The following is a 144179-nucleotide window of genomic DNA, read 5'->3' as shown; positions in this document are numbered from 1 at the left end:
CTACTTTATTTACATTAACATCATTACCCAAATTAACTAAGCCTAATTTATTTACATTAATAGGATTTAAGATACACCTAACAAGAATTAATTATTAGTGTTAGTTATTGGTCATGGTTATAATTTTGTTAACGTTAGGATTAGTTTAATTAGATTTTAATTTGGATTTTTCAATTGAAGGTTAATGGGCTCAATTGGAAGAATTAAGCAAGGTTGAATTGGTTGCAACCTCAACTTTGGGTTGATTGAAGATGATTTTTGGGTCTATATTCAATCGTTAATTTTATTAAGTTATTAAATTGGTTCCTTGTATGTTTAGGATTGGGTTCATTGATTTTTGACTGTCAACCAGGATTCTAGCTAATTTTGAGGTACTACTATTAGATCTTCAAATTAAATTTTAAGAGTCGCCTGTAGTTGTGATTACGCATTGATGGTAGTTGAAAATGCATAATGAGATGTTGTAGTTGATGATTGATATTATGTTGATGATGATGACTGATATTATGTTGATGATGACGACTGATATGTTTATAATGTTATGATGCATGATATATCAATTACATGATTAAAGGTGTTGTGATTGATATTCATGTCATGTTTATGATGTTTATTATGTTACATGCCTTACTCTGGTGTGTCTGTTAACTTTTTTTGTTGAGTTTTTACCCCACATGTATTATGATTCTGTCTATGGGGTCACTTGTACGATTAGGGATGTTCCATCGGGATAACTTGCACGATTTATGGGTGTACCTATGGATCACATGCACAATTAGGGGGCAATTTTATTGTATACAAGGTCACTCACATGACTAGGGGTGTTTCAACGGGACCACTCACACGATTAAGGGTGTACCTATGTAACATATATAGATATGTTTAGGAGTGTGTATGCACGATCACTCACACGACTAGGGGTGTTTCTATGGGTCACTCACACGATTAGGAGTGTTCGTATGATCTCACTCGCTTAGGTGTGCTTTATTGGACACATGACACTATTATTATGTTTCTAAAGAAAGTTAACCGATCATATCATCTAGCAGGACTAGTAGTGGGTCTCTTATGGGTATATTTTATATACTTTCTTTTCTATGTTTAATATAAAATTTTTAGTTTCCCCATTTTCAAGAAAATTTAAAGTATTAATTGTCTTTTGAGTAATAACTTTAGTTTAGTTTGAAAGTTTAGGTCGTTACAATTAATCTGGAACGCCCCAGGCCTAGGATTTGGAATTTGGATCCCTGACATTCCCTTCCATTCAATGTGACCTGCAACATCATCCTTACTGTCTTAAAAACTTATTAGAGTGAAAGTTCTCTCCACAAACCAACATGAGTGTCCTTTCAGCATGTTTTGTCCTCACTCACATGCATCATAGAAAAATTATCAGGTCACCCAACATAGAATTGTTCTAAGCTAAGTGAGCACGCTTAAGTTTGGAGATCCTATGATCATGGAGGTCAACTAACATAGAATTGCTCCAAGCTAAACATGCCTAAATTTAGAGTTTCTATGATGAAGCCACCAAAAAGGAAGGTGCACATTGTTGGTATAGGTAGTAACTTTTAATTCTTTTAAATATTTCTTAAGATTACTTTCATGTGCTAATTTCATGTTCTTAGGATCCCTCTCATTCAAATGTGATACATGTTCATTCGTATCCCCTCTCCTAAACTCGAAGCGTTACAGTTTTAACCGATTCAATAAAGAGTTTGCTGGAAATATAAATCAAAATAAGGGGCATAACTCAATTTTGACTAGAAATTCAAACCCTCATACTTACGTTACAACCCAAAAGTCTAATCCATTGGCCACACCAGAGACAGTAGTTAATACAAATTGGCATGTTGACAATGGGGCAACGAATCATGTAACATCTGACTACTCAAACCTGTCAAATATCTCTGAATATTCAGGTATTGAAAATGTTGTTGTTGGTAATGGAAGTAAACCGCAAATTACTTGTGTGGGTAATGCAAATTTAACTCATGGGAAAAGTAGTTGAAACTAGAAAATATTTTATGTGTGTCTGACATTACAAAAAATCTAGTTAGTATGTCAAAGTTATATCAAGATAATGATGTATCTCTTGAATTTCATGGTACTTGCTATTTTGTAATGGCCAAGGATACATGTCAAATTATGTTAAAAGGAACACTTAAAGATGGCCTCTATCACCTTGAAGGTGTTGCAGTGAAGTCAGTTGGTGAGTTGGAGAACAATGAAGGTAGAAAACGACAGTTTCAACATATAAATAACAATGCATCAATATTAATGTTGTCTAAAACAACCAATAGTAGTGTTGTTGCTTCTAAAACTGTCGGACATAGGTGTGTCTAGGTCACCCATCTGTGAAAGTTTTATACTTTATAATCAAATGTTGTAATCTTCCTATTAATGACAATGAAGAACTTATTTTCTATATTCCTGTCAACTTGGAAAAGCCCATAATCTACCATTTAATGTCTCTCAAAATTGAGCAGCTAATCACTTTAATTTGGTACGCTGTGATTTATGGGGATTAGCTTCACTTCATTTGATGGTTATCGATATTAAATCCTATTTGTTGATGACTTTAACAGTTACAATCGAATCTATCCTCTTAAAAAAAGAGTGGAGCCTTTGAAGCCTTCACACATTTTCTTACATATGTGAAAACCCAGTTTTAAAAAATACTCAAACTCATATTTTGGCCGAAACAAATCCAAGTAATCACCCAAATACACCTATTTCCTTACTCATCTTATGATAACAAGGGCCAAAGCTGACATCTTCAAACTAAAAGTTCTAACTTCTACCTTCACTGTTGATTGGTCCTTCACTGAGCCAACACGAGTAAAATATGCCTTGGCTACACCATCGTGGAAGAAGGCTATGGATGATGAGTATATAGCCTTGGTAAAAAAATAAAACCTGACATCTTGTTCCACCCTCTCTCACCTTGAATGTTATTGATAACAAGTGGGTTTTTAGAATAAAAAGAATGTTGATGGTATTGTTCAAACATCTTGTTCCACCCTCTCTCACCTTGAATGTTATTGATAACAAGTGGGTTTTTAGAATAAAAAGAATGTTGATGGTATTGTTCAAAGATACAAGGCTCGTCTCATATCCAAGGGGTTTTATTAGACTCGAGGTATTGACTTCTTTGAAAATTTTGGTCCCATGGTTAAGGCTTCAACCATTTGGGTGGTTCTCAGCTTAGCCGTCTCTAAAGGTTGGCAGTTGCGACATTTAGATTTTAATAATGCCTTCCTCAATGGTCACTTAACAGAGGATGTTTATATGGCACAACCCTCTGGGTATGTTAATCCTACCTTTCATCACTATGTGTGTAAATTGGATAAAGCAATACACGGCCTCAAGCAAGCACCTCAAGGATGGAATACAACACTCACTATTGAGTTATTACAACTTGAGTTAAAAAGTTCAAGGTAAGATTCCTCCCTTTTATATTTCGAAACAACACTTCCATCATATTGTTTCTGGTTTATGTTGATGATGTGATAGTCCCTAAGAACAATTTTGTCAGGATTGGTAAACTGATAAAATCCTTTGATGCAAAATTTTTCCTAAAAGACTTGGGCCATCTACACTTATTTCCTTGGAATTCAAGTTCACCATCTTGAATTAGCGGATCTACTTTACAAGCTTCAACTTACTGGTTTAAAATCAACACCATATCTCTCCGTGTTTTTGGCAAACACTTGTCTATAAATGATGGCACACCTTTAAATGACCTGTTCATATATCGAAGTACTCTGGGAGCACACTAATATCTTACCAGCATTAGACTAAACATATAATATATTAAATCATCTAAGTCAGTTTCTGCAAAAACCAACTGGTCTTCATTGACGTGCAGTTAAACGTGTTCTGATCTATGTTAATGGCACAAATAATCACGTTAATTTATTTCAACGAAACACAAATTTGTCTATTACTGTATTCTCTGATGCATATTGGGCTTCTAATATTGATGATCTTAAGTATGTAGTTGCATACTGTGTTTTTATAGGCAACAACCTAGTTTCTTGGTCCTCTAAGAAACAAAATATTGTGGCACGATCAAGCACTGAATCTGAATATCGAGCTTTTATCTCATGTTGCATCTGAAATCAGTTTGCTCAAAGAGTTGCTCTCTAAACTTGCTAAATTTAATTGTTCTAAGCCTATTTTGTAGTATGATAACTTAATTGCAGGGGCTCTTGCCACGAATCCGATGTTTCATGCTAGAACTAAGCATATTGAAATTCATGTTCACTTTGTGTGTGACCAAGTTCTACGTGATGTTCTTGAAGTTCAATATATACCTTCAACTGACCAATTAGTTGATAACCTCAACAAGCCTTTCACACACTCTCACTTTCAATGCTTGAGATCCAAACTCGGTATAATTCAGTTACTCTCTCATTTAAGGGGGAATATTAGAGAAAAGTGCCACATAAGCAATACACATAGCTCATCTCCAAGTCCCAAATCAATATAAAATTACCACTCTCAATTGCCATGTCACAACATTTGAGAATATTCAATTTGTTGAGAATTAGTTGATTCAATAACTCCTCAACCAATCATTTACCAACACTTGTATTATTTACATTGGTTTATTTGTAATTATTATTATTTCTTCTTTCCCTACTCGTAGGGTTCTGCTTGTGGACGAGATTTCCTAATCTCTCTCTCAAAATTTAATTCTCTTATTTTCAATCCTCATTTGGTTTTCACACGTCAATAATCTCAAAGAATAGGAAAGGTTCCAAGAGGTAGTGTTTGTGTTTTCCAAAATGAGAAACGACACCAAGAGTAAGATTTCTTTTTTTTGTATTATTTTATTATACTTCATAAGCATGCTTAACAATCTATTCCAATTCAAACTAAGTTTAGGCTTTTATCCTCGAGTCAAATCAAATTAAAGATAAAACCTCAAACATCTTAAATCAAAATTTGGAGGTGTTCTAAAATTTATTCTAAATTTAAACCATCAAACCTCAAACTTTTCTCATCCAATCAAATCAAATCATGGATAATACTCAAAGTCTATCTAAAATTAAAATTCGGTTATTTTTCAAAAAAATTCAAAATTTCAAATATTTAACTTTGATGTGAAAGTTGAGTTAAATTGTGATAAGATCTCCGATATTAAAATCAATACAAATTCAAAGTTTATTCAATAAATTATATTTATCCCAATACTTGGCGGAACAAATAAAATTTGGCTAATAAAGAATCTATGTCTTTATTGAAAAATTAGAGGTGAAAAGAAAAGTGAAAAGGTCTTTTTGTTGATGTCATGACCATGCAGAATTACAATCACTCTTTCTTGTTTTTTTATTCTTCTCCTTAACACATCTTTCTTCCTTTGTGTTTTCTACTTTGTGTCTTCTTTTATGGTGCGACAACTCCACATAAGCAACTCTAACACAACCAACTCTGGTGAAGAGAACGTGGTGAAGAGTGAGAGAGCAAAAGAGAGTGAGAGCGAGTGATAGTAGTAATTTGTGAGAGAAAAAGAAGAGAGAGCGATACGAGAAAAGAGCGAGGATGTGATTTTTTTTCGGTGTGCTCATACATTTTGATAATTTTATTTGAATTTGAAATCATCAAAGTGTCATTCGGTTTTTTTTTTCAAAAATTGAGTCATTCAACCAATTTTGCCTAATTTATGATTCACCTATTTGTCAGGATTCAAATAAAACAAAGTGAAATTACATTAGATAACAAAAAAATTTAGAAAAGAACAGCTCCTAATATTTTTTTATTTATATTACTCTACTTTTAAATTTGTTATTTTGAAAATAGGAGTGATATGAACTCTACTAGAGTTCTTTCTTCTTCTTTTTCTTTCTAGTTTTGCAAACACCCTTCAACAAAATTAAAAGGGTTATAAATAATGAAAGAACGTAAGATGATGTGAAACGCTCGTTTCGGCTTGGCAACTCAAGGAAAGGATAGGAAAATCCTGCATCCAAACAGAGCTACTAAAACCCTAACCCCTGAAATAGCTGACTCTGTGCCGTCGTCTTTCGTATATTAACAACCCATTCATTTGCTCATTGGAGGAGAGAGTGATCGAGACGGTCGCCGGGGAGCCCGTCAACAATGTCGAAGCGAGGTATGATCTCATTTATCTGTCTCCTTTCCTTTTCCTTCTGCCCATGTTATCTTCATACACAACTGTATATGCAATAGTTGATTTGATCTTGTGTTTGCTACTCTTAGATTTGAGATATGAGATTTGTGATTTGTGATTTGTTGTTGTTTTGTATCTATTTAGGTAGGGGAGGTTCCGCTGGGAACAAATTTAGGATGTCGCTGGGTCTACCTGTGGCGGCTACAGTGAACTGTGCCGACAATACAGGAGCTAAGAACCTTTATATCATTTCGGTGAAGGGGATCAAGGGCCGCCTTAACCGATTGCCATCAGCTTGTGTTGGTGATATGGTCATGGCGACAGTTAAGAAGGGAAAACCTGACCTCAGGAAGAAGGTGCTACCTGCTGTTATTGTTAGGCAGCGCAAGCCATGGCGCCGAAAGGATGGTGTCTTCATGTACTTCGAAGGTTCTAAAACCACTCATTTTGTCTCCCTCTTTTCGTTTTCCATTCTTTTTTCCAATTTCTCATTTGTGTTATTTGCTTGCTATTAGATCAGTCTGTTTCTAGTTTAACGTTATAACTCATCCTGATCGGTTGGATGGTATTATCAGCGGATTAATTTTTGTCCGATTGAATCGATTTTAATTTGAAGAGTTATATGGGTTTGCAGATGGTTTTGTTTGTGCTTTAAGCCTTTAGGATGCTATTGATGAAATGTGGGTTAGCGAAGCGTTGATCCCTGGTTATGATGTTTCGTGCATTTTGTTAATTGTATAGAAGTCAAGTGACCATTGTTAAATTTGTTATGGTGTGGAGTGTTTGCACAAATGGTTTTTAGTGGACGTTGTTGAGAGTATTTGTGGTGCTTTTCTGTTGTAATTCTATGGGGAAGGTTATGAAAGTAGTTGTTACTAATGAAAAATGATTCAGTAATATTGTCTGGTGATGAGAAGGGTTGTTTCACGAATGGAGTTTAACTATTTCCTTTGCTTGTGAGACTGGGGTAGCTGTCATGTTCTTGATATAGACCCCATTTAGAATTTCACTTTATAGTTGTTGAATAACAGCTTTCTGGTTTTGCAGACAATGCTGGTGTCATCGTTAACCCCAAAGGAGAGATGAAGGGTATGATCTTGCCCTGCTTTTGAACTTAGTATCAAGTCCATGTGTGGTCTTAAATGATATGTAATATGCTAATAGAATAAGATAAATTATCACACCCCAAGTATTTTTTACCTTTTCATTGACGCTTTATATCCCTGGAATGCTGCATCCAAGTATTATGCTATTTGACTTTACTATTCTAAGATCAAAAAGATTAAAAAGCCAGTTGCATACTAGCTAGAAATGCATGGAGTATCGACACTGTTCAATCCTGATTCTTGTCTATACTGTGGATGCGTTAGGGTATTTAAACTGTTGTTGTTTTGTGTTCGTGGACTTAAATAGTTATTTTTCTTGTGTTTTTCAGGTTCTGCTATTACAGGTCCAATTGGAAAGGAATGTGCTGATCTATGGCCCAGAATTGCAAGTGCTGCGAACGCTATCGCTTGATTGTCAAATCAAATGCATTTATTTCGTCTTTATCCTTCAATAGACTAGGGATTTTAAGATTTAATTCATTGTCTGGGATTAAATTATTTTATCTCGAGGGAAAAAAAGTATTGTTCAGAGTTTTGGTTGAATATTGTATGTTAATTATCTAATATTTGATTTCTAGTAACCCATCCAAATTCTTTCATCTCAGAATGTCTCTCAGAATGTTTGCAGGTCATAAAAGGAAATGATTGGGAGGAAACCTTGTCATTTCTCGACTTTGCAGCGATGGTTGGTTGTGCATATGGGAATTCTCTTGGGAATTAACATGGTACTTGGGTTTTGAAAAGAAAATTTTCCACATATCATTAAATATCGAATATATATATATATATATATATATATATATATATATATAGCTAGCTGGGAAGAGGAGAAACAAATGAGGAATTTCTGTTGCATGGTTTGTTTAAATTCTTCCTGCACAATGCAATGTGGATCCTTGATGCAATTAGGTTTCTTTCTATACAAGCTAGGAACTGTTGAACATTCGAGATAAGTGCGTGGTGATTGCTGCCAAATCTCATCTAATAAACATTTTTTGCTTTGACAGTGGAAGGTCGTGCTTGTTTGGTTTAATTTTGAAAATAAGTCCTTTTGAAAATGCAATGCAGCTTTTAATAATACTTTCACAGTTTCTTTTTAATCTTTTTTTTTTTTTTTATTGACATGGTTTAGTAAAAATGACTTTTTTGAAAAATATTTTTTGGCCTTCAGATTATGGTTAAGGGAAATGAGAGAAAATAGAAGATTTTTTGACATATAGTGTTTAGATGGTGAGATTTTATTTATAGAGTAGTTTTTAAAACGATAAATATGAATGTTTTTAAATGTCTACACAAGTTTACTCCCATTATCAAATCTATATTTCTTCTACTACGTTCCATATCTTTTAATTCATTGTCTTCTCGCCCAACGTGCATCTTTTTACCATCCTTTTTCTACTAACTATTCTCCCAAAGGTAATGAATCCCAATCCTTGCAATCCAATTTGCATAAGCAAACCCATTCGTGATACGCCACCTTATGATTCTTCTCCTTTCAACTTCAATCACAATCTCATTCTTGTTTTCTAGAGAATCTGAAACTACAGTGGCAGTGGCATTTGAATCAACGGCTCCATGAATGGAAGCATTATATTCCCACAAGAAAAATAGAACAGGATTGATGTAAACCAATTTAGCAATGGAATTCATTCTAGTGAGCAATTTTCTTAACCAAATTTAGTAGTGGAATTCATTCTAGGAGGTTAAACTACACAGAGATGGAGAAGACGATGGGTGCATGCTCTACGTGGCTATAAAAGGTTTGAGCATCGATTGTGCATTCTTTAGTCATTTAGCTGTTCATTATTGGAAATATAAGAATCTTTTGTTTCGTGGCTCTACTTTTATTTAAATGGTTTGTTTTTATAAGAAGTTACATTTATTATTTTTTTTTTTCTTTGAGAAAAATTGAGAGAACTATTTGTATTTATATTGTTTAATCTTATTTTCAGTTCTAATTACACAGTAATTTTAAGGGATTTTCTCAAAAATCGACAAACTAAATATATGCTCTAAATATTTTGTGCTATTTTTTTTTTATTTTTTTTTACAAATTTCAATTTTTAATTTTAATTTGACAAAGTACATATGTTTTCTTTTTTTGCAAATCTTAGCGTGTGCACAGGTTTGGTAATTTCAAGTTTAAACGTAATTCCATGCAAAGAAAATTTGATTTAATTTTTTCACTTATTATTGAGTTTATTCTTGATGTTTGTTAAAAACATTTCTTTCAAATTCACTTTGTTTTAAATATTGTGGGGCTTAGACTCATACAGACTAATAATTAATTATTTCAAATACAATATATATTTATAATCTAACGATGTTTTATAATGAGGTGCAATTTGTGTTGTTCATCATGAGTTGATTGTTGGACTTCATTGAATACACAAATTTTAATTTTTCGTTAATATAGTGTATTTGATGAATTAGAAACTAATAGTTACATTGAATGCAAAATATTTGTATTTTGTTTGTATGTTTTTCTTTGAAAAGTAATTTGTTTGAAAATATTGTGTTTTGCAATAGTTAATAGATATTTTTCTATATAATTTTGTAAGAGTAGAGTTTAGTAAAATGTTGGTGTATTGGATTGAGAGTTCCCATGATTCTTTTACAAATGAAGGAGTGTGAATGTAGCTAAACCCAATAACAGTGGCAATCAAGTTGAATCACGAAATCATTCATTTATGTCCAAATTTTAAAAGACCAACATGGAAAATTTTCACAAACTTACACATTCAGAAGAGTAGTCTTATCATGTATGTTTCTTTGATTTGATTCGATTTGATAGAAATCAGATATTGAAATGTTGAAGTGTTCATATTAATGTCAAATTATTGTAAAACGTAACTACTAAATTAATAATTTCAATTTTGGAGTATTTTTTTCTTCTTTTTTAATATATTATCGACTAAATTGGTTGTCAGAGTTGGTCAATCGAGACATCGGTGAATTTGACAGTTGAAGTTGTTTGTTTGTGATGGTATTCATCAAAGATGGTCATTGGATATGGTATTCGCCAAAGTTGGTGTTCGACGTTGGTTGGCTACCAAAGGTGGTATTTACCAAAGTTATCATCAAAGGTAGGAGGCTATAATCGTTGGCGATGGTTGTTGTTGTCCGAGTTAGTCGTCAATAATATAATCGACAAATGGAGCCTTTGGAAACATTAGAGGCAGTAAAAGTTGGATTGAGTTAGTAACTTTTACCAATTCAACGAAAGTTTGTGAGAATTTTGAGTTGATAATTTTTGCTAACTCAACTTCAAATGTAGCAATAAAAAAAGTCCAAAGTATGGATCCGAAAAGAAAAGCCAAACGCTAAGGATCTAGAACGTCCAAATGAGCTTGTGAAATTTCATTGAAAATGTTCGAGTTGAGCTTGCTGACACTCTACAATCTCAAGGCTCACACCTACTCTAACACCATTGATATTTCACATATATCGAAGCAGGAGTGAGAGAATGTGCTTTATAGATAGCCCACACCGACAAACACAAGGACAAAAAGTTCTCTTTGTGTTTATTCAACCTAAATATACTATGTACTTCTCTAAACAGAGAATATTATATAATATCGAATAAACGAGACCTTAAAGGTTAAAGAGTTTGTATAGAACACTTCTCTAAACTCTAATGTCATAAATCATAATAACCTAAAATAATTAAATATGCTAAATACAAATTCTAAATAGATTTAGGGGCGTTGCCCTTAACTCCTACCAGGGTGTTCTATCCCAAGACCACATGGTAGTAGATCTTCCAAAACGTCAAATAACATATTCAAAACATTCTAACAAATCTTTACCCTGGTTTGCAAATTCTCTTAAAGATAACAAATGTACCAAATGTAACATAAAGATTAGTGTCAGATGTGCCCAAACTTTTCCATCATGCCTTGAAGTGTCTTAGAGAAGGGAATGCATTTTCGATGTGTTTACGTTCTCAAACTTTGCCCACTTTCTTTGTAGGGAATGCATTTTTTTATGGTTTTTTAAACCCACCAAACGAGATCGCTACTCGATCTATATTTTGGGTAAATGTGTAAGGGACCATGCTTGGAATATAGTTGGAAGACCTAGAAGTTGGAATCCCTAAGCTAGTGGCTTAGGATTGAGACAAAACAAAGAAACCATCGAAGAACCACTTTTGACCGAAAAAATAAAAACTGAGTCCAAAGCTTCGTCGATCACCTTTTTTTCAGACTAACATAAGACGTTCTCAAACTTTGCACATGTTCGTTGTAGGTAATGCATTTTCGATGGTTTTTGACACCCGCCAAATGTTCGCCACTGTTTGGAAGCAATGACCATCTTTTCGATCGTTTTGGTTGGCAACTTAGTCATCCCAGAACGAGATCGCTTCTCAACTTATATTTTGGGTAAATGTGTAAGGGACCATGCTAGAAATATAGTCGGAAGACCTAGGAGTTGGAATCCTTAAGCCTCTTCTGGCTTAGAATCGAGACAAAACAGAGAAATCATTGAAGAACCACTTTTGACTAAAAAAATAAAATATGAGTCCAAAGCTTCGTCGATCGCCTTTTCTTGGTACCGACACAAGACATTTTCAAACTTTGTCCATTTTCTTTGCGAGGAATGCATTTTTCGATGGTTTTTGACACTCACCAAACATTCGTCACTGTTTGGAATCATTGACCATCTTTTTGATTGTTTTGGTTGGCACCTTAGTCCTTCTAGAACGAGATCGCTTCTCGACCTATATTTTAATTTCGGTAAATGTGTAAGGGACCATGCCTAAAATGTATTGGAAGACCTATAAGTTGGAATCGCTAAGCCAGAAAGGCTTACGGTCGAGACAAAACAGAGAAACTGTCCAAGGACCACTTTTGACTAAAAAATAAAAATTGAATCCAAAGCTTCGTTGATCGCCTTTTTTTGGGATCGAGATAAGAAGTTCTCAAATTTTGCCCATTTTCTTTGTCGGGAATGCATTTTTTACGGTTTTTGACACCCGCCAAATATTCGCCACTGTTTGGAAACATTGACCATCTTTTCAATCGTTTTGGTTGACACCTTAGTCCTCTCGAAACGAGATCGCTTCTCGACCTATATTTTGAGTAAATGTGTAAGAGATCATGCATGGAATGTAGTTAGAGGACTTAGAAGTTGGAATCCTGGCTTGGGACCGAGACAAAATAGAGAAACCGTCGAAGGACCACTTTTGATAAAAAAATAAAAACCGAGTCCAAAGCTTCGTCGATCACCTTTTTTTGGGACCGACACAAGACGTTCTGAAACTTTACCCATTTTCTTTGCAAGAAATGCATTTTCGATGGTTTTTGACACCCGTCAAACATTCGCCATTGTTTGGAAGCATTGACCATCTTTTCGATCGTTTTGGTTGGCACCTTAGTCCTCCCAAAACGAGATCGCTTCTCATGTGTAAAGGACCATGCGAGGAATGTAGTCAAAAGACCAAGGAGTTGGAATCCCTAAGCTTTAGACCCTTTTTTTGGGGTCGAAAGTAGTCCTTTGACAATTTCTCTAGTTTTTATCGACCTAAGCCTTTATGGGTTAAGGATTCCAACTCCTAAGTCTTCCAACTACATTCCTAGCATGGTCCCTTACGCATTTACTCAAAATATAGGTCAAGAAGCGATCTCGTTTCGGGAGGACTAAGGTGCCAAGCTTTGTAATGACCCAACTCTTTATACTAAGCCGAAGTCATTATTAATAAAATAAATAAATAATTTTGCATTTAAAAGAAAAGAAAAAATTAAATTCTCAATCAAAATGCGTTATACTCTTTCGAAATTCATAATTTGGAAAGATAAAAATAATTACTAGAAAATTTAGTCTAGTTCAGGCCTTATCTAATCTTTTTAAAAAATTAACATAAAAGTAATTAGTAAGTTTGATAAATTTAAATAAAAGTATTAATCAAAATATTGTAAACATAAAGGTATAAGCAACATAAATTTTTTCCCTATGGTAGGTCAAGGTCACTTCTTATCGCCCGTGAGCTTTTCGGATCCTTTACCTTTTTTGCCTGAAATATTAAACATAGAGAAAGAGTGAGTATATAAAATATACCCAAAGGGACCCACAACTAGTCCCGTTAGGTGTCTATTAACTTCCTATTAAGATTCTATGAGGAGGCACTCAAACTATCGTGTGTCAGATGGAACACACTTAATCTAGTGATCCCGAAGAAACATTCTCATCTATTGGTGACTCGAAGGAACACCTATGATATCGAACTGTAGTGATTCTGTTTGAACCACTCATAAACATAAACATGACAGATGAGTGGTTCCATCGAACTCACATAGTCATAAATATGTGAAAATGTGGTGATCTCGAAGGACACCCATATGGGTACAATCTTAATAGACAAAGTTAATAGAACACTAATTCATAGCATGTAGCATATCATAAACATCATAAACATGACATGACTATTAATCTTAACATCCTTAATCATGTGATTAATATATCATGTAGCATAAACATCATAAATATATCATTCATCATCATCATAACATAATTTGAGTCATCATCAACATAACATCAGTTATCGTCATCATCATAACGGTCATCATCCTCGTATTATGCATTTTAGCTACCATCAATGCATATCCGTAAATACATGCAAACACTTAAAATTTAATTCAAAGATCTACTAGTAGAATCTCTTATCTTGAAATTAGCTAAACTTCTACAAATATTTAGAATTCAAATGACCCAATTCTCCAAAAATCAATCCTCGACAACAATGAAAAAATAATAACTAAATTTAATAAATTAACCGTTTACTATTGATCCTAAAATCATCTCAAGTCAACTTACTCAAAGTTGAGGTTGAATTCTAATTCAACCCTGGTTGAGAAAATATTGCAGCACAAATCCTTTAATTAAGTTTAGCCGATTGAATCTTCAAGGAAAAAATCCGACTTGTTACAACTTAATTCCAAAAAATTAAATTACTTAGAGTCCAAACATTAATATTTGATGATTAAACTCACCACAAATAACTCAAATAGGCTGTAAGAAGGGCTAAAACTGAAGGTGACTTGGCTTAAAGAGACAAATTGCCTAAGATCTGAGATACGGTTTGGACGGCTTGACAAACCAAGGACTTTGGCATGCATGCAACTCGGTGAAGAACAGACCGACTCAGGTCCAACGAAGTGTGCGTCTTTGGCTCGGAAGCAAACAAAGAGACCAACTCTCAAAATTTTATCTTTCCAAAATACAATATCTTCTCAAAATAATTATCTTTTTCCTTCTCTCAAAATATAGTTACTTAACATTCACAATTAGTTATCTTTATCTTCTTCTTTCCAAAATAAAAATATTTTTTCTTAAATTATATTTCCCTTTTTCCATAATAATTAATTATGTATGCATGTATAAGGATCAAACCTAAAAAAAAATAACCTCTTCAATTTTAATTAAATAAACACCCAATTTTATTTAATTAAATTCAAATTTCCAAAAAATCAAATTAATTTTCAAAATAATGTCCAATAAATTAATCTAATTGAACTAACTAAGATAATTATCTCCAAAAATTATCTTAATTTTCGAGGTGTTACAACCATATTCCCTCTTTAACAACTTCTATAAAGGGCATGCACCTTAGGTTGTAAGTTTCGCTTCCAACTAATAACACAAAACCACCTAGAGTGAACACATAATCAATCATAAATCTTTGTCAAACTTCTCCAACATGATTAGAATTAGAACAACCAATTAACAAACACTTTGTTTCATTCCCATAAATGAGACATACATCAAAAGTACATAAGTTAATAGAAAATCTTCTAAACAGCTTGCCAATGTTCCTTTACATATTGACTCATAAACTTGCTAACATCACTAATAACATAAGCAAGATTAGACCAAGTACAAACTATAGCATGCTTCAAACTTTCCACTGCACTAGCATACGAAACTCAAGACATATTCTCCTTCTCAGTTTTCGAATGTGGTGAAAGCATAAATGAAAGATGAGCATTTGCAACATTTAGAGTATCTATAGCTTAGTTGATGACATACCAAACCGAGACAATATTTTATAAATATAGTCTTTCTGTGGTAGGAAGAAGTTATTTTCATCTGTGTCCCTACAGATTTACTTACCCAAAATTTTTGGAGCAGCATCTAAATCCTTCATATCAAACTTATACCGATAAGTTTCTTCAACTTTTGAATATCAAACTTGGACTTTGTAGATATGAGTACATCATCTACATATATAATCAGATAAATCATCAAACCATCATTAACTTGTTTTGATATACACAACCCTACAAACTTATGTTATAACCAAGTTCAACCATATAGCTACCAAATTGTTTGTAACACTACTTTGGAGACCCTTTTATAGCCCATACAAAAATTTCTTCAATTTGCAATCATAGGTCCGTTTGGATTGATTTAAGAAAATAATGTTTTTCAAGAAACTTATTTTTGTGTGAACTTTTTTTTGTAAAAATGGTTTAAAATACATATAATAATCTATTTTGCACTAGAAGAAACATGACTATTCCCGATGCATAAAAACGTTGGAAAAAACCCCAACTACATTGGCCAAAGTAATACCGATGTCACATCCTACATTGACAAGAACGTCGGGGTAACTTTTGCCAATGCACAAATGGGCGACGTCCGTATATAGGTATCCCTGACGTCATCTCATTGCGTCAGCAGATAGGTATCCCTAACGCATTTAGATAATGTTGGGGAAGGAGCATTTTCGACGTCGCATTGGAAAAAGCTGACGTTTCCAAAAGACGTCGAGGAAAATGTATCTCCCGACGTACACCTTATGTCAGAATATATGATTTATTTTATTTTTTATTTTTATTTATTTAATTTAATTTATTTTTTGTTATTGTTCTTGTGAGGTATTGTTTTTTATTTTGCTTCACAAGGCAAGAAAAAAAATTGCATTAAATTATAAAAATTAAAAGATTTCAATTTATAATAAAAGAAGATACACGAAAGATGTATAACAAAAACTACAAATAATATGTTTAATACAAGTACATTAAAATTAAAAAAACCTACACCTATCTCATAATACTAGTCCCATACACCAAATAAAGAATGTGAAATAAAGTACAGTTAGAATGTGTACAGATGCAAAATTAAACAAAATTAAATATTGAAAAGTATGCACCCAAGTGTTCACAACTTTCTCTGTGCTCAACTCATCTCCTTGATCATCTTCTTCATCTCCTCCTTTTGTCGTGCATGGTCTGCTATTTGTCGGTCTCGCTCCTCCTTCCTTAGTCGTTGTGCTCCAATATTCGGTTAACATTTTCATGGCTGGTCTTTAGTTCGCTAACCTCTATCATGTGTGCCTGGTGGTCATAATTATTGAAGGAAGAAGTGAAAGCATAACTCTTTTGGACTTGGGGTTGGAGTCCCACCAAGACCTTTTGAGTAGCCTGGTTGTCTACCTAAAAGGGTCTACATATCTCGTCCTCAGAGAGTGGTTGAGAACCCTCTAGAACGGGCTGGGACTGAGGTTCCATCATTTGATTATACACAAATAGAAGTTTGTAAGTTGGGAGATGATTAGAATTAAAATAGAATTGAAAGTATAACAAAAGTTTTCATGAACTTACAAAGAGCATCTTCTACTGTGAAATGAACTCATCAGTCCTACTGGCATGCGTTTCTCGAAACAACTTGACACGATTAACTGGATGACTGCGTTCTTCAATAAGCTCGATCTATCTTTGAATGAACGACTTTCTGCAGCTTCTATGGTTGTAAGGTAGATATTTACTTTCTATCACAAATTAAATGCAGCCTTGCAAATATTTGATTGCTCACTCATACATTCAAATAATGGTGATCTTAACGTTATATTCAAACAACAAATTAAATGAAGTGTTGTTAATTGATTTTAAAGTAGACGATATAAATCACCTGAAACTGTCGAGTTATGTAATAGTCACAAAGAAAGTGCCAATTTTGCACGCGATTGGCGAATCTTGGCTGCGGATTTGCACATACTTCTTTATGGTTGTTGTACTTCTTAAAATATCGGTGGTTATCTCCCCTGAATTTCTTCCACACGCTGAGCATTTGATGCTCAACAAACCGATTAAGTGTTGAAACTTCGAGATTGAGCATGAAAAATTGCTACAAAAGAAATAGGTTTGAGATTAGTCTTCTACATATGCAGGTAATTGAACATACATATATGTTAAAAATTTTACAAACTTATCGCTAAGCCTCTCTTGACAACCTTGATGTACTCTCGAGGTACATCAACCTACTTTAGAACTTGTATCAGAAACGTGTCATGCGTTAACACACCGATCGTGCAGCTGAAACGAGGGGCGTATGGTGAGACAAGCTTGTCCCCTCATTGGGGGATTGAAATGGGGATCCTTCCATTCTGTTGGACATACCTCTCCAACTCAATGTTTCGAGAGTGCTGTTGACTTCTCATAGTGGGAGTGGGAGAGGGTTGAGAGGGATCTACTGAAAAACATAAATTATTAGATCGATCCAGTAACCATAACTACAAGTGTTTAAGGTAACGTGACTAACCTGGATTGTTGCCCATCGAAGACGATCCTCCCGCGTTATCTAACGCATCCAAGTTTAGGTAAATGTTTGCCTCATTAATATCACTAAGAAATGAAGTCATAATTCTTGCAGACATAAAAACCAACAAACGTTAAACAAATGTGAGTATCGAAAACTAAATGTATAGAAAAATGACTAACATATATACATGAAGAAGATATTATTTTTTGATGTGATGATGATTGTTTGTCATCATCGTCGTCTATGAAGTTGTCCGCGAAATGACATGTAAAATCGTATGCCACCAATAATGCAGCAACAGCACCTGCAAATAATAGGACGGCGCACAAAGTAAGAAATAAGAAATTTACCTCATTATTATCAATCAAGTTATTGAATATTTGAAATAAATCCCGAAATTCAAAACTCCCCGTTGTCCAATAAAGACCTAATGCATTCACTGTAAGAGCGAACATGAACTGAAGGTCCCATTGCGAGTGAGAAGAAATCTTGAGAAATGTTTGCACTCTCACACATTTCTACTCTAACCTGAAATGCGCGTACTCTTTCATTTAATCTCTGCATACCTCTATGCAAGTTCACAGACTCTCCATGGTACACCTAGTCTATATAGGAGAAGGTTATTCCACTTATTAATATATGTCGCTCTGCACCCTCTAATGAGTTTCAATTTGAATTCATACATTTCTTGCATGGATGCCTTATTTGTATGTAACTATTGACGTGATATTTTGCAATCTCTAAAAATTGGAAAATTCATTCTCTTTACTCAACTGAAAACGTATCCCTAATTAGTTTCATCCAACTCTTGTTCATCTCGTTAAAAGCCCTAACACATAAATATGTTGGATTAGTTTTATATTTCTCCTCTCAAATACTCCAACTTACTCCATGAATAAGTTATGTCCAATCTTCCATCTTGCACTACTAACATATTTGAAAACTAAGTTTAATTTCAAATCTACCTAACATTTCCAACATACCTAATACTTTCTACATAATTAATTAAAAGCTACCTAAAAATCTCCAACATTACTAACACATTATAAACTAATTTTGACATAAAAAACTAGACTACCATAGCTGCAACCATTTTAATTACATTCTATCTAAGATTTTCAAAAATTCAAATTCAAATTCAAATTAAATATTAAACAACAATCTCAAATTCAATAAACACCCCTCCCACAATTTCAAATTCAATAAACAACCACCCTCAATTTAATATAACCCCACAATTCTCAACAATCTCAAATTCAATAATATTCCAAAGTACTCATCATCAATCTTAGATCTTAAATACTAAAACCAATTCAAATTTAATACTAAATCTAAAAATAATTCAAAATTAATACTAAATCTAAAAATAATTCAAAATTTGAGAATAAATTTGAATACATACATTATATATACATACATACAATTTTCTAATACATAGCATAGCATTTGAATCTAAATCCTAAAAACATACATTATATCATATCAATACATCCATTTTCTAATTTAAAAAAAGAAGAAGAAGAAGAAGAACAAACCTTGATTGAGAGCAGTGGCGGTGGACGACAATGGAGGACGGTGGGCGGCGAAAATAATGACAGTAACGACGACGGACGACGACTGTAGACTACCATAGTCTCTCTCCCTCTCTCTCGACCCTCTTTTTATTTTCCTTTGGCTGAGTATTCTGTGTTCATAGAACACATAACAAATAGATTATGGATTTCCTGATGTTTTAAAAAACATTGGGAAAAAGCACCAATCCCGGCGTCATAAATGTAAACAATGGGGATAGTGTACAATTTTATTATACAATTTTCCCCAACGTGGTCAACACAGACATTGAAAAAAGGTGGACCAGCAATGACATCTCTATAGAAACGTTAAGGAAGGTCGAAAAATTAAATGATTAGTTTGCCTTCCCTGACGTTTCTCTCCTATACCTTAAGAAAAGTGGTCCAATTCAATAATTATTTCCACTTTCCTCGACGTATAAATCTGTAATGTCAGTAAAAGCCTGTTAATGAATAGAAAAAAAAATCAAAATGATGGAGCTCTCCCGACGTCTAAATATAGACGTCGGGAATGCTCACTTCAGTTGACGCTTGTAAAGGTGCATCAGGATTGGTAGGTCGTTCCTGACGCCACATTTTCCAACACCGTTGTCCACATTGGAGTACTTTGATTTCTTGCGGTGATGAATGACTTCCAAACACTTTAGTTTTTTCAAAATAACTTATTTTCTAAATTAAACACTTAAAAATGTAATCTAAACATACAAATAATCTTCTTTGCTTGAACACTAAAACCCATCTTATTAAGTCATATAAATCTTTTCTTCTAGCTCTCCATTTAAGAAAGATGTCTTCATAACTACTCAAGTATCAAATTCTAATGTGCTACTATACGTAGTAACACCCTAATAGAAGTATTACTGACTACTAGTGAGAAAATTTGATTGTAGTAAAACTGGTTCTTTTTGTATGAGCCCTCTAGCAACAACATGAGCTTTTACTTTAATATCCTCTATAGGTGAGATTCTTTCTTTTGTTTTGAAAACCCATTTACAAGTGACAATTTTTCTTTCCTTAAGTCGTTTAAGTAATTCTTACCTCCAATTTTTCAAGGATTTCATCTCATCCCTGTTGCAGCAAACCACTAAGCAGACTCACTACAGGAAACAATCTCTTTATAGGTGGATAACTCATGAGGAACAAATGATACGAGTATACATAAGCTACAATTTTTACATATATTTATTTGGGGTTCAGAGTTTATTGTTGAGTACATGTCGAATAGATAAGAAGATGATCATGAGTTTATAAAAGATGACAACTACTTTCAATGATATTATACTATTGTGAAGATATCTATAATTTTGTTTTGGTGCGGAAGAAACGTAAAAACAATACAAATCACCCTCCTTATCTAGAAAGAAAAAGTGGGTGAATTTCTTTCCCCCAAAGGACCATAAGTTTAAAAGCCTTTTACTATTTTCCCCCATTTGGTTGTAATTTCCAGGAAAGTTAGATAAAATTCCTTGAGTGAAACAGAGGAAAAACTGAAACCATTAAACGACGAAGGCCCCAACTTTTTCCCCACTACTGATAGATTCTGACATTACCAACTTGGCTAAATAAAACCCATTTTCTCTCTCTTTTCTTCATAATCTCTTCAAAATTCTGTGAGTGATTTTAAGGGTTTTCGAAAGATGAAATTTTTAGGGTTCAGTTTATGGAAATGGCAATTCATGAAGCTTGGAAATAGGATTGCAAATTCAGGGTCTTCTTCTTCTTCTATTCCTTATGTGGTTAGTGACACACAAAAACCACCTTGTTTTTGCTGTTCTTCTTCTTCTCCTTCTTTTAAACACTTGATTTTGAAGCTCAAATCTCAATGGAAGCACCATAATTTGAGATGGCAAAATTCAACTGTTAGGTATAGTTATGATCTTCAAAGCTATTCTCTTAACTTTGATGATGGTTTGCTTCATTGATGATGATGATGAATGATGATGACGATGGTGAAGATTTTACTCTGTTTCGTAATGCTCATATATTTTCCCTTTCTGAAAACCCATTTCTGTATGTAAACACTTCTAATAATTAACGATCTTAAATGGGTTTCGTTTTAATTTGGGAGTTGCCAGCATTCTTTGTTCGCGTGTGTGTTTGTGTTTCTTTTAATTGTGAATACGCTTCTCAGCTTCTTTGGCTTCCTATGATTATAAGAAAACTTGTCAATTTCTTCAAAATTTGATGTTGTTATATACTACAAATGAGGGAATGAGATTTGAAAACATAGCACAGTTGAGGAACAGAGTGCATGTTTATTATCAGTTTTGTGATGTTGTTAGCTGTTAAATCGTGTATTTTCTCTTTTTCTAGTAAAATGATAGAACTAGAACCAAGAAAAAGGGCAGCTATCAATTTCCTTTGAATTATGAGTCATAATTAAGTAGTTTTTTCTTCGTCTTTTGCAGTTAAATTTGTTTATTTTACAAAACAGAGAATGGGATTTGAAACCTATGGCTTCAAGGAAAGGAGATCTGTTCAGTCATTGATTTTTCTTATGCTTTTGTTAATTTCTCCACAGCCATTTCATACTTTCAAAAATCTTGTGAAAGTTGATCTATTTTCGTTGGTATTAGATCTGTTTTTTTAGTACAACATGAGATTAAAAGATCTGGAACTTTCAACTTCAAGAGACAGAGTAAATAAACTTTCAACCTCAAGAAAATGAATACAAATGAGTATTATATATGAACTACATAAAGGTATATATGTGATTTTGAAAATGGAACAGATTCAAACTTTCAACTTTCAAAGTACACACAGACCACACCTGGGACAAGTTCATGTTAGCCATTCAATAGGTTTTTCCTTCTTTCTTTCTTTCTTTTTGCAATTATTTTTTCAAATATAACAAAATCCATCAAGTCCATTTATTTTTTGATACTCTTTGTTTTTTGCTATTTGTGTAAAAAAGAAACATTCAAAGTTTGAGAGTTTAAAGATGATTAGAAGATTATGATAAACAAAAATGTTTGAAATTTGTAGGTATGGATTAGGGTAAAATTAGTGGGTGAATGTTAGCCCTTTATTTAGTGTCACACCATCTTTTGTCTTTATTCCCCTTTATAGTGGACCATAAAATAGACTAAGAAAGATTCCCATTCAAAGCTTCTATTGAATTTTCTTCTTCTTTTTCTTTTCTTTTCTTTTCTATTTAAAGTCAAAAGGTACAAAGATTACATGTTTTATTGTTTTCAACTTTCAATATTATCTACAAATTAAACTTCCACATTAACCTAATTACAAATTAAATGCACCTAAATTTACACTTCATTCCTCTTTTACTTATCCCTACCTTCTTATACTTTTAAAACTTACCATATTACTTCTCTAACTTATACTAAATGTTTTGGAATTACTATTACAGTAAAATTTCTTTAGGCTTTAAGAAAAGAAAAAATCTTATAACTTTTTTGCCATATCATCAAATGATGCTGTGATGTTGTGCCTAAAGTATTCATTTTAAGTTATTGCTTATCATTTCATATTTTATTTTTTTGTCCAAAGTTACAAATCTGTTGTACTATGGATACTTTTAATATTTCCTTAATCAAAGTTTAGGGGTAATATTGCAACTTTTTTTAAAAAAAGTGTAGTGGTATTAAAAAATGATCAAGTTGAAGGGTGTTTTTGTAATTGAACCTAGCTATAAATGATTTGTATGGTAAAAATACTATAAATTATTTTTAACATTTAATATGCTATCTTTGAAAGTGATTAAGAGAAATCTTAATTAGGTGTGTTTGTTTGGTAAATGACCCAATACAATGTGAAATTGTCGTGAAATGAAATTACTTACAAAATATAGCAATTGTCGTGAAATGAAATTACTTACAAAATATAGCAGAATTTTCAAATGGACTGTAGAGAGTTCGATGGATTTCGATATATTTTGTAAATAGTTTTGATTTTTTTGCTATTCTTAAAAATATCCAAATAATAAATTGTTTATTATTCTATCAAAATTACTTTTTAATTTAAGTGTAAAAGATTATAGATAATACCTTTTAGATTTAGTTTAAGTGGACAACATTCGTATAATACTTTATTATCGGTCAAATATTTGTCGATATGTCAACAACACATTTGTTGATTGTTCTGATGTAGGTAGGACACCACTCCATCTAGTATGTGTGAAAAAAATTAATAATAAGTTATAGATAGTTCAAATTTTATTAAAAAAATAATATATAAATAAAATAATACCTAAAACTCAGTGGTTGAGCAACTGATAAACTTGTAGTGCTACAATAGAAAATTTGTCATATGCGCATAGTAGTAGCATTAATGGACTAGCTATTTCTAAGGATTGTGTATTAATGACTCGACATAATTCCTTATAAAGTCATGAAGACATGTAACGCCCCAAGAGTACGTATCGGCTAGGTGAAAATCGTTTAAAAGCGAAAGAAAGATAAAGTGAACCAGAGTATTTGACGACTTGTTGACAAACAAAAAAACTCCACACTACTACAAATTTGGTCTTTCATGACGCATACAAATCTTGATTTCTTGATGGTCATGACAAATGATCATCAAGAAAACTATTTTTCTTGATTCTTGATACAATGTTTATCTTGACGGTCATGTACGTCAAGAAAAGTTCCATTATTTTGTTTTGTTGAAGAAATACGAAAAAACGTTAAATAATTCTTGATATTTTATTTCTTTGATGGACAAAGTTCTCTTAGTTTTGTTAATGGTCCACAAACGTCAAGAAAACCATCAACAAAACTTTTCTGGATGGATAATAAACATAAAAAATAATATGTTAGTTGACTGGCAATGTATCCATCAAGTTAGATATGTTTTCTTGATGGACGAGGCCCATCAAGAAATGAATTTTCTTGATTTGCAATGGTTATCATCGAAAAAAATATATTTGTTTTGAATTTCTTGATGGGCTTATCATTTTCGAATTCAAATCTCCACTCCTCCATTAAAAATTTGTAGAAGTTGTTTATAAATTTGGATATCAATGTTACAATTGTTAGTACAATTCTCATTTAGGAGGAAATCAAGATCATTAAGATGCCAATTAGCACGAACCTAAGGTGGTTTCAGGTGGTTTCCTTGATGGACAAAAAACATCAAAGTCTCTTTTTTTTATATAATATGTGAGTTGTATAATGTATTCACAAGCGTATCTTTGGACGCTCAAAACGTCAGCATTTGGTGGCAATTTTGTGAATTGTCCTACAAAAGGCTCTACGTTCACCGGTAACTTCAACTGGATCACAACGTCCTGCAACATAATCATGCATTCCCCACAAGGCATTGAAATGTGTGGATTTCTAGTCTCCAATGCTTCACCCAAAGCAGTAATTAAGTGTCAATCCAACTGCATGAATCCTATATGAGAAACTCCAATAAATCCAACAGTGTCTAAGTATGGCATAATAAGTTGATCGAAGGGAATCACACGTGTTGGGATGTTGCCTTTCTCCTTCGACAACTCAAAACCACAGTGGAGGAAGTATCACATACAAATTGTGAGTGATAGGACAATTATTGATATAGCCAGTTAGGATCAAGATGACCCGGTTCCATTGTGCAAATTTTCTAAGACGTATTTCATTAAGATACCTAAAATCAAATAATATAATTTCAAAAAATATAGCTAAAATCAAATAATCTCCCTAATATCAAATAATTTTCCTAAAATCAAATAATTTCCCCTAAATAATTTAAAGAATTACAATTTCAACATTATTCAACTAAATCATGTACGTGGTCCATGACTTAAGTTAATTTTAAAATCATACATTTCCACTATGTTTTGTTTACTACAATAAAACCATACAAGAAAAGAAAATAAACATACCTTATGGGACAACAAAATCGAAAGGCATAACTGGAGACTTTTGGTTGCCGATATTTCATGAAGGATGGAAAAATGGATGGATGGTCGAGCTGATTTTTCATGAAGGATGGAAGAACAAAGACGAAAGGTAGAATGCTTCGCAACTAGGGTTTTAAAGTGAAGTCGTGTACCTAGTCCACGACGCCCTGCATGTAAGACAATGTGGCATTCAACTGCTGACACAAAGGATAGACATATGAATGGAGTCGTGCATCAGTCACACATCATGGATTGGGTTCACGATTTCGGCCCAAAGACGTGTACCCGATCCACGATTTATGCTAGTCATGGACTGGGTACACAATTTTGCAACACTATTTTTTACATTTATTTTCTGTCTACCCTATTTTTTACATTACTTTTTTAAAAAATACATTATTAAAAAAATCATTAACCAATGGAACTAAATTTTACAAATGAGCAAAATTAACAAAAATATAGCAAATTTTCAGATTTTATTAATAATAAACACAAATAAACTTTTACACGTGACACTACAAAAAGTATTATAAATATCTATTATTAATAGAATTTAAAACAATTACTATATTTTGTTAATACTTTGTTTGAGTTTGGTATATTTTGAAAATACCCCTTAATTAATCACAGAAAAATAATTAAAATAAAAAACCAAGATTGATTCATATAACTAATTTACATCACTTTAAATTATTTTAACCGCTGATATTTTTAGCAATTATTTTAAAAGACAGAGGAAGGAAAGAGTGGTGAGGGCCAAATTTCGTTAAAAGAAACTTTGGCCATTTTCCTTTGTTATATAATGCTTTTTATGTATTTTTATACTAACATTTTCATTAATATCTTTACCAAATAATGCTCTTTCTACACTTTTGTGTGCGAGATTAAAATTCATCTAATTGTTGATCCTCATTTGCGATCATAATGCCTATAACATTTATGTTTATGTGAACTCGTCAAAATTTTGAATCATCCGTGCAATTGTATGATATCCGACTAAAAGATTACTAATCATAACGAGCTTAACGGTTTGAGAGACCTAATTGACCCTCTTAGTGAGCACCATAGAAAATGACTTCAAACGTGTTTATTATTTATATTACATTTACGACCCTAAACTCTAATATTGGTTACTATTATTGATTTATGTTCAATGAACTTTGTTAGAAAAATTACAATGTAAAGTGAAAATGTCAATCGTCTACCCTATATGGAGAAGCGTCTAGTAGACATTGATTATTATTATTAAACTATCCATTCATCCAAAAGCTCGGGTTAGTGGTCGAAGGTAAATTTAATTGTATATCATTAATAATTATTACTAATACTATATAAATAGATGCCCAATCATAGTGTCCATTGTAAACTCTAACATTGTATATAACAATAAATGTTAAGATCTTTGAACTCGATATTTTACAAATTAAATTTAAATAAATAATAACATATATTGATCTATGAATAATCTTCTTGCGGAATCGTGCTTCTCTCACTTTGTCTCATTTTTAACTTAATTATATTTTTTTATGGAAATAATGAACTACTTAATGAGTCGGTGAGATGTTCAATGCCTAAGGTTCTATTTATAGGCACCACCCCATCATGGTGTTTAATTATGACATTATCTTTTTACTTAATGAGCCTAATTAAGTAATAAGTCCGAAAGAGATAAAATAGCATATAATGCATATGGGCTACATTAATAATAATATTATTATATTTAAAATAAATCAAATATCAATTTTCAAGTATCAAAATATAATCACTTGTTGTTCATGTGTCTTAATATAACATACCAGTAGTGTCCATGTAATCCAATACTTATTTATCATTTAAAAAAAATTTGCAAATGTAACAAAACTATCGCTCATAGACTTGTATCACTGATATACTCATATGGTGTATCAGTGATAGACCAATATTTACAACATGGTCTATCGGTGATAGACTTATATCATTAATAGAATTTGATAAATTTTGCTATATTTGTAAATTTTTTAAAATGTTGCTATATACTTAATTATTTTGAATCTAATTGCTAAATTTGCAACTCCCTTAAAGTTTAATGTTAAGAGCACAATATGTAATCTAAGAAGAATGAATCTTAGGAATATGAAAACGAAAAATATAGACATTAACTTTTTTCTTTTTAAAACAATTATCGATTTATATCCTTAATTTTATAGTTGTATGAATTAAAACTCTACCGTGATAGTTGTACCTCTTAGACATATTTAAATAATACGTCTAATTAAAGTGTGAGCTATGTATGTAAGTTAATAATTTATCATATTGGGTTATTTATTAAATTAGGCCTATTATGTGATCTATTTAATTAAGGCCAAGATTCCTAATTGAGTATGAATTAAATGGGTAGAAGCTTATTCCTAAATTGATTAGGATTTAATGAGATCCTAATTGAACTAGTATATAAAGAGACTTAGGAATATGGTTCTCAAAATACCAAAACAATAAGCATCCAGTCTTTCTTGTATCCCATTGAGAGAAAGATCCTACTAAAGGTATTCAAAGTTTTTGTTGAGGAAGACAATAGCCATTAGATAAGAGTCATTTTACGGCCATCATCAATTGCTTGAAGATGGAATCAGGTATGCAACATATTCTTGGTAATTTGGCATGAGTAATCTTAGGTTAATCTATATTATATAGATTTAAAGTATTTTCAATTATTTTAAGTGTGAATAAACTTACACCGTAAGATGATACATGTTTGGGCCTACAACTTCAAGCTGGTGGAGTGAGCTATTAACTCACCTCATGTTTGGGACTCCGATGGAAGTAATTAACTTTTATAACTATTATAACCTACATTTAACTATATTATTACCATTTAAAATCTCTCTCTTTGTCACAATATTCAATATTTCTTACTCATATTCGTTAATTAATTACCATATTTACTAATCCAGACCAAAATCATTTGCACTTCAAACACAAACTTATTATGTTCTAACACATGCTATTATAATAACCACTTACTATAGTAACTAATCGAGTATTCCAAAATACCTCGTGAAAAGTATAAACTAATATTAAGAAAAATGATGGAGAACAAAATGATCACAAAATGTATGGATCAACTTGTTTGTTTTGTTCACTTCCTTTTCACAAGCAACCCTTCAATCAAGCATACAAGTGGGACCAAGCCAAAAGTTGTCAAATAATACAACAAATTGGCTTTGTTGTGCATATGGCTATAATTCCTCTCCATCATTCTCACTTCAATTATGCTCATATATAAATTCCCATGACTACCCTTTAACCTCACACACAAACCCTAATTTCCCTTTTCTCTTTGCTCCATAAAAACAAAAATCCTATTTCTTCTTTCCCCACACTTTACCAATGACAAACCTTTGTTCCATTTTGGCTTCTTTTTTAACCATTTTGGCACCATTATTTGTTGGTTCAAATTGGAACATTTTGAGGCAAAAAAAAAAAAAAAAAAAACGAGGCATAATTTGGATATAGTGGGTGATATATGATGGTTTGAAAATGTAATTGTGAGAGTTGAAGTGTGAATGTTTAGGTAAATAATGTTAGAGGTTTTGAAGTTGTGACAATTGAAGAGGTTAAGTTTTATCTCGGGATATTAACAAAAATAGGATAATTTTTAAGGGTTTAAAGAGTTTTAGGATGAATTTTAAAAAAGATGACATTTAGAACAAATTAACCTGAAAAAGTCTATATTATCCTTTAGTTATAAAAAAAAAAAAAACCTAAAAAGCAATTTATGGAATTCCTTCTCCTTCTTCCTCCATTTTTTCACTTTCAAAAAGAATATTTCATTTTTCTCTCATCTCTCCCCATGCGTATTCCATTTTTCCTCGTTTTCACAAAACCTTTGATTTCCTTTTTCTTCCTTTCCCATTTTTCATTCACAAAACTACAAAAACAATGGTAGTTTCGGTGATTTTATTGTGGAACATGACTTGGGACTTGTGATCTTGCTGCGAAAATTGGATTCCGACGAGGAGGTGTATGGAGTTAAATCAACTATGGAGTTGATGTTGTTTTTCATCCTCACAATCTCTACGACTATGGAGTTAAATCAGTTATGGATTGTCCTAGAATGCCCATGTTTTCTACGAGATAGGTGCGAGATGTGTACGAGATAGGTGCAAGATAGGTGCAAGATGTGTGCGAGATGCATGCGAGATAAAACACAATAATCTAATAAACTTACTAAACATGCATAAAATCACTCTAAATAGCTTAGGAACGGTAGCAATTTGATTGTGAAACTCATAGTGAAATTTTGAAATGTGCAAAATGTTATGAGATAGGTTTGAGATGCGTGTGAGATGCGTGCGAAATAGACTCACTTAAAAGAGATATATATGTTTGCAAAATTAGAAAAATAACTAAAACATAAAATAAAAATTCACTTAATTTTTTTTTCCATACTCCATTGTGATATTGTTATACATCGAAAGACTTACATGTATCATGATCCAACGTTATCCTTGAAAAACAACTATACACAACACATGAGTTTTTTTTTTTTTTTTTTCAAACTAAACTTCAAAATTCAAACATCTCATAAATCAAGTTGTTCATTGATTTTGATTAACGAAATCTCACTACAAAGTATGATGAAAAAACTGACATTCAAGGATCTAAATTGTTCGTTTATTTGGCAAGATGCTCACTCAATTATACATTATTTGATTGTAAAATGGCAACAATATTCACCTAATGACTACGGAACTACTACAAAAGGGTAAAATTTAATGAAAATGGTCATCATCTCTCAAGTCTATTTCCCTCCCATTGTCTAACTAGTGCTTGTACTTGAAATGCCAAAAATTTTTCACTTGAATTGCATCTTAAAAACCATCCAAGGGGGAAAAGTACCATCTTATCTTGATAATCAATTCCCCACAAATTAACATTACTATTGAACCTTGTGGTAACCCACTGAGGAAAACCGTTGCCTCTCAACTGACCATAGTTGCTTCCATCTTGGCTACTTCCTCGACCCAAACTATGAGAACCAAACCGTCCCCTAGGAGCATCTAACTGGTAACTACCTCTCCCTTTTTCCCTTCCTATTCATGGCACCACCAACAAATGCATCAAGAACCATCCATGTGAGCCAATCCAAACAAATAATCAAAAGCAAGGGCCTCCGAGACCTAATAAATACACTTCATTAGGTAGAAATCTACCAAATTTTTTAAATTATTGCTCAATTTTAGCTACAGTAACAACCTGCAAGTTTCTAAACGATGTTAGTCGGCAATTGGGTCTTATGGAGCGATACCTTCTTTAAAATCTGACAGAGAAAGTCATGGGCGACGACGTTCCGGTGAGGAAGGTTGAGTCAAAGAGAGACATAGCAAGCTAGGCCAAAACCTCCAATGCCGCTAAACATTGTGTGGTAGATGTCGCGTTGTTTGGCTACGTAGTCCAACTAAGAAAGATATCGAAGATGATACAGAGTGGGAGACGACCATGATAGCGAGCTGTGAGAGCTTAAATGGCTTCTATGAAAGAGGATTTGATTTCGAGAAAGGAAGAAGCTTGAAAAAGGCGAAGAATGAGGTGATAAGGAACGACATAGTTTTCAAAGGCAGGTGGAAGACCATGAGAGGAGCTTGAGAAAGGAATTTCAAGAAAACGAATTAAAGAATGGAAAAGGAAGGAAAAGGAAATTTTGTGAAAATGAGGGAAAATGGAATACCAGAGGGAGGGATGAGAGAAAAATGAAATATTTTTGGAAAGTGGGAAAAGGGAGGGAGAAGGAGAAGGAGAAGATTCATAAATTGATTTTAGAGTATTTTTTAACTTGGGGTAATATAGACTTTTTTTCAATTAATTTATCCTAAAAGTCATCTTTTTTTTAAATCCATCTCAAAATTCTTTACATCCTTCGAAATTATCCTATTGTTTGATAATTCCCCTTTTATCTTAACGTTGGAACTATATTTGACTTATTTTTATAGCTTAACTCTCCCACTATTTCTTGCTTTTAATAAACAGTTCTCTTCCAGTTGGCTTGATCACTCAATAGTTCTTGGATTAAACTTCAATTTTAGAAACACTAAGCACAATCTTTGGAGCTTGATTGCTTCAACATTGTTGATTAAATCTTTAACATGTATATCCTATTGATTTATCCTCAATTTTTAACTTGAATTTTTCACAAATAATATTTCTTTAAATAGAGACATTCCTTGCTTTAGAAAGTCTGGACATGATCCATTGGATTTTTATGCAATTTTAAATGAGCACGTGGAAACCGCTAGGATGAAAGCATGTTCTTTAAAGTCATAATGAATTTTGGTGGATTTCTTCATTCATTGTTGTAGGAGAATTGGTTCTTCAACCAATTGGTTGAGGATTAATTTAATTAGCAATACATTTATTGTTCAAGACCCCATTTTTACCTATTGAAAGAATTAATATTTCCTTGTTGTGATAGTCGTAATTCCAAAAAATCTTAAAAAACATATATGATTGCTTTCTTTAGTTTCTTGTTTGATTACCATAAAAAACCCCTTCCATAAATTTCTTCAATTCTTGAATATTTTCCTCTTTTCTTTTCTTTTTTTTAATCTTGAATTGTGTAAATCTATTCGCAAAGTTTCGGTGGGTTCGACCCCTTTCTTGCACTACTCTACTGTCTTTTCTGTAATAATTTCTTTTATTGTAAGATTGAGTAATTGGTTGAAGGATTTGAGGTAGATGAATTTTCACTACCCAATTGATGGAAATTCTTTAATTTGATATTCTTTTCTTCTACTATTGCATAACTCTTGTATTGATAATTTTTCTTTTGTGTAATTGTATCAATTCTTGTAGCCTTCAAGGTGATGGCGCGGATGTTTGGATCTTTGATGTTGATCATACTCTTTTGTCCAACATCCCTCTCTATAAGAAGCATGCTTTCAGGCAAGTCAACTCGAAATATGACCTTGCACACCATTAAATGTATGTTTTAGTAATTATAATTAATTGATGATACTGAAGTCTTAAAACGTCTTGTTCGATTTCGTTTGTCAGCTTTTCAAAACAGTTTGGAGGTTAAGACCAAACGTTCAAGTTTTAAGAACATTGAAGGAGCATTGAACTCATACTGAGTTTTGGGTAGTCTCATGTATAAAACAAGGGAGAAAAGTTAAATGAAACAGCTAAAGAGGAGCGGATGAAAAGCAGCAAAGCACCAGCTCTTGAGTATACATTCAAACTCTTCAATCTTATTAAACACATAGTGATTCAAATCTTTTTTACTTCTTCAACAAGGGAAGAACTTAAATATAATCTCATTCATTCAAGTTAGGATACCATGGATGGTCTTCACTCACATTTGAGGTCTCTTTTTCTCTCTAAACGGCATATATATTTTGCCACAAGAAATTTAATATACAATTCAAAATAATATCTTTATACATTCTTACAATAATGCATCACATACTTTATTTCTCACTCTATATATATATATATATATAATTTCTTGTAATGGAACTTGTAAAAGATTGGTAATCTAATGTTGATTTGTCACGACTAAACTAGTTCAAGTCAAATATAGCTCAAATGATCAACGTTAAATAACGAAGTTTATGTTACCCAACTTTTAATCATTTAGTTTTTTTTTTCAAATTAAGTCTATTTTCTCGTTTTCTCTTTCTCAAGTAAATAAAAGTTGAATAAGTCTTAGCCAACTTCTAAAAGCAAAAGTAAGTTTTCAAAACATCTTTTTTAGATAACAAAAGAAAAAGAAAATTTGAGAGTGGAAAAGACACTCTTATACGCTTATGTTTTGAAAAAACTTAAAACCAAAAACTAGAAACCCTATTAAAAATATGGGTGCTTATTATAATAATTATATGTTTAATCTAGAGGTGTATATGGTTACCACACGTACCTTAGTTTATGTTTAATTATTTGGTCTTTGAATTTGAAAAAAAGTATTTAACATATCTTAAAAAGTATTTAATAGATCATTGACTTATAGTATTTGTTAAATATGACGAGTTTGTCAACCACGTAATTAAAAGTTTTACGGTTTCATAAACTTGAAATTTTCAATTTTAAATCTATTAGACCCTCAACTAACTTTTAGAAGTTTTGAATATATTCGAGTGATCTTTTAAACATAAAATTGGAAAACTCTATTAAACATTCTTAAATTTAGAGACTCAATTATTAGATACAATTTGAAACTCGATGGGCCAATGAAACACTTTCTATGGTTGTTCGAAGTGCTTGGAAAAAACAATAATTTATGTAAAAAAACTCCCAACTTTAAGAAAAATTACGTACAAAAAAAATAAAAAAACTCACTACGTAAAAAATTGCTACAATCACAAAAAATAATTCTCTCTCCCAACCTCGATTACAAAAACCTCAACACAACATTTTTTCACTCTTCAAATAGAGAATACAAAAGGAATTTAATTAAACATACACTAAAACTTAAAGTGTTTCTAACGGAGATAATAGAAAAACAAACTCATGACTTTCCTAAACCTTTTTTATATTGGAAAATTGTGCTTTTAATATCTTTCCAAAAACGTATCAAATTTCACGTTTGACAAAATGTTTGAAGAATCAATAGCCATAAATTTCACTTTTAATATCCATTGTCTTCACCAACAATCATATTTTTTCATCTCCTAGAATCATAACCTACTCCACCGTAAAAGTAAACCACTTGGAATACCACCTTCCAAGATTTTTCTTTTTCGTCACACGCTGATAAACCTTGTTGATATTTATGATGCACTTCCACCTACTTGGCTCACCTGGAAGTTCTTCAGCCATTAACAAAACTTCCACCACACACCTTGCCCGCAAGTCAATGCCAATGTGCAAACTTTTGGAACTGCTAACATCGCATCCTCTATTATGGCAAAGCAGACATACTATGAGTATGAATATTATCTTGTTTCAATGGAAGTCATCCTCTGCGACGACGAAAACAACGTTAACATATGACTCAAAGCTATTTAACAAATCTATTCTATTAGGACAATCCTTTTTCATTTTTTCAGACTACCCACGTTCCTAACAAATTGTTTTCTACCCGAAGTCTTTCTTCCTTCATCCACTTTTTGCTAGGTACCAATAATGAGTCCTCTTGTGAAATAAACTATTCAGTTTCTTTTCTTATGACATAAGTTTACTAGCAACCTCAACAAAATCTAAAGTTTCTTTTCCGTACATCAAGATTGGCTTCATGTGTCCATAAAAGGGAGGAAGTGACCAAATAAGTCAATGCGGAATTTATCTTCATCTCCTATTTTTCCTCCTACAACCTCTACCTCATAATCGATGCCAATATTGAGAATATCTAGATGATATGAGAGTTATGTACCTTGCACCATTTGCAGTAAAGAAAACTGATTTGATATGCTTTTTGCCTGATACATTGCTTCAAGCTTCTCCTAAAGTTTTTTGCTGTCGAAATTTCATCACGTTTACAATAAAATTTTTAGTTAAATTCAACTAGCTAGAACCTCTACTAGACTCTCTTGGACCACCATCACTGCTTTACTCTTTAGAAGAATTGTACCGCTGCTTGGTCTTTCGTTCAAGGCCTTATGTGATCTAGCTTGTATTAGCACATCCTTGACTTGCACTTTCCACAAGCCAAAAATTGATAATTCAATCAAATGTCTCCACATCAAGCGATACTGACTCATAAAGTTTGACATATCTGCTTTACTTCCTAATAATGCAACAAATAGTGACAACTCACACTATTCACAAATATTGCAACCAATTTTTGGAAATTATTTTATGATGTGGAAGGTCAGATAATGTTGCAACCACAAAGCATCATTAAAAATTCAAGAAACTACGAACTCAATACTCTGATACCACTTGTTGGAAAAAACTTTACACTTCTATCCTAAGAAATAAGGAGAAAAATTAAGAGAAAACAATAAAAATTGGAAAAACAAGAATTTACGTGGAAACTCCCAGCTTTGAAAAAAACCATAAACAAAAAAGAAATACACAATGAGAAAAATTGATAGAATCACAAAGACTAATTTTATTTATCCTAACCCGAATTACAAAAACACTCTCTCAGAACTTTTGGTCACTCACACCTTTTTTCCACTTTCCAAATAGAAATTATAAGAGGAATTTAATAAGAGTTAGCACACCAAAACTTAAAGTGTTACTAATTGAGACAATTGAAAAACGAAAGGACATTGGCTACGTCGCCTATGACTAATTTGGTGGGAAAAACTTGTGATTTTTCTTATAAACCCTTCCAAGTAGAACAAACTCGTAAACCCTTCCAAGTAGAACAAACTCATAGCTTTTAGTCTAAACCTTCTTGGAGTTGAATAACTACCCTTTCAAATATATTATCAAAAAATCGAACGCAAAGATGAAATAAACACAAGTAGTTGTTGGAATAAATAGGGGAGTTGAGATGAAGAACAAGAAGTACAAAAGTACAAAAAGGAGGCAAGCTAAGGCAAAAGCATCATATTTGGGGGATTATTGGTGACCAATGGAGCAGCTTTGAAGGCCTTCCCATTTCTAATAGAAGATTCAAACTCCCCAAATCCATGTATTATGTGGCTTAATTAATATATATTATGTATATCCCTCTCTATAAATCCATTATTGTTTATTTATTTTGCTATGACTTTTATGACTTATGAGTGAGAGATGAAATGTTTGTAAGAATAATAATTATTGGTATCTTAAAGTATATTAAAAATGTATATTTAGGTTTACACGAAATAGAATATTATCTCTAATATATTAAATGCTTTGATGTGTATGTTTATTGTTGACCTAAAACTTTATCTTTTATCTCCCTTTCATTTGCATGCCATATCTCTGTCAACTTGGTGGCAATGGGCCATATTCTTCATTTAAGTTTTTGTCCAGTGAGAGTTATAACATTCAAATTTCATATTTATTGGTTAAAAAAATTATACGTCCTAATCAATTAAACTAAAATTTCATACTTATTAATAAAAAAAATTACATATCTTAATCAATTAAACTAACTATTGATCAGTTTTCTTTTTGAAATTATAAAATCCATAATATTGTGTCATATCCACCCATATATTCTTGAAATTAGGGTTGGATCGAGTAATATTAATGTAATTCTACTGATATTAAGAGTGATAAATCTATACAAAGAAAGGAGTCCAAATATTAGAAGAAAACAAATTTCCTTGATTTAGAAAAAATTGACATTATTGTTGATCCCAACAAATAGATTGTCTAGTTAATTTATTTTACAGAAAATATTTGTTCAAGTGTTGGTAAGATATATAAGCAAATAATCAAACTTTCCACTCTCTAAGTTTATTTATTTTACAAAAAACAATAGTATATATGGTATATATGGTATTACAAAAAACAATGATGCTGATCGGTTACGTAGAATAATAAAGCGTAAATGAGTTACACGAAATTTGAAAATTGTATATTTGTTTGAATTTAGATTAAAGTTTAAAATTAAGTGATAATAATTTTAAAATTCTTAATTTGTTTATATAAAAAAAATTAACCAATATTATTCCTATTCAAATTTCGTGCAACACACACACGTAGCACTATAAACGTGCTATTAAATATCCATAATTCAGATTAGTGGCATCATTAGAATATTAAATGGTTGAAAGGAGTTTGCAAATTGGAAGGTTGGTTTGAGATGAAAAAATGAAGCCTAGCTAATTATTGCATGTAATCAATAGATTATTGCTTGTATGGCTATCTATTATGCCCGACTTTATATGAATCTGTAATCATTTTATTAGCATAAGGGTTGACTCTCATCTCTATTTTCTACTATATGACTTTTTCCATCATTACATAATCTTTGCATTATATTTGATATAGACTATAGTATACGTGTGAAACATATAGTTATTGTTTAGGGTTTAGCCTATCTCACTAAATTTATTTTATCTTAAACTTCCCCTCATCACATGCTTATTCCTCTCAAGTTGATTTGATACTTAACAAATTCTAACTTGGGGGAATTCAATTAAACTTATATCTGTCTTTTTTAAAACAAATTAGATGGACTAAATGCTAATATGATTTTATTTTATTTGACAAGCGCCTCACAAAGATTAACTTTATAATTCGAAGAGATTGTTGGATCTTGGTAAAATATTAGAAGTGTGGTATGTCGCACATGAAGAATGAGAATGTGCTCTAAGCATATAAACCCTAAAAGCGAGTTTATACCTTTAATTTCAAGTTGTTTAAGTTAGAAACATTTTAAGTTTGTGTATCAACTCTGATTAAATTACTTTTGTATCTCTAGTTAAAGAGCGAAAAAAAATAGTGTATGAATGGTCATAACCTTTGAGAAAATGTTCGAGAATTGTTTTGTTGATTGTAACAATTCTTGAGTTGAAAATTTTCCATGAAAATTGGTGTATTTTCAATTTTATGGTTTTCTTTTAATTTCATTTTTTTTTAGTAAAAGGGAAGGGTTTTTCCCAACACCAACTCTCCCTGAATCCAAATCCTTTTGCTGTTTGTTACATATGTTTGGTTAGTTGAGGTATTTATTCTCACAACCAAACCAATTTCCCCTATTTTGTTGTTTTTGTTCGTTGAGCATTTAGATTTGGATCATATTTGGTTCCCTTGAAATCAAACGAGGAGATGTAGTAGGAGGGTAAGAATAACGAGACAACCCGAATAATTTGGATTACCCGACCTGGTTAGTTTAAAATTTAGGTTGGATTGACTTTAAAAAAATTTAGCTTTTTGGGGTTGGGTTGGGTTAGGGTTGAAAAAAAATTTCAACTCAACCCTAATCAATGATATACATACGTGTGTATATGTATATATACATGCATATATATATATATATAGTTAATTTTCATAAATATAACAAAATACCAAAATATTCAGAGACCAAGTAACAAAATTTAAAAAAAAAAAAAACATAAAGCCGACCATTTTTTAAAATATTTCAGGTTTGTCTTTACTTTACATCTTCTTTCTTCTCTTCTTCTGCAATTTTTTTTTTTATATTTTTTTGAAATCTTGATCTTTGGGATATTGGTAAATGTTTATATTTGGATTGTTTACCAAATAATCTTGAAAAAAAATTGTTTATATTTAATCTAAACAATCGTATACAAAAAAAAATCTTAAAAAACTATCATTTAGATTTGGATAGGCAAATTCAAATACCAATAATCTTGAAAACAAATCCTTTAGATTTTGGTAGTCAAATACAAGAATCTTGAAAAAAATTGTTTAAAGTTGGCTCAATTGTGTTGCCAAAATCTAAACTATTGGAATCTTGAAAAAAAAATATTTCATTAACGATGGTGTGTAGCCAAATCTAAATGATTGTATACCCAAGAATCTTGAAAAAAAATCATTGGATATTGGTACAAGAACAACACAAATCTAAACGATTGTGCACTCAAATCTAAATTATCTTGGTACACGATCGTATACTAAATATATTACATGCATGAGTGGCCAATTAATCACATTGTTAACGAAAACATTTTGGTATTTTTCATTGTAACTTGTGTGCATATTGTTCTATACAATGTAAATATTTTGTCGATTTGTTATAATTTTTAAAAACTCTTATATATATATATATATATATATAATTTATATTTATATTATATTTTATCATTAATTTAGTAAAAGGAAATTTAAGTCATACCACTCATTCTCCAAATGAATTTTTTTTTTTGGGTAAAACTGAGATAATTAAATTTCACACATTTGTTTTATATTTCTTTTAAAAGAAAAATAAATAATAAAGGATAGTTTGGAGGAAAGATTATCTACGATTATAATAACAATTTCTTACTATAGTAAATACTATTTAAAAATCTCTAAACTACCGTAAACAATATTTCAAAACTTCCTTGGTGCAGTGATGTTCATCATTTTTCTATTTTTTGTTACAATGTTTACTATTTCTTTATCAAACTAAATTAAAATAATCTTAACGGTATAAGCTATTCTAATCAAACACTCCACAAAGGAGTTGATGAGAATATAAAATTGAAAAATGGAATTTGGCAAAGGGAAAAACTTCTTTTCATAAAGAGAAGCCGAGAAGCCATCCCTTATTTTGTGTGTGTATAAGGAATTGGAATCTGCTCAATGTTCCAATTTCTAGATAATATCCTTCAACCTTAAATAAACAATTAGAAACAAAATAAAAATCAATTGTTTATAGTGGATGCTCATTCTATATGCTTTCTTTTTTAAAAAAAATTAATTTTATTTTAATTAAAAAAAACCATTTTGGTTCTTGTAATTTACAATTTATTCACTTTTAGTTTTTCCTTTTTTACTCTTAATAAATATTCAATTGATAATTTTTATGAAAAAAAATAACGTGTAAATATATTTTTAAAATTTATAGTAAAAATGCTAATAAAAAATGAATTAGTAGTAAGTTAAGAAGGCATGAGTTTAAAATTTACTCCAACTATAGAATTAAAATTAAATAAACTCTTAAAATGATATTTGAACTTTTTTTATTTTAATTAAACTATAATACATACCTCAAAATTGCTTGAGAATGGTGTGGATCAAATTTGGGTTTAGAAGTATTAAATTTATTTAGTTTGATTTGGTTTTTACTATTTGTTGTAAAATTTAGAAATGGTTTTTGATTTTATAATTATTTAGTTTGATATGTGTTCATTGAAAAAAATAATATAGGTGTGAGATATAGAAAAATCAAATGTTTGACCTTGAAATTAACCTATTATTGAAGTTGGGGTGATATTATAATTAGGTTCAATGTTTGTTTCCAAATTCTATTACAAAGTGTGTTGGTGAGAAATAAAACTATGTTGAAATACACCATACAAGTTTTTGGTAGGAAAGAAAAGGTAATAATGAAAGAATCGAACCAAAGTTTGATTTAAATTATAATGTAAAATCACCTTCACACTTTTGAATCCATCAAAGCAAACATAGAAGAATATTGATACTTTTTTAAAATAAAAAGAGAATATAATTGGTAACTATAGTAGGTGGTATTAGAAGCACATTTATTTAAAATATAACTTCTTTCTTTTTCAACCAAAATATCAATACTATGAGACAAATAATGAAAGGATGGAGGCAGTGGGCAGAGGGCAGGAAGGGAAAATTAGGGCAATAAAGTTCAACTCATATTGTCCATAGAAATGTTGCACTATAAAGGCATTACAAAGTTTTCACATAGAAGGTAATAAATAATCAAGAAATGGAAAAATATAAAAGATTGCATAATCTTGACTGCAAAGGAAAAAGGTAAAAGTATTTATATACGGAAAAGAATACCAAAAGAAACCAATGGAAAAATCTAGAAGCAATCTTATGTTATAACATCCCCTCGAACAAGTAGGTGATGAAATCAAGTGTAGATTCAATGTCACAAAATTGTGCCACAGATAAAGGCTTAATATGAACGGTCTGCAAGTCGATCATGAATAGGAGGCACATAGCGCATATCAAGCTCCTTAACAAGAACTTTATTCCGAACAAAATGAATATCTAATTCAATATGTTTAACTGTCAGATTGAAACACTGGGGTTAATAGTAAGAGAAATGACACTTATATTATCGCAAAAAATAATAGGAGCTTTAGATGGACTAAAACCAATTTCAGATAGAAGATATTGTTCCCAACTTAACTCAGTAGCAATACGAGCAAGGGATCTATACTCATATTCAACACTAGAATAAGCAACAACATGTTGCTGTTTAGAAAGCCTAAGAAATAAGAGATTACCTTAGAAAAATGCAATGGGTCGTAATAGACATGGGATAATCAATACTGCAAACCTAATCAACATTAATGTATGTAATAAGCTAGAGATTGATGATCTGATTTTTGTTTGAAACAAACCATAATGTAAAGTACCATTTAACAGTTTGTTTACAATATAGTCAATATGAAGTCAAGTATGTGTCAAATATGGAAGGGCACCCAACACACTATACAGTATATATTGTCAACGATCATCCGTAGAATCTCCATCATAAAGAGGTAATTGCATACTAGTAATAACTGGTGTAGGGCATGGTTTGATAGAGCAAGGTCAATCCATTCAAGGAGATCAAGAATGTATTTGGTTTGGGTGAGATGGATGTCTTGCTCTGTTTGATGAACTTCAACGCCAAGATAATAATGCAAGTCTCCCATGTACTTAAGGATATTGTCCATAAATGAGGACTAAAACAATATCAATAGATGTGGTAAGAAAAAACAATGAGTTATATGTCCAGTTTTGAAAACATGTTGATCGAAGCTTATCAAACAAAGCATGCAAAGCTTGTTTAAGATCCAACAAAGCACGATTTAATTTAGAAACATAACTCGACCGATCTGGATCTACAAAATCTTCTGGTTGCTTTATGCATAAACACAGTTTCTTCGAGATGTCCATTAAAAAAGGCATTATTGAAATCAAGTTGACAAATATCCCATTGTTTTGATAAGACATGAGCTAAAGTTATAAGAATAGTATGAGCTTTAATAAGAGGACAAAAAGTTTTATGGAACTGTAAATCCTAGATTTTTTATCCATTTGATTATCTAAGTTTATAAAAAGTTAAGTTTTAAGTGTAATCCAGCCTTGTTATCGTTAATATACATATAGTTGAGATTAAACTTTTATACCGAAGGTGAGACTCGTTTAAGATAAAACTTCTCTACATATAGGTTGCTAAGGATAAAAATATGTGGGTTGGCAAAGGAGTATTTTGAAATTTCTAAGGTGAACCATGACCATCTATAAGTTATGTTTAATTAAAACAATGGTGAAATGTTTAATTACTTAAAGTTAAGTTATACTTAGACGTGCCAAGTGTTGGAAATTTCATGATAATGTCGATCAGTAGGGAATTGTTGTGTCGTGATGAACGACTGTCCTGAAAGCAATTTCGACAGACCATGGTGCTAATCGAATTGTTGACTACTCTTCAAGGTTAACACACATTCCTAAATCATACGTACACTCCCTGAAAATAAGAATAGAAACAAAACCTTTTATGCTCAGAACAAGGGAAGGAAATGTGGAATGGAGAACCAAAAGTATAGGTAATAAAAATTACCTCCTTTATGTGCAAGCTCAGTTGTCTGAGCCCGCTTGAGACAACAACGGTGGTGGCGCGCAAAGGCTTCCTTAACGTCTGCGTCAGAAAAGGTTTTTTTTATTATTTATTTTGTCTTTTTTTTTAATTGTTTGTACTTTATTATTATCTTTTTATTGTTTTCTATTATTTATTTTAACTAAGCTCCAACGTAGTAAAATTTGCAATAAAATGATTAAAATGAAAATATTTTCATTCATTACAAAATGATACATGAAATATGTTTAATACAAAAAAAAAAATACATAATTCAAAATATTACATTAAAAAAAATAACTCGAAAGTTAATGCTCTAGTGCACTATAGGTACGGACGCCAAACCAATAACATAAAAGTATAGTTAGAATATCACATATGCAAAATTAAACAAATTAAATATTGAAAAGTGCGTACCCCAAGTGATCATGGGTCTCTCTATACCCGACTCATCCCCTCGAGCATCTTCTTCATCTCCTCCATTTGTCGTGCATGGTCCGCCATTTGTCATCTCGCTCCTCCTCCGTCAGACGTTCCTCAGACGTTGTTCTTGGAGCAATCAGTTAGCTTTTTCAAGGCTCTTTCTTAGTTCGCTAACCTTCGCTATGTATGCCTGGTAGTCATACATATTGGAAGAAGAAGATGAAGCGGCAGTCCTAGACTTGGGTTTTGAGCCCCAACCAAGACCTTCTAAGAAGCCCGATTGTTCACCCAAACTATCTCACGTATCTGGTCTTTAGTAAGTGGTTGAGAACCCTCTGAAACGGGCCAAAACTGAAGTTCCACCATTTGATTTTGCACAATAGAAACGTGTAAGTTTGAGAGATGGTCAACTTAAACACAGAATTAAAAGTATAATCAAATATAAACTTTTCTAAAACTTATAAAAGTGTTTTATGCTTCTGGTGAAATGAACTTGCCACTACTACGGCCATGTGTTTCTTTGAATAACTCAACATGATCCACCGACGACGTGTAGTTTAGTGAGCTCTGTTTGTCTTTGAAGAAACGACTCTCTGCCACTCATGTGGTTGTAAGGCTGTCGCGCCCTAACACTCTTGCACATATTTGATTGCTCCTACATTCCAAAAATAAAGATGATCAAAATGTTATACTTACTTCCAAATAAATGAAATAAATAAATGTTAATTGATTTAAACGTAAAAGTATATAAATTACCTGAAACTGTCGAGTGATGTAGTGGTCACAGTCAAAGTGCCAATCTTCCACCCGATTGGCCAATCTCGAGGGTGGGTTTGCCCGTGCTTATTCAGGGTCTCTAAACTTCTTAAAATGTTAATGATTACTTGCCCTGAATTCCTTCCACACGGTGAGCATTTGATGCTCAACAAACTGATTAAGTGTTGGATTGTTTAGATCAAACACGAAAAATTGCTACAAAAGAAATATGTTGTAAGTCAGTATAGCTTTTATAGGGAATAGAAACATATATAAATGTTTATGAATTTACAGACTAACCGTTAGGCCGCCCTTGACAACCTTGACGCACTTTGGTGGTACATTTGCTCCCTTCAGGGCCTGAATAGAAAATATGTCTCATGTCAACACACCGATCGTGCAACTAAAATGAGGGACGTGTGCCGAGACAGGTGTGTCCCCTCCAGGGGGATTGAAATGGGAATCCTCCCATTCTGATGTACTGTGAGGAGAGTGGGAGCCGGATGAGAGGGATCTACTGAAAATGTGGCTCAACTTACAATAGGGCTACATAGTCATCCATGTAGATGGTGCACATTAAAGTTATAACATGTTATGATGTAAGTAAAATGTTATAAATCGTACCATGTGGTGTATACAAAAAAAAAACAAAAAGATTTTGTTAAAAGTAAAAAAGTTATAACACCTAAAATCTAAAATGGGAGATTATAAATTTGGAAAGTTGTGTGCTGATTTGGCAAAAACCTAAAAAGATAAAAGATTGAATTAGTTTAATTTGAAATGGAGTGGTATTGGCCACTATGACAAAGAGCAGAAAAATGACAAAGATTAAAACAAATCCCAATCGCAGTATATGATTATTTTGTCTCACACCCAATCATAATCCTTCACTCTACAACCCATTGGCCATATTATCTGATTATAATCACGCCCTAACATCTGCGCGTGCGATTAATTAGCTCCGTACATTTTACAAGTGCAATGACGACAAAGCCGAACCATCACGGCCGTCACCTCACCCGCTCTGCCGGTCACATATTTATATCACCCCCCCCGTCACCCAAGAGCTACATCTTCCCATTTCTCACCGCCGAATCATTTTGTGGGTTTTCAGATTCTATTCCCCAACTCTTTTTCTTCAAAGGCTTCTTGCTTTTTTCTTCTTCTTTTTTGTTTCTTCTTCTCCTTTCTACACCCTTTCTCTTTGGAATTTGGGTATGAATTTACTTCTTATTCTTTTGATTTCTTAGATATATAATTTCATTTCCATTTTCACCTGGTCCTTTCTTCTTTTGGGATTCAACCATTTGTATGTTCTTATTTCATTTTTATTTTCTTAATTTTTTTTTTTACAATGTGTTGTCCAAGTCAGTTTTTTCAGCTACTTCATCGTTTCCTTCAATAATTAGTCTACAGGTTTTTATATTTTACTTGTTTCCTTTGAAATTCTTGTTAATTTGGCTGGTGTGTGTGTGTGTTATGCTGAAGGTGAAGTTGTAGAATTTTTGTTTTTCAATTTATTATAATTGGAAGAGCTTTGACTTCATGTCATCTGATGGTAAGAAGCTCACAATTTGGGTTTTATTGAATTCATATGGGGAAAAGGTTGTTTCTGCTTCTGTTAGTAATCAAATTGTTAGGTTTTTGGAACTTAGCTCCAAATCTAATCATATGAACTTTGGTGATTGATGGTTTTTGTATATCCTTTTCTGGATGAGATGTATATGCTTTGGTTCATTAATTTTGTTTCTCTGGATGTATTTGTATATATGTCTTCCCTCTATAGATGTCAAGATTGATGTTTTCTCTTTCCCTCTTTCCATTTCTAGATATTGGGCTTAGCGATAAGCTGACGTAAATTAAGGGGTCAGTTATGTGCTACAATATGATGGATTGCCATGTGGAACTTAAATTATTGCCCCAAATAGATGAAATATGTTCCTTACTTTGATTCAAGGATGAAAATTGAGGCAAGTCCTGCCTTAGCAATTCCGGGTTCAAATGCAAGGCAGCATAATAGTGCAGGGGTAAATAAAGAAATATCTAAATCATTAAGAGTGTTGCTGCCTACTTCTTTGGAGGAGGTATATCCTAAGTTGCCAGATTCTCAACAGGTTTCGATGGAACGAGAGCTGGTTTCAAGGCCACTTGTTCATTCTAATCATATCCACTCAAGCAGTGGAGTGGTTGGCCATATATTTTCATCTTCTCCAGGGTTTTCAACAGATCTCCATTACTCGTCTGTTTCGTTGTATGAAAACCAATCTGATGCACCATTCATTCCTGAGTCATCAGCTAATGATGCAATGTTGCATTCTCATTCAGAAATTCTTTCATCAACAAACCATCCTACTTCTGAAAATGCCAATTCGTGGTGTTCAGATGCACTGCCAGGTTTTCTGGAAGTTCCTGAAAATAACCCTGTTGGCAATAGTCGTGTAGAAAACAATAGTTGCAGTTCTCTTTTGGCATCAGATGATTTTAGTAAAGAAAATGATTGGCAAGAATGGACGGATAGATTAATGACTGATGATTCATTGACTTCTAATTGGAGTGACCTTCTAGTGGATGCCAATGTTGCAGACTTGGAACCAAAGGTTAGAGTACTTACACTTAACTACGTATTTTTTATGTCCATTTAACTGGCTTAGTCTTATGAATCCGTTGGTCATACTTATTCCTCAGATGGAGCACCAAGCATCTAAACCATCAACAAAAATGCAGGTGCAGCAAACTCAAGTTAACCAGCTTCCTTCCTCTGGGGAAATTCCTATGATTGCCATCTCAACTCCTTCGAATGGAGCTCCCTCCAAGCCGCGAATGCGATGGACACCAGAACTTCATGATGCATTTGTAGAAGCTGTAAACAAACTTGGTGGTAGTGAAAGTGTGTATTACCTTAACCCTACCTGTTTCACATCCTGACTTTGAAAATGATTACTATATCTAATGGATTTACTATTTTCATCTGTCAGGAGCAACACCGAAGGGTGTTTTGAAGCTTATGCAAGTGGAGGGTTTGACAATCTATCATGTGAAGAGCCACTTGCAGGTATATTTACTTGTACATGGACTTGGAATTGTAAAATTAAGAAATAAAAGGAATTCAGACATTCATTAGTAGCCGACACTAAGGCAGTTGCAGATGCATGAGCCCACCCCTGCACTGTGTGCATATGTTCAAATACTTTTTTGGTAATAAACAAATATGCGTGTACAAGTGTTGTTATATTTGATATTTATGCAATTGACTACATTGTTTCTTGCTTGCAGAAATATAGAACGGCTAGATACCAACCAGAATCATCAAAAGGTATTGAAAATACTTATGATATCTAACTTGTGTAATTCTTGGTGCCCTTCTCCTTTCAGTTATAGATATCGCTTTCTCTATAAAGTTCTCCTGAGGAAGAAAAGTGTCAAAATTCAAATTTGTTATGCATGCAAGTTTTTCCCCTTGTAATAAGTACAATAGTGAGATCATGATGGCTCATATTATTTGATTATGTTTGACATTTTGGTGTTAAAATATCATTAATTTTCATTTTATCTGCAGGATCAATGGATAAAAGCTCTACCTCGCTTGAGGATATTTCATCTCTCGATCTCAAAACGTAAGCCACTCCTTTATCTTTTTCTTTTTCTTTTTCTTTTTCTTTTTCTGGAAAACTGCAGCGTGTGTTGTTTGATTTTTTCATGTATGACTTAAAGGCTGTTTGTATTCTCAGTTTGAGATTTCTAGGCATTCTTAGTTGGACTGGTTTGTTCAACATGGTTGAGATTTCTATAGGCATATTTCGTTGGACTTGTTTAGACGGCTGAGGTTTCTAGGCACATTTAGTTGCACTTGTTTATTCAATTCTTTTTTTTTTTCTCAACTATTCACAAAAGGTTAATCTGAGGGCATATGGGTATTTCTACTTCTAGGGGATTGAACTATTGAGGATGAAGTACAGCTGATACTGTTTTGTTGGATATTGAATGATGATTGAATAAGCTGCTTAATATATTTCTTAAACTAGTGGATTTGCAGTAGTTCATATGGGAATACTCTTAGGGTACATTTGGTTTGAGATTATTTTTCAGAACATTGTTTTGAAAATTAACCCAACCTTTGGCCTTCCGTCTGGTCTTCTTGCGAACAACCAAAATTTCCCAAAATGTGTTTTCTGACATCAAACTCGATTTTCATAACAGGAGTATTGATATCACAGAAGCCCTACGTCTACAGATGGAAGTTCAGAAAAGGTTACATGAACAACTCGAGGTATGTATATATTCCTATTTCCTTTGAAACAATTCTGTCATCAATCAAGTTAAATCCTCTCCGTGAAAATCTGACCCGAGGATTGGATAATAATAATTGTGTCGAACTACGTGGTATTCAGCCACAAAAAGTCATAAGTTTGTTATAACTTTTCATTGATGATGTTGATAAACCATTGGTCTTAGGCCGTTTAATTTAGTGGAATCGTGTGGTAGTCTCTACAGTTAGGAAGTATACTAGAAGGGTCGTGAAACTTTAAGCTATGTAAGAAAGTATCCATCAAATTATGATAGAGATGATTTTATTTAAATAGGTGAAATTGCTCCCTGGATCCTGTTCTTTATGATAAGTTGCTTTAGCCAATCATGGAATACTTATGGGCTTTATAAATTATGAAAGATTGGTATATGTTTTTATGGTCTAGTAATAATGTGGATAACACATAATAGAAGCATTATCGAACCAATCTGTGTCAGACCCCTGAAATATGCCCAATGCCACACTTCCGCCCCGTGACACTGTGCTTGATGAATGCTGAAAGCTAGTGTGTGTGTGTGTGGGCATGAGTCGTTCGATAATCCTGTGTACATGAATGCGATTATCCTTGACAATGAATGTGTCAATTACAACATTTGGACCCTCAAGTATCCTATCCCTCTGTTCGGTAATTAATGATCCGTGAGATAATTCCTTTCTTGTTCATTATTTGACAGATCCAACGAAATCTACAGTTAAGAATAGAAGAACAAGGGAAATACCTTCAAATGATGTTTGAAAAACAATGCAAGTCAAGCAATAAACTGTCAAAACCATCCACGTCCACTTTGGAGGATTCTCCATTCTCAGATTCTGTGCTGGAAACTTCCCAGGTGGAAAACCGCACAGTTCACACCCGTCCATCTGAAGCTGACTCGAATGCCGGAAAGGCTACTGATGAAGTAAATGGGAAGTGCATAGATCCTCATAAAGACGATGCCCCAGAGAATCCGGAGTCCGATGTTTCTGAAGCTAGCTTCCAGCTATCCAAGCGCCAAAGGACAGAATGAGTAGGCTATGGTCTCTGCATTTTCTGTCTCTTGAATTGTTAAAAGAAAATACTGAATTTTCAAATGCCAGTGCAGCTTGCGGGAAAGGGTAGTCCTTGGTTTTGGCTTTGAGAATCACATAGGCATTAGATATGTATGATCTCACATTCTAGTTTATAAGCAACCAAAGACAATATCCAAGTTTTGGTAACACCATTCTCTTGTACATTGAAATTGTACGTACACTCAGTTGCAACTTTAGCTTTCAGTTGCTTTCTATCCGCAACTGTTCAGGGTGTTCAGTAAGAATTTTCTATCACCATTTGTGATTCTATAAAGTCTCTTCTTGGAGAAGATATCTTTTGGAATGATTTTTGCAAGTGTTTCTACGTTTTTAACCTATGTCTGAAATGAAAAAAAAAAAAATGTTTTTTAAAGTGCTTAAAAATATTCCAACTTTGTACCTAGAAAAATACTTTAAGTACTTGATACATTGATGAAACAAAATTGTAATTTTCAATGCCCTTTCTGTGGTCATTTGGTTTTTTATTTAATAGAATTGTAAGTGTTTTCACAATTTCTTTTTTACTATGACTTTGATCTTTTCTGACCAATCACTGGAGTTTTAGGTTAGGTTTCATAAAAAAAAAAAGATTAAAAAGTTTTCCTTTTTTAGTTTCCTAAACTTGAGGGAGATTTTGATGACATTCTTAAAATGCAGACAACTCGAGGTATAGAAACATCTCAAGACCTTAACCACCAGGGGATGACATTCTCAAATCATTCATAATATGTCTTCAATGGATACTCCAAAACAGCCAGTAGGAAAGGAATGTAAGGAAAAAAGATTGTAAATATTATGACAAACAAACGAATAAATTAACTCAAATCAAACAAATGGGTATTACAGATATCAATTCAAATTCACAAAACAATGAAGTAAATGAATGTAATGGACACACACCAATACAACAAACTCTTCACATGTATCTCACAAACATATCTATCATACAATAGTGTTGTGTAAGTTGGTAAAAGATCCTATTCATACGTTTCTTCAAACTCGAACCTCAAATTATCACCATCTATGGCATTATCACCCCTAAACTCAAACCTCATTTATCAACATCTGTGGCACTATCACCTGTAACAAACTGGTTTTGTTCTTCCACCAAATCAATCAGAACTCGGAGGGTATGATAACTCTTATTTCACACGCATTTCTCTAAAGTTGCTACTGGTATTTGGCACTCTTTTAAAAGAAGACGCTAATCCAGAATCCTCAACAGAATCAGAGTGGCTCCAATATGTGCCAACCGTCCCAATGATTGGCATATCGTCGGCACCTCTATTTGGAGATCTTCTTGGAGAAGGCGTAGTTGAAAACTGCTTGAGTTCCTCCATAGTTAAGGCCCCCAAAATTGGCCTATCTTCTTCACTTTTTGGTGAATTTGATCCTTGTGACTCTGGTGTTGGAAGAAGTGAAATGCCTGTGCTAATCTTGCTTGGAGGTGTAAATTCTGATGAACTCAACCAATTTGAAAGGCTGGCATCAACAGCTATGTCTTGATCTGAGCTCTTAGGTTGGCAACTTTTGGACTTATAACCAAAAGATGATTTCTTGAAACTAGGCTCTGTCACAGAACTCCTAGCAGCTCCATTTAAAGCCATATTCTCTTTACAAGAAGGAGGATTCGACCGAAGTTTATCCTTGACTTTAACTGCCTTCCACTGCGAGATATTTTCCACAGGCTTCAACACAGAATGAACACAGGCATTCCTATCTCGAGCAGTCCGTCTCAGCCCGATTTGAGGTTCAGTCTTTCCAGGACACCCACATACTGACAAACAGCTATCAACCTCATCAGCAAACACTTGATCAGAAGAATTTTTATCACTTGATTCTATTAATTCATCTTCATCATCAAAGTCATTGTCATACTCTTCATCCACAACATCATCATCATCATCAACATCAGTGTCAACAAGATCACTATCAGCATAATCCAATTCATCTTCATCATCACTATCTCTACAATTCTGGTACCTATGATTGGGAGGGTAAGACGAAATGCTGGAAACAGTAGACCCCTCTCCAGAGTATGATTTGCACTGGGATTGGGGTATTTCAGCCAAGCACTTCTCCTCCTTGTTACCATCTGTTCCAAAAAAAGTATCACCTCCGGCTTTGGCTTCAGCTTCAGCTTCAGCCTCAACTTCAACATCTTCAAGTTCATAAGTCTTTACATTGGAATCAAATGTTACTCTTTTTCTAGTACTCGGATTTAGTTGCTCCTCACGCCTATCCCTACACACAAAACCCAAAAACTTAAGAACCTACCAAACACTAAAAAGAAAATCCTGTGCTCAAAGAAGACAGGGAGACGGGGGGGGGAGGGAAGGGGTTAATTTCTTGTTTGCTGCTCACCGAGCTTTTAGAATCGGACTGATGGATCTATCAGAAGCAGTGTCTAAAGTAGATGGTGAGACCTGAACAAGCTGGGAGACAGCATTAGCCTACAGTAAAAGTCAAACGTCAGTCTCAACCTCAAATGGAAATTTCACTTGTTAGAGCTGTACTTGACGTAAACTTGGAGAAACCAAAGAAGTTGAAACAATGGGAATCATGGAAATAAAAGGTAGAATAGAAATGAAATGAGTAAATAAAAATGAAAAACACCATGGAAAGGAAAAGTAGAAGATAAATTACAGTTTGTTGTCGTGGCAAAACCTTGCGCCGCCTCTGTTTCCTGCGCTTGTTAAGATCAGTGGAAGAGCGAAAACAAGCAATGAAACAACCCATTGAAAAGGGAAGAAAACGATGCTGTTGTTCGCTAATCTCCAGGTGAGAGAGAGAAGAATGGTGTCCGATAAGTCAGAAAGGGCGATTGTGGTAATGGGTTTTCATAATTAGAGAAACCCTTTGGAGAGGGAGAATCCGATGAAGATGAGAGAGAGGAAGAGAGTGGGGGTTTGGGGGTGAAGGCTTTGAATTTTGGAGTAATGGAAAGAGAAGGAAGGGAATGTGGTGGGTGGGGCAGAGTGAAACGGTCATGAAAAAATGTTGCTTTTTTGTTATTATTTAAATTGAAGGGTTTAATGGGGAAACGATAAATGGAATCATCATGAAGTGACTGTTAGGCTTCAGAACCACATCGTGATTACAACCTGTAAATGCTGAATAATATTTTCCTTTTTTTACAATTATTTTAAATAATATTCACATTTTAAACTTTTTTAAAAAAATATATAATAAAAGCTTACAATATGAATGTCGACATTAAATTGAAAGAAGGAAGTGATGTTATCTTATGTTATATTTATGTAATGAGAGGGAAATGTGGAATGATGATTGAATTAATTAAGGCCCTTTGATTATGTGGACCTGTAGGGATGTCCTTATTCGTTAAAGCTATTATTATAATACTAATCTTCTAATGTAGTTTCAAAATTAGTGCCTTATAATTTACTAAATCAAACACTTTAAATTAAACTTTACACTCAACTTCTTTAATCCCTAACATTGGATTCTTTACAAATTTATTCTTTCATTTTCAAAAATAAATATAATAATAAAATTCAAATTTCTCTTTAATATATTATAAAAGTTACAATATTATGTTTCAAAATTATCCTCACTACAATTTTATTAGAATAGTGAATATGTGAACATCTAAAATAGGTCCACGGGTGACCTAGTATAATGTTTCAACTTACCAAACAATTCTACCTTTCCACTTGTTTAACATTTTAACGTGAATTTTTTATCTCTTTGATTGTAATTTGTAAACATCAAGAAGGTGATTGAGACGTAGAGTCAGTTATAGTTATAATAGTCTATGTTTGAGGTTCATAGTATTATAGTCTGAGTTATTATATTGTGTGTTTGGGGTACATATTATTAGAATCCAAACTATAGCCATATGTAAGATAAATATTGGTTGTTTTCTTTTTTTTTTTATACTATTATTTTTTGTTATACATATATTTAGGTATATGAAATATCATTTTGAAAAACATAGCTCAAATTTTATCTATCACATTCCACCCCACATGCGATTTGAAGCTTGCTATGCAGTACGCAGTATGACTTTGAGCAATCCCGACACCTCAAAGGTGAAACACCAGAATGCTTGACTTAATTCTTTGAGTCTTGAAACTTGGTTTTATCGCCTAGTTCAACTTTAAGTCATTTTTAGCTTTTAAACGGTAAAGAAATACAACATGGCTCAATGTAACAAAGCACTTAATCTTTTTTTATTAATTTATCCGCAAGTTCTACAATATGCTTTACGAATAGTCCTTAAATACAAAACTAAACAACTTAAACTAAACGTCTTGCAAAGTCTACTCACCTAGCAACCTTCTTAACATTTTCTTAACTTGGCCCTAACGTCTCAAACTTAGGGCAAGAAACTTAAAATATTAGTCAAAAAACTTAGTGAGGTTTTAAGAAAAATCTTTTGGAAACACTTTTTGCATTGTAAATATTTTAATTCAAACGGGCTCATCGCTTTATTTCACAAATATACATCATGACGTATAAACTCTCATTAGTATATGTTCTCATTAGACTATTGTTAATAGCATCCGGGAGTATCTTGGCTTCTTCCTTGTTGCTCAGGCTGAAACACAATACGCTTCTTTTATGCATTGTTCTGCCTCATTTCACTATGCAGGTCTTTTCTACATGGTTTCCTTTACTCTTTATGTGCACATAAGAGTTAGCTCAATAATAAGAACAAGACTAGAAGAACACAATTTCATATTCATTTATGCACATAAACTTTTCTTTAAATCAAAACATATTTTTTTCGTTCATAATCACTTTCTACGTAAAATAACATTTACAAATCATTCTGAACTTTGGAAGAAAAAATTTAAATATACAAACACTTTTGCAAATTCACTTACAAAAATTTGGTTCTTCCTCAGCTCAGAACGCCTAGTTTCTCTTCTTCTTCTCGCCTAGGAGCAACTCAACACTTGACTTTTCTTACAACTTCTCATAGCAAAACTCCTTAACATTCTGCTATCTACCTCTATTTATATTACCACCAAACAGATTAGTCATCCTAAAACTCTTAGTAACTTGTCAGCTCTTGTTCTTAGTGGTGTACATAGAAACTTAATGTTTAACGTAACCATGCTTAGCTTAATCTTCTACACGTGGTCCATTAAGTATTCTAAAAAAATTTCCCAAAAAGTTCTTATATTTCATCGCGTAGCTTCAGCTCACAATGACACTTCGTCGCGTTCTTAATCTTTCTTGCTTTCTCTTCATCTCGGACGACCATCTTAACACTAAACTTTTAATCACTTCTTCCTTCCTCGCATCTCCTAGCTTTAAGGCAACTAACAAAATACTTCAAAATACTTATTTCCAATATGTTCCATAAAAAACTAGCTTACTACTATATCGGATGTCCATGTTATACAATTTTATAATATAACCCCTTTTATAGAAATTGATGCGTAATTATATTAAATTTTGTTAAGAAATTTAATTTTACCTCTACATATATATATGTATCATATTTAGATTTACTAGGTTTTGAAATAAAAGTTCATAGACTCTTGTCACTTTAATTAATTTGAAAAAAAATCATGTTTTTTTAATATCAAAATAGGCTAACTTCAAATTGAAATAAACGAGTAATTTAATGTTGAATTCAATTATTAGAAAATTATAAATTTTTATCAAATTAAATTTAAGAAATAAAAAAATCAATAAAGTTTTAAATTTTTATTCTTATTTGGCCGCTAAGCTCTTTTTCAGCATTGTAATTTGTAAGTTTAAGAGATAATTCTAAGTTTTTAAGCTAGTTAAATCGACGAACGAAAACAAATTGAAAAATGTTAATAAACTAAATTACGAATTTTTACATCTATAGTCTAAACAAATATACTTAATTATATCTATATATATAGAGAGAGGTTAAATTTACATACATATAATAAAATTTAAAATTATTTGCATGCTGTTGAACTTTTTTTTGAATTAGAGTGATTTGAAAAACTATAAACAAAAATGGAGTTAGGCCAAAACCATCGACAAAAATATGGTAGTTTTGGGTCCATCCCTTCTTTTTAATTATATATATATATTAGTTATGGGTCCCATAATTCTTTTTTCATTATTTATATATTAGTGGACTCTACAATTTTACTTTTTCATTATATATATTAAATATTTCAAATATTTATATATTTACTTATTAAAATCAATATCTTTCAGATATTAATTTTTTTTTGCTTTCTTTGTGTTTTTTATATATATTAAATATCTCAATATTTAATTTTTTTTATTAAATTCACATTTTCTCATTTATTATTTCCTAATCAAAATTATGTGTATCTATTTTTTTTCAATTTCTAACTTTTTCAAAAAGCACGTATATTAACAAAATATGTTATTATAAAATACATTAAACAAAATTCTACTTCATTTTTGTTTAATTCTACTTCATTTTTGTTTAATAAACAATACTTTTATTCTCTCATCTAACTCTTACCTTTTTTTATATTTATATTTTATCTACTTTTATCTTGTTTAATAACATATTTTGTTAATATATGTGTTTTAAAAAAAATAAAAAGTGAAAAAAAAATATGTATAATTTTGATATAAATATGTATAATTTTGATATAGAAATAATGAAATTAATTTAGAAAATGTGAATTTAATAAGAAGAATTGAAAATTGAACAATGAGATATTCAATTTCTCTCCATTATTATTATTACCATGAACTTCTCTCAATTATTATTATTATCATTTAATTTGTTAATATATTTTTTAATAACATATTTGATTAATGTATGTGTTTTTTTAAAAAAAATTGAAAATTAAGAAAATATATGTATAATTTTAATCCATAAATAATTCAATTAAACTAAGAAATGTAAATTTAATAAGAAAAATTGAATATTAAATATTGAAATATTTAATATATATATATATATATGCAAATAAATAAATTAATATTGAAAAGATATTGATTTTAATAAGTAAATATATTTTTATATTTTTATATTTAATATATAATGAAAATGAAAAAGTGTAGGGTCCACTAATATAAATAATGAAAAAAGAATTATGGGACTCACAAGTAATATATATATATAAATAATAAAAAAGAATGGGTGAGCCCAAAACTACCTTATTTTTGTCAATAGTTTCTCAAATCACTATATTTGAGAAAAAAGTTTCAACAAAAAAAAAACTCATTGAAATCTATAGTTGTATTTTCATAATTTACGAAGCTATCATTCTCCATCCTCATAGACGACACTTTTCCTTCTTTTTTTTGTTATAATAAAAAAGTGTTAGTCACCAAACGAGTTCCCATCGCATAGCCTTTGCGCGAGATGTCCCTTGCGATTCACTAATTTTTTCTTTCTAATCATCATGCGTTAAGACATGAAAATCACATAAAACAGACATAATGCTTATGTAAGATGTATTTCTAAATACTTATGAATTTAAAAAATAATTCATGTGTTTTGATCCTCTTCTTATGTGTTTTGGTCTCATTATTATGATAAAATAGGCTATAATAACGAGTATTTATGCATGCTATCAATGGACTAAAATACAAGCACCAAAGCAATAGTATGAAAAATTTGACAATGTAATGTTGGCAAATGGGTTTTAAATTAATGGCGATGACAAATGCGTATATGTCAAAAGTGTAATGAGAATAATCATGTTGTTATTTGCTTGTATGTTGACGATATGCTAGTTATAGGTTGCAACATCAACATTATTATTACGGCTACTAAAAAAATGTTGGCCAATAAATTTGAGATGAAAGATATGGGTGTCGCAGATGTTATTCTATGTATTAAAATTTCTAGAACCCTACAAGGGTTAGTGGTCTCAATCACATTATACTGAGCAGCACAACTATAATACTCTCGCACTATTGGTAGTTTAATGTACGCCATTAGGTGTACACATCATGATATAACGTATGTTGTAAGCAAGCTAAGTCGATATACAAGTAAACAGGGTCAAGATCATTAAAAAGCTATCTTGAGAATTTTGGGATACTTAAAGCATACCAAAAATTATGGCTTACACTATACTCAATATCCTGTTGTACTTGAAGGTTATAGTGATGCCAACTGGATATCGAGCACTAAAGACTCCAAATCCACAAGTGGTTACGTTTTCACTCTTGGAGATGGGGGTTGTATCTTGAAAATCTTCCAAAAAAAACTTGTATAGCATGATCCACAATAGAATCTAAATTTATAGCTTTAGACAAGGTTGAAGGAGAAGCATAATGACTTTGAAATTTTTTGGAAGATATTTTCAATTGGTCTAAACTGGTGCATGCAATATATATACACAGTGATAGCCAAGCAGCTATTTAGAAAGGCACAAAATATTATGTATAATGATAACCATGCAATACGTATTATACGACGAAGATATAATACAATCATACAACTTTTAAAATTTTAAAGTTGTGGGTTAAACTAGGGAAAAGGTTAACTTGTGTTGTTGTTCCTTTCAAGCATGCATTTATGTTGTAAATGGTAGTTAAGTTAGAGAGGTTAGTTAGTTGATGAATATTGTTAGGATATGACAATGGTTGCAACCTTGGCACCCTCTTTTTGAAGTTAGGTTAGGGGTTTGTAAAAGGAGGTGGGAGAAGGGTGTTACCATGTTAAGTTATTTTAAAATTTTGATCTAACAATAATAAAGAATCAAAAGTTTAAGAATTTATTAACCACTTGTAAAGGGTCAATCAGATGATAAGTGTTGTTTCGAAAAATATTAGCAAAATGGGATGGTTTTATTGTTATATTAGTAACGGAGAGTGATACAGAGTCCAAATAAAGACGATAAAAACTACTCCATTTTCGATAAAAATAAAAAATGAGGAAATTGGGGTGAGAGAGGCTCGAACTCTCGACCTCAGGATAACTCAGAAGCTATGAGACCTACGCGCTAGCCAACTGCGCCACCACCCCCTTCTCATGACTTCCAAAACTTTCTTTTTTTACTAAATATGAAGTTTTACTTTAATATTAATAAACCGACATCGTTTTCATGGGAACCCTAGCCCCCAAATTTCCCTCCTCGTACTCTGGCGCTCATTCCCCCCCCCCCTTCCCTCCATTTCTCTCTCTCTTCTTTCTCGATCTCTCTCACCTTTCCACCACTATTAACTCTATATCTCTTCCCCTCCACCCCCCTACTCCGCCACCGGAGATATGGACTCCGACGAGGGTAAGCTTTTCATTGGTGGAATTGCTTGGGACACCTCCGAGGAGAAGCTTAGGGACTATTTCTCCCAATTCGGTGAAGTTATTCAAGCCGTTATTATGCGCGACAAGACCACCGGCCGTCCTCGTGGTTTTGGCTTTGTTGTCTTCTCTGATCCTTCCCTTCTTGATCAGGTTCTTCAAGATAAGCACACCATCGATGGCCGCCAGGTTCTTTTTTACCTCTGCAATTTTCTTTCTATCTGCATTACTTTGTTCTTTTATTAGGTTTTTCTTTTTCTCCGAATCGTGTTGTTTTAGTAGTAATTACTTTAATTTAGGACCTCGTTATTAGCAATGGTTCTGTAATAATACTCGCTCTCTGTTCCCCATGTATTTCATTAGTTCGTAATTGGGTTACTGTTATTGACTCTGACCTTCGAAATATGTCGGAATAGTTTTGTTTGGTCGTTTGGTTATTTTGTTCTCTGGAAATACCCTCTTCCTCTTTCAAATGCAACGGAAGTTCGAATGGGGAGATGCGGATCATTCTAGTGTTGGTGCCCTCATCAGTTGTGTCTATCACCCTTCATTTGTTATCTTTTTCTTAGATAATGTGTACATTTCTTGTTTTTTAGACCGAAAGGTAATATGTTGGTACTCTTTCGTAAGGGAACTTGTGTGCGCGATAAGTTGATTAGCAGATGCCTTCCTGGTAAAAAGAACATAAGTGGTATGCTACTGTTGTTTTATCGGGTTAAAAGTAATTAAGAATATTGGTAGACTGTTGACATTGCTCTGTGTGCTAGTCAGTTTAGGTTTAGGTACCGGACAGTGAGGAAAGTGATACATATCAACTTGATGGTTGACCCATTATGACATGACTACTTTAAATTGTTGAAAATTTTATATTTTCTAGCTTATTATGATAACTGGTGAGGATGATGACCCGTGCATACGTTGAGTTGATGTACTTCATTTGTGTTCCCACTGAACCTTTTCAGCAATTTCAAGTTGTGCTTTATTGACACAGGTGGAGGCAAAAAGGGCGCTATCAAGAGAAGAACAACAAACTTCCACAAGAAGTGGCATTAATAACTCTGGTAGAAGTTCTGGAGGTAGTGGATATTTTAGGACCAAGAAAATATTTGTGGGAGGCCTACCGTCGGCACTAACAGAAGATGGGTTCCGGCAGTATTTTGAAAGTTATGGTCAAGTAACTGATGTAGTGATAATGTACGACCAAAATACTCAAAGACCTCGTGGATTTGGTTTCATAACATTTGACAATGAAGATGCAGTTGATAGAGTACTTTATAAGAGCTTTCATGAACTGAATGGTAAACTTGTAGAGGTGAAACGGGCACTTCCTAAAGATGCAAATCCAGGAAGTGGTGGTCGTGCAGGCTATCAAAATTATGGTGCTTCCGGCACTAATTCTAACAGCTTTGATGGTAGATCAGATGGCAATAGATATATGCAACCTCAGTCTACTGCTGGTGGTTTCCCCCCCTATTCTGGATATAGTGTATCAGGTTATGGTTATGGAGGACCAAACAGTGGTGTCCCTTATGGAAGTTACGGTAGTTATGGTGTCGGTATGTATGGTGGTGCAAATGCTGGATTTGGTGGTCCAGCTGGACCATTTGGAAATCCAGGTGCTGTCAATGCTGGTTATCTAAGTGGAGCACCTGGGGCCATGAAAAGTTCTTGGACCAATCAAGCTCCAGGATACGGTGGTCCTGGCTATGGTGCCAGTCCAGGCTTTGGGGCTGCAGCTCCTTGGAATGCCTCGGGTACTGGAGCACCTCCTTCTGCCCCAAGGGGCCAATCACCTAGTGGGGCTTCTGGGTATGGGAATCAGGGTTATTATGGTGGAAACGATGGTACTTATGGGGGATATGGAGCCTCTGGTGGACGAGCTGCAAGTGCTCCAAATAGCAATGTTGGTACCGGTCAAAGTGGAGAGCAACATGGCGTGAGTGGTGGGTACATGGGGAGTGGCTATGGTGACACTAATGGAAATTCGGGTTACTCCAGTGGTGGCTGGAGATCTGATGCTTCACAGACTCCAGGTGGTTATGGTGGTGGATATGGTGGCAATCAGTCCAGGCATGGTTAACCCCCATCACCACATGTTTGCACATGTCATCCTTTTCCACGTGCAAGTCATATTACTGGATGGGAACAGATTCTGAGAATGGTTGGATCTCTTCATTCTCAGTGCTATCAGACAGTAGTAATTCTATAGTTGAATATGTCCATTGCTTTCTAGCAGTAGTAATATTTATTTTTAGGCTTGTTTTCTGGAGGTTGCTTATTGTTGTGAGCATTTGGAAAATTGAAAACATTGATACACTTTTGTGTTTTTTTTCATATCTTAATCTTATGTAGAAGCTAGAATAGTATCTATTTACTTTTTCTATGTCGATGATGGGTGGTTATGAGGATATTCTATATACTGTTATTGTATTGCAAGTTAATTGTTTATCATGGTAATTTATGTATCATGTAGCGCTATCTCTTTTATGCATCTGGTGTTTTGCTAAATAATAGGCTTCTGCAGCCGTTGGTAGATGTGGCTTTCTTTTGGCAGTCAAGATAGAGGTAGGAGATGTTATCAGCTTCTTCCTATTATGGGGAACTTTACAACTTGGTTTGTTTCCACATGTTTGAAAGCCACTTGAACATTATTTTAGCTTTTTGGTCTAGTTTTTTTGTATGAGGAAAAGGATAAGTTTTGAGTTTCGAACTGTGATTAGCACAAGTTATTAAATGGGTTTTGGCATGCACAGGAATTTCAGGTGGAGTTTCGGAGCTGCTGAATGCTTTTAACAGACCTTTCATGCTGCTAATGGACTAAGGTTTGGGTGTTCTTCCACCGCCCATCTCCATTGCGGTATGTCACCTTGACATTCTTATGGGCATAATTAGATCTTTTTCTTTGGTTCTCTAATTTAACTTTCATGCAATTTTTCTTCAATTTTTGGTGTAACTGCATATTGTTATATTATGACGGCAGTTAGTTCATTTGTTTGACTCTGTAGAACCAAACTTAGTAGCTTAGATATCATCCTGATCAAGAACCGATTTCTTTCTTCTCTGCCCGTTTATAGCATCAATAGCTAACCACAGTCGTATACCAGAGGTTTAGTATTGTGCAGCATACTTCTTATTATTATAACCTCATCTATGAATTGTCAGCCTAACCTTCTATTTATGCTTCAAAATATATATATATATATATATGAAAACAACTTTCATTGAGAAAAAATTAATGAATACAAGGGCATACAACACCCCTGCTAAAAGAAGGACCAACTGAGTAAAATGTTACCAATGGAATAATTACAAAAGATCTACGAAATGTAAGTCCAAAGGGACATGTGAAATGTAACCAGCTACCAAAACTCACTATGCTCCTCTCCATACCACAAAACAGCTGATTGTTTCACTCCAAATGTCCAAAATAACACACACCCGGGCAAGTCATAAAAAACCCTCCTTTGTCTCTAAAGGGCGGATGGAGGAGGAACTTCTCAATTGTTGCTCTAACGCTCTAAAGGTCAGCATAACTAACACCGAACTCCTGAATGTATAATCCCAGATTTAGCTCCACCTGAAATTCCTGCTTCAATATGTATTATATGATCCGAGATTTAGCTCAAATATCAGTGATATACAAGTGCTTGGCAAGCTAGGGTCATTCGCATAGGCAGCATCACTTTCTTCCATCCCTTAGTTTCCAGCATCTATTTGCTTGGTTGTTTTAGTATCTTGTTTCTTTTCATTTGTAACCTAATATCATTTATTGCAACCCTACTTTAGGTTTAAGCTTTTACTTTTGAGTATACTGAAACGGTGGTGATAGTGAATTGAGCCTCTAACCTCTAGGGAGGAAAGTTAGTTGAATTAAGCTCAGTTTGGCTAAATTATTCTTCCTTTTTTATTTATTCCCGTGTTCCGTTTCTTTTATATAATTAACTGCTGTTTAGCATCAATATTTGATTGAATGACTTCTGTTTAGCAGATATTCATTTTGGCTTTTGGTTGGACTCCCACAGGCCCCCTAACAAATTGTGTCTCGCCTATATACTTTTAACTTCTTCTTATGCATCTCTAATTTCTCCAGTCTCCTGTTGGAGAAGTTGGCAGTTTCCCAATGAATGAAATGAGAGCAATCCTTTATCTTGTATTTGGAACTTTTACTTTTGTTTTTATTATACAACTTCCCTTTTGTTTCTAGATATTCTAAGTTTAAACTTAAATTAATTTTCCTTCACCATTTAGAAGTTTCATCTCAATGCAATTTTTGCATAAAACCAGACCTAGCGAGTAAAGTGGACGAACTTTTTACCATACATGTGCTTGAATGTTTATCCAATTATATATTCATATCTATTGCAAGTGGGGCCTTTAATACCAAGGATTTAATTTATTTGCTGAATACTGAAACAATCAAAAGATATAGAACCAAATGTGTGCTCCTACCCATACATTAATTAACGTTTGGTTGGTTGGCTTCAAATTAAATAGCGTTCTACCATGTTAATAACTTCAACCTGGGGTTTGATTCCCCTATCAAATGTATTTTAAATCTACATTTGAAAAAATAAAGTTTGTTATCACATAAATTTGCAAGATGTACAAATTCTTAGTTTTTGTTTCAATCGTAGCATAGACTTTTTTTCTTCTTCTTTTTAAGTGCTTTCTAAAGCTCTTTGAAAGTCAACTTCGTGTGATTTAAATTGGTTCTTTCATTTAAAACCATTCTTAAGCATTGGCCAGAATAAGACTTGTAGTTTCTTTCTACACAAACTCTTTAATTTCTTATGCTTCTCTAACTCCATTGAATTAACTAAGTTAATTGTATTTTTTATCGTGGCTTGTACTCTGTATGCACTGTCAGATTTATGGCTTCGCACAGCATAACCATTTTCGATCTTTTTGCCTAATTTTAAGGCAATTTGTTGTTTAACTAAAGTTGGTACGATTCTTGTGTGCAAATGCATTTGGACGATCAAAGAGGATAAAGCTTACTGTCTCAAACATAAATAAGAAATGATTTAAGGATTGGTTGAAGAGTAAAACTGAAACTAAAAGGTTAACAAAATTAGGCAGTTACTCCATCTCCTTCTCGTGACAAAACTCAACAAACCAATTTCCACAAGACTGAGATGAGACTTCATATTCATTTTATCTAAATTGTAATGGGGAGTATTTTTATATATAGTCAGGCTCTACATACATATGTTTTAAATATGGAAAGTGTGGCAAAGGATAACTTTTAATGTCAAAAAGTTGAATATTTCATACCCTTACACGTACTTAAACAATTTTTTAAAATATGAAATGTGGAATGTGGAATGTGCATTATGTATTGATAAATTAATTGGGGAAGTTCCTTTTTCACTTTATTTATAGTACAAAAATTTGCACATGTTATTCAATAATCGTTATGGTCACATTTCTGGAAGCCCTTAAATCACACTTTTTTTGGCATCAAATCTTTGAACTCAAAATTGATAATAAAAATACAATACTAACTGAGTTATGCTTGGTTTGACTCTACGTTTAGTATCACTTATAGTCAATTATAATTGACTGCAATACAACTACAATATGCAAACCTAATCTTCTTCAATGGGTAACAGAAAAGACAGGAAAATGAAACTTATAATTTAAAAATGATAAAAATAAGAAATAATAAACTGAAGCTTATCATCTTCTGCCGAATGTAAAGATAACTACAAGCTAGAAAAGTTTGTAATATGTGTTAACTGCGACGGTCTATCATATTGATTAGACATTCTCCTCAAAATTGTAAACATAAAAATATAATAATAAGTGAAACCAAAATGTGAAAGTGACTGAAAAAGAGTGGCAAGATTATGTCAACACTAATTCAATCGTTGATTTAGAGGCCAACTTCTCACATTGGAGGAAAGAAGAAACAAATAATAACACCCAATGAGAAGCTACAAGGGCATATGGTCTTTTGTACAAATGAATGAAACAGATCTCTCAAAACAAAAATGACTAACATGTCTCTATAACAAATATTTAGGTTTGATAATTAACTATACTAACTACAAAAACTTTCCTTTTTAATTCCACCTTTCACACTGTTTTTTTTTTATAAAACTAAAAAATGCTCAAAATCAAAATTTCCAAACCTTTTAAAACCATAGCCAGCATGAGCATGCCTAATTTACTTACTTTATACTAATATTATTAAACTTCACACTAAATAAGTTTGTGGTGGTGATTTCATTTATTTATTTATTTTTATTGGGGGAGGGAGGTTGTTTAAAGATGCATGGCTACCTTAAGATTATATAAAAAGGTAATAGAACTCACATGAATTTCAACGATTTCCTTATAGAAAGTTCCTTCATTATTACTCTGCCTCTCCGTTGTTTACTATAATGGCACAAGTGGGGGAGAAAGGATCTGAAAATGGAAGAGATGATTATACTGAAGATGGAACCGTGAGTCTCAAAGGTTTACCTGTCTTAAGATCAAAGACTGGGAGATGGAGAGCCTGTTCCTTCATTGTTGGTAATTATAATCTTCGACAAGCTTTCCTGTTTTGTTTTGCTTTTGCTTTTGCTTTTGTCCATCTTCTTCTGGCCTCCACTTCTGCAAGCTCTCTTTTTAAAGCTACAAGTAATGAATTCCGTTAAAGAAGATACCATCAAAGAAAAAAAATAGCTTTTGAAAGAATTAATATCAAGAAGTCCTTGGTTGAATATCTCATACATAACATGCAGCAATATAATCACTTCATAAAATGCATTGACATCTAGACACTACCTTGTTTGAAACCTGTGTTGGGTTTTGTTCTTCTAGTTCTTGAGTTGAGAAAGGAGTGGTTAATGTTTTCAAAATGTTGGTTTCGTAGCGTACGAGGTGTTTGAGAGGATGGCATACTATGGAATTGCAACAAACTTAGTGGTGTATTTGACCGATCGACTTCATCAAGGGATTGTGACATCAGCCAATAATGTCACCAACTGGGTTGGCACTGTGTGGATGACACCAATTATAGGTGCCTACATTGCTGATGCTTATCTCGGCCGATACTGGACCTTTGTATCGGCTTCTGCAATTTACCTCACTGTAAGATTTCAACTTCTGTAAATGAATTACATGGCGTTCAAACTCATTTCCCTAGAATGAGAATAAAAGAATAGTCATTCTTCAATCAAAGTCGTAGTGTAGAATAAATTTAGAGAGAAATACAGGGATGGAGGGAATTTGAGTATGTACTTGTGTTGTATTCATTCATCCAACCTTATGTCGTGCAGGGAATGGCCCTGCTTACCATGGCAGTTTCATTGCCATCGCTGAGACCACCGCCATGCGGCAATGAAGGAAAAGACGGTCACTGTGACAACCAAGCCTCGCCTCTCCAAGTTGGGGTTTTCTACTGTGCATTGTACATAATTGCAATTGGAACTGGTGGTACCAAACCCAACATCTCTACAATGGGAGCTGACCAATTTGATGATTTTGAGCCTAAGGAACGAAGCCAAAAGCTCTCCTTTTTCAACTGGTGGATGTTTAGCATTTTCTTTGGCACTCTGTTCTCCACCACTTTTTTGGTTTACACTCAAGACAATGTAGGTTGGGGCCTTGGATATGGGATTCCAACGATTGGGCTTTCACTTGCTGTGCTGTTCTTTTTGATGGGCACTCCATTCTACAGGCACAAATTGCCTTCAGGAAGCCCTTTCAGCAAGATAGCTAAGGTGATTGTAGCTGCTGTTATGAAGTGGAATGTACCAATTCCTAATGATTCAAAAGAGCTTCATGAGATTAATCTGGAAGATTACACTAATTCAAAAAAGAGTAGGATTGATCATACAAATTCGTTAAGGTAATTCTGCCATTCTGAGTGTAAAATATCAGACATCAACCTTAATTTTCCAAGCAGATTATGATAATCATTTCATATCATGATTAGAATTCTAAAATCTGCAGATTCCTTGACAAAGCAGCAGTTCGGAGTCCTACAAGCGAAGCATGGACTCTATGCACAGTTACTCAAGTTGAAGAAACAAAGCAAATGATTAAAATGATGCCCATTCTATCAGTGTCATTCATACCAAGTGCACTTGTTGCACAAGTGGGAACATTATTCATCAAACAAGGCGCCACCCTCGACAGGAGCATGGGTCCCCATTTTCAAATTCCTCCAGCAAGCCTTTCAGCTTTTATAACAATCTTTATGCTGATCACCATCGTCATCTATGACCGTTTATTTGTTCCATTTGCTCGTCGATTCACCAAAAACCCTAGAGGGATCACATTGCTGCAAAGAATGGGTGTAGGACTGGTGCTGCAAATCATTGTCATGGTCATAGCATGTATTGCTGAAAGAATGAGACTGAAAAGCGTTAGAGAAAACCACACTTTTAAACAAAATGACCAGGTTCCACTCACCATTTTCATACTCCTTCCTCAATTTGCTATAACAGGGATAGCAGATGCCTTTGTAGAAGTAGCAAAGCTTGAGTTCTTCTACGACCAAGCGCCAGAAGGCATGAAAAGCCTTGGCACCTCATATTTCACCAGCAGCTTGGGAATTGGGCATTTCCTGAGTAGCTTTTTACTGAAGACCGTAGCTGATAGAACGGCAAAAAACCATACGAATTGGATTTTGGACAATCTAAACGTTTCTCATTTAGACCATTATTACGCATTACTAGGCCTCTTGGGCTTCATCAACTTTTTCTTCTTTCTCACAGCTGCAATGTTCTATGTTTATAACGTTGATAGTGCAGAATCCAAAAAGGAAATAACCACGACATTGCTAAATACAGAAGCTGCATCGGATCAAGTCCCAAAAATCCAACCAGCCTGATATTATTTTAGCTATAAAACGGGTTACGTTGGCGTACTCCATAGAAAAATGCTCAGCAAAAGCTACATTTTACTTTACCAAAGTTGTTATCAGTTTAACTTTTTGTTATACAATCAGAATATGTAACATGTAATATTATCACCTAAAGCCACAAATGTCAAAAGGGATAGACATGGTTATGATGGAACAGATTGTGTTCTATCATTGTATCTTTATTGATACTCTGATTACAAGAATTAAATAGAATAGTAAATGAACGAATTGAGTTCGAATTGAGAAACCCAATTCGGTTACAATCTCTTTGTTACCTTATGTCTCAAAGGTGCACAGATCCCAAATCTAACACTCAAAATCTAAATCTCCCCCTCCCCTTCAAAACTTATTTATAAGAATATATCATAAGGACATATCCCAACAAATCCTAACTAACTATTTAAAATATATTTCAACAAATCCCCTTACTAACTCACACGTGCCTATATTAGTTCTTCCTCCATCTACTATATTGATGAATAATAGGAGGTCTATCAGGTTATTGAGGATTTAGTAGTGTTACAGATAAATCATATACAACCTACTGCCCAAGTTGGGACTTCCAGTAGATGTTCTTTCTATATGTAGGATAAGATTTTTTTCCTTGTGCTATCCAAACCCAAAAAGTTGGTGGCGCAATCAAAAACTATTCAGATTAGCTTCAGTTTGTACATGAGCCTACTGCACTTGTATGATTACATTAATTACTAAATACATCACTAAGATTAATTAAAGTCATAGTTAGCAGCTGACAAAAGGTTGCAAGCTTCCCATTGCAATGGATTCCACAAGCCATGTGTGACCAATGACCTGGGCTCCAACTTTTGCAGCTATTCCCTCTGCCTCATTCATTCGTTGCCAGAGAATAGAAACCTCCTCCCCCACTTTGCATCCTCCAGGAGAATCGAGATTATAAACAACCACCACCTTTGGTGCAGCCTGGTCATTGGAACTTGTTGCTGCCAATTCTTCGTCCTCCAAAACAGTACCTCCGGCAGTTATTACCAAATCTTGAAGATCCTCCTCGTAGGCCGGTGGAAAATCACCAGTGAAATAGAAGCTCAAGCCAATGAAGAGCTTGGGTTCCTGTAGAGATAGCAAATAATCATGTAATAAATCACCATTGGGAATCACTTATTCTACTAAAGTAACAATAACATCAAGGATTAACCATCACTTTTCATGCATCATATGAGTTAACTTACTTTGTTTAAAACCCTCAGCCTGCCAGTCTTGGGACCATCAGTACACCCGTAGTTGTCAAGAGCAATTTCATAAGCTTCTTCGTTCAGTGGACACTTTTCTTTCATGCAATCTTTTACCCCTAAACACTCCAACTTTCAAAGTTAGAAAACGTATTTAAAAAAAAAAAAAGTAAACACCTCATTACTAAGTTTGATAACCATTTAGTTTTTTGTTTTTGAAAATTAAGCCTACAAACACAATTTTCTTTTATAAATTTCTTGGTTTGTCATCTACCTCTAACCCATGTTTATAAAAACCATTGTCAAATCTTGAAAACTAAAAAAAGCATTTTTAAAAAAACTTGTCAAAGGATTTTTACTTAGAAAATATGCAGATCATTGTAAAAAAAGAATAGAAAATAGACTTAAGTTTCAAAAATAAAAAACAAAACAACAAAATAATTATCAAAAAGGGCCTAAGCAACTATTTGCCAATCACATTACCTCTCGGCTAGACTATTGGTATCTATGTTAAAAAACATATGGCCAATCACAAATTTCTTTATAAGAACCAATTTTCATTGATAGATGAAAGAACTAGTGTGATGTTCAAGAATAATGATGACGATTACTTCAACTTCCATCTAAATGAAAGCAGAATTTCAGAAAGAAAAAAACATCATTAGAATTGTACTTACAATCCATGTTCAGAATCCATATTCCATTCAATATCCCCATGAGGACTTTATATGTTCGAGTACATGCACCATTCTCATCTGTGGACGCAATAACATGAGTCACATCTGGCTTCCATAATTTGGACACTGTGGCACCAGTTAATTTCGCAAACTTAACCAGAATATTCTGAAAGAATAGAAGATTCATTAGATTATTGAGATGTAGTCAAGATAAATTCCTTGTGAAATGGACGGTATGAAATCAACCACTTGACATTAATAATGGAATTATTAAACATTTTCATCTATACAGGTAACTATTAACTGAAAACTCAAATATTATGTTCTGAAATTTAGTTTCATTAATCAAATGATATAAAGAAAAGATGGCCCATCAACAACATAAATGCCACACACAAGTAGTTAGAGGTTTAAAAGTAATATAAAAATAAATAAATGTTTGTCAGTTTATAAGTTAACCAATACGAGCTAATCAACTAACCCTTTCTTCAGCAGACAGAGCTGACCCACAAAACGTCCATTTGTTTACCCCATCTGATGCAGATGCCCAATTGCTCAAATCCTTCTGGTTCCTGGAAGAAACAATATTAAACACATCAAAATTATTGTCACGAAGCAAATCTCTGTTCTTCCAAAAAAAAAAAATATATCCATCGTGAAATATAAAATGAGTATTGCATTGACATGTTTCATAATTATTCTGTGAGATTTAGAGTAAAACATCTATTGTTTTGCTTTAGATTTGTGTTTGCACCTCACATCACAAATAGGACAAACGAATATAACCCATATATTTTAAGAACTAGTAGCAATATTAAAGCATAATGAAGCCTGGCCGACATGAAGTAATTAATTTAGATATTAGAATCAACCAAGATTCCGAAGTGCCAAGCCAAATTAAATAAATACAAGTTGAACATTTCAAAGCGACTGAAAAGATAAAATATTTTACATTTGAAATAGAGAAGCCTGATCTCTAGGCATCTTCCTAGGCTTTGACCTTTCATCTGGAAATCTTGCTGACGTATGTGAGGGGCACAGAACAAGAAAATTGTCCTGTAAAATTTAGAAAGATAATAATAAGCATATGTACTACTTTAAGAAAGAATAATAAATATGTCACCAAAGAAAACTAAGAAAAACAAAGACAATGGCAATGGCAAGTCTACAATTCTCGAGGATAGTGCATTTACCATGTCCCAACGGCACTCGTCTATTTCAAGTGCACAAGGAACGTGATAGCTTTTCTGGCAAGACCTCAAATAACAACCTAGGGCTGCTCCTTTTAGCCCACATTTACTGCACTTAAGCTTTGAACCCCTTGCCACTTCAGCCTTCAAATTATGGACATCATCACCCTGAAAGTATGCCTGCGGTGCCCTGCATTTCAAATCAGCATGTTATATCATCACCAATACCATAAAGAAAAAAGACAAGACAGCACAGCACAGCACAATTGAAAAAGTCATCATAAAAAAATGACCAAGCACACGAACAAATTACAATTGCTAACGTGCACTCTCTTTTATTAAAGTAAAAATAAATAAATAACAGCATTAAAAGTTAAATTTAAAAAAAGAAAAAAACAAGAATTACAAAACAAGAAAAAAAATGCTAATCTTCAACCCTACAAACTTGCAAATTGTTTAAATTGGCTTCCCATTAAAATGCAGGGTACATGGGATGGAGATTGAATACCATTCAACACAAAGTTTGTGAACATGTATGACATTTGGACTTGCTGCCTCAACTCCATCAACCAATCTGCCATTCATATAATGCAGGACAGCTCCAGTATCCTAGAATTAATAGAAAATTAACATAAAGAAACAAATTATATATCAAATCACCATTTATCCATTACGTGATATAAAGCAAACAGAGATGCAGATAACAAATATATGATCTTTAATATTAATACCTCTGTAACTTTAGATGACTGGCAAAACGCACATTTGACATTCCTCACAATGGTGTCATCTGCATCGGCAAGAGGCATGCTGCTAGCATTAGTTACTTGAGATTTGTGTTCCATCCCAGAATTCGAAGTCTCTGAATTTCCAGGCTCTGAAACTGGAGGATGAGTTTGATCAGCACTGCTTATGCGAAACTTTAACTGACCATAATTCAACTTTTGTCTCTTGAGGTCCCTCAGGTGACCTTCCTCTTCAGAAGCAGAACTTGTACACTTCGACAATTGCAACTTTTTGTCATCAGCACTAGTTATAACAGATATCCAATCTGAAGTGTTTTTAGATCCCTATGAACGATCGCAAATATGTAGCTCAGAATAAGACTTGTTATAAAGACAGGAAATAGCACAAACACCCACAAAGGACAAAGCAACAGTCAATTATTTCTGATTTAAAACCCAATAACAACCAGAGCTTAGTATAAAGATGAATGAATTGGCACAAATATCCACAAAGCAACAGTCATTAGTCCTAATTAATCATAAACCAATAATAACCAGAATGAAAAGAATGACATATTCCTAACTGACCATAATCAGTCAGTTCACTAATTCAAGGAGAATTTATAGCAAAGGTTCTCTAGCAGTTCAAACAAAGGTATTTCAATTAATGGTGCATCTATGTGATATATATAGCAATTAGCAATCTGTGTCAAAACCTCATTTTAGAACTAAAGATAGTTCACAAGCCTACAACAATAGATACCAGTATGCAGTTCCTATATTTGCAACAAAAGTGACAGAAAAATAACCAGAAAGAAGAAAGGGTGAGGAAATAGGGAGAGCATCAAATCTCACATGACCACGGTACTCATCACTACTGTCATCTGAGACCTTGCCATCACCAAACGAAGGTGGGCTTCCTGATGATAACTGGTCTGTCTGACTCACAGGTGGCATTACACAATCCTCATGCCTCCCATGTTCACCTTTTCTACCCTCAATGCCAAGATGTTGACGTTTACTGTCAACAGGCATGCTGCATCCCTCAAACTCCTTGCAGTTGTTGGCAACATAAGAAACAGACTGACCAAAACGTGATTGCTCCACAGCTGCCCCAACATCTACTGTAGTTTTAATTAGACACTTAGAGCAGTTTAAAATATAACAATCTTCAAACCTAAGGGATCTAGAGAGAAAAAAAAGCATCAAGGTAAAAGCTATGATCGTGGGTTGAAATTTTACATAAAAGCTGCAATTGATTGATTCTTCTTCATACTTAATTAATAAATTGCTCATAGCCATAAAGAAGTTGTTGGTCCATTTCCATATATGTGCATTGTGATTTTTATGTACCGCAAGTTGTGACCAACTAAAAATTTATATTTTATTTTGCACTTGTTGTAACATTCTCTTCAGATTTGTTATTATCTTGTTTCAATTTTGGTTCTCTTCTTTCTTCCACAGACAACACAACGAGAAAGTTGAATAATTTATACCAGTTGAGACTAATTTTGACATATTTGTAGAGAATGTCGCATCCAGACTCCTGTAAATTGACACCATCTTGTCCATGAAAGGAGCAGGCCTCATGTCTGCATAATGAAGCATACGACAAAAGGATCACTAACGACATTTTACACATACAAATTCTCAAGAAAACAAAATTGAACAACCACTCATATTCATTAATAAAGACGATGTTTTTATACTCTTTTAGTTAACAAGTATCATATATTCTAAAAAATGTAATCTTAGATGATCAGAAACCAGGGATAATCCAAAACCTCGCTACTCTTGAAAGAGCATTAGTTCATAAAGAAATCAAGACAGCGTAAAACAGATATCGATACATGAAGACCATCATTCAAAAGCAGTACAAGTCTATAAGAAGCCTAAGAGTAGTGGAAACTCGACCTCGGTCGACAAATCCTGCTTTGCACAGAGGGCAAACCGATCCAATCTGAGCTGCAAATGGCATGCAACTCCTGAAACAAGGTAAACAAAAAATAATGCATCTACAACTTGAAAAAAAAAAAAAACCAAAAACCAAATAAGAATAAGGAAACAGAAAACATACTTGCAAAAGAGGTGATTGCAAGGAAGCAGAATTGGATCATCGAAGAAGTTTAAGCTGTTAATTTCATACAAAAACAAGAAAGGAAATAAAAACGTTAGAATGAAAAATAACAGCAACGAACAATCAAAGAAGAAGAAGAGAGTAGATGAATAAAGATACCAGAGAGGACACTTGAGTTCAAGTCCCATTTTCTGGAAATGAAGAAGCCAAGGGTTCAAGAACCTAGTGGTGTTAGCAGTAGTTGAGAAACCCGACATTGTTGAGGATGGGAATTTAGAGCGATGAAAATGAAGGTAGAGGGAGAAATGGAAGTAAGAGGTTTGTGAGTAGAAAGTAATGAGAATTTTGGTTGTGATGAGAGAAGGGAGTGAAGGAGGAGGAGGGGGTTTGTTTTTTCATTTATATTGAGGAGTGTAGGAGGGAGGGACACGTGGACGGGGAGGATTAATTTGGGAAAGCGCGGGGGAGTGAGGAAATGAGGTTTGAAATGCGCGCTTTGAATTGAGGTTTTTCAGTTTTGTGAAAACTCCCGCCTGTGGCGGCTGCTGAAGGTGGCGTCAATTTATTTATGGACACATCACATATTCACATGTGTTGGTATTGGTACAACGTACAAGGCTAAACTACCTCCTCACTCCTATACTACATTCCTAATCCTACGTCTTATATTTTGTCTTACCCTCTCACTATAATGCTTTCCATTCCTTTTTAAACTTTTTATTATTATTTTTTCAACTCTCTTTTTTTTTTTACTTTTTATCTCCTCTCTCTTCTGTCTTTTAAATTTTTCATCAATGTTCAACGACTTTATTTTTTTAAAATAAACACCATTCTTTTTAAATAGGAAAGTAAATTAAAATATTTATAAATTATGATAAAGTTTTGGATTATATCACTATATCATATGAATGACTATTTGCGATATAATTTGCTATAGATTGTAAATGTTTTGTAAAAACTTTTATTTTTAAAAGTTCATCCATAATTATTATCTTTAAATTATAATATTTTACTCTCTCCTTTTTATCTTTTTGTTTTCTTTTTTGTTTTAAATTGAATTAATCGGAGTAAAAGTAATTAATTTTGTTTGATAAATAATACGAAGTGTTTGATAATGTGAAAACATTTGGAACTTTTAGAAAGGAAAGAAAGAACACATGAACATTGAGAAAAAATATATATATTTTTTTCAATCTAATGCATTTAGAGTCTAACCCGTAGAAAGTGAACGTGATGGTGAGTACATAATTTGATTTCACTGATAATTCAATAAATATATGTTTTTTTATCGATGAACCTCTTATGTGTGTCTCTACGAATAATGACCAGTCTCACAGACATTTGAAAAATATAATCTTTTTATTACATCAAAACGTACTACCAACTTTTTTACAAGTTATCGTGTTAGGAAGGACCATATATACATATTGTAGTCCTAATGCGATTAGGATTGCATGTTTCTCACTCTATATTCATGAGAAATTTCATTATAAACTAATAAGAACGAAGTTATAGAGATTATCGTCCTATTAGGACAACACGTTATTATTCCTAACGAAATAAGTTATAAAAATTATTTTTTAAGAATATCATGCTTATATTTATGAATAATTTATGGTCATTGAAACCCTTAGGGTTACACTAGAGATGTCATCCCTAATTCGATAACTTGTTAAAAGTGGTATTGCACTATAATATTATCAACTAATAAAACGAGACCACGATGGAGATGGTCGTTGTGTTAGGGCAACACATTGGCATCCTTAACTATAAAGATTGTGTTTGATGAATATATATGTATAGTAATTCCAAACATAAACTGTGATAAAATTTATGATCATTGTGATCACGTTGGGGCTATGATAAAAATGTTTTAAATAACTAATTGATCCAAAACATTAAGCTTGTAACGGGATGATAAGCTAGACTATTAGTCTCTTTAATCTTTGGTTTATTTCTTTGCTTTACTGTTAATCTTGGTTAGTTTTTCTGTTGCCCTCTTTCATGTTTGTGTTCTCTTGGCCTCTCTCTGCTTGCCATGTGAGATCTCAGTTTCCACCAGTGACCTTTTCCCATTTTCTTTTTTACTCTGACAGGTACGACTTCGTGTGCACCATCCGCCTCTTGGACAAGCACTTCTCCATTCCTCTGCCCACGACATCAAACGGTGACTGAACCAAATTCTAAAACCAGTTCCAAAATTGACAAATTTTATGGAAGGGGTGTAGTAAGAAAAGTTTGATGGGTGATTTCTTAAACCAGTTCTAGGACCACCCACATTCTTTTGATACCAAAATGAAACAATTAAATAAGAACACGGGCAAGAAGCAGTTTAGTCAGGGCACAAATAGAACTGTGCATCATCGATTCCATTTCAACCTGCATAAGATTTTAAACACAGCTCCCACCGAAGCACTTGAATAAGGGTCCCAAAATTCAATTTTGAAACAAATTAAACATGGAACTATGGTATCGATGGATTCAACTTGTTTAATCAAACAATTTGAATATTATATCATTCATCCTCCTCATGCCATTCACAGTGATTGATGTGTCCTTGCATAATGGTGGCAAAAATTTATATGCCAAAAGCCTTCCATTAATGCATGAACAAGGCAACCAGTCAATATCTTCGTGACCATCAAATGATTTATAACTATTTTAATCTTCTTCTTTTTAGATTTTGCCATATAGGCAAGTGATAGAACACTGCTTGTGTTTCTATTATATTGATAGTACTGAATTCAAATAACTGAAACAAGAAAATTACAACAAACTCACTGCTATTAGATTTTTATTTAAATTTTTTTTAAGTATTTCAAAAGTTAAGCTTTTTAGGTGACTATCAAACAAAATTAAATTACTTATTTTCAAAATCAAACACTAAACCAAATACACCATAAAATCAATTTAACAAAAGTAACTCATTAATTATTTTGAACGTGCTGTAAAAATGAGAGACAATACAAATATGGAGAAAATATAATATTAAAGTAAATAAGTAAATAAGATATTATGGAAATAGAAAAACTCTTTGGAATTTCCACAAATATCATTCGGTAAATTATACACTTATTAGTGGAAATTCTAAAAATTGGAATCCTCACCGCTGATGGTAGATTCTAAAGATAGGTAAGTGCCACTGGTTATAATTAATAAATATTATTTACAAATATTAAATTTATGATATAATTGTAATATTTTTTAAAGGTAACAAATTTATAACTTCGCAATTTCAACTTACATTCCTAAAGTTCTTCAGGCAGTTGAGAATCGAGTGAAGGTGGTTGGTCCGCCGTGGGAACGGCCTCCCCTCCAGGAAGCGTTTTGCCGTTCTCCGATAGCTTTGCCAATTGCAGCTTGATCTTGGCATTTTTATCAGAAATCACACAATCGTATAGCATTACAATGTCAAAAAGGTAATCTTCTTCTTCAACCTTCAGTCTTTGCAGTTTTTCATCCTCTGATTTGATGGTTTCTAAAGCTTCATCTATCTTGTTTTCATAAATGAGATTGTCCAAGGCGTTAGAGATCTCATAAATGTGAGCCTCCAATTCAATCAATGAAGATAGTCTATTGCATTCGGAAGATTGATGAGTTGGATCCACCGTCTCATCTGACTCAATGTCAAGATCTATGCCATCCATTAGGTCTTTCACAAGGCTTGTGTGAGTAATGATGGTGCTTTTTAGATGCATCAAATCCCGTTCCATTTCCTTTACCCTCTCGAATGCCCTGCAAAGTATTGTCCGACCAAAAATCTTGACCCATCACAAATTTATTTGAGTATACATATGTTTCAAACTTTTCAACTAAACTTGAATTCATATAATATGAAGTGTTTGCCATTGAGTGTGCATCAAACTGGATTATATGTGCAATCATTAGGTGCAGTCCATACTCTACATATTTTCATACATTTCTTCAATCACCGACGAGAAAGAGTGAAAAAAAAGTTTTAAAAAAGATAATAGTTTGTCATGTGACAACTTGTGATTAGACATTTAGGTGAGCTGCATAAAAATGAGTACCATTTGATTGTACCAAAATTCTTACCCAATAAAAATATATTTAGATCCACGTAGACTACACCTATCTTTAGGTACCCAATAAATTGTTTAATTCTAGTTTGTCGGGTGGTGGTCTTTCTTACTTCCAACTAACTATATTGTCTATACTCTAATTTGTGTGATCAAGGTGTGACACTCACCAAAATATTGCTCCACACAATAGCTAAGTCTAACTTCAAATAAGTCCAAGAAGGCTCATTAGTAATTCAATATCAAGTCTATGACATATTTAAGAAAAGGAGCAGAGTTAGTTGTGAAGTTTGGGAGAGTTGTGAATCTGCAATGTAAAGAGATAATAAAGCATAAAATTAATGAGTTAATAAAGCATAAAATTAATGTTTTTTTAGTGGTGGACAAACTGTTAGAGCCGAAAAAGGAGTAAAGTTTCCAACTCTACTCCCAAAATGCTTGGCCAAAATCTCCCTAAGAGATTTGAGTCCAAAACTATGATTGAACATGAGGTTTGAGAAATTTAGGTCTATCAATCCTTGAGAAAATGAAATATGAAAGCATCTACAGAATCCTCAAACAGACAATTAGAGTTCTTGAAGCTTGAAGACTGAACACTCCTTGTATACCAAAGTACTTCCAGAAGATCAGAATTCTTTTAGTCTTCTAGGCTTCGCTCCTCTAATACAAAATCAGGGAATAGCTGCTAGAGATTGCACGACTCCATATATCAAATACTTCAACTCTACATACTAAATTTCTCCCAAAATTTGGAACACTCTCACTTTTTCAAGCACGCATGTAGAATTTCAAAGTTGTCGATTACTAGACTCGAAGGAAATGCTATTGAGCTTAAAGTTTGATCATACCTCAAGAAGGAAAGGGAACTATACATCATAATTCAAGAGTGAAATTGATATCTCTTTCGTTTTCAGAGTTCTATATTAAAATTTCAAGAGAATTCAGAAGCAAATAGTCAGGATGAAGACTCCTTCAAGACTGAAGACCAAAGTACTGTGAGAAGATCACCAAAGTTCTTCACTTCACCTGACCGAAAAAATTCTAGAGTTCACACCTCTTACACAGAATTAGAGGATCAACCAATCATTACTACCACTAGACATAAATCAACCTAAAATCAAGTTTAACTTCAGGAACTAAATACATAGATCAGCACGAAATCAATTTCAACACTACAAAATAAAAAGCATGTTGAGCTAAATTGAATCATACCTCGAGAAGGAAAGACAACTAGAAATAATAATTCTGTGAAAATCCCCATTCGATTCAGCCTTCAGCTCCAAGAGTTCCGAACACAGATGATTAATCCCCTGTTAATGTTAATTCAACAACAAAAGATGTTAAACTCGTTTACTGCTTCCAATTAATCGCAAAAACAAAACTGCGTCTCGTCTCTTATAGAAATCGAGAGACACACATAACATCTAAATTAAGCAGGCAGCTAAAATGGAAAAAAAAAAAAAAAAAAAGAACAGAGAGAGAGAAAATGAAGAAGGCGACTTGTATTATACCTTGGCAGTCATAGATCGAACTTCAGATTCATCGTCTGAGTCGGCGGAGGCAAGATCATCGGTGGGTCTGAAGTCCTCCGCATCTCCATTTTGAAGGAAACGAGACGCAAAAGACGAGGAGGCTGAATGCATTGGAGTTGATTAGCGTAGAGGAATGAACTGAGGAGATGAAAAGGTTTAAACACAATTTGATTACTGTATCGTCGGCTACCGCCTCCATTTGCAGAGCTTCGATTTCTTCGATAACCTGGCGGCTGGATTCGGTAATTCTTGTTTCGTGGCGTCGAAGTTTTCGCCGGATTTGCATTGTCGTTTCTGAATGAAGGCGGAGATATCAAAAATGTAATAACCGCTAACCAAAGAATTTGAATTTGTACGCAATTCTCAACCGGAAATTTTGGAGGGATCATTTCAAATGGAGAAGGGATTTTTTAAAAAAAAAAAGAAAAGGAAAATTGCATAAATCACTCCCGATTACCATTACAATCTTCAACTCCCAATTTGAGCAACTAAACTTCATCAATGGTTGCCCATTTTCTTAAATTAATCATTGTAATTAAATCTTTTTAAAAATTGAAAAATAAAAACAAAGACTCTCTCTCCTCTCGCAAATATCATCCTCTCTCTTTTCCTGCACCTTCATCTTTGTCCAGCCAGGTTAGAGGTGCCCACAATTCTTCATAGTTCATACCATTGCAGCCTCTGGAACTTGGTTAAAAAAGGGGTAAAAAAGCTGGCATTCACATTTTGATGAAGGAGAATAAGGTATAAAAACATAAGTTGGATTGATCTCGAAGAAGGAGCCGTGGTTGAGCTTCTGCTTCTCCTCTGCCGATGGTGGGTGTCAGTTAAAAGATTGGGAGTTGGAAAATGGGTTTGGTGTTGAAATAATAGAATTAGAAGTATTTGAAGCAGGTGGGTGAAAGTACGACCACGTGACGATGCTAATGTTCTCATTTCATTGAAATTCTTTCCACTACGCCATACAATCATCAATCTCCCTCAATGATTCTCAATTCATACACAAATCATATTTGTATCGTATGGAATGAGTTCGCCAAACCAGAGAGAAAGCAATACAGGATTTCTGAGATATTTCAAATTGCAGGTTAGTTTTAATAAAAGATATTGGCAAAGATCTTTTGATAGATTTCAGTTACATTTCCGATTTAAAAAAACTCAAGTTTATTTTAGAGAGAGTATTTTCAAAACACAAAGTTCAAAACTTTTCAATTTCAATTTCAATTTCAATTTAGTCTATTTATTTATTTTATAAAGGAGGGGAGAGAATCTTAATTTATATTTTTAAATTTTAAAATACCTATTCATAATTATTAATTTAATTACGACCCTGGTTGCAACAATTAAGAATCCGGTTGATAACATTCTCCTTCCTGTTTTTTCTAATGTTCGATAATTATTATTGCTTCTCGTCTCTTGAAAATTTGAAACAAAAACGTTATTTGACGTATTATTTACACTCCATAGAACAAAACCACTAAAATACAAACTTTTTCACTTTATTTTTTTAGGATTGATATAATTTATGAACGCGTTTTGTGTTAGAAATTTGAATGTAATTATTATTTTCTAATATTATATGAAATTTTGAAAAGCATTCTTTACATATTTTAAGTTGTCAAACAACACGCTATAGCAAGTACAAAGATAATGGTAAAAATAACCGAAAAGGAAACAATAGTAATACGCACTAGTTGGTAACCCCATTTCAATGATACAACATCTACGTTTAGGGAATAAAGTTTCCAAAAAAGATAATCTACTAATATTATTGTGTCAAGCAATTACAACATTGTAATTATTGGTATATACTCAAGATTACAGTGACAACCATATAGTTAGGTCAATGAACATGTAGGCTCCCTCTAGATGCGAGACTCCCTCTCTTTAGAACTTAGACTCCCCTAAGCGTGTGAGACTCCTTCTCACTTGAAGTTATCTATCATTCTTCTTTTCGTGAACTCCTTTCACTTGAGTGACTTAGGATCCTCCTAATTATATGAGAACTCCCTTCTCAATAATGAACCTTAGGCTCCCCTAAGGACGAGAAATTCTTCTCAATTGAATCAACTTTTGGGCTCCCCTAAAGAAGTGTGTTGTAAGTATAAAAAATTTAAAGTATTTCTAAATACTCTACTACGTGCATGCAACTACTTAAATACTTATTTTTCATAAAACTCAAATAGGGAAACAATAAAGCCTCTTTATGATTAAAACTTTGAAAGAATAATTTTAAGAAAATAATTTATAAAGCAATAAAAAAATAAAACAAGTTCGAGATACCCCTATCTAAATAAAACAATCAAATAAAATCTAGATACTTTGCTCTAAAAAAAACCATGACAACACATCAACCCTATATGCAGAAGCCAACTCTACTTCTCATGGCTCGACTACGAATCCATCTTGCCATTTTTCGTTTGTCCTTACTCTTACTCTTACTTGAAAAACATAGCATCGAAAAGTTGAGTATAAACATACTCAGTAAGTAACCCCCTACTAAGGGGGTCATGCTAAGCATTTATATCCTATAAATACACTATACTAGTAAATCATGTATTGTTAACTCATCCTACTCTAGACAAAATGTGTCCCTGAAATCTGTTGGATCATAGAGGGAACAAAAACTGGTGGAACCTGAAGGTAACACAAACTGGTGGATTCCGAAGGAAACACAAAACTGGTGAATCTCGAAGGAAACACAAAACTGTTGAGGGACACTACCTGATAAAAGTTTGTTTCTATCAATCAACGAGTGCTCTAGAGTCGATTCTACACTCAGTTGGTTGACATTATGGACTTAGTGAAAAGATAGACTACAATGTTGTGCACACTTTTCTAATTTTAAGCAACAAAGATAATGTGACTTGAGAAATAGTGTTGTTGTCTATGATGGTGTACTATATGTGCATACTTAGTTCTCCATGATGTGTCATTGATTCAGGATCATTGCAATCAAAATATTTCTCACAGAACTCTTCATCATGCGAGTGGACATGATCATTGCATGCAAAATGCTTCCAATGTCCTCATCTCATGCTTATAAGTCCTTGTTGTACAAGTTTTTCTATTGTTTATCCAAGTATAAGTGAAACAATGGGTTTTCCTAGATGATCCAGGGTCGAACACAAGGAATTGATATCAAAGCTTAGTTATGGGATCTACTTATCTATTTGGCGGTATAAAAGAATTGTATACAGTATAAAAGAATGTGAGATAAGTTGTACTTTATTGTGTACACCTAAAAAATCTATAAAGATAATTTTACGAGGGTGATTGAGATGTAAAAGCGTGAACTAACTTGTGTTAAAGAAGAGGGCGAATGAATGTCTAGTGTTATCATGCGATTAAGCTATATGAAAGTTCTGATATGATACAACTTGCTTAACTAGTTTATGATTAAGACATGTTTCTCTCGAAATCATTAAATGTCACACTTGATCTCCTTTCGGGATCCAAATGACTAAGCCTAACTAAACAGAGTATATCTAGAAGTGTTCACTTATAAGGCTTATAGAGCTTCACGTTTAAGGGCAACAATCTCTCAGCACCTAACACCCATACTTGTTCTCCTGTCGGAATACAAAATGATGGAAACTATCTCGTCAAGGTGAAGTTTGTCTCCAAACTCTTTGAAGAAGTTATCTACATTCATTTGCCAATTGTCCTATTTTTCCACAATTGTAACAAAAGTGGGGGAGTCACCCGTCTTATACATATATCCGTGTACTGTTTTGATCACCTCGTGGATCGATCCAAATCCCTTTTCTCAATGGCTAAATGACATTGATCAATAATTTGATTCTAAACTTTCCCCCAACAAAAGTTATCTTAGTTGAAGACAACTTTGAGAAATAACGCAAATGAATTTCCTAAAATTTTGGCCATGAATCTCTTTTGCAAACCAAGAGGGATATCCATGAATTGTATCCAAAGTGCAACATTTTCGAAAGATAGTTGAGATAATTTGACATTTGCATTTGGGACTTTGAGAGCTAGTAATGAGTTATCTAAAAGCTAGGAACCAAGTATCGAAACCATCTCTTTGTTCCCCACACATTGGTGAAAACATTCTTTATTATCCCAAGCTCTATGATTCGAAATGTTAACAGTTTGTCGACGACTAAGCAGTGGTCCATTTGTCTATGAATTAGAGTCCCTATCTAAGGATCAAATCCTATTTTGGTAGTATTTTTTACTTTAGAAAGTCAAAGTTTCTTTAATTCTTCAGCAAGATCTTCTTTTTCCATCTTTCGATTTACAATCTCGATAATGTCTTTATGATTACTAGTTGAAGAAAGGAGTCGATTGTTCCCTTGTATGAAAGGAACACCTTATGTAATTAAGCTATTTCACCAACCCAACACTTATGCCCCATAACCCCCTCATACCAAGATCATTAGAGTTTAAATGATTTTGCCTTATATGTATAAGTTTAATATAATATAATGTATTCTTTTTAAGAGTATTTGATTATATGAAATATACATTTTTTTCTTTCTAAGATTTTTTTCTACACAACCAGGGAAGCATGAAGGTTTCAAATTTTCTAGGAAAGGGTCGGTCGGCTGGAATCTTTTATCTGAAAAGAGCAAGCTTTTATCTTTCTTATGTCGTTATCTCTTCTTATGAATGTTGAGGGATAACTAATATCCACGATCCTTCTCAAGAAAGAACTCTATTTCAGTTAAAAGATGGGTGAAAAGTAAGACCATTTGGAAAAGAAATGACGCAGGTAGCAGAAGGCGCGTCTGTCGTTCATGCTTTGGAGGGAGTTACTTCTTAGTCCTTGGGGACGCAATCTCTCTTCTTCTCTATCTTAAGCTGAAGGGTAGTGAGACTTCTAAGGGTGTGGAAAGTCATTTCCCGTGAATATTTCTAGCAAGATTTCAATGAGACGTATTTCATATATAATGGATATCTAATGGAGAGTTATAAATAATACAAAATAGGTGTAATTTAGGTATCCATTCTAGTGCCCAAAGATCATTTGTCATACTCTTTCAACCACAACTTACTTTCCAATTTGCCTACAATAGTGATATTTTATGGATGTTGTATTTTGTTGTACATTGTTGAGGATAAAAGAAAAGAAAGAAAAGAAGGGTCAAAATCCAAAAACTTTGGAGATGTTATAAGCATTAGACAATAGTGAATGGATAAAAGCCATATGACAACAAAATATTTTACAAAACCATTCCTCAAATTAATTTTGAAAATCCCAAAATAAAATACTAATATATTGAAAAAATTTAGAATCAAAATTATAAATAAAAACTAAACATGCTTTTAATTTAAAAGATATAGAGAACTTATTTTTGTTAATGTCTCTAATCTACAAACCACCAAATTGGGAATACCACATGTCGAAGACCTTTCTATTCCCTAGAATAAGATTGACTTGTGAAAACCTAAGATAAACTTTTTTCTAGAGAGCAAAAACATTGATTTTTTTTTTTTATTAATTCGTTAAATAAAACTGTTTTTTTAGATATTTATAACTCTTTCCTTCTTGAAATAAAAAAAGGAAGTAGGAGAGAATAGTCAGATTTTATTAATTTAAAAAACATTAAATTAATAGATATTTCAAATTTACTAATTAATTAACTATTAATCAATTAGTTAAAAATTAATTAAATCATATTTAATTTAAATCTTATTTAATAGATATTTCTCCAATATCTTATAGTTTATATTAATTTAATTAAATCAAATTTAATTAAATAATATTAAACTAAACTATCAATTAATTCTCTAATTAATTAATAACAAAATTAAATAAAAAACTAAACTATTAATTAATTCTCTAACTAATTAATAATAAAATTAAATATCTTATATTTAACTTACGTTAAATTTGAATCATATTCAAATATAAGTTTATTTTATAACTAATAAATTTAATATAAATTTAATATGAATTCAATTTATATTAAATTAATATTTGAACTCATTCAAATATTTCCTCTCATAAATTATTTTCTCTCATATCCAAAATTAAGTTTATATAATAAAGTTTGATAAACTTTATATTATAATGTATACATTATACTAATTCCAATTTGAACATTTCAAATTATACAATCAATATAAATAAATCTCATTACCCTTTACGAGCTAGGAAGGGAACCTAATGGACCTACAGATCAGAAACTACAACGATATGAGATTAATTGGCTAAACTCATTAACCACATTAATCAATATTTGTTACCTTTGTGTACACTCTACTAAAAACTCACAACTGAACTCTTCTTACTGTAGATATATTTATGTATCCACGGATACAAACCAATAATAGTAAGTTAGTCATTCACGAATGTTTGTAACACCAGTTGGGTCAATTTGCCGTTTTATTCCTATGTTACCTCTAATCTTTAAATATCACTGTTCCTCTAATGAACAATCTCTTTATGGTCCTACCAATAAACAAAAATCTCTCTTGTCATAGAGAGGGTAAGAACTTTATATTCAATTCTTGGAGACACAATTTAAGGAAATACTCATCTACTTATCCTGAAGTAGGGAATGAATGAATTTTATTTTGTGTAATTATGTTTCCAGCTTCCCACTTGGTAGTGTCCCCAAAATGATAAGCTTATTGAGTCAACGATTTGACCACTCTCACCCGTAAAAATCAAAGGACAATTCATCGCGAACAAGAGTTTATAACACACTCAAGATTAAAACTAAGTTACCTAGGTCATTTTAATGAAATAGAAACCTAACTAGTTAAAGAGTTACATCTAGTGATTTCTATTTCACGGTTTGGTTTTATGTAATCTCATTGCATAGGATACCATCATTCGCATGTCAACTACAGAAATGCGTTAGATCATTGCGTCTGTAACAAATACAAAGTGAGCCGTATCCATAATGTTACCAGGATAAGGTGCCCAACCTTATTCCTATACTATAGACCATTTAAGCTGATCTCGAGCATTGACCCATCTACATACTGTTCAAGACTCATTAAACAACTTAGAATGTTAGTTTATTGAATTTGGGTTATTAAGACAAAACTAATAAAATAAACATTTATTATAATAACAACATTTTATTAATAACAATCAATGAAATATATTTACAATCTACGAGTTTTATGATATAAATCTCAACCAATATATAGATGCCCATCAAGCCACATGTCTTAATATTTAAACACTTAGGGGCCGTTTGGGGGAAAGAAAGGAATAAGAGGGAAAAAGAATAAGAAAAAAGGAGAATTAAGTGGAGGAAAGAATTATTATACTCCTTGTTTGGGGAAAGAATTAAGTGAAAGGAATATGAATGATTATTTATAATCCTTGTTTGAGGGAAGGATTAATGGAAAGGATTACGAGAGATTATTATAATCCTTGTTTGGGAGAATGATTATTTGAGGGAAGGATTATGACAAAAAAATTTGTATTTTTTTTTCATTTATGTAATTTTTTTTATTTGTACGTTAACCCCAATATGAGAAAAGATACATAATTTTTTTTTTCTGGAAATTATTTTTTTTTTTTTCGCGAACCCAATACAAAATGCAAAATGTGATAGTATTTTTTGCATTTATGTAAATTGTTCGTACCATAAAACCTCTACAACCAAGAATTGTATTCAAATTCATTTTTTAGTTAGGTTATACCGTAATCCAACCGTTCACAAAAAAAATTGTATTGATTTTCTTTTGTTGATTTTGTATAAATATTTTTGTTACTCGTAATGTACATCTGATATATTTTCAAAAGTAGAGTATCTTTTCTCATTTGTACCATAATTTTTTCTTTCTTTTTTAACATTAAATCAAGTGCACAAAATAAGGTGTATTAATTTTTTTTTGTTGTGTAAAATATGTTTATGAAATTTATCCCGTAAATTCAATTCACACCGAAATTGTATTATTTAATTTTTCATTTGTGTTCAATTTAATCCGTAAATCTAATACAATAAAAAATATGCTATTTTTTTAAATTTATGACAAATATTTGTTTTTCTACCGCAACCACATATGATAATGAAATTGAATTACAAATATTTGTTTTTCTACCGCAACCACATATGATAAAGAAATTGAATTACATTTTTTTTAATGTGTAAAAAATGCTTATGGAATGTTTTCTGTAAACCAAATACAAACAAAAATTGTATTATTTTTTTTTTGCATTTGCCTAAACTTATTTATTTTGTTCGTACTGTTTTCCAAAAAAATGAAAACTTGTATTAAAATAATGTTTATACTGTAACCCCAACACATAGAAAATATGTATTAATTTTTAAATTTATTTTGTATAAATTTTTTTTGGATCGTACACACAATATATAATACAAACAAATTGTATTTTTTTTTCATTTATGAAAAATATGTTTATTCAAATTGTACCGTAAATGTAATAAAAAAATAAATTTTGTATGTTAAATTTGAATAATCAATCTTATACAATAAAAAATTGTATTATGTTGTTTTTATTTTTCTTTCGTTTTTAATATTTTTTCTTCATGAGAACAATAAGCAACATACGAGAAGATGACTAATTCGTATTTCGTCTGACATAGAGAGAATGAAGAAGAAGAAGAGAGGTGAATTAATTTGTTAATTTGTTTGGAAAAGAGAAGAATAAATAAATAAGGAAGAAGAAGAAAAAATAAATGAGGAAAGAGAAGAAGGAGAAGAAAGATAATGATTATATTGGGAAATAAAATGATTATATTGAAAAATGAAAAGATTAAGCGGTAAAAGTGAGGTAATAAATAAGAAAAGGAAAGGAATGAAGGGGATTAAGGGTATTCCTTTCCCTCCCCTTAATCCATGGGCCAAACAAAGATAGTCTTTTCATTTCCTTCCTCCAAACGGTCCCTTAGTGTCCAACATATGTATCTTATTAAACATCAAACACTAGTGTATATGTCAAGCAAACATGGTCTCTTAAGGGCCATGTAACACCACATCCTATTGCCTATAAATAATGACATTAGAGTTGTAAGAAGTACTCGAAATCCAAAAAAATTGGAGGAAGTGGATAAAATTGAGATTTTTCTAATTTTATTATTTATTATATATTATATAATTTTAATATTATATTTTTTCAATTGTGTTTTATTTTTAAAATAGTAGATTATTTGTCCACATAATTTTAATTTTTTATATTTATTTTAAAAATTATATTTTCTCACAATTATATTAAGAAAAAAAGAATTCTACTTGATATTTTCATAATGACATCATCAACGCCTTTCAGTTTTATATTTTTTCCCTTTTCAAAATTCGTTTTTCATTCGTATTTGAAGTGAAGCGACGTGACGCTGTTGAACTGAGGTGTCTGGGTCAGAGTCGATCATGGTGGGAAATTTGATCTTAGCTTCGTCGTATCTTTGATGATGAAGGTGAATGAAATGCTCCGAGGAGCTTCTCGCGCAGTGCTGATCCTTCTTCTCCTCTTCCAAGGTTCGGGCGGAGATGGGAGTGAGTTCGTCGGAGATGGGGGAGATTTCGGCGGCGACTACTCTAAACTATCCGGTATCATAATCCCTGGCTTCGCTTCCACACAGCTACGAGCTTGGTCCATTCTAGATTGTCCATACTCGCCTCTCGATTTCAATCCTCTCGACCTCGTCTGGCTCGACACTACTAAAGTATCTCTATCGCTCTACCTTTATATCTTCTTCTCTTGTTGGCATGTAAGAATGAAACCTAAGTTAATGTCAGTCCATGATTGGAAATGTGAAGATTACTTGTCTGTTTCATTGCAATTGTCGTCTTGAATCAACTAGTGGATTAACATTATCATATTAATGCTGTAGTTTTTTTTTCTTTATATTGTAGTTGTGGTAATTTTGGATTCAATGTGTTCAAATGAGCGAGACCTTGTTTATGATTGGAATTGTTATGAAATCCATGCCTTTCGCCCTTCTTTTTCTGGGTATTAATTGATAATTCAGTTTAGCTGGATTATTGGGTTTCAACTTTAAATAGGAGACTTAGAAGGATAACTTAAATGTTTGCTGTAGTGTAGTTGAATTAAGTAGAAGAAGATTTTGAAACTCGTATTAAAAACTGCACCACTATTGTCTGTTAATGTTCTAAATTCATGTGATTTTTCTCTTTCGCTAGCATTAGCAATATTGTTCCTGTCGTATGGTTAAACTAAATTCGATTACAAGTTGCACTGCTCAATCTTTTTGAATGTTCATTTGTCTTGCAGCTTCTTTCTGCAGTCAACTGCTGGCTCAAGTGTATTTTGCTAGATCCATACAATCAAACTGATCACCCTGAGTGCAAGTCACGGCCTGATAGTGGTCTTTCGGCCATCACTGAACTTGATCCTGGATATATAACGGGTAATTGAAGAAATAGTATGATAGTTTTTTCTTTAGACTAGTCATAGAATGAACATGGTCACTTGTTCTTGAAAAGAAAAAATAAATGGTCTGGTGGTAGAATGTGTTGCGGAGCGTACTTCCATCCACTGACAAGTAATGCTAATTTATCAACTGCAGGTCCTCTTTCTTCAGTATGGAAAGAATGGATCAAATGGTGTATTGAATTTGGTATTGAAGCTAACGCAATTATTGCTGTTCCCTATGATTGGAGATTGTCACCAACAATGCTTGAGGAGCGGGACCTTTATTTCCACAAGCTCAAGTATGTATATGGATCTATAATACATGCTTTTATTATCATTGACCTCTCCGCTGTTGCATTTTTACTTTCATGTCACCTTCTGATCAACCTTTCCTTAATGTTGAGAAATTCAATTATTGCCATTTTGGGTTATTTAAAGATATTTTCACAATACTTTAGATAACATTTTGAACATTACAGTGAAGCAGAGTCGAGGTATATGTAACAACATAAGAAGGATTTGATCCCAGATACCAAGCACAAAGAGATCTAAAATCTTAAGTTAAATTTAAAGATTCAATGACTAGTCATAGGATTTATTTACTTACTATTATTTTTATTTATTTCTTGTTTTGTTTTCTTTTTGTTTTTTATAAGCCTTAGAAGTTAATTTGTTCCAGCTTGGAGATGCTTAATGCTTCTTTCTGAATACTCTTCTTCTCTTTCCAGATTGACATTTGAGACAGCCTTAAAACTTCGTGGAGGCCCCTCAATAGTGTTTGCTCATTCATTGGGTAATAACGTCTTTCGCTACTTTTTGGAATGGTTAAAGCTGGAAATTGCTCCAAAACACTATTTCCAGTGGCTGGATCAACATATTCACGCCTACTTCGCTGTCGGTATGAATAATTTCATTTAAAAACTAATACCTCAAGTTACTTTTTAGATTTCATGCACACTATTACTTGCCCCAAATTTGTTTTCTCTATATCTATTTATTGAAAACAGGAGCTCCTCTTCTTGGTGCACCTGACACAATAAAAGCAACTCTTTCTGGTTCAACATTTGGGCTCCCTATCTCCGAGGTTACTTTTTAATTATCAACTTATGGAGACCTTTATTTTAACTCTCTCATCCTGTATGGTGGCTGCTCTTTACTTTTCATGCTACTAGACAAACTTGTCAAGAATAATATTGCAACGTTTAAAAGAAAATGTCTATTTTTTAAACATAGGGCAAAGTTCAAGGGTATTTTTGATAATTTAGCTTTTTTTATTTGCTTGACCTGCTCTCCTATCCTGTTTGCTCTTGTCATTGCATTGACTACGAGAGTTGGATACTATGATGCTAAATTTTTTTAGAACAATCAGTTTATGAACTACTCTATGAGGACCAGGTTTGTGGAATGTAATGTCTTAAATTCCCCCATTTTGACTCGAGGTGAATGAATTGTACATTGGGATTGGGATACCATAAAATTGCAGATATCACTTGGTCAAACTGTGTTAGACCTCAAAAGTTCCTTGATTTATTTGGTTTTCTCCATTTTGTAATAAAATTTTGTAAATAGGTGGAAATAATAAAGGACTATCTATGAAAAGCTTGTATTTCTGCACTTGTAAGTTCATCACTTCTCCTATTTCTATTTTACATTTAACTTTTGCTGGGTATTGCTGGTATTGCTCATTGTTAGAATTAGTGGACTTGTTGTATGTTGAAAGCCCAAATGTTTTTAATCTTTCATGTTGCCCTAATTATCTTTCATTATTTTAGGCTTCTATTGCCTATAAATTAATGCTCCCTTGTATCATTAGTTTTATAAGAAAATAATAAGAAAGATTTGCACCGTGGTTTTTCTCATTGAACTAGGGTTTCCAAATTTGTGTTTGTTCTTCATCTCTACTTTCGATATGGTATCGGAGCATGATATTGACCAATCCCTAGACAACACAACTCTTGATGGAAACCAAACAGAGGAGACAATCGTCGGTATCAACGTTGCCTTCGCTGCCGCCGTCGATGCTCGGATCAGCACTGCCATGAATGAGTGGTTCCACTGCCGAAGACCTCCAGACCAGCCCATCTAGTTTAGATCACACCGGCCAATCCTTCTCTACCTCCCTTGTCTTCATCCCGCATCTTATAATGTCCCGACGCGTTGTTCCATGTGTTGCCACCCATTGATTCTGTTGCAAATCTTAGTCATCATTTCGAGGTTAGGAACCCTCAAATTCACTCAACATTTGAGGTTGGTGAATCTTCGACACAACCCTAACGTTCAAGTTTCCTCTTCTTCTGGTATAGGTCACTAGCAATTGGAAGAGCTTCGACAACGGATTGCAACAAATACAATTAAGGCTACCTTAAGGGCAACATCCAACACTCCTGGTCATCACCTTTACCGATGTATTCTGAGAATTCGGGACCTCGTTCCCCACTTTATCCTCTTTTTATGTGTCTAATACAGTTACAGAGTCTATATGATATTTATCAGGGGAAAAGTTGAACGACAATAACTATTTCTCATGGTCTCCGAAAGTGAAAATGGTCCTTAAATGACGACATTAATTTGGTTTTCTAACAAGAAAAATACCTCGTCCTCCATCGGGAGGCCCACAGGAACGACACCGGAAGGAAGAGGACTTTCTTCTTTGATCCATATTGATCAATAGTATGGAGCCATAGATTGGCAAACCCTTACTGTACGATGCAACTGCTAAGGATATTTGGGACACAACCCAGAAACTATATTCCAAACGTCAAAATGCATCTCGTCTGTACACACTACAGAAACAGGTTCATGAGTGCAAGTAAGGAACCATGGATGTCACATCTTTTTTTAACAAACTCTCTTATTCGGCAGGAATTGGACCTATGCAGAGAACTAGTCTGGAGCAGTCTTAGTGATGGTGTGCAGTACTTTAGAATTGAAGAGATGACATGATTTATGACTTTCTTGCTGGTCTTAACCCTAAGTTTGATGTACTTTGCGGGCGTATACTGGGCCAAAAACCGATTCCATCCCTGATGGAGGTCTGTTCTGAAATCCGCCTTGAAGAGAATCGTACAAGTACTATGAATATTTCGGCGACTCATGCTATTGACTCTGCTACTTTTAATGCGAGGTCCTCTACCAGTGGCAGTGACAAGCACAATGGAAAACCAGTTTCAGTTTGTGAGCATTGCAATGAACAATGGCATACTAAAGATCAATATTGGAAGTTACATGGTCGTCCCCTAAGAGGTAAAAGTGCTCTTCCAACGACAAATGTAACACAAGGCGGGCTTATGTGAGTGAGTCTGCTAGATCTTCTCAACCATTTGATCCATATGGAAACCAGACCAATCCCAGTCCCGAGTATACTCTAGGTGCCATTGTCCAATTTGGTATACCTCAGTCCTTCGGTCTTATTAGTGTTGATGGGAAAGAACCCTTGGATTCTAGACTCTGGTGCCATAGATCATTTGATTGGTTCCACTAAACATTTTGTGTCCTATATTCCATGTATTGGTAACAAAACAATCAATATTGTAGATGACTCCTTGTCTCCCATTGTTGGGAATGGGAAGATTTCTCCCTTTGTAGGGCTCCCTACATAATGTTTTGCATGTGCCCAAAATTTTTTATAATCTGCTAGCTATAAGTAAGATTTTACTCATGAGTTAAATTGCAAAGTTGACCTGATTTTGTTTCTTTTTAGAGCTTGAACTCGATGAGGATGATTGACACTGCCCGATATAGTAGGGGACTCTACCTCCTTGATGACGGTGCCTCCTATAGTAACATTTCTAGGACTAGTCTTTTATCTTCATATTTTACTACTTCTGAATAATATTATATGCTGTGACATTTTCGTTTTGGTCACCCTAATTTTCAATATATGAAACATTTATTTTCTTATCTTTTCTCTAAACTTGATGTCTTTACCTTGTCTTGTGACGTGTATATTCGGGCTAAGCATCATTGGGTTTCTTTTCCTTCTCAACTATAGAAACCAACCCACCCTTCCACACTTGTTCATAGTGTGTCTGGGGACTATCCTAACTACGTCATCTGGAAAACGGTGGTTTATAACCTTTGTTGATGATCATACCTGTCTTACTTGGGTCTTTCTCGTCTCCGACAAATCTGAGGTCACCTCCTTCTTCAAGAACTTCTATCACATCATAGAAACGCGGTTCAATGCAAGATTGCTATTTTACAGAGTGACAATGCTCGTGAGTTCCAAAACCACACCCTCAATGAGTTTTTGTCCTCCAAAGGAAATTTCCACAAAAATTCCTATGCCTACCCCCCCAACAAAATGGCGTAGCCGAGCGCAAAAACCATCTCCTTTTGGAAGTAGCCATTCTCTTATGTTGTCTGTTTCCCTTCCTTTCTATCTGTAAGGCGATGCTGTTCTCACTGCAACCCATTTCATAAACTGGATGCCTTCCATGTCCTACATCTCCAGACTCCATTAGAGTGTCTGAAAGAGTCATATTCCTCTACACCTCATTTTTTATGTTCCTTTTCCGGTATTCGGGTGCCACAACCTATGTTCATAACCCAACTAAGTTTACCTCTCGGGCCCAAACATGTATTTTCGTTGGTTACCCTTCGCACCAATGAGACTATAAATGCTTTCATTGTCTTCTTGTAAGTACTTTGTCTCCATGGATGACACCTTTCTTTAGGATTGTCCTTTTTTTCCTGTTGGCCTACTTTATAGGAAGAGTGAGAGTGAAGAGTAACTGGATGATTTCCTTTAGAGTTTACTAGTCCTACTTTTGTTACCCTACCTAGCCTAGATCCTCACAACATGGTCCTACCTATGAACCAAGTTTCTTGGAAAACCTATTATAGGAGAAATTTGTTAGACCTCCTATAATACACCAATATAGCATAAGGAAGGATCTGAAGGAAAAGAAGGACAAGAAAATAGTGGAGAATGTAACAACCCAAGAGGGACCACCATGAAAGAAACGGTTTGAAGGGAAAAGGAAGAGGGGGGACCACATTGAGTGAGAGAGTAAAATAAATAGAGCAGGGGAGAGTAGAGGGATGGGTTGGGTATGTTTTTGATGAGAATATTTTCTGTGTATTCTTGAGGGAAGAATAGCAGAGAGGGAGGGTAGTGTTCTACGAACTGGTACCTTAGCCAACTCGTTTATCATATTGTAGCTTTTACTCCTTATCAATATAGTGTAAGTATTTCTTTCACAGTACTTTATATTGGGAAATCAGGTGTTCCATCATTTTGGTATCAGAGCACGACGATCTGGAAAGAAGAACAATCATGGTACAGACAAGAATCGAGGAAAGGATGGAAGCGCACGAACAAGAGCTTAGTAAAATACCGGTGATAGAGGAGAAACTCACGACGATTTTGCAAAACATGGAAGGCCTGCAGGCTCAAGTAGAAAAAACTTACCAGTTGGTAATGATATTCATGGAGACGGTGGCAAAGGAACGACTGCTAGCAAATGGTAAGGGGAGTGAGTCACCGGTGCAAACAACCTCAACGATGAAATCGGTGGAAGGAGAGAGCTCGGGGAGCAAGGAGACCAGAAACGATACGTCAGAGAAGAAAGTAGACGACGAAGGAGAGAACAATGATCGGAGCAAGTTCAAAAGAGTGGAAATGCCAGTGTTTAACGGTGACGATCCCGACTCGTGGTTGTTTCAAGCTGACATGTATTTTCAAATACATAAGTTAACTGATTCGGAAAGGCTCATTGTAGCCACGATTAGCTTCGAAGGACCGACTCTGAATTGGTATCGAGCCCAAGAAGAGAGAGATAAGTTTATCGATTGGTTAAACCTGAAGAAACGACTACTGTTACGTTTTCGGTTTATGTGTGAAGGGTCTCTGTATGGCTGCTTTTTACGTATACAACAAGATTTGAGCGTAAAAGAGTATCGAAATCTTTTCGATAAGTGGATGGCGCCATTAGCAGATATTCAGGAGAAGATTGTGGAGGAGACGTTTATGGGAGGATTGTAACCGTGGATTAAGGTGGAGGTGGAGTTATGTCGACCCGTTAGATTGGATGAGATGATGAAATGTGCGCAGATGGTAGAGCACCAGGAAATCGTGAGGAGGGAAGCAAATCTTCCTGGTTACTCAGGATCGAAATCCCCAAACTACCCCCATACTAACGCCAAAACAAATACAGTTGCAAATGACCAAGTAAATAAGAGGAATACTATTTTTCCGATTAGAACGATCACAATCAGAGGGGCGCCTGCAGTAGAAGTCAAGAAAGAAGGGCTGTCTAAGAGGTTATCTGACGCAGAGTTTCAAGCCAAGAGAGAAAAGGGACTCTATTTCAAGTGTGACGAAAAATATTACTCAGGACATAAATGCAAGGCAAAGGATCTACGAATGTTTGTGGTAAGATCTGATAACATAGAAGAGGAAATATTCGAGGAAGACGAGTATGATCAAGGGGAGTTGAATGCCATGGAAGTATAAGGGAACATCGAAGGAGTAATAGAACTTTGCATCAACTTGGTGGTTGGGTTGACGAACCTCGGGACTATGAAGATAAGGGGGCTGACCCAAGACAAAGAAGTTGTCGTGTTAGTCGATTGCGGCGCCACACACAACTTTATATCGGAAAGATTGGTCACAACCTTGCAACTTCCGACCAAGGACACCTCCAATTATGGGGTCATCTTGGGGTTCGGAACAACGATCAAAGGAAAAGGCGTTTGCGAACAGGTGAAACTCAGTCTCAATGGTTGGATCGTCACCGCAGACTTTCTACCGTTGGAACTAGGAGAAGTGGACGTAATACTGGGGATGCAATGGCTATATTCACTAGGAGTAACAGAGATGGACTGGAAGAACTTGACCATGTCATTCTCTCATGATAATAGGAAAGTGATAATAAAAGGGGACCCTAGCCTAACCAAGACACAAGTTAGCTTGAAGAATTTGACCAAGTCTTGGACTGATTCGGATCTGGGATATTTGGTTGAATGTCGAGCACTAGAAACAAGAATCATGGAATACGAGCCAAGAGCAGAGGATGGGCTCATCAGCATTCCAGACAAGGTGCAGGTAGTGTTAAAGCAGTACGAGGACATGTTTGAATGGCCCAAAAAATTACCACCGGAGAGGGATATTAAACATCACATACACATCAAGGGAGGCACCGACCCAATCAACGTCAGACTTTATAGGTATGCCTACAAACAGAAAGAAGAGATGGAGAAACTAATGGATGAAATGCTCTCATCCGATATTATTCGCCCAAGTACCAGCCCCTACTCAAGCCCAGTCTTATTAGTAAAGAAAAAAGATGGGAGTTGGAGGTTTTGCGTGGATTACAGAGCACTCAACAATGTCACCATTCCAGATAAGTTTCCAATTCCTGTGGTTGAAGAATTGTTTGATGAATTAAATGGAGCGAACCTATTTTCTAAAATCGATCTAAAGGCTGGTTATCACCAAATTAGAATGTGTAATCAAGAAATAGAAAAAATAACCTTTAGGACTCATGAAAGACATTATGAATTCCTAGTAATGCCGTTTGGACTCATGAATGCCCCGACCACGTTTCAGTCCCTGATGAATAGTATATTTAGAGCCTACATGCGGAAATTTGTCTTGGTTTTTTTCGATGACATTCTAGTATACAGTCAAGGATGGGAAGAACATTGTCAGCACATAGAATTGGTATTGGAAGTCTTGAGAAGCCATAGATTGTTTGGGAAATGGGGTGGAAGTGGATCCAGAAAAAATCAGATCCATCAAACAATGGCCGATTCCTACGAATGTACGTAAAGTAAGAGGATTTTTGGGGTTGACCGGATACTACCGTCATTTCGTACAACATTATGGGTCCATTGCAGCTCCCTTAACACAGTTATTGAAGTTGGGATCCTTTAAATGGAATCAGGAAGCTCAGGCACCGTTCGAATTGGAGACTGATGCATCTGGTTATAGGGTGGGAGCTGTCCTGATGCAGAACAAGAGACCAATTGCCTTTTACAGCCACACTTTAGTTATGAGAGACCGTGCCCGACCAGTCTACGAAAGAGAGTTGATGGCGGTCGTGCTGGCAGTGCAACGTTGGAGGCCATACCTTTTAGGCCGAACGTTCATTGTTAAAACTGATCAACAATCTCTCAAGTTCTTATTAGAGCAGAGAGTGATCCAGCCACAGTACCAAAGATGGATTGCCAAGTTTCTCGGCTATTCATTTGAGGTAGTGTATAAACCCGTCTAGAAAAAAAGGCAGCCGATGCTTTATCTCGAGTAACACCTGTGGCACAACTTCACAACTTAACGGCTCCTACGTTGGTTGATCTAACAGTCGTAATGGAAGAAGTGAAGGAGGATGAATTTTTGATGGAAATCATCAACAGACTGTAGAAAGGTGAAGAAGTGAAGAATTATACGTGGCAACAAGGACTGCTAAAGTACAAGGGAAGAATAGTAATTGCAAAGAAGTCTGCGCTGATTCCTACTATTTTGCACACATACCATGACTCCGTATTAGGAGGACATTCCGGGTTCTTAAGGACGTATAAGAGGCTAACCAGAGAGCTGTTTTGGGTAGGCATGAAGGCAGAAATACAGAAGTATTGTGAAGAATGTGCCACGTGTCAGCGAAATAAAACCTTGGCCCTCTCACCGACAAGTTTACTAACTCCGTTGGAGATACCAAGTAGCGTATGGGAAGACATATCTATGGACTTCATCGAAGGGCTGCCCAAGTCCAGTGGACATGAGGTAATTCTGGTGGTGGTTGACCGTTTCAGCAAGTATGCTCACTTCCTGGGCCTTAAACATCCGTTTGATGCCAAGACAGTAGCGGAGGTATTTATGAAAGAAGTTGTAAGGTTGCACGACTTTCCACAGTCAATAGTTTCTGACCGTGATAAGATCTTCATGAGCAATTTTTGGAAGGAGCACTTTCGTCTGGCAAGCACAAAATTGAACCGAAGTACCGTATATCATCCTCAAACAGATGGTCAGACTGAGGTGGTTAGCAGGTCAGTGGAGATTTACTTAAGATGCTTTTGTGGAGAAAGACCAAAGCAATGGATGAAGTGGATTCCTTGGGCTGAATATTGGTATAATACCACATATTAGCGTTCTTTAGGAGTATCTCCCTTTCAAGCAGTATATGGACGTGCTCCACCAGCCTTGATATATTATGGCGATCGTGGGACCTCCATTTCCACATTGGATGAGCAGCTTAAAGAAAGAGATATAGTGTTGGGAGTGTTAAAAAACATTTGCGTATAGCACAGAACAAGATGAAGAGCTACGCTGACATGAAAAGAAGACACGTGGAATTCGAAAAAGGGGACATGGTGTTCTTGAAAATCCGTCCTTACAGACAAGTCACCATGCGTTAGAGGAGGAACGAAAAGCTATCCCCTAAATATTTTGGACCCTATCAAATACTGGAGAAAATTGGACCAGTGGCATATAGGCTGGAGTTACCTGCGGCAGCAACAATTCATCCGGTCTTCCACATTTCACAGTTGAAGAAAGCTTTCGAGGAAAGCGCTAACAAAGAAGAATTTGTATCCTTTTTGATTGAAAATCAGGAGTGGCTAGCAATACCAGACGAAGTCTTTGGGTATCAAATGAATGCGAAAGGAGATTGGGACGTTCTAATGAGCTGGAAGGGACTGCCAAGGCATGAAGCAACGTGGGAGAACTATGACGATTTTCAACAATCGTTCCCTGATTTCCACCTTGAGGACAAGGTGAAATTGGACCGGGAATGCAATGTTAGACCTCCTACAATACACCAATATAGCAGAAGGAAGGATCTGAAGGAATAGAAGGACAAGAAAATAGTGGAGAATGTAACAACCCAAGAGGGACCACCATGAAAGAAACGGTTTGAAGGGAAAAGGAAGAGGAGGGACCACAGTGAGTGGGAGAGTAAAATAAATAGAGCAAGGGAGCGTAGAGGGATAAGTATGTTTTTGGTGAGAATATTTTCTGTGTATTCTTGAGAGAAGAATAACAGAGAGGGAGAGTAGTTTTCTACGAACTGGTACCTTAGCCAATTCGTTTATCATATTGTAGCTTTTACTCCTTATCAATATAGTAAGTATTTCTTTCACAGTACTTTATATTGGGAAATCGGGTGTTCCATCAAAATCTTAGAAAGGAAGTTGGGTCTCCTACTATTCAGCCGACTCCGGTCCAAGATTATGAACCTTTATGAGATCAAGGTATAATTGATTCTATTGACTCACACGTTGATAGTAAAATGAGTGAAAGTGACAAGTTCGAGATAACTATTCCTAAAAATATAAGTGAACAGGGTAGTGTTGATACTGAGGTCATTTCAGATGGAAAGGGCAGTGATTATGGGAATGAGGTTAGTGCAAACTGAGAATGAAACTAGGGAGGATCCTTAAGAAAATATCATTAAGTATGATCCGTCTCTTAATTTGCCTATTGCATTAAGGAAGGGTACAAGGTCCTGCACAAAGCACTCTATTGTTAACTATGTTTCTTATAAGAACCAATCTCCTCAGTTTAAAGCCTTTACAACCAGTCTTGACTCTACGAAAATACCTAAGAATATTCATGTTGCCTTTGAATGCCCAAAGTGGAAAACTGCAGTCATGGAAGAAATGAGAGCCGTGAAAAAGAACAAGACTTGGGAGCTCTGCACTCTCCATAAGGGACACAAGACTGTGGGATGAAAATAAGTGTTTACTATCAAATACAAAGCATATGGTACTCTTGACAGACAGAAGGCCAGGTTAGTTGCAAAAGGATTCACCTAGACTTATGGGGTTGACTACTTTATGACTTTCTCTTCGTTGCAAATTTAAACACTGTTAGGTTCTTGCTGTCTGTTGCTGTGGATAAAGATTGGCCTATATTAAATTGATGTTAAAGACGGGTTCCTAAATGAGGATTTAGAAGAGGAAGTGTATATGAGTCCTCCACCAGGATTCTAAACCCAGTTTGACCATCATGTTTGCAAACTTCGGAAGTCCTTGTATGGATTGAAATAGTCACCAAGAGCTTGGTTTGACAGATTTACCACCTTTGTCGAGTCTCAAGAGTACTCAAGGCACTTTGATCACAATTTGTTCACAAAAGTCCCTAAGTCTGGGAAAATAACAGTTTTGACAGTCTATGTTGATGATATTATTTTATTTGGAGATGACACTAATGAAATCCTCCAACTAAAAAAGAAGATGGGGAATGAGTTTGAAATCAAAGGCTTGGGGAATTCGAAATACTTTCTTGGGATGGAAATTGCCAGATCTAGAGAGGGCATCTTTGTATCCTAGAGAAAATACACCTTGATTTGTTAAATGAGACAGGTACGTTAGGATGGTGTCCTGTTGATACACATATTGAGTTCAATGCAAAATTCAAGGATACAAGTACAAAGTTCCGCTTGACAGAGAGAAATATCAGCGCTTGGTGGGAAAACTGATTTATTTATCTCACACTAGCTTGACATCTCACCCTAAACAAAATTTTGAGGTATTTAAAAGCAGCTCCTGGTAAGGGATTGAGATTAAGGGAAATTGTACTTTTGTGTGGGGCAATCTCGTTACTTGGAGAAGTAAGAATTAATGGGTTGTTTCCAAGAGCAGTGCTGAAGATGAGTACAAGGCCATGAGTTTGGGAATTTGTGAAGAAATTTGGCTCCAAAAGGAGTTATCTGAACTTCGCCAGGACTATAAGGTGCCTATGAAATTTTTCTGTGATAATAAGGTGGCTATCAACATTGCCAATAACTTGGCCCAACATGACAGAACTAAACATGTGGAGATTGATAGACACTTTATCAAAGAGAAATTGGACAGTGGTAACATCTGCATTCCATACATACCTTCAAGCTAACAAATTGCTAATATTCTCATGAAAGGGTTTATCAGACAGAGCTTCGAGTTTTGTGTTAGCAAGTTGTGTCTTTTTGACATTTACGACCCAACTTGAGGGAGGGGGGTGTTAGAATTAGTGGACTTGTTGTAGGTTGAAAGCCCAAAGGTTTTTTAGTCTTTTATGTTGCCCTAATTATCTTTCATTATTTTAATCAGGCTTCTATTGCATATAAATTAATGCTCCCTGTATTATTAGTTTTATAAGAAAATAATAAGAAAGATTTGCACTGTCCCAGAACTAGGGTTTTCTCATAAAACTTGTGTTTGTTCTTCGTCTCTACTTTCAATACTCATTAATGCCAACTTCTTCGGCATTTCTTTGGTCCTTCTTATTGATGTCCACCAACTAATTCAATTTTTTTTTCTTCTAAAAATAAAACCTGCAAAAAGATTTTGTGGCATTTCGAAGCAACTTCTCTTCAAGATGAGGAGATACCTTTTTAGGTTTTTACACCTTAGGACATTAAGTGGAATGTTAATTGTCTCAAAAGAAATGTCTGCAGTTAATTACAATTGGAATAAATCACTTCTCTACGTTTTTGGTTTAACCTAATACCAGTTTTAATTTGGTGAGGTATCAGGGGACAGCGAGGGTGATGTGCAATTCATTTGGTTCTTCATTGTGGATGATGCCATTTTCTAAGTATTGTAGGGGAGATGATGTATATTGGAAGCATTTCTCCAAGGGGAATGGTGGAGTTCATCACTCCTATCACTGTAGTGAGCAGGAACCCCATTCAAACTACTCAGGGTGGCCAACATACATAGCCAATATAGAAGTTCCTTTAGTGCATGGTAAGATTTGTGACTGATTCCATCCCATGTGAGACTGCATAATGCTATTATAGTATTATTGCTGATTTTCTCATTGTGTGTTAAATTACCTGGAGACTCAGCTGGATATGATGCATATCCATCACTTTCAGAAGTTACACATGAAAACTTAACAAACATGGAGTGTGGACTTCCTACTCAGCTATCTTTCTCTGCCCGTGAAACATCTGATGGAACTTTTTTCAAAGCGATTGAGGATTATGATCCAGATGGCAAGAGACTTTCATATCAGCTAAACAGGTGGACATGTTTTAGCAATTCTAATAAAACGTATTTTGCCAATAGTTATAGAGGTTCTTATTGTTAATGCAATAGACCGTTTAATATTATGTTCCTAGGGTTACTATATCAGATTTATATACTTCACATATTTTAAGATATTTCTTGAAAGAAACTGAGAACTAGGAACCTTTCATTTTCCCTTTTCAATATTTTGTTAACGATGTTTTTATTTGGTTCTTACTTTATACTTTTATATTTGTATTGGGATATCCTATTTTGTTTGTTACTTTCATTGTATTTTGAGCATTAATCTCTTTTCGTTCCATTGAATAAAAGTCTCATATCCTTTTCAAAAAAAGAAAAAAGAAAAAGAAAAAGAAAAAGAAAATGTCAATGTCTAGTGTGTTTCACAAATGTCTTTTAAGTACACCAAGAGAAGACTGTTGACTGTTTTACCTTCTGTGATTTTAGTAGCAATATATCAGTACCCTTGTATTAACGTGGATGTATTGTTGGAGTCTTATAACTTATGCCTGGAAAACATGGGTTAAGTTGTGCCACAACCTGTACTAAGTCATAACTATAAGTCATAGACACTATGTTTATTCTGTAATTATATCATGGGGATAAAAAATGGATAAAGTGAGTGCAGGATCATGGAATGAAGTAATAAAATATATGCTATTGTAAAGTCAAATATTTTGGAAAAGGGAAAAATCATTTTATGATTCAATGCTATGAAGCCATTTTTCTTGGGAAATTGGAATAGACAGAAACAACCAAGTGTCCAATGAAAAGGAACATGAAGTACGAGAAAGTCATCTAGTTGGCTAAGTTGTATTGTCTTTTATGTTTTGCGATTCTAGTTACATTTCTTTAGCCAACAATTCAAATTGTAGTCCCCCCTTCTTTTCAGGGATTTTTAGTACGATAGTAGGGGTCTTCTTTTTCTTTTTTTCTTTTTTAATGTTATTTGGTTACACACTATCTATTAACTTAAAAGATTATATGGTGTATTCAAATAATTGTATGTTTTGGATCTCTTAGTTTCTTCCATGTTGTGTTTTGGTACTACAGGCTATATCATAGCGATCCTGTTCTGAATCCACTGACACCTTGGGATAGACCTCCGATAAAGACTGTTTTTTGTATTTATGGAACAGATCTAAAGACAGAGGTATTGTTACAGTGTCTGATTAAATTCATTTCCTGTGTCATCTTTATGCTTGAGGGTCTTTATTTTTTATTTTATTTTAAAAATAATAGTAACTTTCCGTTTTTAGTTTTTGCACCTTAATCTTATACATATTGTACGACCAATATGGAACATTTCTTTCCACTCCCCAAATGCTAGCTTTCCTTTAATATTTTTATGGTGACATTTTTTTGTGATACATTCCTAAAACTTGTAAGTACACTTACAAAGTTCTCTATTTTTGTGGAGTTATAATATGGAATCCAAGTCATATTACAGATAGCAATCGGATATGTATGCTGATCCTAATTATAAACTTTTATGAAAGTAAACTAGAGCCACAAAATCGAAGTAGTTGAACAACATACCTCACTAGAGCTTATGCTTCTTTTGTTGAATCCACATTTCTAAGTTGTGCAATTGATCTAGTTTTCCTTTAATCAGTGTTGGGGGCCCAGTTCACCGTCCTCCAATCTCGGGGGAGCTTTGTCCATCTTAAATCCCTACTTTTCCCAATGGCACCATTGAGGCAATTGATCTAGTTGAATGGGATCTTAGATTCATAACTAATCCAAGCCGACTTTGATCTTTGATGTCATTTGAGGTTATAAGTTTTCAAGTTAAAATGTTATGGTGAATGATAGTTTTGATATATTGGCAATGGTAAAACAGGTTGGTTACTATTTTGCACCAAGTGGAAAGCCTTACCCAGATAATTGGATCATTACCGATGTCATCTATGAGATTGAAGGGTCTCTCATTTCGAGGTTAGTGGCCATATTGTATTAGTAATGATGAGAACCGAGCTGCAGGGAATGATTAATTCTTCTTGCTTATTGCGATCTTGGCTGTTTATGCAATGGCTGTCGAGTATTCTCCTTTGAGATCTCAAGTTTTGAGATTATTTTGTTCAGTTTTTATTTAAGTAAAAAACTTCTGTATTAATTGGAAACAATAATAAAGGGTGAGTAGTAATCAAACATCTAAAGAACCAGGCAGAATTGCTAAGTAGATATCTGACCTGCCAGAACTAAGAAGGGATGTTTAACGGTGGAAAAGAGAATTCTAGGTTTATTATTTTTATACAATGAAAATTACAAAAGAATGACAACTTTAAGGCTCTAGCAAAGCCCTATATAGAAAAGGAAGTAAACTTAGGGTAAAGTAAAATACTAAAATACCCTTGGGGCTATAAACTATCAACAAACCCTTTATTTCCAACACTCTTCCTCAAATTGGGGCATAGATGTCAATCACACCCAACTTGCTAACACATGAGTCAAAACTTGGCATGAGTGACCTTTTGGTGAAAACATCATTAATTTATTGACAAGATGGAATATATAGAATACATATATGACTATTATCTAGTTTTTCTTCTATAAAGTGTGTCAATCTTCACATCTTTCGTTCTATCATGTTGTACAAGATTATTGGCTATGCTTACAGCTGCTTTATTATCACAATAGAACTTCATAGGTAAAACACTATCTTGGTGAAGATCAGACAACTTCAACCAGATTTCTTCACAGATTCCCAAACTCATTGCTGTATTCAGCTTCGACATTGTTTCTAGCAATAACACTTTGCTTCTTACTTCTCCAAGTAGCTAGGTTACCCCACACAAAGCTATAATACCCCTAGTTAGATTTTCTGTCAATAACTGATCTTGCTCAGTCAAAGTCAGTATAGGTCTCAATGCATTTCTCGTTAGTTTTCATAAACATCAGACCTTTACTTGGAGAGCTTTTCAGCTTTACTTACCACTAAATACTGATACCACTTCCAGTTTCGCATTGAATTCAATAGGAGTGTTAGCAGATTTACATCCAGTCATACATGTTTCTTTTAATAGGTCAATGGTGTATTTCCGTTAAGAGAGATATCATAATCCCTTGATTTGTCTGTGTCACGCCCCACCCCAAGATCACTCTTTGCGATCATGTGGGGGCATGACCGCCTAGACACTCAACGCGTATTTCGTTGCGAGATAACGGACTGAACGCCTAGTAAGCGGATTTAACACAACAATCAATCTTAATGCAACTTGAATCTTAATCTTAACACTTAACTTGAACTTAACTCCTAGTTTAAACTGAACTTAAAACCTTTATCTTTTAACTTAACTCAAACTTAGGTACTTAAACTACTAGGCAATAAGAAACCATACAAAGCAAGATAACAAACAAACTTCTTTTATTAGCTTTAACAACATGCGTTCAAGTACAATATACATGCTTTTTTAAATACAAAAACTATAAAATAAGGCTTCTAACGCCTAGTGTAGCTTCACACTTAAAACGTCTTGCTAACTCCTCAACGCGTGGCAGCTCGCCTTACCCTTTTCAACTTGACCTCAACGTTCTGATACTTAGGGAAGGGAAACTTAAACCATAAGTCAAATACTTAGTGTGAGGTTTTAGAAAACCTTTTGGGGAATGCAATACAATAAGTAAATTCATTTTCATAAAACAGGCTCCCAATGCCTTATTTAAAATCATGAATCACACATTAGCTTCTACTTATTATTTTCGCCAAGAACATGAACCATTCCCGCACATAGACTACTGAGATTTATTTAATTAGCATTCCTTGGAGAATTTCCCAGATCATTTCTCATTGCTCAGGTTGCTAACTCAATACGCTCCTTTTCAACAAATTGGTAAGCTTCTTACCGCCATGTGGTCCTGGCACCCATGGTTGCCTTTATTCATTATGTGCACATAATAGCTAGCTTATTGATAGGAATAAAGCTAATGGTTTACTTGCATACATACATACAATCATTACGTAGAAACTTTAGTTTAGAAACTTCCTTTTCACATACAAGCTGTTCAGTAAACATCAAGAACATTACAACACGCGTTTAACATTTCATAACAATATAATGACTCATAAAGAATGTTTTCAAAATACTAATCTTTCTTTTAGAAAATCACTCACAAAAACACTTAGTTTCCTTCCTCTAAATGCCTAACTTCAAGAATCCTTCTTCTCGCCTAGTGGCTTCTCAGCAGCACAACACTTAGTATTTTCTCTTCGCAATTCCAAAATAGCAGCACTTCTTTCAGCCCTTTCAATCCTATTTATACTCATCCTTAGCTGGATTAGTCATACTTAAGCTTCTCGTTCTCTTAGCTCGCCAGCTCCTACTTAGTACTTTACACGTGTAGGTTTATTAATTTTTCAGTCCATGATTAACCTAAACCCAACACGTAATCAACTGTCCAATCAAGATTAGACATTTCCTCGAAATACTCAACTCTCCTTGCCTGATTTCATCTTGCATTACAACACCAAAATGCCTATCTCTTCTCGCGTGTATAGGGCTTGAGCTTGTACTTCTTCAACGCATCGCTTAACTTCGACACGAACTTTCATAATGCCTACTCTACAAAATGATTACTTTCCAATTCTATTCCGGACTTAGGTCTCACAGTTTGATTCCTTATTTGTGATGGGTTTTTGCTTCCCTTTTCCAGAAGAGTTTGACTCTCTTGTGTTTTTGTTGAAGTTTCATCATTTCTTGCAACTCCGTTATACTCTGGAACTAACATATTGGTCTTGCCATTCTCAACCAAATAAAAATATCATCCTCAACACACATGTTACTATTATTAGAGCCACTAGTTACCTCGAGCTTGTGTTGATTTAGATCTAGAAGCTTGTTGCCGCGATAGGTAATTTACCTCTATGGTAGGCGAACGACTCACTAATCTCAGTTTCATGGGTATCAAAGGGTTGTGGTGGCACTAGAATTGGATGGCTATGCAAGGACTGAAGATAACTATCAACAATGACTTGGACAATAGTGGCAATGAAAAAATCGACGGCTTTGGCGGCGACAGTTTGACTGAAGTGAGACTGGTGCATAACTAAGGTTATTTTACACTGGTTGGTTTTCGCCAATTGTGGCAAGAGTTTCGTCATCACTCTCTGATAACATGTTAAACGACAAAAAAGAGAGCACTAGGTTTACGTGGAAAACCCTATAACAGAGAGAAAAAACCACGATAGAGAGTCTCTTTTATTATTTTTACGCACAATGAAAGTTGCAAGAGAAGGCAACTTTTTAGGATCTAGCAACTTCTGATACAAAAAAGGAAATAAACTTAGGGTAAAATAAAATACTAAAATACCTTTGGGACTGTAAACTATCAACAGACCTGATGTAGGACATCCTAGGTTCTCGATGTTTCTTTATTTGTTTCCTAGATTTCTTGATTTTAGTTAAGGTTTATTATTCTTGTTTCTTGTTCAAAAGAACATTAGTTAAAAAATAACCAACTTATAAAGAAAGCTAGTTAAAAAATAACTAACACATAACTAATTCTTGTTTAGCTTTCAACCTATAAAAGGCTCCCATATTCATTAATAAAATCATCTTGAGGTATTATTCATAAAAACTCCATGCTTTGCATCAAGACCCCTTATTTCTAACAAGAGTTAATTGCCAAAATCCTTAGCAACATTTAAGCACAAAAGGGAATCGCAATTCATCTCAGATTTTAAGCTTTGACGTGAAGATAAAAGTCCAATCGTTATATATACTCACTTATAATCTTAAAGACTGCCTACTCATTTGTATCCTTCTATCAGGCAAATCATGAATTATGTAAATTTCTTCTTTTCATGGTTCGTTATTACTCCTACTTGGTGCTTCTTTTAGTCTTAATTAATGGTTGTAAACAACAAATGTTTTCATTTTCTTGTGAATGGCTGTAAGTTTTAGTCTTATGGTCCTTATTTTGTTGAAGGAACCCATATTTTCATCTCTGAACTTATAGTTTTTATAGATCAGGGAATCTGGTAGATGGAGATCCTGGTATTGCCAGTGGGGATGAGACAGTAAGTTGGCAAATGACAAACATTTTGCTTCTTCAGTAGTGCAGTCTCCCATTTTGGTGGCTGAAATTTCAGAAAGTGGCTCTTCAGCGTTGACGTACAAAGAATTCTCTGTTCTCAGGTACCATACCATTCCCTCTCTTGGTGCAAAAGCTGGCTCGGACCAAAAGTTAACATAACAAGGGCTCCTCAGGTATTAACGTTCATTTATTATTTAGATTTTAGCTTCTCATGAAAATGGGATTTCTAATTTCCATGAACAGAAAAGAATATAATATGTTAATTGTGCAGGACTTGAAAGTTGTACCAAAGGTAATTCGTATTACAAAGGCTTGAAATTATGATAATCCAACTATTTTTCTCCATAAGAAACCTGAATAGAGTAAGATTACGTTATATTGGACATGTTTCCATAATCTGATCTAGTGACCTGGCTAGGCTGCTTGCCGGCAATTCTTACATGTCAGGAATGAGTTAAATAGGATTCTTGTAATTTACTTTTTATGCTAAAAAAATTGAGGATTATATATGGTTTGTGGAATTCCATTATTGATCATTTAAAACATGTGGCATGTACGTAAGTCAAGACCCTCAGGCAAACTAATTGAACAAATTCCTGGACTCCAAGTCAAAGGTGTATTCTTCAATCATTTTTTTTTTATAAGAGACAAGTATATTCATATAACAAAACAGAACATCCTAAGGGCGAGGGACAAGAGGGCCCTCCCCGGAAGAAGCTAAAGAGCTAGGACATAATGGCCTTCCAATTGTTGAAAATCATAGAAAGGCTATAATTACAAAAGTGTTTGGTGTAATTCGTACTCCACCAAGAGGCTGTGTGTTGAACCACAGTCCAAAAAGAATCAAAAGAATTAAATCTATCTTCAAAAATTCTGCTATTCCTTTCTTTCCAAATGCTCCACAAAAGGGAACGCGACGCACATTTCCATAAGATGTTTCCTTTAGGGCTGTAACCCCTAATATTAAGACCTTCAATCATCCATCTATCAATCTTGCTAGGAAGGCAAAACTCCAAGTCGAAAATACCAAACAGCGTGTTCCAAGCTTTTCTTGTGAAGGGACAATGTAGGAATAAGTGATCCAAAGTTTCCTCATCTTTAGCGCATAGGCAACACATCGAGGGGCTAAGCAATGTGTTCTGGATTTTTTTTTGTAGTTTCTCATGGGTGTATTCTTCAATCATGAAAGCAAAAAATCCCTAAATAATGGTTCTCCAATTTCCTATTTTCCTCCTTGTGAATCTAGGCAATAAACACCCTAAGCTTACACGCTGTTCTTGGACTTTGCAAGATCCTTGTGCTATTAGCAGGGCCTTAACTTCTAAATTTAGTTATTTAATATTTTGAACGTTTATGTATATTTCGAGTTGACCGATTCTTATTCTTGGAGAGGCTTCTGTTATAGTCAGATCTAATTTGCTTGTTTTTACACTATGTAGGTAGAACATGATGGGTCAGATGTACAGATTGATATGAATGTAGAGCATAACTATGGAGAAGATATTATTCCCAACATGACTAGGTCACAGAGGGGCAAGTATATAACTTACTATGAAGATTCAGAAAGTATTCCAGGAAAAAGAACTGCTGTATGGGAGCTTGATAAAGGTATGTGGCACTCAACTTTCATGAACTGAAGGATGGTCTTGAAGTTTACATTATTTCATTTGATACTTGGATGAAATACAAATTGTGGCTTACAAGGTCAATGTAAAAAGGGTTGGTCATTGTGGAAGCAAAAACTTGAGATTTTATCTATTTTGATTGGGGAAACCTTGAGAAAAGGTTTATACTTTTCAGGACTGCAGCCACTTCCTCTTAAAAATCTCTCTAAATGAAGACAAGTTATTTTTCTGCTTTTAGAGAGAGAAGATAAGAGAGGATACCAAGAAAGTCAAGAAAAACTTTTTAGCTCTTACATTTTGCATTCAATTCAAAATTACATTACACGCAGAATTATTTCACATCATTAAAATGTTTTTCTTATTGAAACTATCTTCGTATAGTTAATCACAGAAACATCGTGAGATCCCCTGTTCTAATGCGAGAATTGTGGCTCCAGATGTTGCATGATATCCATCCCAATGCCAAGTCAAGCTTCGTTACCAAAGGTGAACGGCATTAATTTCTTTTTTATTTTCTCCCATTTTCTTGGTCTTTGTGAAACTGGTAACAACCCTTCACAGTTAAGCGCGGTCCGTTGAGGCACGAGGATTGTTACTGGGACTATGGAAAAGCTCGGTGTGCCTGGCCTGAGTACTGTGAATACAGGTGAGACTCCAGAAATTTCAGCCATCTCCGAAATGTCATGTTATTATTTTAAATTAATTATTGATAAATTTTACCCCAATTATAATTTTACATGTGTTTTCGTATTAAATTAAGACATGATGATCAGCGACAGGTGGGATTCTTTGTTCTGTCAATTTTATATCTTTGAACTTAATTTGAGGATACATGCAAATTTATAGCTGGTCTCAAATTTATTAATCATCAATTTAAATTAATAACGTGATAATTTATGATTGGTTGTAATTTTTTTATCAACACGTAGTTTACCTTTTTTTTTTCCGTCTTTTATTTAAAGATCATCTATGGCCATGCAGATATGTTTTTGGGGACGTTCACCTTGGACAGAGCTGTAGGATAAAGAATAACTCAACAGATATGCTCTCACATTATTTGTAGATTGAAAGGTATAAATCTCATCTGGCGATTCTTTTGGGTCCTGGAAGTGTAAGGTCCGGTTAAGCATAAATAATTACTTGGTGTGATGTTGAAAGAAACATACATATTGAATTTTAGGTATTTATTTCACGAAAATTTAATTATTTAGGCTCCTTTGATAATTATATAATTTTTTATTTTTAAAAATTAAGTTGATAAACACTATTTTCTCTCTGATTTATTATTAGGTATATTTTACCAATATTTTCAAAATTGAAGTCGAAGTTTTGTAAACTATAAAAGATGCTTTTTGAAAAACTTGTTTTAGTTTTAGTTTTTTCAGTTTTGGTTTAGATTCAAATGTTTACAAAAAAAAGTATAATTAAGAAAGTATAAGAAAAGAATCCATTTTTAAAAACCAAATGATAATGATACAAGCCTTAAGATTTATTAAACACCTGTAGTTTTGACCGGCAAAATCTTGTAGTTTCTGAGACTAAATGTAATAATGTATAGTTTAACTGATTACTTACGTTGATTAATTCTTGATTGTACGCGTCCCAAAGGAACGTTTCTGGCTTTGTAGGATAAACAATAAGATTCATATAAATTACTAGGTCAAAGAATAGTTTACCAGTACTTTTACAACTAGATAGAAAGATGGAAAAATTCAGCACTAGTATTTACTGGGTTAAAGATAAATCCTTTTTGCTATTCGTCCTCTAGGTTCTTGACCTCGTGAAACTCTAATTTCTCCAGCTGTTGTTTCCCATCACATGCAGGTTTCATCCATTACTCATATTTTTTGGCAAATTCCAGCTATAATGGGAGCTTTGTTACTCTCTGGAGTTGGAGAAACTGCTCGTAGAATTCTTGAGGATAGCGATAATTTCTAGAGATTCATTGTAAGACAGGTAAATGTTATGTGGGCTTCATTCCAATTTTATGTAATTAGCGCTCGGTTGCTTGTATGGCAATGAAAATAATGCCCAAAATTTTGATGGGATGGTTTTGCTAATGGTTGCATGCTTTGTCAATGGTCTTGTATGTAAAGAGATGCTCATAGCTGGCTATAAAAGTTTTACATTTCCATCTTCAACACAATTTCTTAGCTTTCAAGTTTCAAAATTTGGTTTCCGGTTTTCGGAGTTGGTGCCAAAATTAATATGGAAAACCATAAACCAATTGCACATTTCAACTGTGGATCAAGTAGGAGAGATTATCAGAGTTCATGAGAGGAAACACAATGGAGGAAAAAGGCAGAATAGTCCTAGCAAGGTGGCAATAAATATGCATCAACTCGATGTTGACTCAGCTAACTGCTCTTTTTGATCTCAAAGGAATACGGGAGTTCCATGTAACACCGTTTGTCATCATCTTCGAACTGCAATAAACCAACAAACAAACAAAGGGCAATTCATCCATCAGACTCTAAAATGATGTTATATTCAGCAGCTTGTAGTTCAAAAACATAGCAAAGCAAAATTTGTAGCAGAAAAGACCAATAGATACAATATTTTATATTAATATGCCTTAGTGACTAAAAGAACCCCTACTCTACTAGAATTTAAGAGCAATTGTTGCATAACTTGAGAGATGAACTCCATTTAAGGACACAAAAAAACCTTCCAAGTTACGGGATGACATTCAAGTAAAGCTTCAAACAGGTCTTGGCACAGCTTAAAACTAATGAATTTTTTAAAGGGTTAGTTTGCCTAATCAAAAAATTTTATTAAATACCCACCATCCTATGATTGAACACCATTTCAGATGAACTGTCATATACTGATAGATTATGCATCTCCCAAGTATGGCATTTTAGATATATATTCTTTTCTTTGGAGAATTTGTGACAATTTTATGGATGCTACGTCATTTTGATAAATTGAAATGATGGTGTATCATAGTTTAAATCTGTCCTCCTTTCTCATGTATTATATTAATTTATGAGTTGTGTCCAAGGTTGACTCTCTTTCCTTTCACTATCACTAGGGTGACTCAGTTTTCATGCATAAAATGTTTGTCGATGCAATTTCAACTTTCAAACAAAAGTAAGTACTACTACGATATGGACTATTAGTAAATACTTGAGGGAGTGTTTAGAGCAAAGAGTTAAAGTTGCTTTCTGGGAGTTGTTCAGTTGTGGAACTAGGGGGTAAATAGGCAATGAAACTAATAATTTTTAATTGTAGTCGAAAAAGAGGGTTCGAGAAATCCTTGGGCCAGACAACTACAAAGAGTGAAGTTGACGATTCCTATTCCTTAGACCAAAACATGTCTTAAGAGATAAGCATTTCACATTCTAGACTTAAATTTGAAACTTAAAATTGGTCCAACCGTATAATCAACAACATGTATTTGTTTGTGCATACCTTAAGCTTTGCAGAGTAAATACCCCTCGCAAGTATACCAGAAGGAGTGGTTTCCTCCTCCAAGGTTTCGACATACGGTTCACGTTGAGGAGCAAAAGTACCTAACATTCCTTGAGTTTGATCGACTAATATTGATGGGAAAAACACAAGCACAATAAGTTATGAACACAATAAATAAATGATGATGGCAACAAAATAAATGGTGATCACATGTAATAAGTAAACTCAAAAAATGAGAGGAAAAAATGGTGACAGTAAATAATATTCATACACTTATAAAGGAAAAAGAAATCAAATAATATTGTGCCTCAAAGAAGATCATTGGCTCACAGTAACAAATGTCTCCAAAAGTTTGAGTTCGATTTTGAAAACAAAGAAATTCACATATGGAATCAATGTTTATCAACTCAATGGTTATCAAAAGGAGACTTAGTTATTCACCAACCACTAAATGAGCTTATTTTCCTTGTATCATAAGAAAAACAGAACTACACACAACAATTATTGGAATCAATACAAAAGAAAACTAACACTGCCAAAAATGGAAAATAACAATTATTAGAATCAATCTGTATGGAATGATGTTGAATGGCTCTTCAAAAAGGTTAGTTAAGATAACATTTTAATGCGTTCTTTCAGAGCAGTAGGACATTAATATCTTATGTACCTATCAATCCTCCTCTCCAGACTTTGTTTGAGTAGGACAGGCCAGAGACGATGTTATGCGTAACTGTAAACGTCAACCTAAGTTGGTACCGAGATCCTTCTTGAAGGGTAAAAAGAACACGACCACTTTCATTTTCATTTACAGGCAATGGAGTATTGACTTCTCCAAATTCATCAGAGATAATTCCAATGGAATGAAACTTGACTTCAGGTTCCCTTTGTTCTAGTACCAGAAAAAGGCAAAATGTTAACTCAAATACAAATGCAACAAAGTTACTAATTATCAAATTGGAGAATTACCGCTCAGATCACTTTCTAAGCACCCAAGCAACTTTTCTTTCCACCTTCTTAGGCTTTCATCATCCTGTAAAGGCACAATCGAACTTTAAAACAGAATTTTAAGACCCTACAAAAGTCAATTATTTCTAAGTTGTTCCCAGTGATTGATTTCTGAAGTTCCTACCCCACAAAGACACATAAATATAGGGTTTAGAGTCACACTTGTGGGGAGGGATGATGTGAGGATACTTTCCTTACTATTCAAAGTTCATCCAAACACCTAGCCACTTCGAGAGGATTGACAATCTCTCCACAAGAACACTGTTTAATTGACAAAATGATTCCTACCTTACTCCTACTAATACCCACCAAAAACTTGGGCACTTAGCCTAACCTCCCCTGCCCTGATATAGGCCACCTATACAACGCATTTCGCTCCAAGGTACCTCCAGGGTTCAAGGTTCAACTTCAAGGCCCAAGTTTCTTTTTGGGACAATGGGCAAAACTACCTGCAGAATATGGTGTTCTTTCCATGCTAAAACTAGAGCAATTGAACTTTTATATGTGTTAAAATTAGATCCTTAAACTTATAATAATGGTGGAATTTAGACCCTTGAATGATAAAAACTTATTCGAGCGTTCAATTTTTATCATTTGGAAGTCCAATTTCAACTACGATTGTAACTTTGAGAGTCAAAATTTAACATTTGATAAGTTCAAATGAATTGAAAGCTCGAGGATGTGATTGCAACTACCACCCAATAGGGTGGTTTGCAATTTACCCTTTTCTTTTTATGAAAATTCAAGCTTTTGCCGAAAACAAGTGAAGAATACAAGTAGCTGGTAGAATACAAAAAATAAATCCCAAATAAAAGGATCCAAACTAAGACTCCCATTCCTTAAGTTGTAAACTAAACTTAGAACTCTGAACTAGCCTTGAGTCGACAAAGCCTCCCCAGGCATTAAGTATTAGTGGATGGGGCATGAGAATAATGCACAGAAGTTTTTTTTTTTTTTCTTTTTTTTTTTCTGAAAAAGAAAAGTCCAAATATTAAAGTGAGTATAGATATCAACCTTACAACATAGATCAAACCATTGAACACTTGGCAATAATAAACATTAACAATATGCTTTCCTGCATATTCTGCACTAACAAAATCTCAAAAACCAATCAATATTATCCCATTTCAAAGACGAACAATACACAGTTTGTTTGTTGAGAAGCAGTTTCTAAACCAAACTTCATTACTATATTAATCTGTCATACCCACATCTCAAAAACATAACTCAGTAAACAATAACTAACAAAATCATGAAAACCGAAACAAACCCTTTAGTCCAAAAGCTCCGACTAAAAAAATGGAGATTTAGAAAAGGGAGAAAGGTAGAGAAAGATACCTTGTCCTTCTCAAGCTGTTCCTTGAGTGAAAGCAGAGGCCCTGGAGTGAACCCATCTTTATCATCAACCTCTGATTCCTCACTCTCCTTTTCATGACGGAACTCATCAACTTTTCCGGCGGACGACGGCCCTGCTTCCTCCTCAAGCCTCTTCCCAACCTCCATCGCACTGATTGCGAGAAATCCCTTAGCAAAAAACAGAGGTTTTGGGTTTAAAGATGTGTGAAAAGCTGAAGGGAATAGAGGAATAAAAGGTTTGTGATTCAAATTTGAGCAGCGGAATTGTACCCATTTGTACTCTCAATGAAACATTCTGTCCCCTTTCTCTCTCGCTTTTGTCTATTGTAGCGATTTGTATTTGTATTTTGAAAACAGTGCTCTGTCGGCGTGCTGTTCTTTGTTCATTGAGGATAATTGTGTGAAAGCAACTTTCTTCAAATAACATTTTAGTCCCTCTATTTCTATTCTATATTTATAATTTGATCCCCATATTTTTAGTTTTTTATTTTAACTTTCCAAAGAATCATAGATTTAATGTTTTGAGATTTATGTTTTTTTGATAGACTAAGTTTCAAGTTTGCTTCAATATTAGTCCCTATATTTTTAGCACTCTAATTTCAATCTCATATTGGTAGAAAATCTTCAATTTAATTTGAAAAAGTTATTAGGATGTTTTCGTGCTTAAAAAAAATATAAATGATTAATTTATTTTTACAATTTATAGATAAAAAGATTTTATTTGATTAAGATTTATTAAAAGCGTGAAAGCTAAAATTTAACCCTACACGTTAAAACATCACATTTTAACCTTTTTAAGTTTTATCGGAATGTCACAGAAGTATTGATATTTTATGTTTTTAAACACGTCAAAATGTATATTATTTATTTTATTCATAATAGATAAATTTCATTGCTTGTTTTTATATTTCATATATCGTTTTTTTAAGAATATGTTAATGTCAAATTCTTGGAAACGTGATATCGTAATTGTTATTATTAATTAGTTTCTTTCTCCAAAATAACATGTCTTATTATCTCTTTGCATGAAAATTATTATTATTATTATTTAATAAATTATGATAAAATTAATTTTAACGGAGTAAATATAAAATTTATTAAAAATAAAATGAGTGAAATAAAATTTGGTAATACTAAGAGACTAAATGGAACATTTTATATGTATATGAACAAGAATGAATGAAATCCAAAGTATTTGAATAATGGTGGGTTATTTTTTAAATGAAATTTTTTTATTATCACAAAAAAAGAAAAAGAAAATAATACTGAACCCATTTTATTTTGCAGTCTGGTGCTTGTAGAATGTATAAATTAGAATCTACCCATTTAATTAATGTAATATTGGAATGAGTTCATATTCAATATTCCATGAGAAACTATAAAGTTCAGTCAAAAAGAAGGAAAAGCAATATCATAATAATAATAATATTGAAAAGGCCCACAATCATTTAAGATTGTTTTATAATTTTTTTTTTTATTTGATCAAATCCAAGGAATAATTTACATTGTTTTTTCTACTTTAAATATAATAAAGCCATCCATATATATTATAGTTTAATTGGATCCTTTACTAATTTTATACCCTTCCTTTTCTATTATAATTATAATACTTTTAAGAAGAAGAAGAAGAAGAAGAAGATTTTTCATGATTTTCATCCGCATATTCTTCTTCTTCTTTAATTATGACATTTCTTTGGGTTCTATCATATTGTGAATTTTTATAAGTATGAATGTTTATCTTAATGTTCATCCTTCCATCTATCTTTTGTTGATTGAAAGATTGATTTGACAACTCTTTCACGGTAGTAGGTTGATGGTCTTAGATTATCTTCATCTAATTTGTAATCATTAAAGAGGTAATCACACCTAGAGGCAAGAGCTAAGCCTAAGATGTGAAATTGATTAGAAGCAATTGATCTCTAGCTAACTTAGATCATAAGCTTCAACTAATTAATGGGTTAGATGGTGATATGCCCTAAAACTTAATGCTCATTAATGGAGAGTCTAGGAGAGGGTCCTCATGTAGCTTGAAGAAGGTTAATGTGAGTCTCCAAGGACATCCTCTTGGTTAAGTATCGGTTTTGATAATTGATTTTGTTACTAATTCTGTTATTATAAAAATACACATATTCTATTATTGTACATATATATATTAATGAGAAAATGAAAGACTCTCTTTTCACAATTTGCTAATAATATCACATGGTATCAAAGACCTCCTCTATCCTTCCTCTCCATCACTGCCTTTCGTTAAGTCTTCTTTAACAAACGAAATTGTTCAATCTTTCATCTTCCTCCTCGCAAATATATGTAACCTCATATCCATCATACTCAATTTAGAAACCATGTTTCTTGAAAATTCCAATTCTTGAGAGCACACAAGCTATATGGATTTGTTGATGGCACAAGTTTGACTTCAACAAAATCTATTTCAATTTCTTTTACCTCTACACAATCGAGTTCATCAATCGACAACAGTGTCAAATCCTTTATATGGTGATTGAATCGGTAAATATGAAGCTCTTATCACCTTTCATCAATGCTATCATGTCCACAAAAACCATATCCTACGTTGTTGGTTCTACTTCACCAAAGAAAGTCTGGTCTACACGTGAAACCTCAAATTTGCAATCAGATATTTTTAATCTAAAAAAAAATCTCCAATCGATTACAAATAAGGCAAACAATGAATCTGTTGATTTATACGCGAAGAGGATCAAAGAAATCAAAGATAAACTTGCAAATGTGTGTTTAGTAGTAAATGATAATGAATATATGTTTACCTACAATATGAATGGACTTTCAAATTAATACAATATTTTTCGCACCTCTATGCACACTCGTTCACAATCACTACCATTATCGAGGTCATCTTACTCCACAGTTGGCACCAATGGTTGCTTTTCAAAACTAGCAATATCTCAACTCTCAACATTAACAACATTGACTCACAAATGTGGGTTGGAATGTACTTATTATCTCTTATTTGAACAACTTGTCAATCTTAAATGAGTATAGGGAAGAAGATTCTTAGGTTTTATGTCCTAAAACTCATACATAGTAAATGTAATTTGTGACTGTTATTAATAAATGATTATTATTGTAATTTCAATAAATATTTTTAATTATTTTATTGGTTTTATCTTAATAATCTAGATCCAATAAACTAACATCTTAAACTGCCTTATGAATCATAAACTGTATGTGGAGCAATGAGAGTTCAATGTTCAAGATACAACTTAAAGAATCTATGGATATTATCTAATTTTTCTTACAAATATAAGACCAAATGTCTTATCCTATTAACACTATGGATATGATCCAATTTGTATTTGATACAAACACAATGATCCAACACACTTGTATAAGTGTCATATGAGTAGAGGTATCCTATGTAATGAATTTTCACAAGACTAAACCACAAAATGGTAACCACTAGATTCAACTTCATTGGCTAATTAAATTTTTATTTTAATAGGATGATCTAGGCAACTTAATCTTAATCCTGAATGTATTATGAAATTCTGTTCGTGAGAGATTGTCCTTTAATTTAAGAGGGAGTATGGACACCCGAAAAACTTATTCGAACAATCGAAATCGACCAAATTGACGGATGAAAGTTGGTTTTTCTTATTAATCAATCGGGGTCAGTTTTCTTATATATATATATATATTTAAGTGGTTTTTTATATATATACACACACAAATATATTATTAAAATTAGAGTGTTTTTTAAAAAATATAACAAGCTCGCAAAATATCTACACTATATAGAACAATTTTGAAAATGGATAAAGATCACAAGCCCACAATGGAAAATACAAAAAAATGTCTCAATCAACACACGATTAATTGATCATACGCACACATAATTCTTCTTCTAAACAAGCATGATACACAATTGTGTAGGAAATGATACACGATCATTTAAGTAGTATCAACATCAACCACACACATTTGTGTAATTCTTCTTCTAAACGATCATATCATGTAGAAAATGATACACGATCACATAGTTCATGATAAAAAAAAAAGATATGGATCAAGAAATTATCAAAACTGAATCAAACGAAGAAGTTGAAAAGATGCAATGTTTGAAAGTTGAAGAGTTATTTTGGCAACCCAAAAGTCATAATATTAAATGTTTAAGGAATTATGTATTTATGTGCTTTCATTTATTATGATAGTTGAAAGAGCCTAAAATTAAATGTTGTGACATTTCATTTCATATTTTAATTAGTATATAGAGTTGTAATTTTTACATTTAAAAAGAAGAATTTGGAGTGATTCAAAATATGAAAATTCTAAAATGTAGAATTTTTTTTTATGTGTTCTTGTGATAGAACACACGAATATTTGGAGCATTTAAGTGAGGATTGATCTGTCTTGCTTGTGGAGTGCTTTGAAGATCGAGGGTTGATGAGAGTTTTTAACTTTGTCTCGAACCTTGGTTTCTTAGATCATCTAAGCAATCTATATCCTAGTCTATCTTAGGGGTTGAAATCAAATTGATTTTGCGGCTGTTCGAGTTATATTATTTGAGTCTTGTTGTTTAACATGGTTCTTAGATCCATTGACCAAGGGTGCCTTATCATTTGGTATTAGAGAGTACGTTGCATCTTTGTGGCCTACTCTAGGATTGATTCTATGTTTCTTTCTTGCAAATTTTTAAATCTAATTTTTAGCTTCATCCTCTTTTCATCAATCATTCTTCGTATCTTTGTCTTACTGTTATTACGTTTTATATTTTGAAAAACAAAAGACAAAGTTGTGAGGAAAAGTAAAAAAAAGAAGGTTGAGAAGAAATGTAAAAAAAGAAAGTGTTCTTGCAATTATTCAAAAAAAACTGTTTGCTTTATCTCGAGCTTGTCATCAAATTTTGCATAATTGAGTTATTATATTAACTCTTTTCATGTTTCTTCCATTCCTCAAGTCAATTGTATGATCATTTGAATGTCTTTTCACCTTCATATCATAAGTTGTTGATGACTTTCAAATTTGTGACTTTAAAACTACATTCTTATCTTTCATTTTTTCCCTTGCAAATGACCTAATTTCACTTTGTGCCCTTCAACAAACTTCTAGATCAACCTCTTATCTTCAACTTCTAAGAAGGGTAGTTTATCAAATTCATTTCTTAAAACTTTTCTATTTGCAAATAAGGGTATGATGTTCCATATGGACCAATTACAAGATTGAAGGCATCAAAGATTAACCAATCATTCATTCTTCATGTACAAGTATCTTGATAAGGCTATATAATGCCTTTATCCTTTCATATGTAAAAAAAAAAAAAAAAACTTTTGATGATTGCAATTTGAAATCTCATTTTGAGAGTTTTTCATTAATTTGCAATTTTGTGATAGAATGCATGCCAGCCATTCAATCTAACCTTGATTGTACAACGACTCAATTTAGAACAAGATTTTAAAATCTTGCTTCTAGATATTTGATTTAAGAGGTAATCTAATCCTAATTTTCTCTTGATTGATCTAAATTAGTATAAGGAGGTGTTAGTTTCTTATTTCAAAGTTCCTTGCTACGTTAATAGCTTGAATCTTTGAATTAAGGATCAGAATTGCCTTATCACAATGGTTTTGAAAAAGCCCTAGTAAACGATCATGTAGATGATGATAAACGATTGTGTATAGTTTATGATATACGATTATGTAGTTCATTATACATGATGAAGTAGTTTATGATACATGATGGTTTTGAAGAGTCATAATAAATGATCGTGCAGTTCATGATAAACAATGATTTTGAAAAGCTCTATGGTAAACGATCATGTAGTTCATCTTTGTTCACGACACATTGGTAAAAAAATATAAGATTGGTGATCAATGATTGAAAGCAAAGATAATAATAATAGAAGTATAATAATAAATTATAGAACAAAGAATATAAAAGAAAAATTGTAAAAAAAAGAAAAGAAAGAAGGAGAACATCACTGATGATCGCTACTATGAAAAAGATGGAAAGGAAGAAGGAAGAAATCGGAGCTGCGCAAAATTCAAAAGCGGCAAAGACAAACCTAGAATATTTAAAAAAAATTGTCAATTTTATGAGTTTTTTATTTTATTAGAACCGTAAATATTTTGAGATTTGGTTAGATTTATGTAAATTATCCTAAACTAAATATAATATAAAATTTTTAAGCTTCTTAGAAAAAGACTAGAGAAACACCTAATTTGGTTTTGATTTTACACAAATATTTTAAATTTTCATCTATTTTCATTGATAAGATTTTCCAATTTTTATTGATGGATTTGTCTTTTACATTAAGTTTAAATATTATATATTTTTTGAAAGTATATATAATCTATTACCGTAAATATTATATTTATATTAAAATTATCTATTTAATCTATTAATTAATTAATGTATTTATTTTTATTTAATTTTAAGATTTTCAATTTATTAGATTTGTTACGTACATATGGTATATAATTAATTTAATTATGATAAAATCATATTCAAAATTTCTCCCAAACTATATTTTCTTGGGTGATTTTAGTAAAAAAATTCTTCTAATTTACTCACTGTTTGTCCATTCCTTCTTATTTTGTTCATCTAACTTCGAGTTTTGTGATGAGTGCATATTTGTTTCATATTATTAATTATGTTTATGGAATTGTGAATTTTAGTATGTCGGTGAAACTTTTCGATTAAAAAAATTTACAGTGAATGAAATATACATGCCTTGTAATTTCCATATGTTGTGCATTTTTTTCATATATTAAAATAGATCGGCATATACCTGTATATATTTTAAATAATAATGTAGAATGATATAATTATATTACATCCATTTTGTATGAGTACATATCTTTTCATACTATTAATTTGCTTCTCAAATTGTGGATAATAGTATATCGAAGAATTCTGATATACAACTAGTCAAGTATATAAGTCATGTCCTTTCCTTTCGTTTTGTATTATTTTTTATATATATCATGTAATTTAATAATTTATGATATATGCTTAATTATTATATTACATCCATTTTGGATTGATTTTCATATATTGTAACTTAATTTATAAAAATCTTATCATGACCGAAACTGTTTCCAACTTAAATAGATAATTATATACCCTTGTACGAAAATAATTAAGGGTAATTTTAATTATGATATTGCAATAATAGAATTAATCACATGTCATATTTATATAGGATATCTAATAAATGCAAATCTTAATTGTTTGTGATGATTCACTTTCTTTATTTAAAATTATTTTTTTAATATATTATTATTAATAATGAGTAGTTTGGTTTTTTGGACTCTAAACATTTATGTAAAATTGAAGCTCGTTAGGACATTTATGAAAAATTTGTCAACATTCGATCAAACTTGTAATAAAACATTTCTATTTAGGTTACAATAGTTTAAAGCTCTAATATTTAATTGAACTAAAACAACTAAGTTGATTCGATACTTATAATGAAAAAATTTGTAGAATTGAGCTATTTATGTCTTTAATTTTAATTTGAGACACATGTCAATTTTTAATTAGTTTAAAATTTAATTATTTATATTTTTTAATCATTAATTTAATAAGTGACGGTGACCATTTGTATTTGGTCCCCAAATTTCTTACTCAACAACTCTCCAAATCAATTTTAAATTTTTACTCTCTTTTATGCCATATTCTATCAAAAATTAATTGTGAATTGTTCTTGAAATGTGAGGAAGGAGTAAAAATTAATTGAGGTAAGAGATTGGGTTGAAAATTTCTTTTGAGGGATAAAATTTTTACAAGAATTACCTGTAATCTTCTTTCTTTCTTCGAGAATTTGTATCTTTGATCTCTTGATTAAACGTAATCTTTCATGATTTTAATTCTTGATCAATTTTAGCAATCTTTCCTTGTATGGAATGTACAAATCTCAGTAAATAAAGAATTGAATTTTTCTTCATAATTTTGATCTATTTTAAATTCAAATCTTGATTGAGATTGCTTGATTCACTTTGATTTCTTTGCATTTTGTATTCAATTACATTTTCTTTCTTTGGCCAAATTAATTCTCTTAATGCAATTTATAATCTCATTAATAAGCATGTTATGTGGCTTTCCTGTTGTGAAATTAAAGAAATCTTGCTAATTGATCTTTCATTTCAATTCTGACCATAAATTTCTTGGCATCAGATTTAGGCAATCTACTATTTGGTCAAAATTCATAGATAGAAGTTATGTTAAAAATTTTTAAAATGAAAAATTAATGCATAATTGAAGCAATTTCTCCATGCATTTTTTGATTCTTAATATGTAAAGAGGCTTTAATTTTGTTGATTAAGCAACCTAATTCTCAAAATTAAATGGATCAAGAGCATTTAAATCTTCTCAATCCTTGCTTGAATCTTGATCAATATTTGCTTTGCTATTTTCATTTATTTTTCCATATGTAAAGAAATCCCTAAATTTCCAAACTCTCTTACCTTTCTTTAATCATATGAGTGAGTCTTTACACATTCTTTCACTTTGAATTGAAAACTAATACAAATTATATTGTCTTTCCTTCTCTCTTGGTTTAATTCAATTGCAATTTCATTTAATGCTTTCTTCAATGTTTCTAGCAATTAAGTGAACTGAAGATTGATTCTTCCATTCTTCCATTCTTCCATTCTTCCATTCCCTTCCCTTGGGTTCTATAACCCAATAACCGGACTTGCTGATATATTACCATATTAGTAAATAAGGGTTTTACAAATTATTTTTTGATAAGGTAAAATTTTGCCAGCCATGTACGTACTCTTATTCTAATACCAACTTTCATTCATTTTCTTGTATCATTCCAAACATATTATTGCTTGATTTAAATGATCTTACTAAACATTTTTAACATATAGTCTTTTCTCCTGTCAATTTACTTAATCATTAATAAATGAAATAATCGGTTTTATGTAGTAAATGATGTTATGGCGTAAAATAAACTATTTCATATAGTACTAGTCTTGTATAAATTTTTTACATAGGATTTTCTCACTTTCATTTGTCTACATGAACGATTGAGAATCACATCATTTATACTAACTACAAAGCAGACTACATCTAAAGTGTCCCTAAGAATAAGGTAGCCAACCTTATTCATATACTATATATAGATTATTTAAGCCATGTACTCGAACTTGATCCATGTTTATGTTTTTTCATAAAGTTCAAGTCTACTTAAGTTAGCCTTGAGACCTTAGTTTATTAGATGCAATCCAAGATTATAATATTCATTTTCACTAATAAGACTTTAATAATCATTTTATTGAATAAAATATGATTTCAAATTAGAAGCTACGGGTTTTAGGACATAAATTTCAACATATATATATATATATACCTATATACCAATATATCGATATAAATTGAAATAATATATAAATCTAATTATTGAACTTTTTACCTTCAGTAATTAAACTACTTTCAAAAGTTCCTCAAACTTGACCCAAATTTTAGAAATGTCCTTTAAAATTTGAAAACAAAAAAGAAAATAGTTATCAAACAAGTATGTTTCTTAAAAAAATGAGAAATAGAAACAGAAACAGAAAATATGAACGTCAATTATCAAACACGCTCAAGTTTCTTAATCTACCAAAAAGAGGAAAACATACCCCCAATTAGCAAGAAAGTACATAAAAAAGACCATACAAATATGGATTCAACAACACTTACCAGATTAAGATATGATTGAGAAGACAAATTTTAGTCCATCATTAGTGCCTAATCACATGCAACTTCGTTTACGTATAGGTTTTCTAGTAACCCTCTCAGTTGAATCCACATTTAACGATTCATACACATATTTCTACGACCAAAAACCACCTTCCCACTTCCATTATACTAACAATAATACACAATATCTTTATTTGGTCTCAAAATTAAAAACTCAAAATTTCAACTCTATTATTATATATTGATTATCATTACATGTGTAAACAGTCAGTCTTCCAGTGTAGAAAAAGTATGAGAGAGGGGTGATGCAGATTTTATTTTGCTATTTTACTTATTTTTCCCAAGGATGCAAAAATTCCATCGTATTTTTAGGAATATTTTCAAAGGAAAACCCTTCATCAGTAGCTACCCATTTGCAAATTCCAGATTTACATCTTGATTCAAGCCACTCCTCTTTCTCTGGCCAAAAAACCTCAAATGAAGCATGCCCATTTAAACTACTAAAATTGCACCAAAACAATGTTGTTTGCCAAAAGTTTTCTTTGAATCCCCAACCGTATTGACCTTTAATGTTGATAATATGGTCACCCAAATCATCATCTTTTGATTTGCAGTGTGCCTGTAGAGTAGAGTTTGTTTGCAAATTGTAAATTGTCACTACCCAATTGGATTCTGGACGTTGAATATTGGATTCTGCAAAACATGTAGTAATGATATTTGATCTCAAACCAAACAATAATACCATAAAGCACAAGTTGGTTAAAAACTTCATTTTTTATCTTAGTTTTTCTTTTGTTAATGGTTTAAACCTTTTTGGTTTTAGTTCATTTTATATGGACAAAAAAGTTAATTGTCATAATGTTTAATAAAGGAGGATAATTATGAATGCAAAGGGCTTTAATTTTTTTTTGTAATGTTTTTTGGGTTCATTCAAATATATTTCTCATTTTCATTTTTTTCCCTTAATTTGGATAATTGATCTTCATCACTGTTATTTTTTTTAATGGATTTGGTGAATAAAGTTGAGTGTGAGTCAATGATTTTACACCAATTGACTTGAGTCAATGATTGTCAAATGAGTAAATAATGATTGAACCATCGTTGATAGACAATGATAGTGATCTATGATTTTTATCACTCATCCAATCAATAATTGTGTATTTCAAAAGAAAAAATAACAAAGAATTCTTACCATGAAGCTTTCTTGAGCTTTTGATGTCGTTGACACAATATCCTCTCAACCCAGATAGTAAAAAATCCACCAATTTTATACTTCTTATAATAATTGTAATGATTCTGCTATCCACAAAGGGAAAAAAAAACAACTATAGGAAGATTAACCACTGTACAACAAAAGATAAAAGAAATTGTAGAGAAAATCAATTAACAAAAAATATGTATCATAAATTGACAGATATAGAAGTCTATCATTGTTTATCAATATATAATAAATAGATGGAGTTATGTTATTGACAAATTGTAACGAAAGTTTATCTCTATCTATCATTCATAGGCAAAGAAAAAGTAGAGAGAATATAAAAAGCACATTATACATAAACACAAACCAAAACTATATCACTGGCTACCATTAAAATTAATATCTGCCATTAAAATTAGATTATTGACATGTGTAAATACGTGATCACTATATTATTTTTTGTGGCATGTTTTCAACGTGGAGTTAAATGCTTGATTGACATAAAAAGTTAACATTTTATCCTAAAAACAATACTTATTTATGTGTCAATAAATCTATAATGTTGATTAACATTAGGTTTCATAGAAATTCTAAAATTTTAATTACGATCTTAGCTTGAAAAGTCATCTACACTTATTTTGACCATTTGACGGTGGATTACATGACTAAAAAAAAGTCATGAAAAGTGGTAATGTCATTTTTCTAGTCTGTGTAAACCTGTTTTGATAGTGTGTGATAGAATTTTATAAGAATCTATGGGATTTGACTTTCAATCAAACAAATTCCAATGAAATTAAGAAGAACATCAGACGGAGAAAAAGGACTAAACAGAGGAAAAAATTTTCATTGTCTATCACAAGCCAAATTCCAATCACCAATCAGTGATACAAGAAGAAGAACTAAACAGAGGAGTGATAGGTAGACAGTGATAGATCACTCCTCACATTTTCAATTTTGTTTTGTTTTTTGTTTTAATTGTGAAGAAGAAAAAGAAGTGGTAGAAGAAGAAAGAAGCAGAAAAAAGAGAAGAGGGGAGATATCGATGCAGTGAAGAAGAAGAAGAAGAACGTCCACCAATGATTTTGTAAATAAATTAAAAACCAAAAAGGAAAAAGAAGAAGAAAAGTTGGCGGACTTAAGATGAAAATGCAGAAAAAGAAAAGAAGAAGAATGCTAAAGAAGACACGTCCGTACCTTTGATTGCCGATGAAGAAAAAACAGGTTGATTATAAGTTGTAATGAATAAGAACTTCCATGAAGCAACACAATGAAGAAGATGAAGAAATTCGATGAATAAGGTTACGTTTTTTTTTTGCAAATGTATTGTAATAAATGTTGGAGTGGGGATTTGAATCCGAAACCTCTTGTCCACAGGAACATACAGATGTCAGTTGACTAAGCTCATGAAGAAACTCGATAAATAAGGTTACGTTTTTCCATAGGCGTGCTTTCTAAATTTATACCATATTCTAAAGTTAATTTTAGGGTCCGTTTGGATTGCTTTTGAAAAAAATGTTTTCTTAAGAATACATTTTTTAAAAGATTTATTTTGTAAAATGGATTTAAAATTTAAATACTTACATATTTGGTTTGGTCTATTTATAAATGTTTATATGCAATGTATTTAGTTTGCCATATATTAATAATATTTTATACATAGGTTAAATTACCATAAAATGCTATTAAACATTATGAATTAATTTCATAGAAAAATATACACATTTTAAATCTTTTTTTCAAAAATATGTTTTAAAATTAATCGCACGCTATCTTGAAATTATTAATTTCTAAATACTCGAAACTAAATATTAATTTTGTTGTTATTATTATTATTTTGGACAATTTAATTTTAAAAGCACAAATATTTTGAAATGTAAATACATAACTATATAAAAAAATTAATTGATTTCCAACAACAAAATATAAATAAGATAAATAACGTTCTTAATTCATTTTCATTTAATGAACCGAATGATCACGTTCTTCATTGACTTCCTCATAATTTCTTTCATATATGTTATGTTAAGTCGAAGTAGATTTGGATGAAAGAGAAACATATTTAAATATATATGAACACACATTGAAAAAATATTCAAAGTATTTAGAAAAAGAAAAAAAAACGAGGAGTGAAAAATAGATAGTAAAAGGGAATAGAAAAAATAGAAAGAGAAAAAGACATATTTGGATGGAATTTCTCGTTAAACATCAAATAAGCATTTATTCTAAAATCTAGTTGAATGTATTTTCTATAAAATGATTTATTTCATAATCTCATTTTTTCAAAATTTATTTTAGACAAATGTCAAACATCTCAATTTATATTAAAATGAATTATTTTAAAAATTAAACACCTCAAAAATCAATCCAAACACACCCTTAATACTCTAACTAACAAGTATATTACACATGATTTCCCCCTTCATCTCTTAACCTACCTTTACTCCGGTCCAATGGTAATAAACAATATTGATTTCAAAAGTTCGGTTACATTGATGTTGTTTACTTGTGTTATGCATTTGTATGGACATATGACATCCAAATTTGTAAACAAAATGGTATGGATAAATATGACCCGAGTGAAACAATTGTGATGCGGTACCTTTTTCATGATGGTTAATCCATAGTCTCTCTTTCTCATCTTTTCTCATTAGAACTAATAAAACCACCAAGAAAAATGTAATAGATAACACTTGAAGGTTAATAGTAAAGTGTATTGCAACTTGAAGGACTTGTATTCTATTAATAGTACAAGCTCTCACTAACAGTCTCTAAGAAGTGGATCTAAAATCTAGAAAACCAAAAAAAATCTGTCTTCAAACTTAATTAAGAAAAGAAAAAGGATTACTTGAGTTTGGTTCGAGGGAATTGACTTAATCAAAGAGAATGAGAGAGAAACTTTTGCATTTATTGATTTTTCTGTTGTTGTACAATATTATGAGGGGAGCCGGGAGGTATAGAATAGATTTTGATGCATAAGATACAAGGAAAACAATTTGTTAAAAAAAAAATAAAAATACTTGACCAAAGCTGTTCTTATCTAAATGGCTCAACAGGAGCAGACTCTTCAAGGAAAGTTGCAGCCTCAAAACATTCAAGCGCTTCTCCTAATGAAGATTTGGTTCCTTCTGATTTGTAGAAAAGCCCAAGATTGTACCACGCATTGTGGTTCGTCTGGTCCAGCCTTAGAGCATCCATCAAAAAACTGCGAATCACAGGATGCGATTGGTGGCCCAGATGTCTGATAACCACGGCCGACGAGACCAAGCTAGGGACATGAATGGGATCAATCTCCAGAGCAGCCATAAAACCTCTGAGAGCTTCTTTATACAACCCTTTTGCTTCATAAAGCATACCTGTTGAAGATTAACAAGAATTTCAAACACCACCCCCCCCTCACATGACCATACTAAAAACTTTCATCAACGTTATTGCAGTCATCTTCAAATTTGTGTATCTCTTATTACTTATAATCGATGCCATCTATTACACAATAGGAAGTTAAATGAACTGGAACAATAAGCAGCCGAAACTTCAAAACCATCCATTCGAAAGAAAAGTAAAGCTAACTGTGAAGTGTTAAGTAACAAGGATACACTTATCTGATATCAGGTTGGGAATTACCTGTGATATGACATCTAGATGCCGAATAAGAAGAGATGGCCTTTGACTTTGATAGGCATGCCTCGGCGTCGTGCCACTGTGAGAGCCTTATGTACACGAGAGCTAGATCATGCCACACTTCCAATTGCAATCTTCCAGCATAATTTCTGCTGCTCTGTCAAAGTGATGTGTACCAACAATGATTAAACAGCAGCAATGTTGAATGATACATTCAAAACAAGCTTAAGTAGTTTATTCACATGCAAATCAATGTTCAAATAACTATGAATGAAAACCATTTTCAAATTATAAGAGTTGAACTGATAGAAACAGACCTTAAGTAGCTTCTTATCTCCCAAATTGAAACTTTTACTCTGAACTTGAAAAAAAGCGAGTAATTGACTGTAAGTCTCAATAGCACCTTTAAACTCATCCTGTGCAATTAAAAGCTTTGCTTTTGTTTGAAGCAACTCGGCTTGATCCCATTTCCCTGTCTGATCCAGAGCTGCATTTATAATGCTTTCGCTATCTGCAAATCGTTTTTGGGCAGAGAGAATCCTAGCCAGTAGTAACCAAGTTTTAATATTAGATCCACCTTCTAGCTTGAGACACTTTTTTGCATAATGAAGTGCTGAATCTAACTTCCTCTCGTTGGCATATTCAAGGCTCAAATGATAAAGAACGTTAGAGTCAGTCATTCGGGTCTTCTTCCGTGCAGCTTCCAAGGCTTCTATCGCCTCAGATTGTCTAGTAAACTTCTCAGAATCTGCAGTGGCAGATTTAGAATACACAGACAGTGAAACACCCAACAAACAGTTGGCGACACCTTCCAATTGATCACATTCACGATCCAAGTTTTGAAGAGCTCTATGAGCAATACTCGTTCCCTCTTCAGCGAGGTCACAGTTCTCTCCACAAATCTTCGACGCCATCAATAAAGCTGGAAGCGATTTAGGATCCTCATGACTACCCAACACCTTTCTCAACAGATTCAAAGCAGTCAAGTTTTCACCTGCACCATAATAACAAAGAGCTAAAGCATGATGCAGTTCTTGTCGATGTAGAATCCCAGGAGGCAATTCCTCTATTTGACCTGCTAAAGCCCTTGTATCCCCTGATATTATTAAAGCAAAAGAGAGATGATCCAAGATTGATGGATCCCAATCAATCCTTTTAAGAACAACTTTTCTAAGTAGTATCATAAATAAAAGTATAGCTTCTTCAATATTGTTTTTCGGAACAAACGAGCTGTCCATTTGAGACCGGAGATTCGGAGGGCAAGCTTCACTTCCACTGTACAGAAGAAAAATGGCAAACTCTTTCTGAATTCGAGCAGTGGTTTCCGCATCAAGGTTCCACTGATGAAGAAGTGCCCGCCGGTATGAAAGGATCGCTTCTTGAGAAGCATCAGCTAGCTTCCATAACTCGGGTAGCAGCTCCACGGCTTTTGTAACTGTCTCCTGCAATTTACAATCAGCACCAAAGTTTTCAGGCAAGCCTTCGGGAAATGAAGATTCAAGTATGTCCAGAATAACTTTGCAAGATTGAGCAGCTTCTGCAAGAATAATGAAAAATGAAGATCAGCTACACATAAATGTTTTTAATCTAAGAAACCACTCAAGCACCTCCTTTTCCCTGACTCTTTTTTACGGAGTGAATTCCAAGACTTTGCAAGGTTTTTATATAGGGAAGTAGCCTTTTGCGGGCAATCCCAAAAATGGAAAATCACAATGAATTCTCATATTCCAACCAAGACTCAACACCAGAGTTGTAAGGCATTTCATAAAAAAAAACTCATATTAAAGAGGTAGACAAAAGAGATAGATTCCCAAAACTAAGAAACGGTACCTCCGAACCTCCCAAGGCCTTCCAATGATTTTGCTTTGAGAAGGATGGCTTCCAAGAGTAAACTGACAGCATGCATAGACATTGGCGGGGCAGTAAAATTTTGTGATCGTTTCCGTAGACGATCTCCTCTCCTAGATATGGAGATCATTATTTTACTGGTTATAGCAGTGATATCAATTCCTTCAAATACATGAAGAGCAGCTTCAATATTTCCTTTTTGATATTCATATCTTCCCAGCAATGCTCTTGCTTCCTTCAAACAATAGGCATAAATTAATTGCAACCCTTTTCCCTCCAAACTAAACAAAGCTAGATGTTCTAGAAAACATCGGTATATGATTCCTCGAACCTAATAATCACCTCGATCCAAATCACCCCAATTTTCCTTTTTCCTAACTCTGTTCTATTTCAAAAGCAGCAATTTTTGCGATACATATCAGACAGACAAAATAAAGAAGATTGACAGAAGAAAGAGTAGTTAACTTATGAGTTGTTTCATTTCAATTTATCTTCACGATTCTCATATAAAGTACTATAAATTTTTCTCGCTAAACTTCATTCTTGTAAAAACAATACCTTCAGGGTGATAATCATTGACAACTGACCAAAAACTCATACAGGTAGAGATCAATCTGAACTCAATATTAATGAAAAGACAACTTGATCAGAAAGAAAGCTTGCTTATGTCACTCTACTATCTTGCTTCTTCAGGATTGTGACAATCAATCATCAGAAATAAGTTTGAAAATGAGACAATAGACCAAGAAAGATGCCTTTCAACCTAGAAAGCTTAAGAATTCTAACCTCATAATTCAAACAACCACTCTCGCGAAGCGAAGACTCAGCTTCTTCTATATTCCCAATTTCTGGTTTGTTGATGATCTCGCCAGTCCGTGAAGAGTGTCCACTTCCTGAATTCTCGAAAGCCGAAGGTGATTTCAATGCTGGAATCATATTATCTCCAGCTTTTTTCTCACCAGAACATAAACACTTCATTATCTTCCTTATATTCTCCCCTTTTCCAGTGCTCCTCCCCCTCTTAATCTTAACGTCACTCTTCATATTGTTCGACTGCAGCCAGATATCTTCAAACATAAAAAACCACCCACCATCAAACATAAATCAAAACCTTCCTAAATTTCTCTTACTTCTATTGGAAATCTATCAGCCCCGCTTGCTTAAACCACAGAACACAAACATTTCATCAATGTCAAAATTAAGAGGAATTGAATTCAGGATGAATAACAAATAGCAAAATCATTTCAAGCAACAGAGAACTTCTGACATAAAATTTCAAAACCCTAAACATGGTGTTCTTGAACTTCCTCAAGTATTCTAAAACCCCACGTTAAAAATCAAGACAGCCCCAATCAAGCAAAACCCATCAGAGAAAAACCAAAAAATAAAATAGAAAAACAAAGAATTGACGATGGGGAAATTGAAAAATTGGGAAAAACCCAGAACCCAGAACAAGATACAGAGAGCAAAAATAAACAGAGAAACGAAGGGTAAAGAGTATGAAGAACAAGCACCTTTCGATTTCCCAAAAGTAAAAGAAGAGCGAGGGAAAGCAAAATCCAGAAACAGCAATACCCATCACTTGAATTCTGTTCAACAATCAATCAAGACCTCTTTTGAATCGTTTTGAAATTAAAAACAAAAACCCACAAAAGCAGATGAAAGCTTGAACAATCTTTAACTTTATTGGTTTGCCTCTCTCTCTCTTTTTCCTTTTATTTCTGCTTTTACCAGACAACTCTGAGATTTGCTTTCGGATGAAAACAAGGAAGCAAAGGAAAAGAGCAAAGGAAAAAAAAATTGAAAAAGAAGAAAACAGAATCCTAGAGAAGACGATCTTTGGCCTTTTGGGGTGGGTTTAGAACATAATTTAGAATTTGAGGGAATTTTATTTAATTAAATGAAAAAGAAAAGGGAAATATAGAGATATGGGACCCACTCTAGTAACTTACCACGTTGTCTGAGGTTTACCTTTTGCCACGTGGCGTCCATCTTATGGGTTTTTGCGTTACGCGCCGGCGGTAAACCGTTAATCAACTGTACTGTCAGAGACTCTTCTTTTCTTTTCTTTTTAGTTATTTAATTTAAAACTTCTAAATTAAACCAAAATAATCAAAATTTTATGTTAGTTTTCTGTCAATTTGTATACAAAGTTTCAATTATTTAATCTAAATTTAACTTTAAACTTAAATTCCAATTTTAATCAAACTTTTTAGCCACATACTTTGACTACCATTTAAATAGTTTGCTCATGTTAATATAATTAATTAATAGGTCTACTATATCAAGATTCTTCTTTTAATCAGAAATAATGTTAGAGATTTTTTTCTCTTTTGAGATTTAATGAAAGTTGAAAATGTTATTCAAATCTTATTTTGTGCATCAATCAAATTTAATTTATTTTTGTGCACAATTTTATTATTGTAATTTATGAGTTTATAAATAATTTTATTTTTTAGGTGTTAAAATTAGTCGTAAGTGAATCATATTAAACTAAATCAAACGTCAAAATTGCATGGCTCATATAAATTTAAGGTTAAACTTGTAACAATTAGGATCAGAATTGATAATTTTTCAAATTTGGAGTACTAACTTAGTTCATTTGTGAGTTTTGAAGAGGTTTTTTTTTAAATAATTTAAACACCGATAAAAATCTATTCCACTTGATTTTTTTGAATGAAGTGTCAATATTCGGATGATTTTGCTACTTTTAACGATTTTTTATTTTAAAATTTATTTAATTTTATTTTTAATTCTTTTTAAATTAAATTATAAAAAAATATCCCTCAATTTTACAATTTATTTTTAAAAAATATTTTCATATTTTAAAATTTTTCAATATTGTTTCTATCAAACAAATAAATATTTGAAAATTAGTATTGGAGTAGAAATTCTCTCAAACTTTGGATTGAGATAAATGATGGAATGTGAACTAATAAATTGAAAAATTATAGACTGTAGAGTTAAGAAATGTTTTGTTAAAGTGTGGGAATTAAATAATGTTACCATTTTTTTAAAATATAGGTTTTGTTTAGGGTTTAGAGTTAAGAAATGTTTTTGTTAAAATTTAAATTCACTTTTTTCTTTTTTCTTTTGAAAACAAATATTGTAAATGACAAGTTGAAAATATTTATAAACGATAACAAAATTTCAGATAGACACAAATAAATATGGATAGACGTCTGTTAGTTTTGATCAATATCACTAATAGTTGTTGATAAATATTCGTACAAGTTAATCAATATCTATAATTAATTGAATATGAAATTTTGTTATATTATGTAAATGTTATAATTTTCATTTTACTTTATTCGATTTTTTCAAACACTTCCTTTCAATTTATGGTCAACACCAATACAAAATTGATAAGTTATTTCCTAAGAAAATAAAATAACATAAAACTAATAAGCTTATTGAGAAAAAGAGAAAAAAGAAACGATTAGGCATTAAATTTGGGAATGAATATAACTTCTATATGAATGAAAAGTAGAGGAATATATGATGTATAAATAACGACATGTTGTTACTATTACAAAAAATATCAGTTACAATAGCATTAAAAAATGCTATTATAGAGTTTCGATAATGTTTTTGAAATGCTTTCATAGCTCATGTTATTGAAAGTCTGACTTTTCATAGCGTTTTTACAATACTATAAAAAAACATTTTAAAAAATATGCTATGATAACACATATATGATACTATAAAGACTTTTCATAGCGTGAAAGCAATGCTATTGAAAAGTTAAGATAGTAGTTTTATTGTATTCGAAGAACACTATCAAAATATTTCAATAACATTTTTAATAACATTGAACAAATGCTATAAAAGAGTTTTTGTAGCATTTTATAAATGCTATTGTAGCCTACATTATTAAAAGTCATCGACTTTCCTTAGCGTTTTTTTTAGAGTCATTAATCATAGAAAATTGATATATGATAGTTTTAATTCAATGTTATACTAAACATTTAATTGTATTGAAAAAAAGTACAATTAAAAGTTCTTTTAGCCATAGAAAATGTTATAAAAAATATTCTACACCAATTTTAGATAGGTTGTTGTAAATATCTTATTTTAGTTAGCATTATTCATCGTAATAGAAAAAAACTATAAATACCCCATTTGAAGCTTGAGTTGTAATGTTAATAGACTTTCTGGAGCATTGTTTTTTTTTTCTAGTAATAAAAACATAATTGATCTTTAATAATAATGGTTAATAACATTTTATTTTTACATTTTACAATTTTTTTCTTTTTGCAAATAGTATTTGTAAAATCAAATTATAGCAACCATATAGATATTTATTGAAATTACTTGCCCATACATATTATTATCTAGACGAAGAAAAATGTAATTCACATTTTATCCAAATCTACTATCATAATTATAACCAAAAGCTTCAAATTTGGTAGTTCACAAAAGAAATAAAGCATTATAAAATCATCAAAAGTATCTTCCAACAAGACAACAGTTGAGCAATTTTTCTTAGTAAATTCGAGAGTAACATTCTTTTGTTCGAACTTTTCTGTCCTATTTATACTCACATTTAATCGGATTAGTCACCTTTAAGCTGTCATTAACTTGCCAGTTCCTGCTTGGTGCTTTACATGTGTGAGCTTAATATTCTTTCTAACCATGCTAAACACCACACATGATCCATTATCTAACCAATATTGTTAGGAAAATTTCCTGAATTTTCCTAACTCCTTCACTTGTTTCTTTTGGGAAGTAACACCAAAATGTCTAACTTTATATCGTTGAGCTTCAACGCGTACTATTCTTATCGCGTCGCCTAGACTTAACTTGAATTTCCAAAATGCCCTACTCTTTAAAACACCTTCTTCTTTTCTAAAGAAAAATCCTTCTATTCTAGACTCAGGTCTCACAACTCCCTCCTCCTTTAAGAATTTTGTCCTCAAAATTCTATCTTCACGGTCCTCTTTCCTTTGTCTAACATCGAACCTCCTCGCGTAGATTGCTGAACAAAGTGAGATGCCACTCTTGTCTATGTTTGCTCTTTGCCTATCTCAGTCTTCTCTTTGTATTCCCTTTGACAATGTCCTGCTTTTCCACATTTGAAACAAACAACATTGTTTTGCCTAGACCGTTGTTTTTTCTTTTCTTTATTTTTCATGATATATAATATTGTTTTAAACTTTTTGTTGCATAGAAAATTTCATGATTTAAACATTTGTTTTCTTTTATGATTTTAAATAGAGGACCTAAAGTAAGAATTTTATCCTTTGTTTATTCATCAATTTCATTTATTTACTTATTTTAAACACTATCCGCATAAGGTTTTATTTTCTATTTTCTCTAAAAAAAATGTTCTTGAAAGATGCATTGTCTTGATTTTAATCTGGTTGTTCATAAAGTAATGACCTTAGATTAATTTTGAAAATTTGGATCGGTATAGTTGATATCATAGTCTAAGTTTTAGGCTATGTAATATATGTTGTTCATATTGTACAGTGACCAAAGGCCTACATTTGTTATACATATAGTGTATGTTTATACCTTTTCAATCCATCATTTTTTGACTTCTCATCTTTCAATGTGTTATTAGTAGTTAGGGTTGTGATAAGTTCCCGATAAGGAGTTTAGCTTATAAGTCTTATTGCATTAGTTGAGCTATATTCATCACCTGACCATTGTCAATCGTCAACTACCTGAGAGAGCTAGTAGCAAGAATAAGGCTAATGCGTGTAAGGAGGAGTTTGGCAACAAACTTCACCTTAGCGAGATAACTTCCAATATTTATATCCCGAAAGGCGAAAAAGTGCGGACATTAGGTGCTGAGAGGTTGTTGTCCTTAAACGAGAAATTCTATAAGTATTATAAGCAAAATCTTCTAGATATAGCTCGCCTAATCAAACATAGTCATTTGCATCCCAAAAGGTGAGCAAGTGTGACGTCTAAATACTTCAAGAGAAGGCTGCCTTAATAAAGTGCTGATTATGCAGTTATATCACATTAAGACTCTCACATTACTTAATCACCTAATAATGCATAGACCTTCCTTCACATTTTTCTCGCATACAAGTTAGTTCGTTCAATCTTCCAGCTTGCCATATATATATTATTCTCTGTAAATGAGTCTCTTGGTGTAAGCAAGTAGTTTTAATTCTCTTTGTATTCTTTTAACTTAATTGTCATAACTCCTAAACGATAAGTGGACCCCTAGAACTAACATCTGGAAACAATTTCCTATATTTGACCTTTGATCACCTAGGTAAATCTATTGTTTTGATTGCATTTGGACAAACAATAGAAAAACTTGTACTCAATGAGGACTTATGTATCACGCGATGATGAGGTACATAGTGAGCATCTCAAATGCTATGATCATGACCCATGACTCATCACCTAGAATTAAAACACACATTACAAAAAGTTATGGTGAGCGGATTACACACAATGACCTGACTTAGTGATGTATTGTATACACGTGTGAAACTATTAAGTCCAAATCGAAAAGTACTATGTAGATTGACTTATAAGGTAATTAAGTCCATAATATAATTCCCATGTGGCTAAATGCAGGTCCTTTGTCCTCGCCATGTGTGTTTTCCTAACAAGATGTTCTAGGATCATATGTACATGACTTTTTCTTTATTATTTGAGATAATATGGACTATTCCTTTGATCGATAATCTAAAGTAGTTGGATGTAAATGTTATACAATGTCGCCACATAAAGGTGCAAGAGAAGAGGTGGAAGAGTGAGAGAGGTCAGTGGAGGACGTAAATCAACCTACTAAACATGTTGCTGATAATGGAGAACAAACATTTGTACACACCCAAACCCTGATGCACTTGTCACCCATGTTGATCTTGCTGTTTTGACAATGCACCAAAAACCCACCCGCTCGGGATAGATGACGATCAACAATTGACAACATTTAAAGGCCCAAATTAGATAGCGTCGTGCGACGATGGTGAATGAAGAAGTTTCGTACAAAAACGACAGTGTGTGGAGGAACGTTTACTGTAGTTGACTGCCGACGATCTGATGCGAATCAAGAAATCAGAATTGAATCAAATTAAAAAGTTGAAAAGATTGTATGCATGGAAGTTGAAAAGTTATTTGGACAACCTAAAAGTCATAAAATTAAATGTTTAAGGAATTATATGTATTTATTTAATGTTTGTTTTCATTTATTATGGTAGTTGAAAAGACATAAAATTAAATGTTGTGACATTTCATTTAATATTTTAATTAGTATAAATAGGGTTGTAGTTTCCATATTTTGGGAGGAGAATATCAATATTAAAAAAGTTTGTGCTTATTCAACCCTTTTGTTTTATTTTTTTCAAATCTTGCTTTAGATTTGATGTTAAAAATCAATTCATTGAATTAGTCTCGATCAAACTATTCCTAGAGTGAGTTGTATGTCTTAGGATCTAAGAGCGATCATCATAAATTCTAGGTTTGATCTAAGTAGTTTTCTTTGTGAGTGTTTGCAAGGATCCTAAAAGGACCTCTATCTTTGCATCTAACAAACATAGTGAGCACTTATCATTTGGTATCAGAGCTTTTGGCTTTAGATCATTGCGAAGAAGATGACTACCGAAAGCTACATTCGAAATAGATCCTTTAGATTTGTTGAAAAATCTTCTTGAAGAAAGGAGAATGATACGTATCAAGAAATCATAGTTGAATCAAATGAACAAGTTGAAGAGATTGAAATGAACATTCCAAGAGGTATACTACTAAGTCTAATACCTTTTCAAATTCTAATGTTTAGATCAAGGATGATTTTATAAATAGAAGCGAAGCAAAAGGAAAGTTTGTGGTTTCCAAGAGAATGGAAGTAGAGAGCTTCAACACTAAAAATAATGAAGTTTCAAAAGAGGTAAAGGAGAAGTCTAGTCCCATTCAATATTGGAAATGCAACGGATTTGAACACTTGAGAAAAGATTGTGTCAATAAATAAGTCATGGTAATAAGACATGGGATAATTGGTTCGAAAGACGAATGTGATGAGCATGATGCACCACTTGAGGAAGAATTTGATGCAAATGATGATGAGTACATTGAAGGAGGTAGCTCATATCCTTAGTTGCAAGACGAGTACTTAACGTACAAATCAAGAAAGAGAATTGAATCAATACTAAAAAACTTGTCCTTATTCAACTCTTTTGGTGTTATCTTTTTCAAATCTTGTTTTAGATTTGATGTTAAAAATCAACTCATTGGATTAGTCTTGATCAAACGAGTCCTGGAGCAAGTTGTCTTAGTATCTAAGAGTGACCATCATAGATTCTAGATTTGATCTAAATAGCATTCTTTGTGAGTGTTTGCAAGGATCCTAGACGGATCTCTAGCTTTGCATTTAACAAATATAGTGAACGCTTATCACAATCGATGGCGCAACGAAAGAAGACATGTAAATGATGGATGAAGGTAGTTGCATAGACGTGGCCAATGACACTCGTGCACCTAATGAGAATGAAAAAATTAGGAGTTGTAGGTGAGAGAAGTCATAGAAAGAGAAAGGAGTTGTGTGGCTAAGTTTTCTTTTATTTTTAGTAAATATCAAGCCTTAAAATTTGAGAGTGTAACGAAAAATTGAGGGAGGGAAAGAAAAAGCTAAAATTCGAGGGAAATCCAAAATATATACCTAAAATCACAATTTATATTTCTTTGTACCTAAAATACAAAATATAGCCTACATGAGCATAGCTCAAAGAGTCAATATGTTCCCAAGGATAAGAGGTTCTAGGTTCAATTCCTTCTGCTTTTTTTTACTTAATAGATCTTTTTAAAAAATCCAAAATATATATTTCTTTTCTCTCTTCAATTCTTTATTTTTATTCACCTAAAATCCAAAATATCTCCCATCTAATTTAATTTAAAATTTTGAGATTGTTTATCACTTAGATTCAAATTTTAGAATCTAATTTCTAAATCATTTATCGCTAACAACATAAATTGAATTATCTAAACCCATTTATTAACTAGTTATTTGATACTACGTGTATTGCGGATGTTATGTAAAGGTTAAAAAGAGAACTTAAATATAAATGTTTAATAATGTAAATCTAATATAAAGTGAAATATTAAATTATAAACCTAAAATTAATTATAACGAAAAAGGGTAATTTACATATACAGATCAAAACTGAAAATATTTACGGCTTGTATAACAAAATAAAAAAAAATCGCATGAAGCCCATATAACTTAAGTTAATTTTTTCATAAATTTCATATTTGTCATTCCAAAATTTCTACCTATGTAAGACATCTTGGATAAAGACAGATAACAATCTATTTATGATTTTTTTTGGAAAAGATGACATTTATATTTATATAAATTGTCACGATTGATATATTCGTGACATTTAAAAATTGTCATAATAAATGAATTCGTGACATATTTGTAACTATGGTTAATATGTAAATGATGAAAGTTATTTGTTGTCATAAAATAAAATATGACAATTATTTGTTGTCATCAAATAGTAATTAATGACATTTATTTTCTATCATGAAAAAACTTATTGCGACAGTTTTCAAAAACTGTCATGGAATGACTTTCCACAACAGGCGATACTATGATTGTGAATAACTGTCACAAATTTTATTCGTGACATAAAATAACTGCCGTCATAGACCATTTTTGTTGTAGTGCACATTTGTCACTCCCGCCCCTCAATCGCTTTGTGTGACTGGAAGGAGGCATGCTGCCTAGACATTCCACGCGAGGTTCTTGAACAACGCACCAAAACATCTAGTAAGCGAAACTTCTCAACTAATCCTCATTGCAGAGTACCAACTTAAACTCGGAGGACCCCTTTCAACTCATAGCAGCGGAACACCAAAACAACCAATCTTCACTTAATCGCTTAGCCTTCGACACTTAACCAAAACTACTAAGCAATAATCATTAAAGAGATATAAAAGTAAGATAGCGGAAAGATGATAAAACACAACTCTGATTTTATTACTTGGTTAAACTCTTTTACAATTTCTTTTTCTTCCTCGCACTTAGCGAGTGAGAGTTTTAGAAAACATTTTTGAGAATACAAGCCAAGCACAAAATATTTTCATTTCTCAAATGCGTCTACCAACGCCTCATTTCACAAATCATTGAAATCTCACATTAGCTCCTCTTATTCCTTTTCACCAAGAATATGAATCATTCCCTTCGTCAAGCCTACTACGATTCACTCTCGCCAGTATCTTGTGATTGAGCTATTGTGATGTTCACTTCATTTGAGAAGTTTTCTGATTCATTCATTTTATTGTTGCATCAGTCATCGCCATTCACATTATGCACACACCACACAAGCACTACTTGATAGGAATAAGACTAATGGTTTGCATGCATTCATCAGTCATTACATAAAAGTGATCATTCTCTTTTTTCAAACAACACAACAATAACAATAGTAATAATCAGAGACACTGAACGCGTTATGCACAATTCAAACTCAGAAGTGATCAATTTGAGAAACATTTACAAAACATTAGTTCACAAATCATCCTTGCAGGAGTGTATTCAAGAAAGTCACTCACACATAAGTGTTTAATTTAAGAAAGTCACTCACGTAGGAGAGTAGAGTTAAGAAAGACACTCATGCAAACTTCCAATTCTTTCTTCCTTGAATGCCTCTTCTTGTTTAGAGTTCTTTTGGCAACAACTCTACTATTTGCATTCTTTTGAAAAAACTTTCAAAATGACAACATTTTTCTCAAGGTTTCTTCCCCTACTAATCCTTTGGACCAGTTACTTTTTTTACTTGCCAACTTAGAATTATAACTTTACATGTGTCGTTCTATCGTTTTGCCACACTATGCAGCCAACCAAGTATGATACATAAGTCAAGAGTCAACTCTCGATTTGACATTCCCTCGAGATGCAAACCTTATCATCTTGAGAAACCAAACTCTTCTTGCCCTATCTTCTTGGGAAGTTAAAATCATTTTTCTCGCATTTTCTTCCTTGCAACATGCTACAACAGCTCACCCATTTTCTAACTTCTCCTCATGTTACTTTGCTCTAATCACCTAACTCTTCTCGCGATAGGACTCCTTTGCCGTGCCAGCTTGTCTCTCTCGCCTTCTCTTAATGTGACTTCCTTTCTTCATATTTTATCTTTTGAATGATCAATCTTTTCGTTTTAGAAAGATCATCCTACTCCTCAACTCCTCTCTTCTTCAACATAAATCTCTTTCTCGACTCTGGACCTCACAACATCAATATGCATGTCCTTTATTTGGCATGTTATGCACTTTTCTTTCCCACGGAACAAATTAATTTATCATTGTCAAGAAAAGTCAACTTTTCTTTTATATTTATATTGTGACTTCTTGAACTATTATTATTACAAGTATTTTAGGACTAATGAACATCCATTTTGTTAATGATAAATAAAGTCTCTAATATTAGAAAACAGTGGATTTCAACCTCATGTACCCATAAATTAAAGTGGATTTGTTCTTTCTAAATTTAAAAATTCCAAAGGTATATCGTTAGACTTTTTTTTTTTTTTTTTTTGTTTAATTGGGTGTACTATTTTTTATCCATTAAAATGGACACCTAAGATTTAGCTCACCTAACACATATTCGTTTGTATTTTTTTAAAAAAATAATAAAAATATTTGTTGAGTACTAATTCAGTATATGAAACATTGATATTTGATTTAAATTAATTATTTTTGTTTAACATTAGAATAAAGTTTTTTAGGTCACCGATGGAAAGTCTGGCTTTATAAAAATAGAATAAGCCTCCAACAATCAATCGATAATGCCTTTGTATTTTTGTTTATATATTTTATAATTATCATTTTATATATCGTGCTGAAAAATAAGTAAACTGGGTCCCATCCATTATTATAATTTTATTATTCAACCCAATCAAAAATGTACTTTAATTATCCTAATTATTACAAGTACCAAATGTTAATGATAAATTATATATATATTAAAATAAAAGTCAAGCATGAAATTCAACTCTTTTTTTTTTTTTTAAATGTAATAACATATTTGGATTAAATAAATGGTAATCATGAAATATGATCACTAGAATAATTATTTAATGCTTTTTCTTGCACAATTATTAAGGGTTTATTATTTAGTTTTATGTCAATTCCATAATGAATTGTTAAACTAGCTAATGTAGCTTATAAAAATACACTATCTAGATAAAAAAAAGTTATTTAAATGATTGTATAAATATATTTTTTTCTTATTCACATAAATTCCTTTGAATTTTGTTCCACAAATTTCAAATTAAATTGCCAAACAATGAAGATGAAGTATATTCCAAATATGGATCAAAATCTTTTATATTTAACTTTTCACATTACTCAATTATTACTAATTATCATTATGAAAATTGTATATATTTATCCTTTATAATTTATTAAACAGTCATATTTGACTTTTTTCTGCTTCTTAGAATAAAATTATAAAAAGAAAGGTTTGTTTGATGATAAATTTAGTTATTTCCCATCATCAATTTATAATATGTTTTCTAAAATGTTTTCAAATAACATAACTTCTTACAAGTTGGGTTAACAATGAAATTATAACTAAATCAAATCATATATAAATTTCCTAAATAATTTTCAACCAAAGATAATGTAAAAAGTTGGTGGTACGAAAAACAATAATCAACTCATGACTATATGTATTGGTGATGTTAGGCAGTGCCTCTCAATGCCAAAAGGTGGCAGCCACAATTTATATTATATCGTATGGGTGATAATTATTGGGAAAGCTCATAGCAACCCCACTCCTACAAATTTAAAAACCAAATAGAGAGAAAGAATGAAAAACTCTGTTTATAAATGGATTTCGTCATCCAAATTAATATGTGTTA

General features: G+C 33.0%; 10 protein-coding genes and 2 long non-coding RNA genes across 24 annotated transcripts; 5 read left to right on the top strand and 7 right to left on the bottom strand.

The window, feature by feature from the left end:
• Positions 1–5908: 5908 nt before the first annotated feature.
• LOC101203845 (60S ribosomal protein L23) lies at positions 5909–7844 on the top strand. The gene is made up of 4 exons (XM_004151952.3): positions 5909–6121; positions 6284–6568; positions 7187–7228; positions 7575–7844. Exons 1-4 carry the CDS (start codon positions 6109–6111, stop codon positions 7655–7657), a joined length of 423 nt encoding a protein of 140 aa, XP_004152000.2. The 5' UTR covers positions 5909–6108; the 3' UTR covers positions 7658–7844.
• An 8332-nt stretch (positions 7845–16176) lies between these two features.
• LOC116402657 lies at positions 16177–19555 on the bottom strand. Of its 2 annotated transcripts, none has more exons than XR_004215120.1 (6): positions 19320–19555; positions 17785–18088; positions 17477–17715; positions 17155–17370; positions 16848–16986; positions 16177–16742 (listed from the first exon to the last, which is right to left on the bottom strand). It is a non-coding gene; the product is annotated as an uncharacterized LOC116402657 (long non-coding RNA). The 2 variants fall into 2 exon arrangements; XR_004215119.1 differs by having other exon boundaries at positions 17548–17715.
• Positions 19556–44447: 24892 nt separating this feature from the next.
• LOC101202959 (protein PHOSPHATE STARVATION RESPONSE 1) lies at positions 44448–49110 on the top strand. Of its 3 annotated transcripts, none has more exons than XM_031882342.1 (8): positions 44448–44552; positions 45280–46047; positions 46136–46337; positions 46426–46502; positions 46724–46763; positions 47007–47064; positions 47648–47717; positions 48431–49110. In XM_031882342.1, exons 2-8 carry the CDS (start codon positions 45379–45381, stop codon positions 48761–48763), a joined length of 1449 nt encoding a protein of 482 aa, XP_031738202.1. In that variant the 5' UTR covers positions 44448–44552; positions 45280–45378; the 3' UTR covers positions 48764–49110. The 3 variants fall into 3 exon arrangements, with proteins under 3 accessions (XP_031738202.1, XP_031738203.1, XP_004151996.1); XM_031882343.1 differs by having other exon boundaries at positions 44491–44665; positions 46175–46337; XM_004151948.3 differs by having other exon boundaries at positions 44491–44665.
• Positions 49111–49597: 487 nt separating this feature from the next.
• On the bottom strand, positions 49598–51793 carry LOC101220947 (eisosome protein SEG2). Its single transcript, XM_004152012.3, has 3 exons — positions 51453–51793; positions 51171–51259; positions 49598–51050 (listed from the first exon to the last, which is right to left on the bottom strand). Exons 1-3 carry the CDS (start codon positions 51543–51545, stop codon positions 49949–49951), a joined length of 1284 nt encoding a protein of 427 aa, XP_004152060.1. The 5' UTR covers positions 51546–51793; the 3' UTR covers positions 49598–49948.
• Positions 51794–57839: 6046 nt separating this feature from the next.
• Positions 57840–62155, top strand: LOC101203355 (heterogeneous nuclear ribonucleoprotein 1). Of its 4 annotated transcripts, none has more exons than XR_004215512.1 (4): positions 57840–58191; positions 58994–60567; positions 60756–60859; positions 61991–62155. XR_004215512.1 is itself a non-coding variant. In XM_004151950.3 (2 exons), the coding sequence occupies exons 1-2, from the start codon at positions 57970–57972 to the stop codon at positions 60080–60082; spliced, it is 1311 nt and encodes a 436-aa protein (XP_004151998.1). In that variant the 5' UTR covers positions 57840–57969; the 3' UTR covers positions 60083–62155. The 4 variants fall into 4 exon arrangements, 1 of the variants encoding a protein (XP_004151998.1); XR_004215513.1 differs by having other exon boundaries at positions 58994–60616; XR_004215511.1 differs by having other exon boundaries at positions 58994–60859.
• Positions 62156–63668: 1513 nt separating this feature from the next.
• LOC116402850 lies at positions 63669–64915 on the bottom strand. The gene is made up of 2 exons (XR_004215514.1): positions 64777–64915; positions 63669–64623 (listed from the first exon to the last, which is right to left on the bottom strand). It is a non-coding gene; the product is annotated as an uncharacterized LOC116402850 (long non-coding RNA).
• Positions 64231–67136, top strand: LOC101220714 (protein NRT1/ PTR FAMILY 5.2). The gene is made up of 4 exons (XM_004152011.3): positions 64231–64521; positions 64865–65082; positions 65271–65842; positions 65947–67136. Exons 1-4 carry the CDS (start codon positions 64389–64391, stop codon positions 66827–66829), a joined length of 1806 nt encoding a protein of 601 aa, XP_004152059.1. The 5' UTR covers positions 64231–64388; the 3' UTR covers positions 66830–67136.
• Positions 67137–67287: 151 nt separating this feature from the next.
• LOC101222995 (BRCA1-associated RING domain protein 1) lies at positions 67288–73120 on the bottom strand. 2 transcript variants are annotated; one of them, XM_011653310.2, is made up of 13 exons: positions 72896–73120; positions 72737–72790; positions 72574–72644; positions 72156–72251; positions 71515–71780; positions 70666–71004; positions 70443–70543; positions 69938–70124; positions 69697–69800; positions 69226–69316; positions 68745–68910; positions 68068–68186; positions 67288–67948 (listed from the first exon to the last, which is right to left on the bottom strand). In XM_011653310.2, the coding sequence occupies exons 1-13, from the start codon at positions 72991–72993 to the stop codon at positions 67604–67606; spliced, it is 2037 nt and encodes a 678-aa protein (XP_011651612.1). In that variant the 5' UTR covers positions 72994–73120; the 3' UTR covers positions 67288–67603. The 2 variants fall into 2 exon arrangements, with proteins under 2 accessions (XP_011651612.1, XP_011651611.1); XM_011653309.2 differs by having other exon boundaries at positions 71515–71783; positions 72896–73119.
• Positions 73121–75749: 2629 nt separating this feature from the next.
• On the bottom strand, positions 75750–79379 carry LOC105435115 (exocyst complex component EXO84C). Of its 2 annotated transcripts, none has more exons than XM_031881972.1 (4): positions 78484–79379; positions 78288–78409; positions 77989–78086; positions 75750–76471 (listed from the first exon to the last, which is right to left on the bottom strand). In XM_031881972.1, the coding sequence occupies exons 1-4, from the start codon at positions 78695–78697 to the stop codon at positions 75985–75987; spliced, it is 921 nt and encodes a 306-aa protein (XP_031737832.1). In that variant the 5' UTR covers positions 78698–79379; the 3' UTR covers positions 75750–75984. The 2 variants fall into 2 exon arrangements, with proteins under 2 accessions (XP_031737832.1, XP_031737833.1); XM_031881973.1 differs by having other exon boundaries at positions 78288–78602; positions 78925–79375.
• An 8180-nt stretch (positions 79380–87559) lies between these two features.
• Positions 87560–111388, top strand: LOC101222759 (phospholipid--sterol O-acyltransferase). The gene is made up of 16 exons (XM_004151945.3): positions 87560–87922; positions 88492–88627; positions 88787–88931; positions 89361–89530; positions 89640–89716; positions 101088–101301; positions 101403–101580; positions 102640–102739; positions 103430–103524; positions 107554–107605; positions 107724–107795; positions 109062–109230; positions 109629–109733; positions 109809–109893; positions 110229–110318; positions 111072–111388. The coding sequence occupies exons 1-15, from the start codon at positions 87665–87667 to the stop codon at positions 110308–110310; spliced, it is 1938 nt and encodes a 645-aa protein (XP_004151993.1). The 5' UTR covers positions 87560–87664; the 3' UTR covers positions 110311–110318; positions 111072–111388.
• Positions 111335–115398, bottom strand: LOC101203602 (rho GDP-dissociation inhibitor 1). Its single transcript, XM_011653308.2, has 5 exons — positions 115005–115398; positions 113628–113691; positions 113329–113550; positions 112662–112786; positions 111335–111673 (listed from the first exon to the last, which is right to left on the bottom strand). The coding sequence occupies exons 1-5, from the start codon at positions 115167–115169 to the stop codon at positions 111605–111607; spliced, it is 645 nt and encodes a 214-aa protein (XP_011651610.1). The 5' UTR covers positions 115170–115398; the 3' UTR covers positions 111335–111604.
• Positions 115399–128753: 13355 nt separating this feature from the next.
• LOC101223229 (protein NPGR2) lies at positions 128754–133207 on the bottom strand. 5 transcript variants are annotated; one of them, XM_031883003.1, is made up of 6 exons: positions 132864–133207; positions 132136–132508; positions 131332–131584; positions 129819–131038; positions 129505–129658; positions 128917–129236 (listed from the first exon to the last, which is right to left on the bottom strand). In XM_031883003.1, exons 2-6 carry the CDS (start codon positions 132448–132450, stop codon positions 128917–128919), a joined length of 2262 nt encoding a protein of 753 aa, XP_031738863.1. In that variant the 5' UTR covers positions 132451–132508; positions 132864–133207. The 5 variants fall into 5 exon arrangements, 4 of the variants coding, with proteins under 4 accessions (XP_031738864.1, XP_031738863.1, XP_031738865.1 ...); XM_031883005.1 differs by having other exon boundaries at positions 132136–132402; XM_011653251.2 differs by having other exon boundaries at positions 132136–132416; positions 132864–133206.
• Positions 133208–144179: the final 10972 nt, after the last annotated feature.

This window comes from Cucumis sativus, chromosome 3 (assembly GCF_000004075.3).
Source record: "Cucumis sativus cultivar 9930 chromosome 3, Cucumber_9930_V3, whole genome shotgun sequence".
Lineage (NCBI taxonomy): Eukaryota > Viridiplantae > Streptophyta > Magnoliopsida > Cucurbitales > Cucurbitaceae > Cucumis > Cucumis sativus.
This window is presented reverse-complemented; position numbering and strand designations above follow the sequence as displayed.

Bases quoted from the DNA above. Each gene is read 5' to 3' on its own strand.
- LOC101203355 (XM_004151950.3), top strand. From the start codon at position 57,970: ATGGACTCCGACGAGGGTAAGCTTTTCATTGGTGGAATTGCTTGGGAC. The intron at 58,192-58,993 runs GTTCTTTTTTAC...TTATTGACACAG, and splicing joins ACACCATCGATGGCCGCCAG to GTGGAGGCAAAAAGGGCGCT.
- LOC101220947 (XM_004152012.3), bottom strand. From the start codon at position 51,545: ATGGGTTGTTTCATTGCTTGTTTTCGCTCTTCCACTGATCTTAACAAG. The intron at 51,260-51,452 runs GTAATTTATCTT...CTTTTACTGTAG, and splicing joins TTTTGCCACGACAACAAACT to GCTAATGCTGTCTCCCAGCT. The intron at 51,051-51,170 runs GTGAGCAGCAAA...TTTTGTGTGTAG, and splicing joins AGTCCGATTCTAAAAGCTCG to GGATAGGCGTGAGGAGCAAC.
- LOC101223229 (XM_031883003.1), bottom strand. From the start codon at position 132,450: ATGTTTGATGGTGGGTGGTTTTTTATGTTTGAAGATATCTGGCTGCAG. The intron at 131,585-132,135 runs GTTAGAATTCTT...TATTGTTTGAAG, and splicing joins GTGGTTGTTTGAATTATGAG to GAAGCAAGAGCATTGCTGGG. The intron at 129,659-129,818 runs GTCTGTTTCTAT...TCACTTTGACAG, and splicing joins GAGATAAGAAGCTACTTAAG to AGCAGCAGAAATTATGCTGG.
- LOC105435115 (XM_031881972.1), bottom strand. From the start codon at position 78,697: ATGATCCCTCCAAAATTTCCGGTTGAGAATTGCGTACAAATTCAAATT. The intron at 78,410-78,483 runs GTAATCAAATTG...CAATGCATTCAG, and splicing joins AGGCGGTAGCCGACGATACA to CCTCCTCGTCTTTTGCGTCT. The intron at 78,087-78,287 runs GTATAATACAAG...TAACATTAACAG, and splicing joins TTCGATCTATGACTGCCAAG to GGGATTAATCATCTGTGTTC.
- LOC101222759 (XM_004151945.3), top strand. From the start codon at position 87,665: ATGATGAAGGTGAATGAAATGCTCCGAGGAGCTTCTCGCGCAGTGCTG. The intron at 87,923-88,491 runs GTATCTCTATCG...TTTGTCTTGCAG, and splicing joins TCTGGCTCGACACTACTAAA to CTTCTTTCTGCAGTCAACTG. The intron at 107,606-107,723 runs GTAAGTTGGCAA...CTCTGTTCTCAG, and splicing joins TTGCCAGTGGGGATGAGACA to GTACCATACCATTCCCTCTC.
- LOC101202959 (XM_031882342.1), top strand. From the start codon at position 45,379: ATGAAATATGTTCCTTACTTTGATTCAAGGATGAAAATTGAGGCAAGT. The intron at 46,338-46,425 runs GTGTGTATTACC...TTCATCTGTCAG, and splicing joins CAAACTTGGTGGTAGTGAAA to GAGCAACACCGAAGGGTGTT. The intron at 46,503-46,723 runs GTATATTTACTT...TCTTGCTTGCAG, and splicing joins ATGTGAAGAGCCACTTGCAG to AAATATAGAACGGCTAGATA.
- LOC101203602 (XM_011653308.2), bottom strand. From the start codon at position 115,169: ATGGAGGTTGGGAAGAGGCTTGAGGAGGAAGCAGGGCCGTCGTCCGCC. The intron at 113,692-115,004 runs GTATCTTTCTCT...GTGCCTTTACAG, and splicing joins AACAGCTTGAGAAGGACAAG to GATGATGAAAGCCTAAGAAG. The intron at 113,551-113,627 runs GTAATTCTCCAA...TTCTGGTACTAG, and splicing joins CTTAGAAAGTGATCTGAGCG to AACAAAGGGAACCTGAAGTC.
- LOC101220714 (XM_004152011.3), top strand. From the start codon at position 64,389: ATGGCACAAGTGGGGGAGAAAGGATCTGAAAATGGAAGAGATGATTAT. The intron at 64,522-64,864 runs GTAATTATAATC...TTGGTTTCGTAG, and splicing joins AGCCTGTTCCTTCATTGTTG to CGTACGAGGTGTTTGAGAGG. The intron at 65,083-65,270 runs GTAAGATTTCAA...TATGTCGTGCAG, and splicing joins CTTCTGCAATTTACCTCACT to GGAATGGCCCTGCTTACCAT.
- LOC101222995 (XM_011653309.2), bottom strand. From the start codon at position 72,993: ATGTCGGGTTTCTCAACTACTGCTAACACCACTAGGTTCTTGAACCCT. The intron at 72,791-72,895 runs GTATCTTTATTC...TGAAATTAACAG, and splicing joins GAACTCAAGTGTCCTCTCTG to CTTAAACTTCTTCGATGATC. The intron at 67,949-68,067 runs GTAAGTTAACTC...CTATCTCTACAG, and splicing joins GGCTGAGGGTTTTAAACAAA to GAACCCAAGCTCTTCATTGG.
- LOC101203845 (XM_004151952.3), top strand. The intron at 6,569-7,186 runs GTTCTAAAACCA...CTGGTTTTGCAG, and splicing joins TGTCTTCATGTACTTCGAAG to ACAATGCTGGTGTCATCGTT. The intron at 7,229-7,574 runs GTATGATCTTGC...TGTGTTTTTCAG, and splicing joins CCCCAAAGGAGAGATGAAGG to GTTCTGCTATTACAGGTCCA.